At 44.9% G+C, this 142484-nt stretch overlaps 5 protein-coding genes and 1 long non-coding RNA gene across 8 annotated transcripts; 3 read left to right on the top strand and 3 right to left on the bottom strand.

Annotated features, from left to right (window-relative positions):
• The first annotated feature begins 8505 nt into the window (after positions 1–8505).
• Positions 8506–11172, top strand: Il20 (interleukin 20). Of its 2 annotated transcripts, XM_052201185.1 has the most exons (5): positions 8506–8664; positions 8986–9051; positions 9158–9310; positions 10241–10315; positions 11095–11172. In XM_052201185.1, the coding sequence occupies exons 1-5, from the start codon at positions 8506–8508 to the stop codon at positions 11170–11172; spliced, it is 531 nt and encodes a 176-aa protein (XP_052057145.1). The 2 variants fall into 2 exon arrangements, with proteins under 2 accessions (XP_052057145.1, XP_052057146.1); XM_052201186.1 differs by lacking the exon at positions 8986–9051.
• A 21515-nt stretch (positions 11173–32687) lies between these two features.
• Il24 (interleukin 24) lies at positions 32688–36019 on the top strand. The gene is made up of 5 exons (XM_052200411.1): positions 32688–32852; positions 33583–33645; positions 34435–34593; positions 35019–35093; positions 35936–36019. The coding sequence occupies exons 1-5, from the start codon at positions 32688–32690 to the stop codon at positions 36017–36019; spliced, it is 546 nt and encodes a 181-aa protein (XP_052056371.1).
• A 1877-nt stretch (positions 36020–37896) lies between these two features.
• On the bottom strand, positions 37897–50782 carry Fcmr (Fc mu receptor). Of its 2 annotated transcripts, none has more exons than XM_052200409.1 (8): positions 50578–50782; positions 44763–45095; positions 44000–44134; positions 42986–43205; positions 41176–41327; positions 40747–40905; positions 40575–40633; positions 37897–38213 (listed from the first exon to the last, which is right to left on the bottom strand). In XM_052200409.1, exons 1-8 carry the CDS (start codon positions 50612–50614, stop codon positions 38037–38039), a joined length of 1272 nt encoding a protein of 423 aa, XP_052056369.1. In that variant the 5' UTR covers positions 50615–50782; the 3' UTR covers positions 37897–38036. The 2 variants fall into 2 exon arrangements, with proteins under 2 accessions (XP_052056369.1, XP_052056370.1); XM_052200410.1 differs by having other exon boundaries at positions 44000–44131.
• Positions 50783–52922: 2140 nt separating this feature from the next.
• LOC127697640 (uncharacterized) lies at positions 52923–59072 on the top strand. The gene is made up of 3 exons (XR_007980492.1): positions 52923–53031; positions 57878–58056; positions 58999–59072. It is a non-coding gene; the product is annotated as an uncharacterized LOC127697640 (long non-coding RNA).
• Positions 58205–82230, bottom strand: Pigr (polymeric immunoglobulin receptor). The gene is made up of 11 exons (XM_052200917.1): positions 81891–82230; positions 75078–75175; positions 68001–68345; positions 65074–65727; positions 63491–63823; positions 62613–62945; positions 61464–61656; positions 60953–61089; positions 60460–60591; positions 60284–60342; positions 58205–59253 (listed from the first exon to the last, which is right to left on the bottom strand). The coding sequence occupies exons 2-11, from the start codon at positions 75148–75150 to the stop codon at positions 59158–59160; spliced, it is 2355 nt and encodes a 784-aa protein (XP_052056877.1). The 5' UTR covers positions 75151–75175; positions 81891–82230; the 3' UTR covers positions 58205–59157.
• Positions 82231–90878: 8648 nt separating this feature from the next.
• Positions 90879–111475, bottom strand: Fcamr (Fc alpha and mu receptor). The gene is made up of 9 exons (XM_052200393.1): positions 111319–111475; positions 111110–111243; positions 108753–108810; positions 107356–107496; positions 97409–97747; positions 95784–96540; positions 95050–95165; positions 94272–94436; positions 90879–94183 (listed from the first exon to the last, which is right to left on the bottom strand). The coding sequence occupies exons 2-8, from the start codon at positions 111146–111148 to the stop codon at positions 94282–94284; spliced, it is 1605 nt and encodes a 534-aa protein (XP_052056353.1). The 5' UTR covers positions 111149–111243; positions 111319–111475; the 3' UTR covers positions 90879–94183; positions 94272–94281.
• Positions 111476–142484: the final 31009 nt, after the last annotated feature.

Genomic DNA, 142484 nt, shown 5'->3' with positions numbered 1-142484 from the left:
TGCTTTTTGCATTTTCTTTGACTGTTGTGTCAATGTTTTCTGTGGTATCTTCTGCACCTGAGATTCTTTCTTCTATCTCTTGTATTCTGTTGGTGATGCTTGCATCTATGGTTCCTGATCTATTTCCTAGGTTTTCTATCTCCAGCATTGTCTCCCTTTGTGATTTCTTTATTGTTTCTATTTCCATTTTTAGATCCTGGATGTTTTTGTTCAATTCCTCCACCTGTTTAGTTCTGTTTTCCTGTAATTCTTTAAGGGATTTTTGTGTTTCCTGTTTAAGAGATTCTACTTGCTTACCTGTGTTCTCTTGTATTTCTTTAAGGGAGTTATTTATGTCCTTCTTACAGTCTTATATCATCATCATGAGACATGGCTTTAAGACATGACTTGCTTTTCTGGTGTGTTGGAGTATCCAGAGCTCACTTGGTGGGAGAACTGGGTTCTGATCATGCCAAGTAGCCTTGGTTTCTGTTGCTTATGTTCTTGCCCTTGCCTCTCACCATCTGATTATCTCTAGTGTTAGCTGATCTTGCTGTCTCTGACTGTGGCTTGTCCCTCCTGCAAGTCTGTGTGTCAGTACTCCTGGGTGGCCAGTTCTCTCCGGGAAGAATTTGGGTATGGGGACCTGTAGTATAGGGTCAGCTCTGAAAACCAGAAGGATTCTGTCCCCAGCTGTCATCTCGTCTTTGCAGGATCAGAGTTCCTGAGGGCACTGTCCCTTTTCTGGTTGTATTTTCTTCTGTTGTTTGGAGATAGTGCATCAAGAATACCACACTGACCTTAACAAGCTGAGTAGCTGAGGAGGCCCTTGAACTCCTGAACCTCCCACCTGCACTTCCGAACTGCTGAGATTTCGGGGGGTGTGTTGCTGACTCTGAATAGCTACTCTGGTAATAGCTGCAGTCAGTATGTGCCTGTTCACTGGAGGAATTTGTGCATCATGAAACAAAGGTAATGTTGACTTTGGGCCTTGGGACTCAAAGACATCCTCAGAGTCTTCATTTGGAACCTTCAATATTTGCTCCATTTACTGGATTTGGAATCTATAAAGATAATTCAAATTTCTCCTCTTTTTTCACTTCCTTAATCTTAAAAAAAAAGACTTTTCTGTTTATTTAGGTAAGTGTGGTACTGGCTAACCTCAAACTTGGAGTCTCCTGTCATAGCCTCTGGGTTGCAATGGGTTGCTAGATTTACAAGACATACATTGTCATGCTGATGTGTGTCACCATGCTTGGTTTTCAGTCTTGTGTCAGATGTTTGCCTTAAAAGTTTTTCACTGAATTCTTTGAAGTCTGAAAGTCAGTCATTTCCACCCCAAGCCATGGGTTAGCAGACATCTGGAGCACAGTGGTGATCAAGGCTCTGATCACCTGGGAGTCTTATGGTCCCTAGTTTGCTGGTTGAAGGGCAATGTCTTCTTCTTACTACTTTTTATGTATATGGGTGCTTTGCCTACATACATATCTATGCATCATATATGTGCAGTACCTGTGGAGGCCAGAAGGGGGTGTCGGATTCCCCCCAAGCTGGAGTTATAGAGAGACTGGGGTGCTCTATAATTGGGTCTTTTTTTTTTTTTAACCTTCTTCAATACCTGCTCTGATCTCACCGAACACCCACAGAGTAGTGTCCCCAGTACAGGCGCTGAAGCACTTTCTGCTCTGAGGAAGTTAATCCAGCTTTCTTTGCTGGGAGGAGTACAAACCCTTCTGGTTACCATGGTCTCTTCATCCCCAAAGCCCACAGGAACATTAGTTCTTCTAGGTCTTGCTCAGATCAGACTTTCTCCAGGAAACCTTCTCAGATCCCCTCCTTGTTCCTCAGAAGCAATATCATCTCTCACCTCACCCAAGTACCAAGGATGAGCATGGGCTCTGAGGTTTCCAAGGAAATACCTGATGACAATCTCTCCCATCAACAACGTAGAGTTTCTTCTCAGACTGTGTGCCACACTTGGGGAGGTATGGTCACCATATGTACCATGGTGTCTATGGGTCTACTATTAAACAAGGGTTATTAACTCTTCGTGTGTCATGATGTTTCTTCTACATTAGTGGCACTTAGGAATTCTATTCAGAATAATATTTCTAAACACATACAAGAGACAAGAAACCAATATTGTTAAAATTTAGCTATGGGAATGTAAAGATAAGGTTCTGTTTCTTTGTTAATACATGATTTAGCAGCATTGATCAGTACAGCATGTAGTTTTTGCTACCCCACTTTATGTTCTGGGCAGACCATGCTACCAGCACCCCCCCCCACCAAGATTCCCTTGGATCCACGGATAAACAACGACAATAACATCACCATCATTGTCATCATCATCATCATCATCAACACACACACACACACACACACACACACACACCACTAGTTAATCTTAAAATGCCTTTGCTAATTCAATGACTGGGCAACTCCTAAACCTCTCCTGCCACTCTAGGTATAATTGGATAGAGTGGCTACTGGCCACTCTAGCAAAATCTCACTTAGCTGGTTAGCTTTATCACTTGCCACTACTGCCTCCTTCTTCCCCAGTTCTCCCAATTCTCTCTGCATCTGCCCACACAACTCTCAAGTGTCCGACCCTGCCTTCAGTCATTGGTTGCTGGTATCTTTATTGATCGATCAAGAACCATTTTGGGGCTGGGAAGTGTGGTTCGTGCCTTCCTGCCTTCGTGGTTGAGAGGCAGATGTAGGCAGATTTCTGAGTTCAAGGCCAGCCTGTGAGTTCCAGGACAGCTAGGACTACATAGAGAAACCCTGTCTCGAAAAACCAAAGGTGTGTGTGTGTGGGGGGGAGAACCATTTGGAAAACAGGATCTTAGCATCAGAACCACCTTCTACAGATAAGTACAGGTGCCATTTTAAGATGTCTGAAAGCATTGTAAGGAGATCCACCCCTCCCAGGACAAAGTCATCTGTTCCCCAATGCAGCCAACAATGGTGGCTGTTATTAGTTGTCTATTCTTACAACGGAAGAAAATGGTTATGTTTGATTGGAAATTGGTACAAAAATGTAGTTTCTTCTGATCCCCGGCTTCTTCCGGGTTTAGAACTCCTGTGTCAGGTGAGCTCAAGACCATTTCTTTACCACTTATGTGTCACTTAGAGTGAGCTAGCCCAGTGACTGTACTTGGGAGGATTTTCCATGCTTGTTTATGAGATTAGAAGGAAACCAATCATATAAATCCCTAATCTTGTAGGTGAGAAAACTCAATTCCAATTTTCATTTGGATTCTTGTACCTGACCCCAGTCTAAACGAGGATGTTCAGAAAGATTCAGAGTGGGCAGGTAGAGTTGTGAGAGGGATTAGCCGACTTAGTGAGGTCAGCAGGAGTTTTTGTGCCTGCAGAAAGGGAGGTGGTGAATTGACCTGGTGGAATGTGGCATGACATAAGGATGCAGGAAGGGGAAATGACGTCATTCATTCAGGCAGTGGGAGGACAGGGAAGTGAAAACTCACTTCTGTTGAGTCAGCTGTTTCATTCTTCTCCATCCAACCTGTCTTCCAGAGAGTTCAAAGTGCAGCAAAATTCCCAGCATGTAGGCGAGGGAGTGGCAGAGGCTTCTACCTGCCTGGGCACCCTGTGAGTTGGGATTCTTTCTCTAGACCCTGAGGCCCATGTGTTCCCCTGAAAAATGATGCAACTGGGCAGGAAGCCCTGATGTCAGCAACTGTGAGACCATGGACCAGGAAAACCCTGAGCAGCTAACTCAGGACCCACTGTGGCAAGAGGAGTCATTGGGTTTCCTTCTTGGTGTCTACAAATTTTTTCCTTTCCCCCTAAAATGGTTTGCTTTGGAACCCAGGTTTGTTTCATAAGAGGGGATTCTCCCTCTTATTATCCTCTGATTAGATGCTCACTGCTAGTTTTGAAACTCCATTTTCCCAAGCTGGCTTGACGTACATACACATGAAGTGTGAGTCAGAATAGAAGACAGCGATAATTATGGTTATGAAAAAACAAAGGAGCCCCTTATCCTGGAGACTGGTTGAAGCCTCTCCAAGCTTTAAATAAGAAGTCTAAACAGAATTAACACTATTTGCTTAAGACAATGCTGTTTCCCTCTCCAAGCTATAATCCTTCAATTTTCTAGGTAATAGAAACCCCATTTATAATAAAAAGATGTATCCTAAAACTCTGGGAATCCTAGTGCTTCCTGGTTTTCCTTTACTGGATTATAACCCATCCAAGTCATCTCTGGAGCCACCTTATACTGTCACCAAAAAGAGGGCGAAACTGAGGAAACTGAACTTAGGCGAGCATGGAGGCACTCCCAGGGAATTCCACTCTAATTCGTTAATTCTGATCTCTGGGCCTCTGTCTTCTCTCAGAGGGCACAGGCAACCAGAGGAGGTGCATTCCTTGTTCATAGCTACACCCAGTCATCCCCTCAGGCAGCGCTTGTTCAGGAAGATGCTGGGACAAGCCAGGGTGCAGAGAAGCGCTTTGGGAGTTGAGGAAACGGAGACATCACTGGAGAGACTCCAAGGCCTTCCAGTCCTCGCCCCCAGCAGCTCACTTCCTTCATGTGACATACATATCAGTAGCTGTGAGCTTCTCAGCTGGAGACAGACTCCAAGGAGACCAGAAGAAGCAGCGCCTCCTGAACTCAGGTAAGAGACTTCCTCAGATGATCCTGGGGATAAACCCAGCCCACACAATCATTTACCCAGATATATTGAGGGTCAGTCATGTGTCCCCAAAACCACTTCATCTAGGAAGATGAAGTCTCTTAGAGAAACAGAAAGTGTTACCATTATTTTTGTATCCAGTAGGCAATGGTAGCACAGTGTTTAGGACAGTGGATGTTCAACAAATTCTAGTCTGGTTGTTGAGTTTATGATCATGTTGATGCAAAAAAATTACAGCTCTCATTTTAAAAGGAGTAAGAGAGGGAATTTATTCTGGAGCCATTTTGAGTAATCATGGTTACTTACATGGAAGCAAATTCATAAAGTTTTATAGTTTTACAGAACAAAGAAAATAGGTTTAAAAAAATAGAGGGGAAAGGGGGCCAGTGACATTATTGTTAGACTACTTCCTGCTGATTAGGGTCATCAAGTTCCTTGGTGCAAGTTTGTTCTTCACTATCTTTGTTCTTCACTATTTTATTTCTCATTGTTTGTTCTTTGAGCATGACTACTCAATAAACTACAAATAATAGCAACCAACCAACAACCACTAACAACTGCCCAACCTCTGGGGCCCTAGCATTTATATAACCTCTCAGAAATCCCCAGAATTCCAAACACCACACAATTGCAGAAACTATCTGCTGCTGGCAAATTCATGTCCCCTACTAAAACATGAGGCAAATCAGAGTCAGCTGCTGTGGACAATCTGAAGCAGCCCCATATCCCACACCCGGGATTAAAATAAAAACACATTCCCATAATATTTCTGTTTTTCCAAGAAAGCAAAATTCACCCAGGAGCAGAAGGGTCTAGAAAGTTTCAGTGGTACTCAAACATTTAGTCTGTTCTTGGTTAAGAAAACAGAATTAAAGGAACACAGAAGTCATATTTAGCAGGATTGATCAGTTGAGTGACACACAGGAAAACTCACATGCAATGCTTGAAGATGGGTCTCAGGATAAAACCCCAGAATTTTGAGTAGGGGTTACAGATGTAGCTTTATTTGGTTATCTTAACACCATGAGGGATTTCTGTAAGGATCTGAGATTTTTGGTTTTGAGGATGAAAGAAAATTTAGGAGTGATTTTCATACTGAAGACACATTAATGTAATTACAAGCATTAAAGGAAAGAATGCTGCTCAGGGAAACCTATCAGATACAGGAAAACAAATCAATACAGGAAAGAAAGAAGCTATGTCAAAGGTAGAGGCGAGAAGGGAGATATTTTAGAACTCACCTTGATGGAGCCATGCAGGTGCCTGTCTTCTAGTGTGCTGATTCCTCTGGTTAAAAGTGTTCCATTCTCAGAGCCCCACATCAAGACACCATCATTTTTCAGTGCAAAAATGACATCTCTCATCTTTAAAGGAGTAAGAGATAGCTTACCCGGGACTGTGGTCTGGGGACCCAGATTTAGATTACCCAAAATCCCATGTTGCAATATGGAAGTCATTTCATAAAGTTTTTATAGTTTTACTGGAAAAAATGAGAAAGTTATAAATCAAGCCAAGCTTAAAATACATTGATGGGTATACCAGAGAGCAGGATGGGGGAGGCTTTCTATAGGCTCAGGATGCTGTCTGATGATCTTCTTAGCTTTTGGATTGGAGCAAACTAGTGGTCTGCTAAGCTAATAGATTCCAAAAGGTTTCTAAGTATTAGTCACACATTGTTAGTTCAGACGCAGAGGGGAGCAGGGACTTGATCTTCACTAGCCCAGGATATAATAAATAGCAACATTTGATAGCCAAGCCTGCAACATTTCAGTCTTGCCATAGGACTAAAACTCTCTACAGACACAGTTTCTTTCCAGGACTTCCTTTTCACAATAGACTTATCATATATCACTGTATGTTAGGAAGCGTCAATCTCAACCTAAAATGAGTCACTCGTTCTCTGTGTGCTATGTACATATACACCATACTTTATTTAAATATGAGTTTTGGGGTATAATAATTACCATTTTGGGGGTAAGAAAATAAAACCCAAAGAGAAGGGTTGACTTATAGGTATAAGTTGTCCAACTCATTCTGGTTTATTTTTGACTTCCCACGGAGAAAATATCTTTAGCTGAGTCAAACCCCTCAGTCCTAGGCAAACTCAGTCAACTGACTGAGGCGGGAACTGGTAGAGCAGAGATTTTGTATGTTTTTTTATCTTCCCCCCAAACCCACTAAAAGCTGTCAAACATATTGAAACATTAGATAAGCTTATTATAGTGCTAAATGATTGTGTGTGTGTGTGTGTGTGTGAAGGCATGAAGTCAACCTGAGGTGGGGGATACCCTTCCTCAGAAGCCATCCATCTTGTTTTTGATACCGGATCTCTCACTGGGAAGCGGAATGGAGTGATTGTGTAAGGCAGGGGCAGCAAGCTCAGGGATCGCCTGCCTGTGCCTTCCCAGCCCTGGGACTACAGGTGTGCTCCAGCTTTTCACACAGGTTGGAGGTGTGTGCTACACTCAAGTCCTCATGCCTATTTGGCAAGCACTCTTCTGACTAAGCTGTCTTCCCAGGAGCATTGGAAATTTAAATATTTCACTTAGACTTCCAACATTTTATCTGACTTTTTTTTTTAAGGGAAGAACACCCGCTAATAATATTTTTTATTATATAGTTTTGAGAAAACATATTAAAAATATAAAAATATGTGTACAGGGTACATGGTTCTTTCTCTGTTTCAAAGGCTCTTGCGTGACACCTCCAAATTCTGTTACTATTTAAGATTTTGATATTGTTTGATTTGTTCTTGTTTTATGTTGCATTAAAATATTCTGTCCCCATCCCAGGGCCACTGTTAGTGCCAGCTGGTAAGGCCTGGAATAGCAGACACTTGCAATGAGTTGACAGAGAATGGCGTCTCAAAAGACATTCCACAGTGTAGAGTCGTTTTGTAGTGGAGGCGAGAGCTTCCCTTTCCTTGTCCTAGGCTACTCTAATTTTTTCTTGAAACTAAAGAAGGAATAGTTATTCCTTCTTAACTGAACACCCTCACTGCAAAGAACACACTAGCTGTTCCAAATGCCTTTCTGCCTTTTTGGTGGGGTTCATTCTCTCAGCCCCAGGCCTAGGATACAAAAGCTGGTTATTATTGGACTCACCGTAGTCGTGTCTTACTGAGGATCCCCTACAGAGGGCACTGTGGAGCCCCAGGAGCCTCTGGAAGGAGCAGTGTGAAGTGGCGGTGCACCATCAGTTCTTGCCTTTCACCAGCAGAAGGACTGTTTTGAAATCATTGATTTTGTTTTTTGGCATCGGGGCTGTAATGAATCTATTATGCTCCATTAACCACTCTGATCTCAAACCAATGCCAAATAGAGTTAGGCTTTTTTGCCCTGTGGGTGTCTATAAAATCTAGATAATTTTCCCACAGGTGTTTTTGGTGGCATGGTCTCAGCTCCTGTGATACTGTTTTCCCCTGTAGGTCTAAGAGGACCACAGAAGGAGTTGCAGCGGCTTTCTGGAAGGCAGGGGGCAGGGGGTGTCTACGTCAATTCCCTCCAACAAGTTTTGACATTTCTTCTGATATGCCATCCTCTGTTGGTTCACTGCAGGTATCTGCTGCTTCAGGCCTTCTCTGCTGGCAATGACCGCAGAGCTGGGAAGGTGACCCAATAAAGGAGCCATGACCCATGGAACTACCCAGTACCTAGATCCTGAAGGCACTGGGAGGCTTCTGACTGAAGCAGCTTTTCTTCGGAAGTTGTGCAAGCACTGCTTGCAGCCAGAGAAGGCTGTTCAGGTCCCACCCAGTGGGCAGCTGGTGCTGGTGTATTCCTGGTGGCTAGACCGGAGACGTCAATAGCCCCGACTGATCTCGTTGAATTTCCACTTCTGGTCTCCAGGATCTAGGTGTAAGATGAAAGGCTTTGGTCTCGCCTTTGGACTGTTCTCCGCTGTGGGTTTTCTCCTCTGGACGCCTTTAACTGGGCTCAAGACCCTCCATTTGGGAAGCTGTGTGATCGCTGCAAACCTACAGGCGATACAAAAGGAATTTTCAGAGATTCGGGATAGTGTGGTATGTAAAGGAGGGATCCATCTTTTCTGTCTGTTTGTCTGCTTCCCCCTTTGTCTGTTTGTCTCTGTGTGTGTCTGTCTGCCCATCTGTGTGTCCATCTGTCTGTCTGTCTTCTCAGGGTTTCCCTGGTAGTGTGCTAATGAAAACTGAGTGGATGGAGTCCAATCCTGGACAGTATATTTCCAGGAGATGCCTATACTTGGTAGTTCCAAGATGCCTCTCATTAGAACCTTATGGGAAAGAGAGCAAAAGCTTTAACATCTAAGACCTTGGCAGCAGCCAATGACCTGTCTCATCTTGTCCTTTCTCCTGTCTATTTAGCAAGCTGAAGATGAAAATATTGACATCAGAATTCTAAGGACGACCGAGTCTTTGAGAGACACAAAGGTCTGGATTTGGTCTGGGGGAAGCTCAGGGAGGGTGAATCCAGAGCTTCTTCATCGGACAGGTCTTGTCTCCTGCTTGTCCCATTTACACACTGCCTTCTTCACAGCCTTTGGATAGGTGCTGCTTCCTCCGCCATCTAGTGAGATTCTATCTGGACAGGGTATTCAAAGTCTACCAGACTGCTGACCGCCATACCTTGCGAAAGATCAGCAGCCTCGCCAACTCCTTTCTTATCATCAAGAGGGACCTCTCAGTCTGTGTGAGTAAAGGCATTGATTACACAGTTTGAAGGACTTAGAAACCTGGTTCATTTTCCTATCCTATCGAATGGGTAGAGAGCTTGAGTTGAAAATTACTAAACAAAACAAGAAGCCAAACAAACCAACCAGCCAATGCCCCCACAAAGTGTTGAACCATGTAACTCTTTAGAAATATTGAATATATGCTCCATTCAAAAAAGCATCCTAAAAAGTTTGAAGAAATATAAAATGCTGGCTGTTTGGCATGATTAATAGCTTGTATCGGTGAAACTAGATTTTTTTTCTATAGGTAATGCATTCTACATCCTTATTAGGGCATCTTGTGCTCAAGGGGTAGGCCGATGGGCTATTGGGATTGATCTTGGGCTGTGAACAGGGCTATAAAATTGCATTCTTCTCATTAGGGCATGGATTTGCTCTGGAGTCTTCTAGACAGGAGTTAGAGCAGGAAGCCAGTGGGCCACAGGAACTGGAGACTCCTTCAGCACTATCTCTTTCTAAAAAAGTCTTCGTGAGCTCCACATTTAAAATGGAAAAGCTGGCTCATTAGCCTGATGGTTAGTTAAATAATTCCAAATGATGAGGCAGGAAAAGACAGAAATAACTATTCATAGGGTTATAGAAACAGAATTCTCTGCTTATTCCAATAGCCAGAGCAGAAAGACCAAAATTTAAAATAAAATTAGAAATGGAGAGAGATGGCTTAAGAGTTAAGAGCACTGGCTGCTGCCCTTACAGAAGACCCAGGTTTAGTTCTCAGCACCCACAAGGTGTCTCACAACTCTTTGTTAATTCCTGTCCCAGGGACCCAGCCCCCTCTCCTGGCCTCCTGTGTCACTGCGTGAATGTGGTGCACAGGAGTACGTACAAAACACCCTATACACTAGAAGGTAAAAATAAAACTTTCCATTCTTTGGGTCTTTTCCCAGCGTTCTCGCATGGCCTGTCATTGTGGGGAAGAAGCAATGGAGAAATACAACCAAATTCTGAGTCACTTCACAGAGGTAGATACTCTGTATGGATTGTGGGAGGTGTGTTTTTGGAACTGAGATTATAGATATGTGGGAGGGATATCCATGTTGATAAAAAACAGATTAATAGTTCACCATGGCCCTAGGGCCATCCCAGGTCCTAGAAGGATGCGTTCTCTACATGATTCCCTACCAGTGAAGAAAGAATGTCTATGACTCCTCTAACCAATGGAGAGACACATGATCTTCCAAGGGGGCATAAATGAGAAACAGTTGTTTTCCAATGCCCACATACATACATATGTTCAAAAGCACTCACTCGCAGCACCACACAAACCCATCTATGTTGTTTCTCACAATGATTCTCCTGCACATCTCCTAAGAAAGTGCTCACTGACCTTCTCCCTCTCCTCCTCCCTGATTCAGCTTAGACCGTCGCTTCCAGGAAGGTAGTAGAAGCTTCTCCCAGAGTTGACTACCTCTTGCCATGTTGTGGAAACTCCCATCATTTGGTCATCATACTTCCTTATAGTTACTGTTCCTGCCTGTCTCCATTCCTCAGCCAAGAATTCCTTATAAGCAAGGGAAGGATTGTGCTATTCACTTCTGAACTGGTCCAGTTCTTGACATAGTCAATATTTATTAGAACAAGGTATGCACAGTAGGGAACATACATAGCCAACACAGACAGACAGACAAGCGCGCGCATACACACACACACATCCCAGCTGACCTACCAACAGGAGGGAGGATTATTCCTGGACTAATGTCTCTTTTGCATCTCTGACAAGATGCCTCTGCTCTTCCTTCAGTTGGAGCTTCAAGCAGCGGTGGTAAAGGCTTTGGGGGAACTAGGCATTCTTCTGAGATGGATGGAGGAGATGCTATAGATGAAAGTGGAGATGCTGTTGAGAAGACTCCTGTCCAAGAGTCCCAGACCTCAGCACCATGAAGACATGGCCCCAGGTGCTGCTGGAAACATTTCTACCCAAGAGTCTCAGTCCTCAGTACCATGAAGACATGGCCTCAAGCCACCACCCCTTTGTGATTTAACTTAGTGTTAACTACAGTGTATATTATTTACATATTATTCGTTTCATTATGTGAATGCCTTCATGTGTCTCCATATTCCCTTACACTGTAATTTTGTAAAATTTTCTGTATTGCCTTTTCTAATGCTAGCTATATTTATTCATTAATATGTGTATTTATTTTCTATTGAAATTCTATTTATTTTTTACTTGAACACAAGACTTAGAAGATTATATTTATAACCTGTCTAGAGCAAGTGATGTATTTTCATATAATAAACAAGCCTGTTAAATTCCAGAAGAGTGGCTACAGGAGTTGCTGTTAAACTGAGGACATACTTACTGCTGAAGCCCAATAAGACAGTGAGCCAATGGCTCCTTGATGTGAATTTTGGAAGAAAACATCAGATATAAACTTATTTTTGGAAGGTGTCAGATAAGAAATTATAGATGGCTTATGATTATTGAATACTCCGACCCAACTTTCCAGACTCATCCATATGTGTATGAATCCAGCTGTGGGCTTTTTGACCCATATGTATTTCTACAAAGAAAGTTTTCTTGGTGTAATATCAGCCTGAACTTTGAAAATAGTCCCAGAGAGAAACACTGTTGAGGTTAAGCTTGAATCTCAGGATCAGGCAGGATCCTCTGGCTTCCTGGGAAGAAAGATGAGTGAGAATCTGGGCTTCTTTTTCTAGAATCCATTCCCACCCAGCCCCATGTCTTAATTCACTGCCATCTCCTGTCCTGTGAGTGCTCCCTGAGTGACAGACTTGAGGGGCTTCGGCCTTTCTGCTCTCAACCCACAGGCTCTGAGCCAGTGCCTTCTCACACCCGTGTTTCCTTACTGGGCACCCTGAATATGACGCTAGTTTCAGTGGGTACATATGATAGGCTTTAGAACATGGGGGTGCAGTATCGCTCCAGAGTCTTCCCAGGGGAGGGGATGAGCTGTCTCCTGAGGCCCATGTATTTGGATTTTCTCCAGTCATGTAGTCTACTTTGCTGCTGGATCAAGACTTTGTCTTTGTGTCTTTTGTTTAATCAAAATGTTTTCTTCCCAGGCACTTCAGATGGAGCAGTCCTGGATTCCCAGGAGCCTGTTTCTGACCTGGCCTGGTCCCGTTTTCTTTCCCCCTCACTGAGAACACTGTCTCCTGGCTTTGTAATGTTCAATTTCCCAAGGCAGTTTGGCTCTACCATTTGGATTCTACCATTGCCTCTTTTTTTTTTCTTGCTTTGATAGACTTTTAAGACTTAAACATTTTCCCTCAGTTTATGCGTAATTAACAGCTACCCAGGAGAGAAACTTGCAAAAATAGAGATAAACACAAAGAAGAAAATTAAAATTATTCTTATTCTTACAACCATAGGAAACAATTTTTAAATATCCCTTCTCTCTCCCTCCCATTTCTTTCCCCATCTTCTTCTCTTCTTGATTGAGTTTGAATCATGACCAAATTCTCATTACCTCTGAGGGAGCCATCCTCTTTCCCAGGTTCTTTGAATGGTTGTGTGGGTCTTACCTGGTACAAATGAGAGCTATCTATCAGCGATAGATAGCCCAAACTAGGGCTTGAGGGAGGTCTCCAGGAAGGGGGGTTACTGGAGGACATGAGAGATAGAGATTCCACAGTGGCTCTCTACCTCTGGAATATGGAAACCAGGAATCCCCCCCCCCTGCCCCCTAGTCCTGGTTCTGCTTTCTGCTGTTCAGTTGAGAGCAAGTATAGTCAGAAGATATTAAATTGGAAATTCTAAAGGTAAATGACCTGCAACTTTCATGTGACTTTTAATTATAGTGTGTTGTTATTGTTGCTAGTCCTTTATGGTGTCCAGTTTATACATTAAGCTTTATTATATGTATGTATTATATGTATGCATGTATAGAAGAAAATATCTTCTGTACCTAGAGCTCTATACATGCATATTCAAGCAGTTGTGGATAAAAAAAAAATCTTTGAAAAAAAGATCACATCTGTATTGAACCACATAGACTTTTTTTCATCTTCGTTGCCTTAATTATAGTTTCCCAGTTATGCTCATGGCTTTTATGTTATATTAAATATATGGCTATATAAATAAATGTGTAGATTGTGTGTAAATACTATGCTATTTTATAAAAGGGAGTTGAACATACATGGAGTTGAATATCCTTGGGGAGAGAAAACAATCTGGAAAACAGTGTCCCTCAAAAAACCTGAGGAACTGTGTAAAGGGTCATAATGATTATAGGTTTTCCAAGGGGATGCTTAGAATGTATCCCCCCCAATAGTGGGGGGTGTCTTCTGTAACTAAAATGATTGTTGGGGCTAAGTACCTATCACAGACGAGGCACCGTATTAGGAGCTTAACATACATTATGTTACTTATATCTGAGAGTAAGCCTGTGAGGAAGTCACTCTCATCATGATGTACAGGTGAAGAAGTGACCAGACATGCCCACAGGTAGCAGCAGAACCAAAGCTTGATAAGGCAACCTGATTCCTACAACAAAAGGTCACATGGCCACTAGTGACAAGGTAAGAATGTGGCTACAGGAGGTGGTGGAGAAACAACTCACCTTGGTGGATGGATGGAACGCCCAGGCCTTAGATAGCACTTGACCAAATGGTGGCTTTCAGCACTCAGAAAGTGCAGAGCCTCTCTCCACAAAGCTAGGGAACTAAGCACTGGTTTCCTGGTGAAACCTATCTCTACAACATCTGTGTTGAATGTCAGTCTCTCATATTTCTAAGCCTCCTCAACAAACGGGGCTGACATGGGTACTTTTGTAGCAGATTATAGGAGAAATATGCTCAACTGAGAATGACCTATCAACTCTGGTTACCATGAGCTGTTGTTATAGAGGAGATAAACCCATCTCTTCTCTGCTTCAACTGCTGATAAGAAATTGATATGCAAATAGAGGCCAGATAGTACCTAAAAACAAAACTCTGACCCACAGTCTGTAGCAGTCACCCCAGGAAACCAGGATGGTATCTACAATCTGCAATCTACTGTTCACTTTAAGTCAGATTTACAGCCAATTAGATAGGCCATCTTCTTCATCATCAAGCTCACAGAACAATAACCCTCGGAAGCAATTGGCTCCAAATGACCAATTTATTAGTAACTGACAAAGAAACCCCAATATATAATTCCTAATTAATCACACAAGATGCCCTGCTTAGAGTTAGATCTCCTACAGCTTCCTCAGGCCAAATGCTTCAAGCAAGAACACATCTGGTGGCATCCATTTTTTTTCCACAATAAATTTCCCCATACCTCTGCCCACTCTGGAGTGTCTGCTAAGACAGAGATGATGAGGTAAGCTCTGAGAACATAACCTCTCCCTGTCTTTACTTGGTAGGTTTATCTTTGTTTGAACTATTTCTACACTGCTTTCTTAAAGTGGAAATGGTAGTATGGGTGATTCTGGGGTTGTTTCCAGACACTGGATTCTACTGTGTCTCTGGGCATCAGAAGTGTCTGCTGCCATCACTGCCTTCCATGGTTGAAAGGAATCTGTCTGGTTCAGCATCTGAAGTGAGTGTATGTTGTCAGGCAGGCCAAACTGATGGCGCATGCTCCAGATGTTTGGAAGCATGGGCTAGTTTTCCCCTGGTAAGAGGTGGGTTCTCTTTCAGAAGGCATGGCATCTCAAACCTAGGAGTGAGGGCAAGGGATTTGTGATTCCAACAATAGGAAGGACTTGGTCTGTCCTCTGGTTTCCACTGTAACTTTGGGACAGCCCAATCCTCTATTTTCAAAGAGTCAGGTCTTTCCAGAATAATTTGTTTTAACTTGTGTGTATCCTCCATGTGAACAGCCAAGACTTTCGCTTGCTTGCTGGACCTCTTGCAGGAACCTCGAGGATCAGACGGGTGTTATCTCAGGTGTTGAATCTTCCCCATTCCTCCAATTTTAGCATACTTCAGTACTATACTGTCAACAACCACTGAATCCAAAAGTAAGAGATGGACAGCTATTTGTATAGAATATTAAGATATAAAAAATTCAATGGGTATTTTTGTTTGTTTGTTTGTTGAGTAGCTTCACCTTTGTTGTAAAATCTGTTTTGCTTCCAGCCAAGGTCTTGCCCCTGGCAGGCCACAGCAAAAGGCAAATGCACGTGAAGACAACCACTCCCTGTTTCATCGGAAGGCCAGGAGAGCAGAGGTGACACCTCAACTCTCCTGATAGGCATGAGTCAACACTTAACGGGAAGAGGAAGAGGCAGAGCCCAGAGGCCTGAGGCCATGAGTCACGAGAGCCCAGACACCACTCAGAGTGTTTTCTTTGTCTTACTCAAGGTTAGAACCGATCACAGAGAACTTGCAGATCAGTTCAGATAGCAATTGGGTTTCAGAGAGGGAAAGTGAGTTGTCAACGGTTGCACAGTAAGTCATGGCAGAGTTGGCACTACAGTTATGGTCTTTGTGCTTCCAGTAAACTTAACCTCAGTTCTACTCAAGAATAAATTAAAGTCATCTAGATTAGAAACAAAGAGTCTCTGCATTTGTAGAGGACCTTCTTATCTAGGTTGAACTAGCCACTGGAAGCTATCAAGAGTGGCTAGCATAAGAGTCTCAGTAAGATGGCAGAATATAAAATCCACACACAAGTACCAACTATATCTTCACATTTCAGCAGCACACTAATGGAACTTGAACTTCAAAAAAATTACTATGGGGCTAGAGATGGCTTAGGAGTTAAGAGCTCTGATTGCTCTTCCAGAGGTCCTGCGTTCAATTCCCAGCAACTACATGGTGACTCATAACCATCTGTAATGGGATCTGATGGCTTCTTCTGGTGTGTCTGAAGACAGCAACAGTGTACTCATATGCAAGAAATAAATATTCTTTTAAAAAGTTACTATAATACTAAAACTTGAAATAATTGAAAGAAAGCAGGCCTAAAGCAATGGCTCAGTGGTTAAAAGGACATTCTGTTCTTGCAGAGGGCCAGATTTGATTCCTAGAATTTGAGTTGGGTTGGTGGCTCATAACTGCCTATAACTCTAGGACCAGGGCATCTGATCTCTTCTGACCTCTTTGGGTACTGTACTCATGTATACAAATTTACACACACACACACACACACACACACACACACACACACACACACACACACGCATCTGACCTCTTCTGACCTCTTTGGGCACTGTAGTCATGTATACAAATTTACACACACACACACACACACACACACACACACTAAAATAATAAGATTGAGAGATGGCTCAGTGACTTAGAGCACTTATTGTTGTAGAGGACCTGAGATCCATTCCTAGCACCCACATGGTGGCTCACACTTATAATCCCAGCTTCAAGGGATCTGATGCCTTCTTCTGGTCTTCAAAGGTTCCTGCCCACATGTAGGACACATAAACTCACACAAGCAAACACATATGCACACAAAACAAAATCAGATCTTTAAAAAAATCTTTTGAAGGATCTGTTTTTTGTCATCTGTGGTATATGTGCATGTGTGTGTGTTTACATGTGTGGGGCTCACATATGAGGGGGTGCATGCATGTGGAGACCCCAGGCTGATGTTGGGAATCTTCGGCTCTTTCACTTTGGTCTTTGAGGCAGGGTCTCTCGGTCAACGCTGGGAGTTGCTGGTACGGTGGCTTGTCTCATTAGCCAGCTTTCTCTGGGGATCCCCTGTGTTAACTTCCCACGCTGGTTATAGGTGGGAGGCCTCAGCCACCAGGCATTGCGTGGGTTCTGGGGATCTGAACCTCAGTGCTCAAATTTCCCCAGCAAATGCTTCCACTGCCAAACCCTCTTTGGAGCACTAAAAGTTGTACTGAAGTTTGTAAACAATTGTGGAACAAAAATGGAAGTGTCAAGTGATGGAGAACTACACCGTACTCATGAACAAAAGACTCAGTGTCACTAAGGTGTCAACATTACCCAAGTTGACCTACACAGTTCAATGCAATTGCAGTAAGAATTCTAGAAGCCTCTTGGCATAGAAAAGAATAAAGTAAAAACGTACTGTGAAACAAAACAGAACAGATCTAAGTCATATGAAATACTGGAATGTGAAAAAGGATAAAATGCTGACGACTGAGGCAGTGTGAAGCTGATGTGAGGCTGGACAGACAGAGCACTGGGACAGACTGGATGCCTGGTGTGTATAGATAATTCACTTTCTACAAGACATGGAGGCATAGAATAACCATCCTAAGAAATGGTGCTGCAATAGCGCTGGTGTAGGCCTTAATTCCAGTGTCTGAGGCCAGAGGTTAGCCAATTTAACCTAGCCTGAGCTGCAGCATGAGGTCTTATTTAGGAAGAAAAGAAGGAAGGAAGAAGAGAGAAAAAAAATAAAAAAAATTGATTGTCTATTCTACGAGTAGAGAAGAACAGAAATGATCTCCCTACACTGCTGAGGGGGATGGGAAGGGGGACAATTGGCTATGCATGGAGGAAAAACCCTTAGATTTATGCTTCGTTCTATCAAACGCCAATCACAATGGACAATAGCTAAGTGTGCCACCTGCGGCTGTAAACCTTTTCAGAAGAAGGGTTTTGAAAACCTTCGTGGACTTGCAGTTACTCAGATGTGCTTGGATATGACACCAAAGCACAAGCCATGGGTGGGCACGTCTGTAATCTGCACTTTGTAAAAAGCTTTTTAAAAAGGATTACTCACGAAGAGCCATCTTAAAATGAGAAGGGAAATTCACTGTCTGGAGGAGGCTCCATTTGAAAGCTCTCTACCTGAAAGAACTTATGTCCTAGAAATACAGAGTCCTCAAAATTCAGTGATAAGAAAACAGTGCAATAAAAATTAGGCAAAAGATTTGAACAAAACCCAAAACAGATAAATAGATGCCAGAAGGGAGCACACAGGAGGTTTGTTTCCACTTACGCAAATGCAAATTTAAACCACACAGTACTCCTATTAAAACAGAATTCAAGATTGTCCAACTGGGTATGGTGGCAAAGGTCTGCAGTGCCCGCTTTTGAAGGGCGAGGTAAGAGGGTAGCCAGTTCAGCCTGCTGTGAGCTACACAGCATGGAACCCAGTTTCAAAAGAAGGAAGGAAGGAAGGGAGGGAGGGAGGGAGAGAGTGAGGGAAGGAGGGGGAGGGAGGGAGAGAGGAGGGGAGGGAGGGAGAAGAAAGAAAAAAGAAAGAGAGGAAGGGAGGGAGGAAAAGAGGGGAAGAAAGAAAGAAAAAAGGAAGGAAGGAAGGAAGGAAGAAAGGAAGAAAGAAAGAAAGAAAGAAAGAAAGAAAGAAAGAAAGAAAGAAAGAAAGAAAGAAAGAAAGAAAGAAAGAAAGAAAGAAAGAAAGAAAGAAAGAAAGAAAGAAAAAAACATTGTCTATCCCAAGCGCTGAGGTGCATGTGGATGGACTCTATACTGCGATAAGGGCTATGTTGTAATGCCCTAAATTAACCAGCAAGTCCCACCAGGCCAGAAACCTGGTAACTTCCTGGAATGCTGGGAGTAGTAGTTCTTAAAAGTAAGAAGCAAAGCCTCATGGGAAAGTGTGGTGGCCTATTGGCTTATCCTTATAAAACCCTGCAATGCGTGGCTTGAGAAATGTCTCAGCTCATTCTAGCTGAGAAATTCCAGGGCATGGGACTGGCCAAAGTCCATTTCTTGGTCAGGATTTACTATGTATTAAAGTGAGTTTTAAATTTGGCCCCTACTATGGAGTTGGTTTTAATGGCGAATCTCGGGATTAACACTGCGAAGGAGACAAGTGCTTCATGAAGCAGTTTGGTGGTGTTCTGTACAGTTGATAACCGCCATGCTGTTCGTTCTGAATGTATCTTTAAGTGTAGTAAGTATGTAGCAAGCCCAAGTAAACATACAATGAACAAATGGCCCGTAAAGGGAAGCGATAAACATCAAAACATCAGATCATGGTTTTCAACATTCAGCAGAGACCGTGGATAGTAAACAAAAGGTAAAGCGGAGTCTCCAAACACCCCGCAGGAGCAGGAGAAGCTCCATGTTCCCCAATAAGAGAGTCCTGCGTAGGGGTTCCCCTCTGGCCTCTCTGAGCTTCCAGCTTCCAGCTCCCCCTGTGGGCGTTTTATATAGGGAATAAACCTTAGTAACCTCTGCTGGAAGTGCTTCACCTTTAGTCTCTTCTCAAGAACTCTACCTTTTCGCCCCCGGGCTGCGTTGCCGCTCTCTTCTCCTAACAGGACTAAGGGGCCAGCTTGCCCAGGTCAAGGATTTTTTTGGAGCTCACTAGAAATAAATGTGCTAAAGTCTGGGACAAAAGAGCCCTCCTTGCTCCTGTGGTCTGCTTTTAAGAAACTCAAACAGCATGTGACAATTACCAGTTTGATGTATATTACTGGCAGTTCCTAAAAAAAAAGGCAAGCAAACCTCTTCCCCATGAATCCACTCACTTTCAAGGTATTTATCCAAGAGAAAACGAAGTGCATGTCTGTGCAGAGACTTGCACTTGATTGCTTATTTTAGCTTCATTTTTTTTTTAAAAATCAGTAATTATCATAAACACTCTGCATGCTCACCCTCAAATAAATACAGCAAGAATAGACAGCAAACCCTCAGCTATGGATTAAACTTCCCCAGGGAATCTTTGAGACTTACCAAATATGAAGGCTGTGTCTCAAATAGGAATAATCAACATACTAGATAAAACAGTGTGCCAGGAAGGAGAGGGAGGGAGAGAAGATATGGAGAGAGTGTGGTTGTCAGGTATATCATCTCAAGGAACTGGGATAAATACGTACAAGGAAATAAAAGACAGGATTGTTTCACGTAATAGTCTAAACATGGACCTATAAAAATGAACAGATTTGAAATTCTAGAACCAAAGCAATTCAGAACTTTAATATCCAATGGATAAAACTGAACAGAAGATCAGGTATAAAGAGAAAGGAAATTAACAGACAAGGACATAGGTCAAAGAAAATATCTAGAAAGGAATAGAAAACAGAAAAAGATAATATAAAATAAAAGACTCCATCTTTGAAGATTAAGGTTATCCTGGGCAACTCTGAGCTCCCATCAACCACATCTGTGCGTGAAGCACATATCCCAGGTGAGTCGGTCCAGTACCGTGGGGCAGAGGTCCCTGAAACAACAATTCCAAGCTGTATTAAGCTGTATTAAGGCATCTATTAGAGCTTCAACGTAAAATGTTCCCATAGACTCGTATGAAATGTTGCATCCAGCTGTGGGCACTGTCTGGAGAGCTTGTGGAAGGTTCAGGAGATGGTGCCTACCTAGAGGAGATAGGCCACGGGGACAGTCACTAGGCCCCACTGTGCCAGCCCTCTCTGACTTACCATAGCTAGTAACTTGCAGAGCCAGGAATTCAGACAGAGTGTGACTTCAAGGTCTGTGTGTTTTCCATGCACTGTACTGTCTCTGTATGCCTAGAATTGGGACTAGAGGCCTAGGATCAGTTCCAGGTAATTCCTGTTTTAGCTGTATGAGTTTAGGATGGTTACTAAACCTTTCTTTGGCTTCTGAATCTGAGATAATCTATCTGATCCATTTCACAGGGCTTTGGTGACTATCATATTATATTATTTTGCAAAGCATTGTGTAACTGCTGGCTTATTGAAATAGAGCACAAACTCCTGCCCACCCTCCCACAAAGAAACGTTGCTAACTGAGACTGTCATTGACTTCCACGGAGTTATAAGGCAGCCGAAGACTTGAACTCTGCCATGCCTAGGGCTCAGACACATGTAGACGCTGCTCACAGAAGCATAGAGGGGCCAGACTAAAGGGGGCTTGAGGACAATCTTACTTTACAAAGATTAATTACCGTGAAGGAGAAAGGAGTTTGGTGTGGTGATCTGCAACCGGGAATAGGAAGTATTGCACTGACACTGACAGTCTTAGTCACCGTTCTATCGTCATGAAGAGAGACATCGCCACCAAGGCAATTCTCAGGAAAGAAAGCATTTAAACCGGGGCCTTGCTCATAGCTTCAGAGGCCGAGGCCATTATCAACTTGGTAGGGAGCATGGCAGCAGGCAGGGTGCTAGAGCAGTAGCTGAGAGCTACATCCTGGTCTGGAGGCAGAGAGAGAGGGAGGGGGAGGGAGAGAGGGAGAGAGAGAGAGAGAGAGACAGACAGACAGACAGACAGACAGAGATAGAGACACGCACACAGGGTCAGAGAGACAGACAGATGCAGAGAGAGATAGAGAGACAGACGAAGACAAACACTGGGCCAGGTGTGGGCTTTTGAGCATCTCAAAGCCTACCCTCAATAATACACTTTTTTCTTTCTTTCTTTTTTTTATTCGATATATTCTTTATTTACATTTCAAATGATTTCCCCTTTCCTGGATCCCCCACCTCCCCAAGACACACTTCTTTCAACAAGGCCACATTTCCTAATCTATCAAGCAGTACCACTCTCTAGAGACTAAGTATTCAACTACAGGAGCCTATGGAGACCATTCTTATTCCAACCTCCACACCAGCCCCGATCCTCTCTGTACCACACGTGGGTGTTGACACAAGTGGGGAGGGGAGAGAGCTGTCCCACTGACCTCTGAAACACTGAGCCTAGATTAGGTGTGCATTCTTCCGCTTTGTGACGTTTTGGGGGGAGAAACGAGATGCCACCGAGAAAACGGAGAGTGCAATGTTCTTTCACCATCTCACCCTCTCAGGGCTGGCGAATGGAACTTGCTAGGTGCACTGGCCCCGAAGCACAGGCAGGTTCCAGGGACCACACTGTAGGGAATTCTTCAGGCAGTTACCATGATTTTGTATGAGACTGTTGTATTAAAGGTAAGACCACTGAAACCGGAAATATTTCACTTTTTTTGTTTGTTTTTTTTCAAGACAGGGTTTCTCTGTATAGCCCTGGTTGTCCTGGAACTCACTCTGTAGACCAGGCTGGCCTCAAACTAAGAAATCCACCTGCCTCTGCCTCCCAGAGTGCTGGGATTACAGGTGTGTGCCACCACTGCCTGGCAATATTTCGCTTCTAATTTGGTTTGTTTTTACAAACTGTCGTGGTGAACAGCCAGCCTACTCATTTTAAGTCTTCCAGTGAACCAATAGGAGGAAGGTATACACACTGGGTAAACAGCACTTGATTGGTTGACTTTGGGATAAAGAAGGTTGAATCCTAGCTTCACCACCACCATCTTCCTTCCTTCCTTCCTTCCTTCCTTCCTTCCTTCCTTCCTTCCTTCCTTCCTTCCTTCCTTCCTTCCTTCCTTCCTTTAAGACTTATTAATTTTATTTATCTGAATGCATTGTATCTGTCTTCAGACATACCACAAGAGGGCATCTGATCCCATTACAGATGATTGTAAACCACCATGTGGTTGCTGGGAATTGAACTCAGGATCTTCGGAAGAGCAGTCAGTACTCTTAACCGCTGAGTCAACTCTCCAGCCGCCATCTTTCTTAAGGGCAACAATACGTGCCGTGATTAGGGCAGCAGGTACTGGGGCCTCTAACCCGTTAGAGACCTGCTGAATATGGCATTCAAAACCTCAAACTTAAGATGCTTAAAGTCACAGAGACTCCCAAATTCCCCCAGTGGTACCCCCAAGGTCTCCAACACAACAACAAAAGGACTCCACCCAGATTGGGATATGATGACCACTGACAAGACTGCTCCATTGCCTTGCCTGCTGCTGAGGTGCAGCCTGAACTGTGGACAGACATGACACCAGACATGCAGAGCTACTTAGGACAAAGGTCAGTCTCCCAAGTTCCTCCTCCACAGGAAGGCCTCTCAGATTTGTTGGAGCTGGCAGCTGAAGATGGATCCTACCCTGGGACTGTGTCCCCAACAAAGCCAGTGACATCGCAGGAACTTAGCAGGGTGACCGTCTGAGTAATGGGTGTTCTCTCAGTGCCTGCATCTGGGAGAGCTCCAAAAACAATTGCCCACAGGTGCTCTGGCCCAGCCTTACAGACTGCTTCAACTGTGCCAGCACCCTCTTACCCCCAGATGCCCCACAACCTGAACAGCAGTGAAACAACCGGCTCTTCCTGGAAGTGGCCAACATTCCAGCCTTTTGCCCACACCCTCAAAAAGAAACTGCACCCCAAATGTCAGCCGGAAGTAGTCATAGACGATTACATAATTCATTATTTGTTTATTATCAACAAAAGGCTGGGATGTTGGTTTCAGACCAGGGACAAGGGACTGAGATGCATATTTTACATACCAAAGCAGACCTGGCCTCCAGGTTCTCCCAGCATCCCTCACTCCTTACCGGGCATACCCTGCCCCTAACCTTGAGCTTTCCAGCCAAGCAGCTGGGCCACCCCTCCCCCAGAGCCTCTTCCCTACATAATCCAGACATTTTGGTCTCTTGCTCTTCTTTTCTCTCTCTCAGAGTATGCGCCCCCTTCTCTCTCTCTCCCTTCCCTCCCCCTCTCCCCACTTTCCTCAATCCTTGGGACCAGTGAACTCACCCTGAGAGTAGCGTCCCAATAAACCTGCCTCTAATATAATCTAATCTGGTTTGGAATGGATCATTTCACTCGTACGGAGAAATAATCTATCAGTTTTGCTTTTGTCTGTGGGAGGCTGAAAGAGGGTGTTGGGTCCCCTGAACTTACATCTTAACCACTGAGCCAGCTCTCTGGCCCCTCAATTCTGAATTCAAGTGCAGGTTACACAAGTTTCATCATCATCATCATCATCATCATCATCATCATTTTTATTTTTTATTGTAGAAAAACACTCGCTGGTGCAGATGAAGCAATTATATCCAGTTATGTGCTGTGTAGCCATTTCTAGGGCCTGGGGCAAGCTGGTGGTTACTTTTCCAGTCAGGAAATAGGCGTCTTCAGGGGACTTTCTCTCAGAGTTGAAGGCTGCCTAGAGAAAGCCTTGACCATGGTTGCTTCTCCTCATCTCTCTGAATTTTTTTTCTGGCTCTGGGCAAAGGTTGAAGCTAAGGAGCCAAAAGAAAACAGAAAAGTTATTGGCTATGAATCTAAGAGAAGGCTATACGTTGAGCCTCCTATGTGAGGCTTTCAGGGACAATCTTTAGCTGTTCTTTTTTCTAGGGCAAGAACAGGCCTGCTGGGCCTTAGCCTAGTTTCTTTGTTGTAAAATGTGTGTGTGTGTGTGTGTGTGTGTGTATGTGTGTGTGTGTGTGTATTCGAGAGAGAGTGTGTGTGTGCGCGAGTGTGTGTGCGCGAGTGTGTGTGTTGACTGAGCTAAGCCTTTATTGCCATCCAAAGCATTTTTAAATAGGTCCCTTATTTCACTCTCACCACGAGCAAAGGGTCTCTTCTGTGGATCCACTCCACGTCTTTCTTCTGTCACGTGGTGTGGAGCTGCTGTACCCACAATGTGACCCTGAATGAACTGTATAGGCCATTGCTAGACTCCAACGTACTCAGCATCATGCTGTGTGACCTCGTGCTGCTGAGTGTCACATTGGGTGCTTGCTTAGTTTCAGAGGCTTGGTCCATTATCATCATGGAAGCTGGAGCAGTAGCTGCGAGCTACCTTCTGGTCCGCAGGCAGAGAGAGAGAGACAGAGAGAGAGAGAGAGAGAGAGAGAGAGAGAAAGAGAGACAGAGACAGAGAGAGAGAGAGAGAGAGAGAGAGAGAGAGAGAGAGAGAGAGACAGAGACAGAGAGAGAGAGAGAGAGAGAGAGAGAGAGACAGAAACATACGGAGATGGAGAGAGACAGAAAGAGAGACAGATAGATAGCTAAGAGACAGATAGAAACATATTAGAGAGACAGAGACAAAGAGAGACAGACAGACAGAAACTCTGCGCAGGTGACCCCCTATGACACACTTCCTTCAAGAAGGCCACACCCCTTAACCCTCCTAATCCTATCAAACAGTTCCACTCCCTAGTGGCTAAGCACTTACCTGTATGAGCCCATGGAGACCATTCTCAGACAAACCTCCACACCAGTCCCAATCCCCGTGCTAGCCCACGTGCGGAGAAACCAGTGCTTACCATTAGAGGAGCAGCTGAGAATCTCTGACTCACCACAGCCTCTCTGAAGAGCATACAGAAACAGAGGCCCACCCCCAACAGAGCCCAGGTCTGTAGTTTGAACCGTCGGATGCACTGCTCACAGCAATCTAAGTTCAGAGTCGAAATCCGTTTAGATTCTCGAAGGATGTTTTCAGGCCTTCTCCCTTCTGACATCCTTTCTGCCCTCATTATCTTAGAGCAACTTATGCCGCAGTGACTATCACTAATCTTGTCCAGTAGCTCATTACAACAAAATTATGTCTTGCTTTTCTTATCCGTGTGGCAGTCAGTGGCCTGGGAGGTGACTTGTCTTGAATACTTGGGACTGGGGATGAGGAAGTGCTACTAGCCTGTAGGATCCCAGCTCCGGGAGAGCAGGCCAGGAGAGGTCAGGAGCTCTCCTTCCATTGGTGCAGTGGGAATGGCCTACATTTCTGGTATCTTCTTGGTCTCACAATTGCACTGCCATACTGAACTTCAGTGCACTGATGATGTATAGCTTTTCCTGCCCACCTAAAAAGAAGAAATACATAAACATGTGGGGTCAAGTACAACGCCTCTCACACATTCGCAGGGATAGGAAACCTTACATGGATCCTTTAGTTAAGGTCTGAAACACAGTTGCACAAAGTTACCCAGGCTAACCATCCCGACTGCCTCAGCACCTGCAGGGTCACCCCTTTATTTTCTGGCTCACTCTGCTCTACTGTAAGGATGGCGTAGGCATGAAAAGATCCTTTTTACCGAGCCAGATGTTGCAACCCCTGGAGCAGCACAGAAGGACAGCTTCCACCGACTGAGAAAACGGAGCAGCTTGGAGGAAAGGGAGTTTATTTTGTTTCGCAGTTCAAAGGTTACAACGGTCTATCTGAGCACGAAAGCCAGGAAGGCAGGAGTTTGAGGCAAGCTGGTCATATCACAGAAGCAAACAGCAAGCAGAGAGCAACGGATGCTCGCACATGATATGTCTCCTTTCCCATGCAGTCCAGGAACGAGGCCCAGGAACTGGCACCGACCTCTTTCAGCAGGGACCTTTCCGCCTAAATTAACCCAAACAAGATACTTGCTCACCGGTGTGATCAGAGCTTAACTCAGCCGTCACAGGTGTACCTGGAGGCTTGCCTCCCAGGCGATTAGAGGTCCTGTCAGGTGGACAGACAGCAATATAAACCATCCCAAGCTAGGTCCCTCTGGTCAGGGTTCACCCCCTCTTCAGCTGCCATTTACAAGTCCAGGTTACCACTCCACTCTGCTTCTGAGCAAATACCTAAAAACTGAAGGTTCTCATTATGACCTGTCCTTTTTTCGTTTTTTTGGTTTTGGTTTTTTGTTTGTTTGTTTTTTCTGGTATTACTCTTAGAAAGTAGGAAAACAGTTTATTTGCTAGATCACCAGTTCATAATTCTGTAACTGCCAAATGGAAGAGAGACACAGGGAGGAAGCATGTAGGAGGTTGCTCAGAGTTCCCGTGAGCTGTCTGAGCACACTGGCTTCAGGGGCCCCTGGGCCATCACCACCAGGAAATTCCAGGACCCCAGCCCCTGGAGGCTTTCATGGAAGCTTCATTGCATAGGCAGGAGGTGTCTCCACCTGGGGTCTTGCATGGATTTGTTTTCTCTGCCAGTTCCAGAACTAAAGTATGCAGTTGCAGGGGAAATCTCAGAGGGGAGCAAGCAGAACCAGCAGTTGAAGAAAGAAAGGTGTTTATTGGGGATGTGGAAACAGAGGCATGCAGCTGGCACCCACAGAAAGACCCTCCGTAAAGTAAACAAGGACTGGGGAAGTAAGGAAACCCAGTCTCTTCCCCAGGCCTGGGTTTTAAAGTCTCTGAAGGTTCTTTCTCTCCTAACTTACAGTTGGCCAATTTGACAAGGACAGGCTGGCTGACTGTCCCACAACTGCTGAGTAAATATGTCCTCATCCGGCCTTGAACTTGCTGAGTCAGTCCATCAGCTGGGGGACTATTGGGGGAAGAAAAGGCCCACAGGCCCTTTGTTTCAAGCTGCCAGGCTTTTGTCTCAGGTCAGGATAGTAAGGAAGAAGCCAGCCATCTTGGAAATTTGCCACCTTCCTTACCTAGTCATGGTCTCTTTCCCTATCTGTCTGCCTACCAGGGAGTATGTCTAATTCCACATCCTTCCGAAGGATTGAGTCACGAGCTCTCAGTGAGGAACAAAACTGTCAACCTCTCTACCTCCCTAGAGGTGCATGCACAGGCAGGCCCCGTCCCAAGGCCTATCTTAGTGTCATAAAAAAGACAGTCATGATTTCAGAGATTCCAGGAGATTGGAGAGTGTGTGCCAGAGGAGAGGAGTGATGTCACATCAGTCGGATGACATTCCCTCATCCAACAGTGCTGACTGAACTCCTGTTACTACCGGAAGGGACTTCTGAGATGGATAAAACTCAGGACTTGAAGGATGATGTTGATGATACAAAATGAGTAGTTGCTATCCATAGGAGCTGGGAACCCATGCTTCCCGGAAATCTAAAAAGTAACTTGTAGGCGGGGAGAACGGGCGGGACACAAGGGGGAAAGGGGGCATTTTTTTCACACATCCTAGTGATTATGAGAATGAGATATATTTATTTCCATTGACCCCTTCCCTTTCCCTCCCTCCTCCTTCCCTCCTTTCTCCTCTCCCTCCTTCCCGCCCTCCCTCTCTCCCCCTCTCCTTCTCTCCCTCCTTCCCTTCCACTTTCCCTCCCTCCTTCCTTCCCTCAATTCCTATTCCTATTCTTTAGAAAAAGCAACCTTGGGGGTGACCCCTGTGGTCACCTGTCACCATGTAGGGCTGTGCGGCCATCGCTGCTCTCTGTGACATAAGCAGTGTGTTCCTTAGCATTCATTTACATCCCCTATACCCACTCTATCCTAATCTCCAGCCCTGGGCACCGGAGTCTGTTCTCTGCCCCTGTAGATTTACCTTTTCTGAGCACTTCACACAACTGTTACCATAGTGATTCTAGCAGTAGGGAACTTGATGTAGACACATTCAGAGTTTAAGGCCAGTCTGGGGAATCTTAGTGAAATTTTATTTAGGAGAGGAGAGGGGAGGAGAGAGGAGGGTATGGGAGGGTATGGGAGGAAATGAGGGTAGGCTAGGCTAGGGTAGGGTAAGGAAGGGGAGGAGAGGGGAGGGGAGGGGAGGAGAGAGGAAGAAAGGAGCAATGAGAGCAGAGGAGAGGTTGAACAAAAGTCCAGGTGACTCCCCCTCTTGCCCCGGGTATCCCACATCTATTACCGTGTGCTTTTTCCTGTCAGTGGGGAGATTAACATCTGTCTTAAAACAAAGATTAAGCTCAATTCACTGGAAGAAAAATGATGATGTGACTTTCTCCTTTCTTTTGGCTTCCAAGAAATCCTAATTAACATGCTTATTACTTCTCTCCTACAGGGCAATTTTTTTTTTCACCAACTGGGAAGGGGGCGATTCACGTTTGTCTAGCTTTTGATTGCTCTTTGGAACAGAGAGAAGAGAGAGACTCAGATCCTCAGTGGCTGAGACTTTTCTCCCTCATTGTTGGTTTAGAGGAACTTGGAGGAATAGGAATAGACTTCTATATAGTCTTATAGAATAGTGTTCTTACTTTCTACGGCCAGCCTTGACAGAGCTCCGCGGGATAGCACTGATGGCGTTTTGGGTGAAATTATTCTCTCTGGAGAGGGCAGAGCCTTCTCTTAGAATCTTAGCCACACTCCCAGCTGCCCATTCCACTACATGTCAGCAGTGCCCACCAGTTAGGCACAGCCAAAAACGTTCACAGACATTGCCCACAGAATGCTGATGACAAAATTGTCATCGAGAATTTCTGCTTTAGTTCTTTTTCCCTCAACTCGGCCCCAAATGGTTTCCACATGGAAGACACTGGGACAGGTCCTTCAGACGCGTTCTGTATTCACCTCTCAACATATAACGAGAGCCACCTTAGGTATCTCTTAAAATGAATGAAAGTTCTGATTCAGCAGCTTCAGGAAAGTCTTGGCATCGTGTGGTTGAATCAACAGTGTTGGAGCTGGCTCATGGAGCGCACTCTGGGGCAAGACTGTGCGCTGCTCTGTCCCCAGATCCTCATGGGGACTTGGCTAACGAAGATGAGCTGGGTGATATTATCCCGCCTCTTGTGTTACGTAGGTCCCCATGTCTTTTGTCTGAACCCTGGTCTAAGGATGCTTAGATTGTGCAGGAGGGTAATTTCTAGCACCGTGCCGCAAACTTTCTCAGAAGTGCCACAGAGTGGATGCTTTAGGCCCTCTGGTCTCAATGGCTGCTAGTTAACCTCGACTGTAGCATGAAGGCAGCTGGGCCATGTGTGACTGTGTCCTACCAAGGCATATTTGAAATCCGCATTTCATAAATCTTTTCTTCAACTGTCGCAAAGTATTTTTCTTCTGATTTGTCTTGCCATTTCTTCTTTTTTTTTAAATGCAAAACTTTTTTTTTTTTTTTAAACATAGGCTGTTTGTAAGCAGTAGCAACAGGTCACTACTTATTGGGTCTGGCCTCAGCTTGCAGATTGCTAAGCTTTGACTTCAGAATCCACTGTGTTCCTCCAGGACATGGGCGAATTCTTACAGCAAGTGCTAGATGAGGCTACCCCTCCCCCCCACTGTCCCCCCTCAGTACTGCTCTCAGGATCAATGGTCACTCCCTCGAGGGGCTGGTAGATCCCGGGTTTCCGTGACTGGGCTGGCTGTGCATTCTCCTGCTCCTTGTGTGTTTTAAAGGCAAGCATTCTGCATGCCCAGGTTCTGGGCGTGTCTTTGGAGATGCGTGGCCTCAGCCCAGGCCTGAGCACCTTGCTAGGCAGAGACACAGTCAGGTCTCTTGCCTTTATAGGTGCTTCTTCTATTTTGCAGTCCAGGCCTAGACTAGTTTAGCAGGTGACCTGGATCCCCCATATTTATAAGCCTGTTCATGAACACATTATTTCTTTCTAGTGCTTAAGGAGAGATATACTTCGGGTGATTGTAACCTCAGAGACTGTGAATGGCTGCAAGTCAGAAACTCCCTAAAATTCCTGGCTCTGAGGATCAAAGGGTAGCATTTATGGGCTAGCCTTGGCCTCTGGGCTAATGCCTCAGTACAAATAGTGCATAATTATTGAATGATTTTGACGTATGCGGTATAACAGACTGGTATATTTTATATAGTGATGGTATGTTTACATGTGTAGAGAATATACAAAGCACTTCTGTATTGCTTTTTATACTTTTTCTTTTCTAGGAAAAGTAGATCAGATTTTTGTTGTTGTTGTTGTTTTTGGACAGGAGCTATAATTCAGATTGGTCACTCACGACCTTTAACACTGATCCCCCTGCCTCTACCTCCCAAGTGCTGGGATGACAGACTTGTACCACTAGGCATGGTGTTTTGATACTTTAAAAGCAATTCTGTAGATGTAGGAACTGCAGTTCAGAGAAGCCAGGTCTCGGCTCACCCGAGGGACTGATTTCTGTGCTCCCATCTTGTCTAAGAGCAAAGGGTGACTAGGTGATGAAGTAATTCTCCAGGGAAGCATGACCAATTTCCCTTCCTCCACATTCCTCTCCTCTGCCCCTCCCTGCCAGACCCCTTATATATAGTTCTCTCACCAGCACGCTCTTACTCTTGAAGTCATTTCCACAGCTGAGACAGGAGCTTCCTCCCCACCAGAAGACCCTCTCCCTGTCAATGCTGACAGAGCTTGCCCAACTTTTCACACGGCAAGAAGAGCCAGCCACCTTCACTCAGCAGTCTCCAGAATCACTTCAGGACCCGAGGTGAGTGGCGGCGCTTCCCATGGCCTTTGCTCTGAAGTGGTAGGCTGTTGCCTTGACTGGGTGTGGGGGACTTAAGGGTGGATTGGCATATGTCAACCCTTTGAGCAATTATATAAGGAAAAAAAATAGCTGAGTGAGAAGTTGCTTACTTTCTTAACACCAAGGCCAGGGGATAATAAGGTCCAGGGATGAATGTCAAGAGAAGTTGGGAAGCCAACAGCTTTTGAAAGAAGAGAATGGGAGGATTTTTGACAATGGACCCTGGTTATCTATCCCCAGAGTTAGTAATCATTCCAAAGCCAGTTTCTCTGCCCTCTCTGCCCTTCTGGGGTCGGCAGACAGTTTCTTCAGGTGTGAGGAGATTGTGTGCATAAGAAGGCTCTTATGCAGGTGTAGAGAAAACTGGGAGAGAGGGGAGGGGAGGCAGAAGAGGGGTGGGGAGGTGGGAGAGGGGTGGAGAGGCGTTCAGAGGAAGGAGACAAAAAGCACAAAACAAGACCGCCATGGAAAATGATTCTCTGTGGCAGTCTCAAGGCAGGCAGGGTGCTGACTCAGTCTGCTTGAGGGCCCATCACGCAGTCCTCCCCGTTGGCACTTCAGAGAAGGCTGATTGAAAGTGACTCACTCACCTGGGCCTCATACCATCCTCTCTGGCTTCACTTACTGGAAAGATTAATTCTTAGAGTTAGGAGCGAGTCTGCCAACTGAGGTGGCAGAGAGATGAATGCGTGACCCAGACTTGCCTTCTGCGCCTCTCCCCATGGGCCTCGGTTAACCCTGCTACCCTGTGTGGAGGCATAAGGGCTGCTTGCCTCCTGGAAGGTTAAATAGACCTGCTTTAAGTTGGCGCAGTGACTCAAAGGCAGGTCCTAGAAATCAGAGGTGGAAGTGAGCTCTTCTTCCTTCTCCTGAGTCTGGAGCCTCTAGTTGTTCTCCTGGCTGAAGTTTTTTTTTCCTCCCTTTTCTTCTCACTTCTGTGGGTGGTCAGGAGAAGTGTGAGAGGGGAGGATGGAGGTGCAGGTGTGTGACTAGTACCTGCAGCAGCTATTGGCTAGGGGGTGGGAGGACCTGAGCTCCACTCCACAGCACCCTATGAGGTTTGCAATATTCTTGCCTGGGCTCTCCACTTGTCCAAGTACCTTTTCTGTTGTTCAAACAGAACATCAGATGCCGAATAGCTTATAAGGAAAAGACGTTTGTGTCACAGTTCTGAAGGAAGGCAAGCATCAGGCATGATGTCTGTTTGGTCCTATGATTGGCAGTCCCAAAGCAGAGTGCACGGTGTCATGTGGCCGGAAGGCACAGACAGAGCTGGGCTGAGCTGGCTTTCACAGAATACCCACTCCGAAGCTATCCTGTCAGTCAGTGATTCACACAGTCGTGGGTTCGCTCAAGAGGGCAGAGATCTGGTAACCTAATCCCCTCTCAAAGGTCCTAATGCTACATACCTCACTGGAGGAAATGAATCTAAATATGAATTTTGATGGAGACATTCAAACCACAGCATTTCTACTGCTTCGGATATCTCATTTGTGTGCTCCTAAGGGTGGCCTGTACCTTGGAGCATTTGTGTGTGTGTGTGTGTGTGTGTGTGTGTGTGTGTGTGACGTTCTGAGTCAGAGGTTGACTTCAGGGTAAAGTCTTCCTTTCTTCAGCAGGAGCACGGGCCCTTTCTTCAACCCAGATGAGCTTGGGACTACAGATTCTCCCTTACCTGAGCCTGATCCTTCTTGTTTGGAACCAAGTACCAGGGCTTCAGGGTCAGGAGTTCCGATTTGGGTCTTGCCAAGTGACCGGGGTGGTTCTCCCAGAACTGTGGGAGGCCTTCAGGACTGTGAAGAACACTGTGGTGAGAGCAGGCTTCCGTGAACCCTTCCGCGCTGGTTCCCCTATTGGGGGAGGGAACCTTTTCAGGACAGTGGATCCCTTTCCAGATTGTTCAGTCAATTTCAAACATAAGAACCCTGATGAGTTCCGGAAGATCAATAAACCCCATGTCACACACGGGGAAACTGAGGCTCACCGTCCGTGGGCAGCCTCCAGTCAAGGCAGCAGAGCCCGAGGGGAGTAAAGGAGCCTGCCCCCCCAGCCCCCAGTTCATCCCGGGTGAGCTCTGGCTCTAAGGTCCAGGACCAGGGCGAGAGGCAGTGTTTTCAAGAGTCCTCTAAGAGCAAGAGGCAGCTCCCAGAAACAGCTACCCTGGAACTGCTTCCCACTTGGACTACGGAGATGAGCCCTACTCCTCATAGCTCTTAAAGCTGAAAAGTTTATTTCCTGTGTCACATATGACCAAAGGAAGCACAGGTCTCTTCTCAAGACTGTGGGCAGGGTCTGAGAACCCTGGGGCATCTCTGTTCCCATTTGGGCTGAGCAAGCATAGATGTTTCCTGTAGACCGGACATGTACCCTTTCCCCAGGATCTAGCTCATTATGTCCCTGCCTGGGTCCTCCTCCGGTTCCTCCAGCCTCCGTAGTCTCAGTCGATAGGATGGGGTTTGACAGCAGGGACAGCACATCGGCTAGGCTGGCTCCTATAAAGATCCCTAACCTGGAGACATCTTTTTTTTCTCTTCCCAAAGCAAACTCAGGACAACATCACAAGCATCCGGCTGCTGAAGCCGCAGGTTCTGCAGAATGTCTCGGTAATCAGATTGGAAGGGGATGGATCTCCCAGAGGGGCTGATGGGAGTCCTTTCCTTCTGCTTTGCTGTGATCCTACATAGGGCAGGGATGGACATGAGGCAAGGCGGTCTCTGTCTGGGGTTATTTCTCTGTAGGTGTGGGGGGTGGAAAGTGAAGTCCATAAAGATTATTTCCCACTCAGTCTGACACGTGCCAGCCATCTTTCTTTTGCTTCTGGAAACACAGTGGGCATCTACCGAAGTGACTTTCGCCTCTATCCTTTTCTCTCACGTGCTACTCTGTTCTTCGCATCTGTCTAGACAGTCTGTGAGCGTGAACAGACAGATGATCCCTTCCAGGTGCCAAGTTTCAGGAGCAGAAAGAGCCAGGCAGTTCTTGTGCTCAAGGGCACCAGGTTTCTTACTCTTCTCCTTCCAGAAAATTTCTTTCTAACTCTCAACCATGAAGTCAGAGTTCAATGCATTTCAGCACCCACCATATTAATGAGGCCGTATGGTAGAGAAGACGTTCACCTGGGTGGGGAGCCAGGAGCCCTGGGAGCCAGGAGCCCTGGGAGCCAGGCTAGTTGGCTTGACTTACCATGGGTGGGGAACTTCCTTCTGGGGTCTGGGTTCCTGCCGTGAATCACAAGCTGTTCCTCACAACTCCTGGCATCACTTCAGATCTGTCCAGTACCACCACCATTTCCAAGGACACCCTGTCGTGGTCATTTTGCCCCGGGTGGTACACGGGTTTTTCCCTTTAGGGCCAGGGTGGACAAAGGCCACAGTGCTTTGTTTCCTCCCCAGGATGCTGAGAGCTGTTACCTTGCCCACAGCCTGCTGAAGTTCTACTTGAACACTGTTTTCAAAAACTACCACAGCAAAATAGCCAAATTCAAGGTCTTGAAGTCATTCTCCACTCTGGCCAACAACTTTATAGTCATCGTGTCAAAACTGCAGCCCAGTGTGAGTAGATCATGGGTGGAGGCTGGGGAGTGTGTCGTGGAGAATCCGCCCCCTCCCCCATTTATCTAGTCCTGGCTTTTTTTCCCAACAATGAGTCCTGGGTGTCACGGGAAAAGGCTTTATAGGTTCAGGTCTGTGTCTACTCTGATCAGATAGGGAACCCTTGCAAGATACTCAACTTCTCTGGGCTTCAGTTTTGTCATCGATAAAATGGGGGTGACATTTCTACCTGTAAAGGCTGTCGTTAGGAAAGATAACAGTCCTGACATATGCTGGTATTCTGGCTCTGGCTTGCTTGAGGGTGCAGGTCTCCGATCAGTCCTTGCAGGATCTGAGAACCCTCCACTGTCTCAACAGGAAGAGCTCGAGAGGCTAACCCCCCACTCTGATCTAACTTTAGCAATATTTTTTTTTCTGATAAGCAGAAGGACGATGCCATGCTCCCCATTAGTGAGAGTGCACAACGGCGGTTTTTGCTCTTCCGCAGAGCATTCAAACAGGTAAGGCCAAGGGCTGGGAGTCTGCCTACCCGACAGACGCAGACTAGCTTGAGCTGTCACAGAGGAGCACCCTAGAGACCTAACACAGAACCGAAAGTTGGTGCGCCTCCCTTGGGCTTGTCCCTACCTGGCCTGGAGGAAAATCATGAGCATCTGCTTTGCATATGTCAATGCAGCCTTTTTTTTACTGCTAGTTTTTGAGTGGGTATGCCATTCTAGTCCCTTGCAAGACGACTGAGGAATTTCCCTAAGAGAAAAGTTTTATATGTCCCTGATGTCAGAATTGAGAAAAAAGCCAGACAACTCTGCATCAAACAGATCTGCATCAAACAGATCTGCAACATTCTACAATGTTCAAGTGGCCTCGTTTACTAAAAAGATATAGAAAATTATATTACATCTTTCTAAATTAGCATACCAAAGAAAACGAAAGCTTCAACCCTAGTATCCTCACCCTCAAAAAAAAAAAATTCCTTGATTTCGAACATTTGACGGAGGAATAGATGTATCTGTCTACAAATAGGTGGTGGAGTATAAACTTGGGCTCATGCCAGCTCGGTGAGTCCCCCACACCTTTCCTAGGTCCCATTCCATGTTCTCATGTTCTAGGAGTCATGCTCTTCTCTGGCCCTTTACCTAATACTCAGTAGCCTCTTTGTTCTCATCCTGGAAACAAATTCACATAGTTGAAGTAGAAGTGATGGGTGGATCCCTCTATCGGAGGCCATTCCACGGGGGAATTCAGTGAATTCGGAGTCAGGTCTATATCAGGCAAGCCAGACTGGAAGGAAACTGTTCTCATCATTAACATACTTGACCCCCAAACTCTCCATTTGCTGCAGTTGGATATAGAAGTGGCTCTGGTGAAAGCCTTTGGGGAAGTGGACATTCTCCTGGCCTGGATGCAGAAGTTCTACCAGCTCTGACTGCCAATCCGGAAACCTTCCTCCTTTGTTCTCCGTGCCATTCCAAGGCATTGTTCACATCCGTGCTGCCCTCAGGCACTTCAGACCCTCGGTCACGGACCCGTCCTTGGCTCACGTTTCTCCTCAGACCTCACTCTTCAGTCCAAGCGACAGCCGTGGGCGGCACCTTTGGATACTCTGACTGACCCACGAAGTGGATTTGCGTATTTATTACAGCCCTATTTAATTATTGCCACTGTTTCAGTGGAAACCATATTTATTTGTGAGACCGGAAGTCCCATGAAAGCATCAGAATGTAGTGCCCCATGCTTCCGCCTCACTTCCTGTGATCTGGCTCGGCGTGGGGGCAGCAGATGGTTGCTCAGTAAATATTTAAAAATGGATTGATTTTTAATTTTTTTTGTCTGTCTTGAGTTATTTGAGATAATGGTGGGACATGAATCTCAACTTTGCTGCACGGAAATCACGAGGGGCCAGAGTGCTGGGCTGGAGGTGAAAGGCACCGGTTTGAGATTTTACTTATCTTGATGTGCGTGGGCATTCTGCCTGCTTGTGTGTCTGTGCGCTGCATGCTCGACATGCAGTACCCTTGGAGGACAGATGAGGGTGTCAGATACCCGGGGGCCGGAGTTAGAGGCAACCGTGAGCTGCCATGTGGGTGCTGAGGATGGAACTCAGGTCTTCTGGAAGAGCAGCCAGTGCTCTTCACCTCTGAGGTGCTGCTCCAGCAAAGGACATCGGTTTGAAGAATAAATGACGAAAGCTACCATCTGGGCTAAGACAAAGATTTACACTCAACATTCCACCTTACCCTCATTTCCCACCCATCACACTACCCTGTTTCTCCAGGCACCCCTCTTAAGATACATTCTGTCCTTTAATATGATGTGTCCGGCTGATGGAGACATTTTTACCTGGATGTACCGGTTCAGTCTGTGATGGTATTCCTTGCTAAGAAAGCAACTCAGTCTAGGAAGCCACTGCATTCTATTTCTAGAAAAGTGTGCAGGGAACTTCTGTCGTGTATCTGGGAAAGACCTTCTTCTCAAAGGTGACAGCTCACAGTCTCTTGCCTCAAGCTTGGGTGGAACCTTGCAGAAGGTGGTGTCAATCAAGAGGTGTCTGACTACACATTGCTCTAAACTTCAGATAAGAAATGTGTGTGTGTGTGTGTGTGTGTGTGTGAAGAGAGAGAGAGAGAGAGAGAGAGAGAGAGAGAGAGAGAGAGAGAGAGAGAGAGAGAGAGAGGTGTTTCTTCTTCCAGGCCAGAGGGGCTAGTGCAGATCCTCTGACCTTGTAGGATCTTCAGGGTGCTTTTCTCTTCTCCATGTCTTGCTATGTGCTGTCTGAAATTGACAAGGGATGGGTAATAGTTTGGGATAGCTAAAATAGCTCAAAGTTAAGGTACTAAGATATAGAAGAAGAAAAGTAGACTACTTTTTAAAAGCGGAGAGATACTGGAGTCAGATTATTCCTACCAAGTGATGGGGTGTATGTGTGTGGATTACAGTGAAGAGGATTCATGTGTGCCTGCATGTGTGTATATCACCAACACTGACAAAAGCTTAGTTCTCTAAATTTAGAATAAGTCATCATATCAAATAAGCTATCCTTGCCATGAGACTCAGGAAAGACAGAGCTTATTATGTCCTTTGGATCAGGGCCTGGAAGTGTCCGCTGTACGTACCGTCTAGCCTGATATCACATGAGCTAGGGTTAGTTAAGGCAGCAAAGACCACGTGACCAAAGAAAGTGATGAAGCGCCCTGCAGGTCTCATAGGCTCTTCGAATGTACAGAAAGGACTGTTGGCATCATGACAAATGAATACCCGCGTGTCCAATCCAGAACTCTCGCAAATGAATGCAGGGGGCTTCAATGGGGTGAAAAACTAGCCTGTAATTGATCATTCTCAAGGCATTCAGACAGTCAGGTGAGAGCTGAGTTAGGGTTTAGGATGTACAAGGTGACAGGGATCCTATAAGGAGAAAGTGCTAGACATTAGCAAATAGGCCGGCCTCATTGGCATGAGTATCTGAGCCCTGGGGGGTAGCATGGGAGATGGGATGGGCCAGGAACGTTGATGTAATCGTCTGAATCAGGGTCTTCCACGTCGACAGCAGGCGGATGTCCCAAGGTCACGTATTCACAGCTCATCTTCAGAGATGGGGCGTGGGTCCAAGGAACTTCAAGCACCTGGGAACAACCAAAAGAGTGTCACTAGCTCTGGCTGGGAGATTTTCCCATCCGTTGAAGTGGATTTCCTCTGCAGGAAATGAAGGAGCAGGGGCATAATCGCTGAGCTCCCAACCGCAAAGGTGTAGGATTGGCTGAGCTCCATCGTGTGGGCCTGCCCTGGGGCTTTTCAGGGTGCAGCCTCACTCTAAAGAACTGGAGTTGTACTGTGGGCAGGACACACTTTTCATGGGGTTTAGACTGAAATCGTAGGGCTGAGCAGGAGGCCCACCTGCAGAGGTTCTCCCCTTGGGGATAAAGGGATATGACTTGTGCAGGAAATATGCATCTTCTCAGACAACCAGTCAGAGGCGGGGTGAATCATTTCTTATAGCTCTGCAAGGACTTGGAGAGGGCATGACATGATACAAGAACGCATTCCAGCAAAGGGCTGGGTAGCGGAGGAAGACTGCAGACGACGTGGGCATGATGATGCTCCTGTCTCCCTTTGTGGCAGTTCTCAGAAGACCAGGCTATGTCAAGACTAACGTGGCACAAGTACTGCGATCCCCACACAAGAATGCCACCACAGAGACGTCAATCAGTCATCTACACGAAAGTTCTAAGAACTAGAAGGGTGGTCCTCTGAATGCAGGAAGCATCTGTTGTAAGGGACGTCTACATTTTGTATTTTACCAACGAGAGTAACAGCAGAAGTTGGCTTCAAAAAAAATCTCCCACTGAATATCAACATATTTGGTTTAAAAAATTAAAAAAATCACTATGAAGACTGAAATAAGCCATTGAACATACGTACCCTGTATATTTGCTCTGTCAGGATATATATACATATACGTATACGTATACATATATACATCATATACATATATTTAACATTATTGAGAGAATGAGACAGGGTTAGCTTGCAGCAGGAGGTGTCCCAGAGAGGGTCTATGTGAGCTTAGGGCTGGTCCACAATAAAAGGCTAGCTTTTGGGTAGAGCAGACAGGCTCTCTGGACCTTTCACTCCCAAGCCCAAGCCTTGAAGACTGGTTGTGTGTATGTAACTGGGGTGCGTGGTGGGATGGGGCGGGGGGCACACTCAAATGGCTGGAGGTGACTACAGGGCTAGGTAACATTCTTCCCTTTTCAGCCAGACACATGATCGCTTAATCAATATATTGCCAGCCAGGCATGACATCCATACATAGCCTTCCTTGAAGTAGACACGACTGCATGGCAGCTAACGGGAGGCAAGTGTTAGTGAGATATGAAAATTCAGGGTCACGATCCTAAAGAAGCCATCGTCTCTGTGGGGAGAAATAGGAACTTGGTTCTGGTGACTGAGTGCTAATCATGGACCAGAAAAGCTACCTGGAGTTGCTGGAACAAAATGTTCCTGGATGACCTAATGGATTAATCCTCTTCTCCTGTCTCTCTGGTTTGAACCCTGAGGGTTTGGGGGTCTGTTGTATTTAATTAATTTACACTATTAACACACACATACTTGGTGGCCTTAGGCCACCAAGTTAGTAATTTTTTCTGACTACAAAACCCAATGTTTTAGATCTTCAGAATGCTTAAAGTACATTCTACTTTGGGGGAACAAAATGACCCTGTGTTGAATGTCCGCAGCCTAGTGGTCACGTGGTCACGTTGCTATTACTTCTTCTTCTCTCTCTCTTTTTTAAGAGATGTCTGCAGACACCCAAACACCCCAAGACTCCCAGGGACTGAACCATCATCCAAGGGGTACACATAGTTCCAGCCAAAAATGTGGCAGAGGAAGGCCTTGTTGGGCATCAGTGGGAGGAGTGGTCTTTGGTCAGGTAAAGGCTCAATAGAGGCCCCAACAAAAGGAAACTGATGGAGGGGTTGTTGGGGGGGAAGTGGGACTGTGTCGGGTAGAGGGGCATATACATGGAGGCAGAGGGTGGGAGGAGGGGTAGGGAATCGTTGGGGAGGGGGGCTTTTGGGAGGGGGGAAATTGGGAAAGGTTTTACCATTGGCAATGTAAATGAAGAAGATACTCAATAAAAAAAGATAGATAGATAGATAGAGAGAGAGAGAGAGAGAGAGAGAGAGAGAAAGAGAGAGAGAGATGTCTGGAATGTTCTCCTAGTAGAAGTAAAACTGAGTAGCTTCCACCCCCTCTAGGCTTCTAGAAACGTGGTTTCTTTTTTACACCGTAGGCGCTGCAGGGTACATTCCCTGCTAGACTAAAGACATCCAGCAACCACTTATCCGAAAAGAAATGCTTGGCCAGGTAATTCAGATAACCACAGATCTTGCGGGCTCAGCCTTCGAGGGCTTCAATCTAGAAATTGGGTACAACCTGTTAGGGAGCCTGGCTGAGCGTGAGCTGGGGTGGGCGGAGCTTACCTGCGGCTGGGCGGGGAACGCTGAGGCTGGGGCATTGAGGAGCGGAACCTCTGCGGGACCTATGGGACAGAAAAAAAAGCGTTGAGGGCCCGGCCTTCCCACGCCTGGTCACCACCTGTCCCCGGCTCCCGGCTGGCCCCAGTCTCCACGCCTCGCTGGTGTGTGAGCTCACCCACGCTGTCGGGTCCCCGTGCGCGCCGCGGGCAGGCACTATAGACGTTGTTCTGCGAGCGCGGCTTCTGCGAGGCATCCCGGCGCTGTGCGGGGAACGGGCGGGAAGCGCCCCGGCCTCGCATCCTCATCGCCAGTCGGCCCGCGCGTCTGGAGGTGGCTTCAGGGGGTCACCGGGGAAAGAGAAGGGCATGGCATCAGCTACCTGCCTCTTCTTCCCCAGACTGGGGGCTACACACCTCTATGATGTCTGACAATTGTGGCCTGGGCGTAGAGGTCCAGGCTGCAGAGCTCAGCAGCCAGGATAAAGTATTTTTAGACTCCATCTCCCATCCGGGTTGGTTACCTGGGAGTCCAAGCTGGATCTGATTGCTCTGACTTCTTGTACCTCTGGTCTCCCAACCAAAGCCCAGAGCCTCAAGTGCCTCACCTCTCCTCCTTTGAATGGCTGTTTTTACCATCAGTCCTAAAAGAACCAGCAAGAGAAAGCCCAAGAAGGTCGGAATCAGGATGTGAAATTCTGGGATAGGGATGTGAAGTCCTCGGTCTTCTCTCCCATACTGTGGGCCGTGGTTGAGTGTCCTTGGGGCGTGGGGTGGGGGCAGAGAGGGGAGAGAGAAAGAGACAGAGAACTTAAACAAGGAAAGGAAATTTAAAGACTCACCCTTGTGGCCACCTTTCTTTGGAGATGACTTAGAGTTGACCCATTGTTAACAGCATTTCCTCCATCGTCTCCAAAGAGATTTGTTTATGGGGTCAGGAGTCTTTGGTTCAAATTCAAGTTCCTCATTTTACTGGTTTTGTGGTCTTGAGCGAGTTTTAATTTCCCTGAGCCTTAATTTTTTATAAATGGGGATCATAAAATCTGCACAAAACTGTTCCGACCAAAACCAAAGGTTTTTGGAAAGAATTGAAGGCAGTTGGTCTATAGCAGGGTCTGATACAGCTCCTAGTCCCACAGTTAGAAACCTTGGCAGAGACAGACTCAGCATATACCGACTTGCATTAACCATACATGGACATTCTGTGCCTTTGCCTGGTGCCAGGTACACAGTTGATGTTAAAGAAATGTTTATTACATATATTTCTGAGATGGGAACTAAGAGTCCTGTTTTCATTGAAACCACATAGATTTTATTGCCCCAGTTCCCTCACTTACTGGATTCAAATGCTTCTGAGAGCCTTTTTTCCCTAAGGACTTTATATTTGCTCAGGCAAATTACTTGTGGGTTTTCATACACATTTGCTTTAATGCTGCCCCCTAGTGGTTCATTGAGGGCAATGCTAAGCAGTGGAAACATTTGTCACAAAGTGTTAGCAGCATCAAGAAGGAAAAGGAAAAAAAACAGTAATTTTTAACGCTTATTAATTAGTAAATACTTTTAATTACTTACTTAATTAAAAACTTTCATCATTTAGTTATACATTATAACAGACCTGAATGAATATGTATGATTGAAAGACCAGTCTTTCTATAAGATCAGAACTAGGGAGTTGCAAAGAATACAATGTGTAGGAAAATTCTGCTCATTAAGGTCAAAGTCCATCATGACTGGATAGCCTCTGGGCACGGAACAATATGAGGGATTTCCTTCATTTGTTATATTTCAAGGAGAAACCCCTCTGACTTTATCTGGGGGATTCTAAGCCCACACATATGTTTCTACATGAAGAATGTCACGAAGCCTCAATTAAATTACAGAATCAGTTTTCTTTCTCTGGATAAAACTTGTTCAGTCAGAACCTTAGATTCCTAAAATGCTTCCCCATGCTAATGACATTCCAGGTACCCTAAGCCCCCAGCCAATGACCTTTGCCCATCCTGAATGTTCCTACTCTCAGTCCCCCTAAAACTTTATAAGCCTTGAATCACCCTAAGTAAAGATGATCTGCCTCTTGATAGCTGGTCCCAGTGTGGTTAGTCACCGTATGTACTCAATGGGCTTCTGAACCCCCTGCCCTTTTGATGCCTCTGTTCCCACTGCCCTTGTGGACCGAACTGGCTGGTGTCCATGAGGGCAGGGAGACCCACCACGACGGAGCGTATTCTTTGTTGATAAGACTAGCATTTATATATTAAAAAAAGACTAGCATTTATATATATAAAAGACTAGCATTTATATAGCTCACTCAAAAAGCAGAGCATTTCTTGGTGGGTTTCTGGAGACAGAGCTGAGAAGGGTGCCGGATGACTTCAGGGCTCTTAGTACACAGGCACTAACCATAGAGGCCCTTCTTACCTTTGCCCATGAAGTCTGGTGTGGTGGCTGTAGCTGGCCTCTAGGGGCCTGATTGCTTGCTGAGTAGAAGTCTTTGAGGCTGTGGTATCTGGCAGGAGCTCTGGGGACTTGGTATCTGATTCAGAAAATACTTCGTAAAGTCTGGGTTGGTGAGTTACTGAAGCAAGGCTGGAGGGATGGTGATCGGGAGGGGCCTCAGTCTTTGGAGGGGGTGTGGTAACTTCAAGAGAGAGAAGAGAAAGGATACCTTAGTGGTAGACACGCTGTGTTCTCCAGTCTCTAGGAGGAGTGGGCCTCCTTTTCCACCGTCAATCATTCCTCCCCTTTTGCCCATATGCACCACCTCTGTCTTAGCAGTCCTTGTTGTCAGAAATGCCTTTATATAATGTGTCATCTACACGGAAAACTTTCATGCATGTATGCTATAAATATTTTCTCCAGGAAGCTTTTCCTGACCTCACAGGCTGTCTTCTGAACACGGGGAGTACCTTGCTTCTCTGTGCTCATATAGTCTCCCCAGTTTCATCTAGTCAGTCCCACTCATGGACCTATGATCTGCCCAGTTATACTGTTTCTTTTGACCCTGGCAGGGTCTCCTAGTGCAACAATGTTTAATTAACGTACCAGAACTCATCCGGTATATGTTAAGATGCATGGAAATGTTAGTATGATAGTCATCTTTTAATTGCCAAATAGAGTTGTTGAAACCACTAATTACTAGCAGGTAGAAGATATCCCTGCAGGAAGCAGGAAGTGTAATGACCTCCAGCTGGCTAATGCCTGCCCAGTCTTGGTTTCTAGTCATTCAAAAAGGACCTGGGGTTTGTGAATCACTTTGTTACTTGTATGCCACCTGGTGGTGGCATGTGACTCCTCCAACTAGGGCCTGGCCTGTCAGATGAAGGTCCTTTCCAAGGACAAAGCCTGGCATAGTCTCTTCCGCTGTGCTAACCACTTTATGAATTGAACCAAACAAGTCTCCGTCTTCTCCAGCTCTTGATTTGATGGACTCACCTTCGGCTATGACTCCAGAAGAGCTGTCATGTTCACTCATAGGCAGCCAGGGAATATGCGGCTGCAGGAATCCGCGCAGCCATCTTGGCGGCTCAGGTGTCTGTTCCTCTTCCCAGAATGGTTCTGGGTATTCTACTGGAGGCAAGAGGGATGTGCTGGTGATCATCGGGGAAGAGATGGGACTGGAGGCTCAAGTAAGAGCTGACTGAGCTAAGGCCACGAGGAGATGAGAATGGTCCACGGAGATAATAAAAAAGGGCGTGGCGCCTCCACTGTGTGCCGGCCTTTCCCACCAGCATATCCAGCAGTCCCTTTAAAGCCACTGGGCTGTTGGGATTATAAATTGCTGAAGCAGTGATGCATATGTTAGCATGTCATTGAAACGTCAGGGTTAAGAGGAAACGTAGGACCCTGTAGTATATCATACCACTGTATAGTAACACATTTGGCTTGATCATTGTTTCTCAGTCTTAGCCACCCAGACCTCTCGTAAGATAACTACACAGGACGTGGAAGGCTCCTCTGCTGTCTTCCTCAGCCTCAGAACCTCTCCTCTAATGTCTACCTCTCCATTCATACCCTGGGTAAAATGGGCAACATACAACATCCGTCTTAGTCCTTTCATCTCCTGTGGCTAGAAGGTTATGGTGTTGGTCAACTGTAAAGTTAAGTTGTGTTGCTCTGTGTTAACACTGGGCTGGCTAAGACGGCATCAGTATGGGGCAGTTAGTTAGATGCTGGTCTCAGTTTTCTAGACACTTACCGTTATGGACATTCAGGATGACTTTCTGGGTCTTGCCGCGGTCGGTTTTTGGGCCCACACCACAGGCATAGATTCCATTATCATTTTCTGTCAGCCATGTCATCTCCACTAGGAATAGCTTCCTATCCAAGCATGGCTTCAGGGTGACTCGCTCTTTATATTCCTCATTGACAAAGGTGTTGGATACCACAGTGGTGCATATCCCAGGGTCCGTCCTCTGCCGGCACAGATACATCCTTGCTGGTGTTTTTGGGAGTGGGCACTCAATAATAGTGGATCCACCCCACTCGACATCCAGCTGTACTTCCGGGAGGACCTTCAGGGTCCCAGACACTGCAAGGAGAAGAAATGAATGCAGAAGAGGCCCCATTCTCAGATGTGTCTCTACTTCAGGTGTATCTTCCCCCTCACACATCTCTCCAAACCTAGCACTGGCCCCAGACCGCCCCCACATTAACCCCAGATCTAGCCATGCCCTGTCACCAGCCCTCCAGAGGTTTCTGACTATTGACTTATGCTCAGATCCTCTAAGGTTTTATTCTCACTCAGGCTTGCTCTGTGCCCACCTCATGCCCTTAGCCTCAGCCTCATAATTAAACCTGAGACTGTAAGGACTCAGACACAGCTCAATGCCTACTCCAAAGAGAAATGGGATGCCAGGAATGACCCCCCCCCCCAGTGTCACATAAACCCTAGAGTGATTTAAGTCTGGGTGAGAAAGGTGACCCATTTTTACACCACACTTTCCTTCCAGATTCTTCTTTTATTTCTTAAATCTGTTCATCTACACAACCCTCCTTTCAACTCTACTAAATCATTCGACAAGTATACATTTGATACCATTTGCGGGTGCTCCTCTCTCATACAATAAGTCATGTGGTAAATTATACAGCAGATAGCTGCTACAGTACAATGTAATAGACTTCTTGAGAGAGATAGCTCAGGGCTCCCTGAAGGTAGCGAGCAGGGGCACCTGAGTCAGGCTAGTGAGGGGATGGTGTCCTGGGAGGACGGCTTTTGAGAGAAGTGGTGTCCAGCACTGTACCAGGAAAGAATGGGCATGGAGGGAAACTGAGGTGATACTAGTCACTAGTGTGGAGAACTCACGGAAGGGAGATCAGGGTATGCATGAGTGTAAGGATACGTGTATGGGGACACACATATATGTGCGTGTGTGTGTGTGTGTGTGTGTGTGTATGTCTGGGAGAGAAATAGATCAGGGACGAGTGGAAGTTGTGGGTCACAAGTTTCTGACCTCATAAAAGCAAGAAAAGGAAGGTAGTGTAACCCAACCTACTACTGCAGAGGATGAAGCCACAGATAGTGGTCTAAGTGGTTCCATGTTCTGAGAAGAGGGTTGTCTTAGGTGCCTTTCTATTGCTGTGACAAAACACCAGGACCGAGGCATTTAATTTGGGGCTCACAGTTTCAGAGGGTTAGAGTTCATGACCACTGTGATGAGAGGCATGGCAGCAGGCAGGCAAGTGTGGAGTTGAAGCAGTAGCTAAGAGCTTATATCTTGATCCATGAGTAAAAGGGAGGGAGGGAGGGAGGGAGAAGGAGAAGGGGGAAGAGAGAGAGAAAGAGAGAGACAGACAGGCAGACAGACAGAGAGACAGAGACAGAGAGAAAGAACTGCAGTGATGTGGAGTTTTGAAACCTCAAAACCTACTCCCAGTGACACTCCTTCAATGAGGCCACATCCCCTAATCCTTCCCAAGCAGTTTCACCAAGTGGGAGGCAAGCATTCAAACATGAATAAACGGAGGCTGTTCTCATTCAAACCATCACAAGGGTGACAGTATAAAGTGTATGTTTATAGTGTAAATCATGTGTGTGTTTAGATGGAGCCTGGAGGGCTAAGGTGGAGATGAAAAGGACCTTTCAGGTAACAAGAACAGATTCTATCAAATGGGGATATGAGAGAGAATGTGGCAGGGAAATCTGCTGGCTTGCACACAATAGCAATTTTAAAAGAATCTTCATGCTCTCTCTCTCTCTCTCTCTCTCTCTCTCTCTCTCTCTCTCTCTCTCTCTCTCACTTTCTCTCTCTCTCCTCCTCCTCCTCCTCCTCTTCTTCCTTCTCCTCCTCCTGGAGTGTGTGCTATGTCACAATATGTGTATATATTTTTATTAATAGTCTAGGTAAATTGGAAGCCCACATCCTATGATACTGCCTTGGGTCATGAGGAACCTTCCCACAGGCCTTCATTCAATATCGTTTATAGTTGTACTGAGCACTAGGGATAGGCCTACCCTAATATTTGTAGGCCTGAGGGCAGTATTAGTAAACAAAGGTCAGAATATCATAACATAATTATTCAAAGATATTATCAAGGGGTAGGAATATGTCTCAGTTGCTACAGTGCGCACACAGAAACCTAAGCTTGAGCACAGGCCTATGCAACCAGGCCTGGTGACCTGGTGACCTTAATTCTAGCTTTTGAGATCATCTGCAAGAGGGTCAGGAAGTCAAGGCCATCTTCATGTAAATAACTCATTAGAGGCCAGCCCAGGATATAGGAGACCCTGTCTGAAGAACACAAGACTAACAACAAACTGTTAATTAGAATATTTAGACTATTCTTTATTAGAATTAACTATTAGTTAGAATACTGTATGTTCATGTCACGATAGGTCCATATATCCCTTCTCTGTTGCTTATGGCACATATGATCCCTCACCAGGCAGTCTCCATTTGGTACCTACAGCTTTCCTTGATGATGTGATTTTTTCCCCACATTTTTGGAACCTCCAACATCCTGGAGTCTCCCCTGCTTCACTTTCAGACCTACACAGCTACCCTCTCAGGTGCTTTGTACAGAATATCCCACCCTGGCACACATTGCCTCCGAGGCTGTTTAGAACCTCAGTGTTGGCCTTCCTGACCCTTCACTCTTATGTTTTGTACATCTGCAAAGGCAGCTGCGTGCAGACAGTGCCAAGTTCTATTACAAGCTCGAGATGTAACACGGCCCCACTAGATCACAGCTAGAACAGGATCTGTGTTTTCTTTGAGAAGAACCCTGAGAAAACACTTCCTGTGGTAGCAATCTTCTAGCATTGTGCCTGAAGATTCTCTTTCCTTAAGCTCTCTCTTTTCAAGTTTGTCAGATCAGTTTGCATCTCTACACTCTCTAGTTTAGGAGGTAGAATATTGCACTCAAGACACCTCTCCTGTTGTGCCATTGCAAAGTCTGAGGCTTCTCCTTGTGCTGGCCAGTTTATGACAATTTGACACAAACTAAAGTCATCTAAGAGGAGGAAGTCTCGATTTAAAAAAAAAATGCCTCCATATGGTTGGGTGAGAGGCAAGCCTGTAGCGCACTTCCTTAATTAATGATTGATGGCATAGAGTCCTGTCCATTGTGGGTGTTGTCACCCTTGGGCTGGCAGTCCTGGGTTCTATAAGAAAGCAAGCTGAGCAAGCCATGAGGAGCAAGGCAGTGAGCAGCACCCGTACACGGCCTCTGCATCAGCTCCTGCCTCCGGGGTCTTTGAATGATGAACAGTGATATGGAAGTGCAAGCAAAACAAACCTTTCCCCCCCCAACTTGCTTTTTGGTCATGGCCTTTCATTGCAGCAAAATAACCCTACCTAAGGCATTCCTTAATTGCACTAATCTCTTAAAGAAGCGTAGCTGCTCTGTCTGGACCCATTTGGTCTGCCCTGTTTGTAGTTCTAGCTGAGTTCAAGCTCCTTTCTTTGCCTAGCAGCACATTTCCCACACACTTGTGTTCTCTCTCACTGTCAATCGGGGTAAACACCACAAGCGGTAACCATGCCATCGCACAAATGCTATGCCGCATTTGCATTTCCTCTGTCAAACAACTTCAGGATCATTCAGCTTGTGGAGACACCATCAGAGCACAGCCGGGTTCTTTATAACATGAACAAATGACCCCTGCCCTAATTTCTGATAGAGGCTTGTTCTCTTGTGAGCAGTATTTTGTTGTTGTTTGTTGTTGTTCTGGCCCTTTGTGCTCTCACCAGCACGGCCCAATTAACCTCTGCTTATAACATTCTTGACCTTCTCTAGATCATTCACGTTTCAAAATTCCTTCTGAAAACTAGTTCTGGAGGCCTAACACTATGAGGTCAGATTTCTCCCAACAGTAATCTCACTTCTTGTTATCAATTTACTCTATCCGTTACTTTGCTCTTGTCATTGCAATGAAATATCTGACATAAAAAGAAAAAAACTGCCGGGCAGTGGTGGCGCACGCCTTTAATCCCAGCACTTGGGAGGCAGAGGCAGGTGGATTTCTGAGTTCGAGGCCAGCCTGGTCTACAAAGTGAGTTCCAGGACAGCCAGGGCTACACAGAGAAACCCTGTCTCGAAAACACCAAAAAAAAAAAAAAAAAAAAAAACAAACAAACAAAAAAAAAAAAAAACAAAAAAAAAACGGAGAAAAAAGTCAGTGAGGGAAGGTGTATTTGCATTCACAGTTTGAGGGTATAGTTGAGGGTATAGTGGTTCTCAACTTATGGGTAACGACCCCTTTAGAGTACAGGGGTCACCTAAGGCTATCAGAGAACACAGATGTTTATATTATGATTTATATCATGAGCAAAATGACAGTTATGAAGTAGCAGTGAAAATAATTTTATGACTGTGGGTCACTATAACATGAGGAACTGTATTAGAGGGTCACCACATTAGGAAGGTTGAGAACTGGTTTAGACCATTATGGCCTGGAAGCCATGGTAGCAGAAGCCTGAAGCTTCTTCATTATACCTCAGGGTGGCCTGGTGGGGCAATCGAAAACAGAGGCAGGTGAATTCAGTTCCCCAGCTTTTCTCTTTCTTGTCTTTTTATTCTGTTCATGACCTCAGCCCACGGGAGAGTACAATCTACAGTCGAGGTGGGTCTTCTCCCCTTGAAAAATTCTTTCTGGAAACGACCTCGCAATCACATCCAGCTTGACTAATTCATCAACATTTCCTAATCCATTCAAATGCTCAACAAAGCTTAATTATCACAAAGCAGGTATTATTGATAAACTAAATAAGGTAAGCACACTGAGCCAAAATATATGACTGTGGCTGGAGTTTAGAAGGTGCTCGGGAATGACTGTGAGAGGTAGGTAGGTTTGCGATGGACTGTGAAGACCCAGTTAATGGTAAACTGGGAGGGATGGTGTTCCCACTCCGAGAGAGGATGTTAATAGTGGGAATCTGTAGCATTTGCTCGAAAAGTTCTGTTTCTCTGGAAGAAGGTTCTCAGGAGCATGGTAAACTCAGATTGTAAGGGTGGAGAGTGTATTTTAGTTACTAGATAGTGGAAGCCATTGAATGACATTATAATCTTAGAGATGCTTAGGACAAATGGAATGGCTGGCTTGTATGGCCACCAGGGAAGGATATCAGGCAAGGCATTAGGCACATTGTATTCCAGATCTTGGTGATCATTCAAGTGGGGTGCCCGGTAGGTGGCTGCAAGCTGAGATAAGGAGTTGAGGGAATAGGTTAGGGAGTCTTCACTTGAAGTTGCCAATCTGAGAGCGAACAAGAAAGATCTAAAGGAGAAGATAGATACGAGAAGAACAAACCTTGGAGACACACAGTTTAAGATGTCGATAAGTAAGTCTTTAAGATAGGTGACACCTCCAACCATTAAAAAATCTAACAGCTGGGAGTCTGGAAGCCGCCGCCTGAGTTGGGAAGGGCCAGCACCTACCTCACAGCTCTCCATCCTTCTGCTCTGTGCCCTGTCTCTCCAGAAGCATCAGAGCCAGAGATGACTGTCAACCCATTACCTCTGGCTAATTCAGAGCTGGTAGTTAGTCTGGAGCGTTTCCTCAGAGCACTCACCTGGCAGGAAGTAAAGTATCCACAGCCAACAGTTCATGGTTCCTTGGAGACTGGATCCTACCCAAGAGGCCCTGGCGTGAGGCTGACACACACCGATCACCTGGGAGCCTTCTCCAACTGGGTGCTCCAAGGCTATGCTGGCCCTCCTTGAGCTGCAGGGGCTTAAAATGGGGAAATGATAATCTGCTTTGTTTGCTGGCTAGTCTTTGTCTAAAAAAGAAAGCACCAGCGAAGCATAGCGGAAATCAAGCGTTGAGAAAACACAGACTGCATAAGAATGAGTGTGCAAGGTTCAAGCTCACCACCTGAGCAGCTGCCAGACCTTAGCCCCTCTTTTCAAAGGGACCTCCCAGGATTCATACGATCGATTGGCTTCTGAGCTAGAGTCGCTTGTTATTTCTCCATCCTCAGGACAACACAACCTCATCACCAATTCTCTCCCAAAGCTTGGCTTTGAGAGTCACCCGTTAACTCCTCCGATGAGTACTTGTGAACACCTACTATTTGTAGTGATATTAGCTGTCGATTTTGTGCAGTCTACTGCTTTTCTCTGAACTTCATTTATAGGAAACAAATGGAGGTGAGACACCGCGGTCTCTGGCACCCCAGCACGCACACTGCCATTCCTGAGGTCTTAGGCACAGCTTGCCCAGGGCCTCAGGTAATCGTCAGGCCTCATTCTCTTACAGTGCTATCCAAAAGGGGCTTCCCTCTGGCAGGGGCGCAAGCCACTGTCTAATAAGGAGAAGGCAGTGCAAGCCACTGTCTAATAAGGAGAAGGCAGTTCACACAGCAACTTTGCCCTTGGGGTTGGCACTCTGGTCGAGCCATTTTTCGAGACACCCAGTGGTAAGGGTGAGACTCATTGATGGAGAGGAGAGACGCCGAGAAACAGGAAGACAATTTCAGATTTAAGACAAAATGCTTTTGTCCAGGTTTGACCCTTGTTAGCCTTGGGTAAGCTTCCCTGAGCCCATGTTCTCAATGATAACATGGGTATGGTCCCTGCCTTGTCTGTCGCACAGCAGAAGCCCTTCAATATGAGCTATTTAGCTCTATGGCCTTTCAGATGTGCAAAGTAGAGGATTCCCAGGCTTTCCATGTTGTGGGGTGGGGTTTCATTTGTCAACAGCACCCTTAGTCTAGGCTTCTCAGTCACTTTTGTCCATGTTATTTTAGGCTCCCTGGTGGCTGGCTGCTTGCACACCACTCCTTCCTCATGCCTACACACCAGATTGGTCACATGCTCTCCAAAAACCACAACACAAGACTGTCCTAAGCCCTGGAGGTCAAGTGTGAGCTCAGAGCAGGTGCAGAGGAAGAGGAAAGAGGAAATGTGTGGGCGTGGGCTGCCTTCCCTGTTCTGGCCAGCCCTGCCCTTCTCTCTCCAGGTCTAGCTCAGGGCAACTGGCTTATGAAGCCCTCCAGACAACAAATAGGCCAAGAGGCCAGAGGGCAGTGTCTGGCTTCTGGTTAGAATGGCTGACTGAGGGCGGTTTCATCTGGGATCAATGTCTTACAGTTCTCTATGAAGAGAGCTCTTTCTAGTGGGCCACACCTGTCGGACAGCTAGCTGGGCTCTCCGTTAGCTGGTTAGATGGCGAGGATTGCCTTGAAGTCCTGGGGTAGGCTAGATGAAGGAATGGAGAGGGAGAATGTGAGTGAATATGCTAAGTATCCTGGTGGGTGGGAGAGTGTGGATGTCAGAGTCTTGTGAATGTGTGAGATCAGTGTCCCGTGCGAGTGGGCTGCATTGTCATATGTAAAAGGGTGCTGTAAGGTGTGGAGGCATGTGACATGTATTCTGTGATACACGATGTGCTTTGTGACGTGTGAGTACATGATGTGGCCGTGACTATGTATTATGGATATGTTATGGATACGTATTATGTATATGTATGTCTATGATGTTCAGGAACTGGCTGTGTGGTTGAGCCTGCCAGTCAGGGATGAAAACATGGACGACAGGAGAGAGTTTAACATGTGTAGTCTTTTAAAAAGATCCCTTTAAAAAAAAAAAGCATATGGTAAAAGTGAGAACTAGTATGAAAGGGGTGAGGGGTGGGCTACCTGCAAACCCTTTGATCTACCATGGTGACCTGCCTGCATGACAGGTACATTGTTGCAACAGTGCCACAGGTCATGTGCGAGTAACCAGCCAGTATCTGATTGGAGTTAAAGCCCACTTCATGAGATGGAACCTGTACCCGACACTGCTCTGGTAGACAAGGGTTTGAGACTAGATAGGTCATGGTCCTAGGGGAAAACCAAATATTATTATTCTGCTAAAGGAACACTGAAATAAAAAGACTCCTAAGGACATTCTCTTATGTGTATAGATCTTGCTCAGCCATTATCAGAGACACTTCTTGCAGTTAATGTGAAGTAATACAGAGACCCACGGCTTAACAAGGTACAGAGAACGAAAGGCCTTAGAACACTCAGTCCTAAATGGTAAGTCTCCATCAAATTTTCCCCCAGGGCTCAGGGAACAATACAAAAGAGGAGGTGGAGAGATTGTAGGAGTCAGAGGGGAAGAATCACTCTGTGGAAACCATGTCTTCAGACACAGCAGGGCTGAGGCACACATGAACTCACAGAGGCTGTGGCAGCGTTCACAGGGCTTGCACAGGTTCAAGCCACGTGGGGCCTCAGTGCCAAGAGGCAGAAAGGAACACAAACTCCCATCCCTAACTAAGAAGCCATCTCCAGCTCTCTAGCACTTGCAAAAGAAAATTGTTTTTTTTTCCCCAACAGAGTCTCTGGGTGTACAAGCCAGCAGTAAATGACCAACAGAAAATGAATCCGGTGGTATTTTTAGGTTGATTTTGTGGTCAATCATTTGTTTTTTATTTATTTATTTTTTTTGTTTTTTTTTTTTTTTTTTTTGAGACAGGGTTTCTCTGTATAGCTCTGGCTGTCCTGGAACTCACTTTGTAGACCAGGCTGGCCTCGAACTCAGAAATCCACCTGCCTCTGCCTCCCAAGTGCTGGGATTAAAGGCATGCGCCACCACCGCCCAACCTATCATTTGTTTTTATATTTTGTTTTGTTTTATTTTGTTTTGTCTCAAGTTACTTGAGTTTGGTCTCTCGAACGCGTCCTGGGTTTGGTCATGCTGACCAGCTTTTCTTTGCATATCTGAACAGATTATCAACTTTAATTTGTCTGTCCCTTGGTAATCTTTCTTCTTCCCTTTGCTGCATGGCTTTGTTTAGTGATACCGACCACTGTGTTTTTGTTTATCTGATTGACACTTTGATTGACACTTTGATTGACACTTCAGCTCCTCCTCAGTCTTGAGCTGAAGCATCTCCATGTTTCTGTTATCCACACTGCTCACCTTTTCCTCCATTTCCCTAACTCTCTGCTTTGGGTCCTGTGTTTATTTCTTCACTTCATTCTTCTGCTTCTTTGTAACTTTTACATAGTGTCGATTCTTTTAAAAGTAGGACTCTGAAACATGTCCTGCATTTCATCCACCATAACTGTTGGCTTCTGGTTTGGGGGAACTGTCCTCTTATAATTGCTGTGTGTGTGTGTGTGTGTGTGTATGTGTGTGTTTTGCACTTCCATGAGGATGGTTGTGGTCCCTGGCTCTCCTCCCCACATTTTCAACACTCTTTGACTGTTTTTCAAGCACCTCTGGCGAGCAGGTTTTGCATTGATGCTTCCTGACTGTCTAGAAGGGATGCTGGCTACAGTGACAGATGCAAAGGCTGGCATCTGTCTTGGTGTGAACTTGCAGTAGCGGGCACTCGGTCCTTCCCTTGTGCTCTTAGTTGGCTTTAGGAACAATGGCACTAGGAAACTGACTCTGGAGAACATAGTTAATAGGTTTTGAGAGGTAAGAGAATTAATAAAAAGGAGGAAGAAATAAATAATTAAGAAATAAAAGGACTGGGGAAGGGAAGATACAAAATTTGAAAAAAAGAGGATATGTGTGGGTGTGCGTGACAAATATTGGAGAAATTGTCCTAGAATAGGTGCAGACCAGATGGACAGCCATAAAAGCCTATTCAGATGAGTCCGAAACTAAAACAAACCAACCAAACAACTGAAGTATTGAAGCAAATATTTAAAATTTCAAATTCCAGTGCACTACTAGCATAGAAGAGTGGTGCGTGTTTTTCGCTGGTTGTGATGGACACAGTTCCCACCCTCAGCCATCTTACACTGCAGTCTTTGTGGGTGGGTGGTGGCTTCAAACATCGTATGCCTTCCCTCCTGAAAGGGGGCTGTATGGTATTCTCCCTTCTCCAGGTCCCTACCTGCCAGCTGCAGCTTCATTTCTGGTGTGCATGGGGGGCTTTCTGCGATGGGGTGTGGTCATGGTTGATTCTGGGCACCCTCTCTCCCGTACTCTCTGGCCATTTTTATGCCCCTTCTCAGACAGCTCTTGTCTAAGAATTCAGCACGATGCTCATTTTCCCACCTTCTCGTTTGCCTAGGCGGTGGGCAGAGACGCCATCTTCCTTATGCTCCTCAGGCTAGCTGCCGTCTGGGTATTTGCAAGGAGGCTCAGCTTAAGTACTGCCAAGCAGTACTTTCACCCCAGTCCCCAAAGCCCTGCGTTGCTCTGGCCATCTTTCTGTCCACAGCGAGTCTAGCTCCCGATTGCAGCTCTATAGTCCGGCCAGTCTCTCTTTACCTGTCTTTCTTATGATAGCTGGCTTCAGCAGGAAGCAGTGTTTCCCTGGCAGTTACTACGGACCCCAGCCTGGGATGGGATAAGCACTGTAAAGTGGCCGTGGTGGAGCAGCTGCTCCTGGCTGTTTCACCACGATGATTTTTCTAGAGGTCACCATGGCTTATTTTTCTCTCTGTTACCTGTTTTCATTTTCCCACAGTCCTTTGCGTCTTTCTGATGTTCTTCTGGCCTTTCTCTCATAGGAATTTGTTGCGCGTAATTTTAAAAAATAGCTTCTGCCTTTCCTGGGAGCTCTGCCCGCGCTCCGGCCCCTCCTGGCTTAGCTCTGAGATCTGCTGCCCCCAGCCCCACTCTCAGCTTGCCTGGGAGCTGTGGCACTGCACCGGCTCACTCTCGGCTTCTCTTCTGTTCCTCCCAGCTTAGTTTCACCAAGCCTCCAGCTGCTGGCTTTGCCTGGGAACTGTGACCTTGGAGCTGCTGCCTGAGCTCTGACCCCTCACCACTTCCTATTGTTTCTCCTGGCTTAGCTCAACCAAGCCGCCATCAATTGACCCGCTTCTCTTTTCTACCTGCCTGTGCTCCTGGAGGGTTTGTTTCCAGCCCCACCTGAGACCCGTAAATCCACGGATAAAAAACAAACAAACAAACAAACAAAAAAAAAACCCACACACTCAGCTCTATTACTTTAGAACTTGCCGACTAGCATAATTGCTGAGCACAGAATCTCGCGCCCTAAATGTATCAGCTGGCCTGGATCAGCCAGCCTCCTACTGACCTCCTTGGCAATCCGCTGGTAGGCAGAGGCCGCTGGTTCTAGCTTCCCCAGACCTTCCATGATTGTTTTGTGTTTCTCGTTCTAGAGCATGGCAGAAAAGGCCTTCTCTTTCCCTCTGTTTCCTTTTCCTCCTGGGACCCGGAAGTCCTATCTGTTCCTTCCGCCCAGCAATTGACTCCGGCCTCCTTTATTGACCAAATCAAGGACTAACTAGGGAATTAGTATCAGTACCTCCCCCTACAGGAATTCTAGTCATTTTAACTCTTCTCCTTCACTGGGGCACAGATAGGCAGCTCCTCCTCATCTGTCACCATACCCAGAAATCCTTTTTATTGACTTTTGAGACAGGGTCTTGCTAGGTAGTGTAGGTTGGCCTGGAATTCACAGTATTCTGGCATCACCACCCTCCCTAGTGCTGGTACTACTGGCATGTGCCATCAAACCTGAGGGCCTGGGAAGATACTCTCTTGAGCCCTTGGCTCACTTGTCTGGGTGACCTGTTCTTTTCTGATGTGGCCTACTTAATGGCCGACTTCAATGGTGCCATGGTGTAACCATTACTTGGCACTTCTGACTCCGGTCTTACGCCTTTTATCTACTGTGCGCTTTCCCCATTGAGGAGTCTTATTTATGAGATCATGCTTCATCATTTCTTTTTATGGTACAGGCTCCCCAGCACAGTTAAATACTTCAGGGAAGCTTGGCTGGTGGGCACACTACAGCTTTCTTTGCCTTGGGGTCCAGCTTCGTCGTGGTTTCCATCCTAAGTGGTTTATCTCTAACCTCATATTAATGTCTAGTGCTCTTGGAAGAATTCTTCAGTCTCGAGGCTTAGAAAAGTCTTAAATGGTTAGATATTACTTCAGTTTACAAAGTAAAGTCAACTGCCACACTAAATGTCTCAGAATGGCCTTGTTAATGTATAGCCTTGCCATTATGTAACAGCCTTTCAAAGATAATCTCCCTTGTTGGCAGATGTTTGAGTAAACTCCCTGAAGGGTGCAGATGTTTGAGTAACTCCCTGAAGGGTGGGTGGTCGTCGCTGATCTGCTTATCATCATCAGTCTCACCATTGGTTGCTCATCTCTTGTGCAGAAATAAATGTCATCCCAACCACGTTCAGATCCACCCGTGACCCAGCTCCCTTCATGTAAGGAACTTCCTCGGGAGCACTTGCTATTGCTTGCTGAGAATACAAGTTAGGAATAATACCACATTACTTGTGGCTTTAGTGACATTAATCGGCCTCTCAGTGCAGGGATTGGGGTAGGCCAGGTGATGAGCCCAGGATCTGGTTATTGACATGACCTCAGACACTGAATCTTAACTTCTGTTATACACAGAGCCCTTTAGTGACACTGCAAGCAGGGTGGGGATGGGGATGGGGGTGGGGATGGGGGTGGGGATAGGGTGAGGTGGGGGTGTGGATATTGCTGTAATAACAAGTGTCACCACTTACAATTAATTATACCTCTTATGGGAAGACTTTCTATCATTACCATAGAAGCTAGATCTGTATCCTCACTACAAACAAAAGGGACCGAACAGTCATCATTTTCTCTGCCTCTTTTTTTCCTGGGAGGGAGTCTAAGATACTGATCTAGGCTAGGGCCAGGGAATTAAGGCAAAGGACTGCAGTTGGTGGCCCAAGAGGATTGAGCTCAAGGAAGAGCAAATTGGTTAATATCTGTCCCCAAGGCATAATGTTCAAGACCTCTTCAACTCAGCCTTCATGGCGGCCCAGCTTACTGGACACATATCCTGGGGCGCCTAAAGTAGGAGCAAGGGTTTGGGGGACAAATGCAGGCTGAGCCTCCTTGGTTGCAATCATAGGCTTTAATTATTAATGGACATTTCTGATTTGTTGGTTTCAGCCTATAGGTGCTGGTTGCAGCGCAGAGCTCAGAGAGGAACAGTCTTCATTCGACTATTGGAAAAACAGCGGCTCCCAGGCTCCATCTTCTTCCTGTCTGCTCAAAACTCTCCAAATATGGGAGGTTGAGAGTATCTGTCTCCTTATCTGAGGTCCACATGAGTGACAGGAAGGGGAAAGGTGAGACCAGGAAACATCCATTTCTTCTTCTTCTTCTTCTTCTTCTTCTTCTTCTTCTTCTTCTTCTTCTTCTTCTTCTTCTTCTTCTTCTTCTTCTTCTTCTTCTTCTTCTTCTTCTTCTTCTTCTTCTCCTTTTCCTTCTCCTCTTCCTCTTTTTTCTTCTCCTCCTCTTTCCCCCCCTCCTCCTTACATTCCTTTCTCCTTTTTCTTTGAAACCAAGTCTCAATGTATTCCAGGCTGGCCTTAAACTCCCTAGGTAGCCAAGGATTACCTTGAACTTCTGATCCTGTTTTTACTTCTTAATATTGGGATTGCAGGAGCACACCACCAAGTCCATTTAAGTCGTTTTCTCTTACTTTTTCTCATGCTAAAGTTCTCCCTCTAATAAGAGCAGAGCTCTTGAAGACAGATCCCGGACCAAGAGCCAGGAGTTGCTACTCTGGTTTGACACTAGTTTATCTCACTGAGTACCCTTGAGGAAAAAACAACCTCTTCTTATCTGAGAATCATGGTGCCCTTATGGCTTGTATAGGACTTAGACTGAGGGAATTTCTTGTGTTTCCTATGAGGTACAGAGGCAGGAGGTGTGCCTGGCAATGATATCTTTCTTAGCTTAGAGAAAAGACTGGGAGGCGATGGCGTCTCTTCCAGTGATGTTTATAGAAAGGCTTGGCCTGGCTCTCAGCATTTAGTAGGCACTGAAGTCTATTGAGTTTTCAGATGTGTTGTATGAATCAAGAAGAGAGGAAAGGAGAGATGGGGGAGAGGAGAGCTACACCGACATCCTATCATACGGGTAGAAAGAGGCTTCAAATGGCTTTCCCTGCTGAAATGAGCCCCTACTCTGAACCCTCTCCTCTCAGAGATGTCTCTCAGGCTCAGCTCCTCATTCCCACTTTACTCTCTTAACAGAGAAAACTCCGCACACTCTCTCCTAAACAGGCACAACTGGGCCAGGCTTCAATGGCCGAGGAAGGAACCAGCACACGTCTGAGGACAGGAGGGAAGAGCCGAGGTGATGGGTGAGTGTGGGCTGCTGCCAGGGGATCAGCGTGATTCTCGAGTTGATTGTCACAGGCAGGGGTGGGTGGTCAGCACCCCCTAGACTTCCTGGGGACCGTTGTGGACCTGTGCAGCTATGGTGCTGGACTGAAACAGGAACGCCGAGTAGGCCATGTCAGCTTCCTCCTTGGATGACTGGGGAGCAACAGAAGTGGCATTAGTAGATGGCTGGGGAGAAGAAGGACATGCACCCAATCGTCTGAGTCTACCGTCTCTGCTGGAGCAAAACACATCTGAGCCCTCGCTCTTAGCCAGCCCCCGGGGCTCAGCAGGAAGAGATACATTTTGAGAAATGGAAAGTTGCAGCCTCTAAAAATATCTCCCTCTGTCTCACTACCTCCTTATGCAAAGTGGGATGGAACACTCTCTGTCGGTGGGGCCTGTCCCCAGAAGCTATGCTCTCGTAGTCCACAGGCAAGGTGGGCTAGGTTGTTGTCAGCCAAGGTGTACCGCGTTTTCTTCCTCCCCTACGCTACAGATGTATCATTTTAGCATTGTCCTGATGGCAGGGACTCATCTCGAGAACTAACTTCCACACGCTTGTTCTGCTAAATGCATGATCTTTGATGGTATCAGGAGCCGATATGATAGAGTAAATAGTGTCCGAGCCCCAAGATCGGAAGCAAAAGGACATCATAAGAAACCTTAGGAAGGCAACATAGGAGGGCGGTTCGCAATCCAATGGTAGGAGTTGCCTCTTCGGGGATTTCATGATAGTGACTGGGGTGGGCAAGGGCTTTCAGTGATGACCAAGAAGCCCACCACCAATGAATGCCTTTCAGCCTCAGGGGAAGGGATAATTCTGAGGAAACTCTCAACTCACATGGTCAAAGATATGTGACCATGGAAAGGCACTAGGACTCCATCACTCAGGAACACCACCCACGCAGTCCTCACTGCTCACATGTGACTCTCCACACGTGACTACATCTTTTGCACATCCACAGCTTGCAGCTGAGTTCTGCTCCTTCTTATAAGCTTCAGCTACATCAGTCAGTGCCTAAAGAGCCTGTCTCCTATTCAGAAAGTCCTCTTGGATTCTGTATTTATAGCATCTTTCCTGTTTGGGGGTGGGGGTCAGCCTTCATGTGGGGGGTGACTTTGTCCTGATGTCTAACTGCAGTCTGAATTTCCCATCATGCAGTGGGACATCCTTCTCCCTTACCCTTTTTGCTTTCTTGGATTCTTCTGGCTCAGCGGTGCACTCTGTGGTAGTCACGATTTCTGCATAGAGAGAGAGTCCTTAGCCCTTACCCATCTCTCTTTCTTCCCTGAATGGGGGGGTGGTGGTGTAGATCCACTTCCATTCTCCCAAAGCCTGGTCATTCTAGAGATACATACCATCTTTTCCTTCGACGACTGTTTCCTGTGTGTCTGGAGAGACCCCCATGTTGTCGTTGCCTCCAAAATCCCTGGAGTTCTTGAAGTCTGACATGCTAATGTCTGTCCTGTAGCTGCTGATTGACATGCGGTCTGTTGGGCAGAAGAGCCGGTGTGGGGGTAGGGCCGTGAGTAAGGAGAGCATGGTGTGTTGCTTTCTCTGAGAGGACCTGCCACATGCCTCAGCCCGTGGGCTACCAAGGAATGCTACCATTTGATGCTTACCTCCAAGTTACAATGAAAATAATCAGGCTCCCTTTCTTGGTAGTCAAGACTCTGGGATCTTTGCAAATCTGTGACTCAGTTCACAGAACTCCATTCTAGCTTAAATCAGCCCCGTGAAGGGGTCACGAGTGCCCCATCTTGAGTCATTGGGAAATGGAGGGGCCATACCAGAGTCACATAGCTGATTAGTTGAGCTGGAGGCAGGGCGGGGAGCATTCTGGGTACTCACCTACATTCTTCCGATGTCGGACTCTGGCCACCCACACAGCCACAGCACCCACTGCCAGCACCAGACCCAGGGGCACCAGGGTGGAGAACAGCACTTTGGAGCTCCCGCTTTGTCCACTAGTACTTTGTCCATTAGCACTGCAAGAGGGATTGGGTCAGCCCATTACTGAGAGCGAGATCATCAGAATGTGCCGGGAGGCTACCCCAGCAAGCCCCGCCCCCATCTATATATTTGATGTAGTTCTTAAGTCTGTCTTGCTAAGAGCCACATCTCCACCCCCTACCCCCGCCCCCCCCCCCCCACACACACACTCTGAGCCAGCAAGTCAAGGACCCAGCTTTCTCTATATTCCAGGCTTGAGATATTGAACTGGACTGTTCCAGCAATGAGAGAAGGGCTGTGCGCCTTCCCTGCTGACAAGCAACCTCGAAGGCTGTGAGAGCTGACCATCTCTCTCACACACTCTGCTGCTTGGCCTCTGGGGTGTTCTCTACCTGGGGAATCTGCTCACCTGCCAGCATCTCCAGATGCTCTGTTCTCTTGAACTTGGTCTCCCACATTTGGTATCTCTATTTGATCTGCAAAATGCCTGGGGTTCTGAACACCTTTGTTCTCGTTCTCGCTGACAGAGGATTCCACTACGCCTTCTTCCGGAGCCACTTTTGCACGTGCGTTTGCATCTGTTGGGTTGACGTGGGGTGACCCTGCAGCAGAGCAGAACAAAGCCGGTTATGGTTTTTCCTCTGTTTTCTTATGCCTGTGGGTTACCGGGAAATCACAGGGTGAGACCTTAAAGCTACAGAGGTGGGCTCTGGACTTGCTCTAGACTCAGAGGTGAGAACCTTCCCTTCTTAGATCTCCAGGCACAATTTCTACTCTTACTGCTCCCACAACATAGTTACCTCTACCTAGTCTCTACCCTATGGTCATCAGGTTCATTTCTGGCATCAAGGATCTGTGTAACAGATGCAGTGGTGACAACAGGTTGACAGGGAGATTTGCACAGCACCAAAATCCTGTCCCAGGAGCAGAATGAGACAGGGCTGCTTCTAGGTAGCAGCTTAGCAATGGCTTCTATTCAGTCAGTCTCACTGAACATGGACTTCCTGAGATTTCCAGGGGCTAAAAGGCCCTCACCATATAAGGAATCTCATGTGACATTTCAAACAGAGGCGGGGAACGCAAACTTACCAGACAAGTTTGTATTACTTGTTTTCTTTCCTCTTTATTCTTTCAGTGTCAGGAATTGAATCAGGGGCATTGTGTATGCAAAGCACATGCGGGAATCCAAGCTATACTCCAGCGTTAAGTCCTGTACCTTAGCGTTCTTGATTAAGATGCAGCTACCTGGCCATCCTCTGTGAGCAGTCTCGTGCAGATGCAGCAGGAGGAAGTGTACTGATATGAGTCTGACTCTGATATTGCTATGTAGGATTGCTGGATGGAGAGGGAGCTTCAGTCTGGTTTGAGAGGCACCCATGAGACTTGTCTGAATACCGAGATTAAATGGAAAGGACACTACTCTTTGCTCTCCTACTCCTTCCCTCTTATAGGAAAGTCTGAGGATTACCCCTGATGGAAAAGGTTCTAGGCAGGGGCCTTTCATAAGCCCTGCCTTGGGATGCTGTGGGTGCTGGCACCGACTGCCCTTGGCACTCACCTCTGGTCCTCTCTTCAACCGCTACATAGATGGCTGTAGTTTCTCCATAGGCTTGGCCTTCTTTCACCCCACACCAGTACCAGCCTTCATCTTCCTTACTGACTGGGTTCAGGGTCATGGAGACGATCTGGCTGCTCTGGTCGCAGCTCACAGAAGACTGGCGGGCAGCTTCGTCGAGGCTGGGCAAGATGTGGCAGCCGTTGTTGCTCCACTTGCACCAGTATTTCTCCTGGGAGTAGAATTTGCACGGATAGTGGCAGGAGATGGTGAGGGTCTCTCCTAGCACCGCGGTTGCGTTCTGTGGCGTCACCTCAAGGTCTGGCTTCTTTGTAGCTGGGGGGCGGGAAGTCGTGGACACAGAAATTGAGACTTGGAGATGCTTCAGGGGAAGGAGAGTGCTGGCTTTAGGGTGTGGTGTGTGTTTGCCCTGAAGCTAGCATTGTCATACCCTGTTCTGAATACAAAAGAAGCAGAAGGCCATGCTAATAGGATGACTATCGATATCACCGGTTCAGTCCAGAGTCTGAAGTAGAATGTACAGCCCTGCTCACTGGCTTCTGCTTGTCTCCTGTACCTTACTTATTTATTGTATTTTCTAGGCTTAGTACAAAGAGCCACGTCCAGTATTCCACTTCAGGAGATATCTATCGACTGCAAAGGAGGCTAATCCTTCTGATACCAGGAAGTGTGGCACGTGAGGATTGAAAGAACTTGGGGTACTGGTCACACGTATGGAAATGTGACTCTGGCCAGGAAGGTCTTTCCTACACCTGCATGGATGGAGATAGCTTACCAGAAAAGATGCCTAGGGGATGCGGCTGCTGCTATTGGGAAGGTCCTCAGCCTCCTCCCTCCACCTGGCATAGGTCAGCTCTCACCTTCAGAAACCTGGAGTTCTATTGTGGTCCTCCAGCGAGAGTCACCATCGGTAAGACACCAGTAGAAGCCGGCATCCTGTGTGGTGAGCTGGTTGAGGATGACAGTGTAGGTGCCACTGCCTGGCTCATCAAACAGTGCCAGTCGGCCTTCGTACTCTTCTTGCACGATGGCCTGGGTCCCCACAAGCACCGGGCAGCGTCCATTTCCTTCCCCTTCCCAGCGACACCAGTACTTGAGGCTGCTGCTTTCCTTGGGGTTATAGGGACAGACGATGGCCACAGAGCCTCCTGTGACTCCCTTCACAATGGAGCGACTGTTGGGAATGGTGGACTCTGGAAGTACAGGCAGGGCAAGTGTGAAAGGACCAAATTACCCGACTAGCTTTGTGTGCCCCAAGCAACTTTTCTCCCTATGACATCCACTATGGAGAAAAAAAGTTTAGATGAATCGCCAACCCCTCCTGAGAAAATGAAAAAAAATATTTTATCTCTATAAGCAGAGTCTGGAGACCAGACTCCATTGACTCCAGAGTGGGTTTCTCATCCCTCTCTTCCCACCTCATTCTCAGCAGGGAATGGAAGGCATTTAAGAGATAATATTGGCCCCTTTCTGTTAATGTCTTTTTTTTTTAATCTTTTAATCTCCCTCTAAATATGCATTTAATATCTTTCTTATTCTTAAAAAAAAACCCAAAAACAAAACAAAAAACTACTCCAAGTATTGTACCTAAATTAAGAAAATATATTTGAAATGGATCTACTTTAAAATATGAACTAGAACTGTGGTATGATTTTAGAAATCAAAGACCCCAAGTACAGTGGCTAATGCAGACACCCAGAGGGAACCCATGGTGACCGAAGATGTCAGGGATGCAGTGAAGACCCAGAGTTGAGAATAGACAAAACGGCGTCAGGAACATAGTCCCCTCAAAGAAAACTCATAAGAACAGGTACTTTGAACTTCAAATACTGCCTTCCTGCTTCTTACAAGGAGGATTCTGTGTGCTGTGCTCTAGGGTGAGAGGGAGCAGGAGTTGAATCCCGTCTTGCTGATGGTTTGTGGAGGTCTAGCCTCTGAACCAGATTGTGCTGTGTAACAAATAACCCTAAGAGCTGTGGGAGTGGAATCTTTAGATGCTGGTGTATTGCCTTCCTAGAAGCTTTTAAGGTCATGATGTGCCAATGTTCTTCCGTCTGAGTGTGAGAGAAATGGGGTACAACTTGCTCTGGAGTTGGTTGGGGTGGGAAGGGGGACATCGACCTATCACTGGTACTGAGTCCCATCTACTAGTCAGGCCCCCCCCAAAGGGGCTCTACTTTCCTTATTCTTATTATCCAAGGGTAGCCGTCAGTCAATAGGTCCTTGGTAACACAGAAGAATAATTGGGAATTAGCCTAAGGCAGACAGACGCTACATTTTCTAGCTCTCTTGAACTGCCTACCAAATTACACTTTTCATGACTATCCAGCAAGTAGGTACTGCTGATGGACACGAGCATCAAGGAGTACATCAGAGGGGGAAGCTAGCATCTCAACTGCCATCCCATGCCACCCCACCTCGCTTCTCTTGTGGAGGTTCTCACCTTCATTGACAAAGAGTTGCCAAGCCTGGATGGGCCAGCCTTCTTGAGGCAAGCCGGAACTGGTGGCTCCACATTGGTAGTGTCCTGCATCCTCCTTCCTGAGGCCTGTGATCAACACACTGAAGCGGCCATTGTCATCCCTGGGGGTCAGCAGGACCCTGCCCTCAAAGGCTGGATCCCTCTTCTCCAGGGTGTTGATGATCACATCACAGGTTTCCTTATTCTTCCGGCACAGATATTTGGCTTCCTTTGCCACCTCACGGCCCAGGTCACATTCAAAAGTCACAGAGGACCTCAGGTCTTTATAAAGCAGCTCTGGCTCTGGCTCTAGCACCTGGAGGTCAACATTCTCTTTATCAGCACTAGAACCTTCTCCAGCTTGGCAAACGTACAGCCCAGCATCACTGTGCATTAGGTGACTGATGTTGACATAGAATTCTGTTAGACTGGTGCCTTTTGTAAAAAGGTCTGCTCTGCCCTTATAGCTGGGGTTCACATTCTCAGTAGAGTCAATGACAAGTTCGCAGGTCTGGCCTGTCTTTTTACACAGGGATTTCTTGTTAGGAGCATTCTCCCTTTTGAAATTGCATTTGATGGTCACATTTCTGCCTATGTCTGTTGTGTAGACGTGGGTGTCATTTGGGAACTCAGGAACTGTGGAATGAAGGACAGGAGTAAATAATAATTTTTCTTTTGTAACATCACACCATTACTTACACCCAGTGAGGGTTCTGGGTCGTCTAGTGACTTAGAATGCCCTCCTCCCTAGAAGAACAGTCAGAAATTTTCTATAGGAACTTATACAATGGTACACCAAAGAAAATACCTACAAAGCAAAGGTCTTACTTTGATTTTCTCCTGCCCTTATTTTTCCACTCCATTTTTGCCAAAAGCAAGTCATAGAACCCAGAATTCTTCTTCCCAAAGGTAGACCATAGAAACCATGACTGACCCCTTTATCCTAAAGCTTCCCACACACCATAGAAATAGTACCTTATCATTCTTTTCTGTAAGAGCTGCCCAGAAAGAACCTCCTGACCTACCATTCTGTATGTGAAGGTTGTCACTGCTGAGTCTGCCGCACACTCCAACAAAAAATACTAGAGCCGAGAAGCCAGCAAGAGTCGGAGCAGATGGGCCTTTCTGGGTCCCCGTTTACATCACACCCATGAGTTCACAGGTATTTTGTCCTATCTCATCTCTCTCTGACCACTCCAGCTTTACGAAACCCAAAATCAAATCATATCTTTGCGAGGTCATGGTGAAGGTTGCTATGAATGTAGAATGGCAGTAAATGGGGCTCTGGAGAGATAGATCAACAGTTTAGAGCACTGGGTACTCTTCCAGAGAGGACCAGGATTCAATTCCCAGCACTCACTTGGCGGCTCACAACTTTCTTTTTTCCTTCCTTCCTTCCTTCCTTCCTTCCTTCCTTCCTTCCTTCCTTCCTTCTTTCTTTCTTTCTTTCTCTTTCTTTTTTTAAATTTGAGACAGGGTTTCTCTGTGTAGCCCTTGGCTGTCCTGGAACTCACTCTGTAGACCAGGCTGGCCTCGAACTCAGGGCTCACACCTTTCTGCAACTCCAGTGCCATAGGATCTGAAAGCTCTTCTGGCTTCTGAGGACACCAGGAACTCATATAGTACACAGAAATATATGCAAAATATTCATACACATAAAATAAATTAATTAATTTTTAAAAACCAGCTTGGTTAAATGAAGCCACGTGTTCTCTTACGATCACAAATAGCCCTGTGTATTTACCCTCTTGAGGTTTTTCTTTTAACTTCTGTACAATCAGAACTTCTGTCAGTGGTGAACTCTTATCAGAAAGCCCTTGTCTTCCTCTCTTTCAGTTACAGTGGGGTTGTTTAGAAACTAACCACTTCAGGCCTAGACTTTAATAAAAAAAATCAAATTTATGCTGATAGTTCTAATGAATGAATGGATCTCACTAAAACTCATTTATGGAGAAGCCCTCTGTGGCCCAAAACTCTATTGGTATATTTTCTTCCTTTTTAGGTGTTATAGATGTTCTACAAACCCATGACAGGACTGCTCCAAGGTTGATGAAATGGAAGGTTTTAATTGTAGACATGAATGAGAGACTCTTCCATAGGCATCTGGAAGAATCCAGAGCAGGGAGAGAAAGTAGTAGACTGAATATGGCTAGAAGACTAGGAGAGAGGTGGGAACAGAGCAGAGCAGAGTGTGTGCATGCGTGCGTGCGTGCGTGCATGCGAGTGTGCAGAGTGGAGCAAAGAAAGTATGTACCAAAAACAGGGAGTATAGCTAAAATAGCATGGCATGCAGAGAAAAGAGTAGCTTTGGGAGAAAGGAGTAGCTGTGAGAGAGGGCGGCCCATGAGCTGGAGAAGTTTAGGGGAGGGGAGGGCCAGGATGTCAGCATGGGTTTTGAAATGTATAATAGGTCCTTGTACCACTAAAGGAGCCTGGGGGCCATAATATGATTTGGTGTGCTAATAGACACCATTTGTCCCTTCTGTCAGTGGTAAAGGAAACGGCCCCATTGGGGAACTGCCTTCAAAAGTTCCTGAGGAATTCCCACTTTTGTCTGTCATCTAGAAATTGAGGAAAAGGAGTTTCCATTGGACCTCTGTTGGACCTAACAGATATCATGTCTCAATGCTCTCAAATATAACACAAAATGTCTTCCTGGCACCAATTTAAGCCTAAGATGCTTGTTAGAGACCCGGAAGACATGGAAAGTGTCACCTATTTCCCCAAGATCTGCCTCATATACCTTGATGGTCTATTATGGAATGCCTTTGCCTCAGGAGGAAGCAGGCTTTAGACTTCATGTCAAGAAACCCTTCTGTCGGAGGCATCTCCCTTCAGAAAACTCTCTCACCGTACCTGAATTAATTTCATATGTTTTGCCCAGAAGCCCCGGATGCTTGAGTTCTTACCCTGGCTGACCTCCAGGCTGATGTCAAAGGACAGGCCTCGGTTATTGGCACCCAGACCACACTTGTAGCTCCCAGTGTCGTCCTGGGTGAGTTGTTCAATGTTAATCACAAACGTGCTGTTCTCTGGGAAGTTGACGAGCCTGGCCCTGTCTGCGTACTCCTTGGAGAGGTAGCCATTGGAAGAGATGAGGGTTGTGCATGAGCCACTGGCTCCTTGTCGGCACCAGTATTTCCTGGTGTGCCGGTTGACAGAGGTGTCGGGGTAGTAGCACGTGATGGAAACCGAGTTACCTTCTATACTACTCACATCCTGGGGACCAAATATGGGGCTTTTTGTGGAGACCCCTGTGGAGGCAAAAGACAAGAGTTCTAAAATCTGATAGGGGTTGAGAGGGCTGATAGGATCCATATAGCTCATGCTGAGGAATGAAATTTTCTAATTTATTCCCTAATTACTTACACGATATCACAACCATACAACACAGTATTAAATTGCTTAAAGATAATGGGAAAAGATCTTCACCAATCCTACATCAGATAGAGGGCTAATATCCAATATATATAAAGAACTCAAGAAGTTAGACTCCAGAAAACCGAACAACCCTATTAAAAAATGGGGTACAGAGTTGAACAAAGAATTCTCACCTGAAGAACTTCGGATGGCGGAGAAGCATCTTAAAAAATGCTCAACTTCATTAGTCATTAGGGAAATGCAAATCAAAACAACCCTAAGATTTCATCTTACACCAGTCAGAATGGCTAAGATTAAAAATTCAGGAGACAGCAGGTGTTGGAGAGGGTGCGGAGAAAGAGGAACACTCCTCCACTGCTGGTGGGGTTGCAAATGGGTACAACCACTCTGGAAAGCAGTCTGGCGGTTCCTCCGAAAACTGGGCACCTCACTTCCAGAAGATCCTGCTATACCACTCCTGGGCATATACCCAGAGGATTCCCCACCATGTAATAAGGATACATGCTCTACTATGTTCATAGCAGCCCTATTTATAATTGCCAGATGCTGGAAAGAACCCAGGTATCCCTCAACAGAAGAGTGGATGCAAAAAATGTGGTATATCTACACAATGGAGTACTATTCAGCCATTAGAAACAATGAATTCATGAAGTTCTTAGGCAAATGGATGGAGCTAGAGAACATCATACTAAGTGAGGTAACCCAGACTCAAAAGGTGAATCATGGTATGCACTCACTAATAAGTGGTTATTAACCTAGAAAACTGGAATACCCAAAACATAATCCACACATCAAATGAGATACAAGAAGAAAGCAGGAGTGGTCCCTGGTTCTGGAAAGACTTAGCGAAACAGTATTTGGCAAAACCAGAACGGGGAACTGGGAAGGGGTGGGAGGGAGGACAGGGGAAGAGAAGGGGGCTTACGGGACTTTAGGGGAGGGGGGCTAGAAAAGGGGAAATCATTTGAAATGTAAATAAATTATATCGAATAAAAAAAAGATAATTGGGTTCAATTTTAATTGTAACGTGATAAGCAAGTAAATTCCATTTTGCACAGGGCGTCCACTTTAGTAGCTGTTGGCCTCTGACCTAAGTTCGAAAGGCTCTAACCTCCTCCCCTAAATTGTACAACTGTTCTGAAATGATTAACAGCTTGCTCTGGCTTCTGTAAACACGCTTATCACTGTGGGCAGGAAAAACGGCAGTTTCTCATTTGGCTATAAATTCTGCAGAAGTGGAGTAATTAATGTGTTCACCTTTAAAACCCTTTCCTCCATCTGCTCAGGTGAGGCTACCCTGCTGGCAGAAATAATAAATTTGGCTACTTATCATCTGTAGTTGAGTCTGTGGTCTTTCCTTAGGGGCCCCAAACTCCACAAGATTTTCAGATGCCCCCAGAGAGGTCCTGGGAGACCCTAGACTCAGGGCCAGGGATCTAGGATAGACTCAAGCAGGGGCAAGTCTGAAGCAGATTTAGAAACTTGGGGGGGGGCACCTGAGACCATGGCTGCCACAAATTAAGGAGTCATGTGCAGGCCCTAGACAGGGAAGTACCACAGTTCTGATGAGGGCAAGAACTTTTGTGGACTTGGAGGCTCTGGAGTTCCCTAGACTGTGACCACTGAAAATTTGCAAGTTGAAACAAAGTGGAAGCAAGGCTTGTTGGCTGATGTGTGCTCAAGACAATACTGATGAGCGAGTTGTTCTGGGAAGTCTTGACATCTGGGGAGACCCAGAGGAGACTGAATGTGATTGTACATCCACTCTCCAGGGATAGAGAAGATGTCCTCCTGTAGCCCTGGCTGTTTTATGTTTGTTTTGTGTTGTTTTGGCATGTAAGTGAAGGTGTTCAATGTATGTCTGACTCCCCTGACCACGTGAATTTTTTCTTTTTCTATTGTTTGTATTTGGTGGATTTGTGTTTTCTGGTGTTCTTAAGGGTTTTGTTATAGAAAGGGGAAGCAGACAAGTCTCCGATGAGCTGCGTGCTGCGGCACTTCCAGGAGCTCCGAGAGACAGACTACGGAGTTAAGATGTCATCTAGAAAGCTATGCGAACTCTCTGTGAACTAGAATGGCTTACTTTTATGTGGGAGGGGCAGATGTAGGGTCCTTTAACCCCCAAATTTCCAAGAGAGTCTGGCATGTGGTTATAGGGAACCCTAGCTAGCCAAACCGGTGTTCTTATGTTGATTGCTGGTTCACCCTCTTCGTGAAGGCCCCTCCATGGCTGAAAGGCTTTGCCCTTGAACAAAGTTCTTCTGTTTCAGTTTCCAGTCAATAAGCCAAGGGCTGAGTAAAAACCTAAGTAAAATACCTGAACTCTCTGTACTGGCCCCTGTATCTCAGGGCTTCAGGGAAATCAGGATTCTCCTGCTGGGCTCCTGGAACACCTCCAGGAGGCTTACCAGAGGTTTACCTCCATAGATCTGTATGTCCCCAGGAAACCAGCAGGGTATTAATGCTGCTTTTCTCACTTGTTGGCCCCCAGATATTCACAGGAAGTTACAGAAATTAGAACATCTTGAGGCATCGCTTCTCGGCCTTTCGGCTAAGGTCAAGTGTAGAACATCTTGAGGGAATGAATAGGTCATCGTTAGAAATCTCTCAGAAGCTTTTTTTTTTCTACTTTTTTTCAGAAGTAGAGCTCCAGGAGAGAAGGCAGAAGATGTGTCAGAATCGTGGTGGCTATGTTCAGAGAAGTGCCTGATAAAATCAAAATGGTGGCCTGTCCTAGATGACCAAAGCAGCCTTGATCCAAATTGGAGAGGGCCCAATACACCTATTAAAAAAATGATGGACAGTGGAAAAAATGCCCTAACTGCAGGCAGGAAAGAGGGGGCAAACGCTCAATATGGCAGGATCATATTGACAGGGCTGAGGCTCTATACCAATGAACCCCCAGGAGCCCGTGGTCACAGGAAAAGTAGGGGCAGAGTCCTGGATCCATGGGTACAGCTTGCTCAGTGCTAGTGGGTCACAGGGACTGGAACCGATGCTTGGACCATCACCTAAGAAGTGGACCTTGGAGGAGGTACTGTTCTGAGCAGTCTGGTTGGTAGAGACCTGATGAGAAAACTTGGTGCCAGCATCATGTTCAGTGAGAAATAAGTCATTATGTTCAGTCCATACCCAGTGATCTTGGTGAGTTGCTCTTTATCAGAAGAATATAAAATGATAGAAAAGAGCAATGAGGAACTGGGAGCAGGCGACCCCTTCCTGACATCGCTAATGTTCCCTGGAGTGCGGGCAGAAACCAACTCCCCTGGACTGGCCTCACTCTGGTCACCAGCTGTGTTCAGCTCTCACCCTCAGCCTCGCCCGTAAGGGTAAAGCAGTAGCCTATCTCAAGAGACGCTAAAGCAGGCCTTAGAAAGCTCACCAACTGCCTTAGAGATGCAAGAATTTTGGTTCCCTGCCATTCCCCTTGGAACATGCCTCTGCTCCTTGTCATGAAGGCAGGCGCCAGAGACTGCCATCCTTTCAGATCTTAAGGGAAGTAAATGAAAGAGTGGAAATTAGCCTCAGACAGGACCGAATTCTTAGGCTTTCCTCAGCCTATTAGATCAAGGAAAGACTGCATACGCCATCTTAGACTTGAAGGATGCGGTTTTCTCTCTGCCTCTGGCACCTGTGAGCCAACCAATATTTGCCTTTGAATGGACAGACTCTGAGTCGGGGTTCAGTGGCCAATTAATCTGGACTTGACTACCCACAAGGGTTTAAGAACTCCCCTACTTTGAAGAAGTTCTCAGTGCAGATCTGCTGAGTACCTCCAAGAGTACTTGAATGTCGCCCTCTTGAGGTATGTGGGTAATTTCCTTATCACTACACATACCCTGAGAGAGGAGGAGTGGGGAAAAAGCCCCAGAGGAACTACTTGAAAGGCTTCAAAAGCTAGGCGACTATGTGTCTGCTAAGAAGGCCTGAGTGTGCTCTAATGAGGTAACTTATCTGGGGAACTCACTGAGGGCAGCAACAAGAGGATCCTGTCCTCAAGCTGTTCTGGATATCCCTGAGCCACGGGCTGAAAGGCAGGTGTGAGAATTCTTGGGTACATTTGGATACTGCAGATTGTGGGCGCCCAGCTTTGTGGAAATAGCAAAACCATTATACAAGGATCTGGGTGGAAATGACACCCCCGAGTTAGGAGGGCAAAGAAGAGGAGGCATTCCAAAAGATCAAGGAATCCTTGATGTGAGCCCCAGTGCTTGGGCCACCTGACATGGATAAACCCTTCCAGTTGTTCGTGGATGAATAACATGGAGTGGCCCCAGAAAAGGCCTGTGTCCTATTCGTCTAAATGTCTAGATCCCATTGTAGCAGAATGGCCAACTTGCATCCAGGCTGTTGCTGCCACAGCACTATTGTTAAAAGCCATTGTTAAAGGAAACCGTTGATAAACTAACCATGGAAGGGGAAGGAGTTGGTTGTCACCACTTCCCACTTCACTGAGATGGTCCTTGGAGGAGCCTCTGAGCACGTCTCACTGGTGCTTCATCAGGCTCTTCCCTTAGCTACACCCAGGATCAGATTCTCACCTTCTGCAGGGTTAAACCCAGCTTCCCTCCTGCTTGACCCTGAAGAAGAGCCAGTCCATTCCTGTGCCCAGGTCATCGATCACATGCAATAGCAACCATTGGACCTCTGAGACAAGCCCCTTGGGAAGGCAGATGCAACCTTATTCACCTATGGAAGCAGTTATGTACAGGATGGGTTCCGGTATGCAGGAGGGGGTTTGGTGACACAGAGGTGATCTGGGGACAACCTCTGCCTCAAGGGATATTAGTCCAAAAGGCAGAACTGAGAGCCTTATGGGACAGATGTTGACATGCCTGGGTTAAGGCTCTCCTTTAGAGAACATGGTGGGCCTACACATTTGGCCTCATTGGAGGTATAACCCAACCGCTGGATATCTAGCATTTTGACCATGGGAAGGACATCTCTGTATTCTAACCTATATCCTTCCCCAAGATGCATATACTGTAGAGGAGAGCAGAAAACAATAGCCTGTATATAAGGGACACTCCCACTGTGAGGGCCAGTGCCTAGTTAGAAGAAGCTATAGTTATACCCCTCCTCACAACTGCAGGGATCACAGACCTGGCTGCCTTTGGAATGACAGCTTTAATTATCCAAGTCCATCACTTCAAAATTCTAAATAATCAAGCAGACCAGGACATACAACACCTCAAAGATTCTATAGGACAACTAGAAAAACAAGTAGATTCCCTAGCAGGAATGGTTTTATAGAACAGTTGAGGATGAGACTTGCTATTCTCTAAGGAGGGAGCCTTTGCCCTGCCTTAGGTGACTCAGGAGTTATCCTAGAAAGATTAAGCATGGTCCAGAAACACTTAGATACAAGAGCAAGGGAGTGTGCCAGGCCTCTGATTGGTCGCAATCTGGTTTCTCTTGGTCCAAGTGGCTTACTTCGACTGCCTTTGCTGAACCTATTGTTTTGCTATCCCTTGGTGTTATGATCAGCCTTTGAATTAATTTTAAAATGGTTGCCAACATACATTAAAAAAAGAAAAATAAAAGATAATCAATCTGTTAAAACGTTAGTCCTACAGGTTCAGTATCGACCTGAGCGTTAGCGGAAATGGGGAATATGGCGGCTAACGAAACTCCATTTTGTGACAGGCACCCATTTTAGGAGCCATTGACTTCTGACCTAAATTCCTAAAAGATCCAACCCCTCGTCGCCTCCCCTAAACTGTGTAACTTTTGTGAAATGATTAACAGCTTGATCTGGTTTCTGTAAACTTGTTTATCGCTGTAGGCAGAGGGACCGGTTTCTTGTGTAGCCATGGTAGTGGGGAGTGAAGCAGATTTTATGTAACTGGGGGAGAGGAGCAATTCTTGACATAGCTGTACATTTCACACAAGTGAGTAATCGAAGTGTTTGCCTTTAAAAACCTTTCCCCCATCCCAGTGGTGTGGCATATTTCTGATTTGGCTTAGAGACGTTGCCCTGCTAGAAAAAAAAATAAAAATTTAGCTAATTATAATCTGAATTGAGTGTATAGTGTTTTCCTATGGTGTCAAATTCCACAATAGTAACTCATAAACAATAATCTTTTTAAAGACAAAAAATAATTATTGTCACTTGTCACTTATTAGTGACAAACTAGTGGTATCTTGATCTTATTTTTGTGGAATATTTTGTATTTGCTTTATAATTTCCCTATGTAGAGGATTTCCTTTTTTACACTGAGAACATTAAGGACCTGGAAAATTAGTTAATTTAGTTAATTTTCCCCAAATGACTCAATTCAGAAAAGACATTTGGTTTGAGATCAAGGTTTTTTTTTTTTTTAATTTTTATTTTTTTATCTCTAGAGAAGACCCTTTACCAGACTCCTGGTCTTAAAATTAGGAATCTTCATCTCTGTTTCTGATTACCAGTGCTTATTGACTGATTTTTAGACATGCCTTTTCTGCATTGCCCCTGTGTGACTGTGTCTTAAAGGGACACACATCTTGTAAGAGATGTTGCTGGGGGTAACTCAGACGTGAATGTCTCCATGAAGTTGGGATCCTAGAAACAAGAAGTCTGGGAGACAGAGTTTGAGCTGGGAAGTTGGGCCCCTCAAACCTACCTGAAAACACGGTTACCAAGAGTGTGAACAGGGAGAGCCTCATTGCTTGTGGCTTCCAAGGGGGCGGTGCCATTCAGGTTAACTTCTTGTATGAGACGCTGAAAGACAAAAACCAAAGTAGATGAAGTTCCTCTGTAACACCTATTTGCTATCCATATCCAGAAACTGTTGTAAATCCTGTTGAGTTAAGGAATGATGCATGGATTGTTCTTCCTCAGTGCTAAGGACTCCCAGTTCTCCCCTCCTCTTCTCTCTTTCTCTCGATGGTCTACAATAAAAACCTTCCTTTTAACCAATACACATTCTTAATGTCTCTTCAATAGTAGCAAGTACCTTTGTCTTCTTACCTAAGCTGCACATTCCTTTGGGCTAGGGATACGGAAGACGGTGTTCTTTATTGTCATGCGGGACTCAGTATTAGGTATTTCTGTGTGGTTCCCCTCCCTAGACCCATGGAGGTGGAGGAGGCTGACATGATTTTTGAGTGGGTGATGCGGAAACTGAGGCAGGAAGAAGCAGCTGAACAATTCTGGTGTTTGTAAAAGGATAAAAGGCTTGTGAATGTCACACAAGGGCTAACAGTGGGGATGGGCAAAGTGGAGCTGGGGACATCCGAGCCCTGACTTGTATGGCTTGTCTATTCTCCCAGCCTCTCCTCTGCTTCAGGATTCTGATAGTACGCTTATACTGGGTGCTAGAATGCCTAGTGTTTGTCAGACACCATGCTTGATATTATTTTTATAAATTAACAACATGATTAGTCCATGGAGTGGTTAAGAGGAAGGTTTTTGTTGTAGGAGAGGAAGAGGGAGAGAAAAAGAGAGAGAGGGAGAGGGAGAGAAAGAGAGAGAGGGAGAAGGAGAGGGAGAGAGAGAGAGAGAGAGAGAGGTATGGAGAGACAGAGACAGACAGAGACAGAGACAGACAGAGACAGAGACAGATGGAGACAGAAACAGAGAGAGACAGAGACAGGGAGACAGAGGAAGAGACACAGAGAGACAGATAGAGAGAGATAAAGAGAAATAAAAACATAGCAAGAATAGCAGGGTTATAAGGAGAAAGAGCAACTGGGAGAAGGAAGCCCATATAACAGGTCCTTTTGATACTGGAGGATCCTGGAAGCCAGCAGAACTTTGATGTATTAGCAGGCACCATGGGTAGCCATATGTTCCTTCTGCCAGAGGTAAGGGAAATTATTCCTTTTGATAGATGTGAAACCAGCTTTACAAGTTCCTGAGGAACTTTTGTCTAACCACCAGAAATCCTCCTATAATTCAGGTTGAGCTCATTTCTGGATATTTGGACTACCTTTTGGAGTTTGGGGAGTCAGAGTTTCCTCTAGCCCAGAATTTATTTGTTTGAGTTTTACAAGTAACCCTTGAAATAAGACAAACAGAGCTATAATCACAAGAAAATTAAGAGCTTGAGATTACGAGTTATGCCCAAGGTTTCTAATGATTCTATTATGGGGTCAGAGACAAAATGTAGATGTTATCATCTTTCCTGCCTGGTGAGTTCTGTCAGAAAAAGATGGAGAATGCAAGCAGCCCATGTGGACTTTATACCCAGGGCTAGAAAAGTCTGAGGCTTGGGCCCATGCAAGGTTGTATTACCTCAAGGACCCAAATTATACCCTAGACTCTAGGGCTTAGAGGAAGAGAGGAGAGGGGACTCCCCACTTTCCAACAGACTTTGAGGACCTTGCCTGACTTTAAACTTTGGAATGAGTTGATGGGGCTTTTAAAAGATTTAAAAAACAGTGATAATAGACAATAACGAAAGCTTATAAAGATAAGGAAGTTGTAAGCAGGAGGCACCTCGGTATTATCTCTTCCTTGCTTGTCCCTGACTACTGGTTCCCAGAGACTTCCTTTACTAGTTGAGCCAAGGGCAATAGAGTTGTTTATCTTAGTTATTTCTTTCCTCAAGGGAATTTCCCTGCAAGAAACCCTTTTATTTCCTTGTAGAGATAAAGGTTTTCTGTTCCTCTAGTTCTTTGGAAGAGTGGGGGCAGAGTTGGGGACAGACATGGGTGTCAGATGGCAACTAAAGGCTTTTTTACTGGGGTTAATGGCCCATGCTTTCTTACCAAGTCAATAATAAACTCCTAAAGCCTTAGCCAAACTGAGCTTAATTTGGATGTGATCAGGTGCTTGGAGTCATCTGAGTGGCCAGAAGCTTCCAGGCAGTAGCAGCTGTGAGGCCAATCTGTTCCATAACAGTTGGGATGGGTGGTGTAACAGTTGGGACCTGTGGCACCAAGTCCGAAGGACCTGCCCTTGTGTTGGTCTTGGGTGCAGTCACAGATGGGAAGGCCAAATATTTTCAGTTTTTAAGAGCCCAAACTAGTGGTGCCTATCCCTTCTTCTCAGTCTTGTCCTTGACTAGAAAAGCAAGCTCTAATAGTCCTGAGGCAGGGCCTGCTTACTTCTTATGCCCAGCTCGGGGGTGGGGGTGGGGGATGGGGGGTGGGGGATGGGGAGTGGGGGTGTAAATTGATTTTCCTTTTTTTTTTTTTTTTTTTTTTTTGTAGAGAACCAGGTTCCAGGCTTTCCCTGGTGGGGACCTGACTTTCCAGCCTGGGCTTATAATCATTTTGTGATACATTTAGATGGCTAGGTTGGTCAGCTTGGACGTAGGGAGATAGATGTATACCTTTAACTTTGTGTGTAGCTTGAAGTCAGGTGTGAGAGCATTGTGTGTATATATATTTGGAAGGAAAAATCCTTGGGGAGGGTCACTTTGGCAAGAAAGACAAGAGTCTACTCCGGGGGTCCATTGTGGGCAGGAGACATTTTTTAAAAATGTGAACTCTTTTTTTTTTCTTCTAAAATTAGAGCTAAAATTAGGAGCAGGTTCTCTGGTAGCAGCTAAAAAGTCCCCAATGTTCAAGTCATTTTCACCTCAGTCAGACTCTTCCAAAAGCCCAGACCATCCAGAGCTCAGGGAGGTCCCAAGAACAGGGTGATTAGAGATGAATTTAAGAAAGGAAAGAAAGAGAAAAGCACTTACTTGCCCCACCTCCACCCCAGACGCTTTGATAAAATATTCTCATATATGATTTAATGCATTGCCACAGATCCCGGGGGATAAATCCTATTATCCTATCGGTGCAAATGGGAGATCTAAAGGCCAGGGATTCTTGACCCCAAGACCTACATCAGAACTGGAGCTGGACCTTGAGTCTATTATTACTTCTTGCGTGAGCCCAGAGATCAGTTCTATGGGGTTAGAAGCAGGGCAGAGAAATAGCTTAAGAAAGGTAAGGTTGTCCTGACTCTTCATCTCCGCTTGGGAGCCACGTTTTCCTGTCAATAAACGACTTCTCTCTCCCTTGAAGTGTTTCACAGCAGCAAAAGGGCCCAGTTTCTGTGCTGAGGAAGGGTTCTGATATGTACAAACAGTTTGGTTCCTCTAGAGCAGTGGCTCCCGACCTGTGAGTTGTGACCTCTTTGGAAGTCAAAAAACCCTTTTCACAGGAGTCACATATCAGATATCTGGCATATCAGATACTGACATTTACGATTCATAACAGAAGTCAAATTAAAGTTTTAAAATATCCATGAATATCTAATCTCTGCTGTTCCTCTTCAGAGGATGGGACACCTAGGCCTTACTAGCTTGGCTAGTAAACTATTCTTGTATCTCTGAAACAAACTCCAGTCTTCGTGTCCCAGGAGAAGAAAAGATGCAGTTCCCAAAGCTCCAGGGGCTTCAAGGGAACAGCAAGGGATGTAAGAAACATCCCTTCATGGCCTCTGCATCAGCTCCTGCTTCCTGACCTGCATGAGTTCCAGTCCTGACTTCCTTTGGTGATCAACAGCAATGTTTCCACAGTGTAAGCTGAATAAACCCTTTCCTCCCCAACTTGCTTCTTGGTCATGATGTTTGTGCAGGATTAGAAACCCTGACTAAGACACTAACCATCATAGAGGGTTGTTCTACAGATCAAATAACAAAGTCCTTAGAGTGATGGGATTGAAAGTGTTAATTCATCCTCACCTCCCTTCTGAAATCAATGAGGTCTTCTCTTTCTTTTGGTCAAAGAGTGAAGAGGGACTAGCAGACTCTGAGCTGGGCATCCTATCACAACTCAGAGAGAGCTATTTATATTTAGATCAATCACTGGGACTCTGGAGGTGAGCATTGCATTCTGAGAGTTAGATGAGAACATGAGAATTCTTTCCAAGAAGTTTACTGATGCTAATTTTTAATCTGCACAGCTACCCCAGAAAACAGGATCTAAAGCATAGACAGGCAAGACATTTGCCTAAGGTAAGAGCCCAAGTGAGAACAACAGAGGAACATACTCAGTGGAGATCTTTGGCACAGGCTGTGTACTTGAACCACATGCACACACATGTATACACCACACAAAGGTACATGTATATACCACACACATATATAAACCGCACACATGTATTTAGCACATACATGTATATGCCACATATACACATGTACACACCACATACATGTGTATAACACACACATGTACACACATGTATGTACCACACACACGCACATACATATATACATCACACACACACCCCACACACATACATGCTAAAATAATAAAAATAAATATTACAAAAGAGTATAGGAGCTTAGTGACTCTGATGCACTGGAGGGGCCCAGGTGCTAGAGGAACCAGTGGAAGAGGCAGGAGCAGGCAGGCCAGCTTTAGACAAGAGAGTAAACTTGTTCTCTCCTCTCCACCTTTCACGGGAAAGGCAATTCTCTTGAAGAGTCTCCGGACCTGGAGTTGGTGCCAGGAGGTCTTTTTTCCAGAAAACTCTAGGTGTTATTTATTTAACACTGGGCATGGATGGGGAGTGTCACCTTTGTTTCCTGAGTTTGGGGCATCGATGCCAAAGCTCTGTCACTCCTGCTATGCTATGTCAGTGCCAGCGGTTCTGGGACCCTAGCTTTAGTGTGCCCAGAGTCATGTTTTCTGCTGAACCCAGTGTGTAGATTGTATAGGTTGAGCATCCCTTGTCTAAAATGCTTAGATAAGAAGTGGTCTCCATTTTAATCTTTGGATTATTTTTAGCTATGTGATAAGATATCTTGGGAATAGTAGCCAAGTCTAAACATATCTGAAGGAAATTTTATATATTTTTAATGTGACTATGTTTTAGATTGATGCCAGTATCTGGTGTCTAGTGTGGAATTTTCTGCTTGTGTGGTATTGGCATTACAGATTTTAGAATTACAGATTCAAGAATACTCAGCCTGTAATTGATTAATTAACTAATTAATTAATTTAGAGACAGAGTCTTTCTGTGTAGCTGACTTCTAACTCACAATCCTCCCAACCTCCCCCCTTAGCCCCACAAGGATTAGGATTATAAATGTGTTCCAGTTGCATGTATTTTTTAACTTAAGGGCTTTGTTTTGATAGGTGATATCAAAGTGTCTTTGATAGGTGATATCAGAAAGGATGTATCAAGGTATTGTTTAGACCTCCTGGGTGACTTAACATCATTCACATTAACTCGTGAAGATTTAGTTGCCTCAGCTGTAAGATGAACTTACGATATCTGCCTTTCCCAGCTCCTTGGTGTTTGAGGGGAGGACCGAGATGAAGCCATGAATTCCCAGGGGAAGTGGATTTACTGAATTAAAGTTGAAGTGATTGGGTGTCTTGTGAATGAACCTCACAGACCCAGAGGTGTGCTAAGAAGCAGGCGTTAGTCACAGAGCTAGGTGTTCTCCTGACTCCTGGTTCAGTTCTTTGTGCTATAGCATCACATCCAGGACAGACAGAAGCGTGAATAGAAAGTTCCACACATGGCTCAGAGCCAAGCCTCTGCTTTCAGCCTCTACCAGATGGATGTCTTCTCCCCAAATCCCCAAAGCTGGCACACCCCTCTTTATATTCAAGAAAGCTCTAAATCCCTTAGCAGCAAGGGAGAGGGTTAATAAAAAGTGTCTTACAAAGTGTGTTGTGTGTGTGTGTGTGTGTGTGTGTGTGTGTGTAGTTGCCCCCAAGTATAGGACAGTTACACACATAGGGATGGTGCGGAGGATGAAGCTAGGCTGGCACTGTCCTTGGGTACTGGCTTAGGAATATTGTCAGGGTGGACGAGGACGCAAGGGCTGAGACTGGTGGTGGCTTGGTTGTGTTAGGAGGTTCATCAGGCACAGGGCTGCTGTCTGTAGTTAGAAGGTAGCTCTGCACTCATTCTATTACTCTGCAAGGACATTGTTCTCCGTTTAAAGGAGGGCAGGGAGACACCATAATGCATACTTGATTTTAGTGGCACGAATGCGTGGAGGTAAGTCTGGATGGTCATTAGAAATGGTTTGAGAGCCTCGGAGAAGCCCCAAAAGCAAGAATTGAATGTGGTCTCCTTTGAAAGGTAGCCAAGGCTAGGTGCTTTGTTGTATGATCTGCATTCAGCCAGATCTGCCCGCTGCTCAGTTAATTCTTGAGGAGTTGAACTAAATTAAGATGCCCCCAAATCATTACTATATTGCTACACTTTCTCATTTGAACACACTCTGTCCAGCAGTGGCAACTGTTATTTTTAAAACCCCATTTTAAAGCCTGGGGCTCGGAAAGATCAGGCTCTGTGTAAGTTAGTAACTGTAGGAGGGTGAGGGAATTTGGGTCTAAGGGTAAAGGGAATGTTGGCATGCCTTCCCTTGGACCACTGGGATATGCCCCTGCACTCCCTGTGACATACAGTCACACAGCCTGCCCTGTCCTCCTCACCCTCTCTGTGAGACTGATACCTGGGAGAGAGGTGGATCATCGGAGCTAAGATCCCAAGGAGCATCCTATCCCTGGATCCCAGGCAGCACACTTACTTTTAGCTACTTCCTTCTCTCCAGGTGATCCAGTTTCGGGTACAGCCTGCCAGCCAGTGTGTGCCCCTGCCCTTCTAGAAGCTTCCAGGAAGGCACTGGTGACTGCTGTTAAAACTGAAACTGAGCTCTGGGCTTGACCCGCACCTGGCTCTTAAAGGGCCGTTGTCCCATAGTCAAGGTAGCCAGCCAGAACACGTGACTCCCACAGATCCTTGCTTTCCTGGCTGGCTCCACTTGTTCTCCCGTGTACTCCGGGAGACACCGTCACACGTAGATCCTCCATTGTTGCAGCTTCAGGATATGGGACAGAATGTCCCCTTAGCATTTGGTCTTATTTTGCTCTGTTCCCAGGACTCTCTAGTACTTGAAGCCTAAAATGCTATTGTTTGAGCACCATCTGCAAAGTTCCCCTTTTCTGCCTAGAGCTTTCAGTACCTTGGGAACTGTGCTTCTTCCCTTTTCCGCCCTAACTCTACCTGAAGCTGAGCTGAGTGTGGAGAGAGAGAGAGAGCCCTGACCTGGCTACCTTCAGAAGAGGACTCCGAAGAGCTGAGTCAAGATGGCGGCTCCTTTCCTCACTACAGCGAGTCAAGGTCATGACCTTTTTGGGTCTCCTAGATATTCTCCAGATAATCACAGCCTTCCTGGGTCACACAAATGAAGCCCATTGTTCCACACACATTCCCTTACACCCTCACAACCTCCCCCGCCCCCTTGAAGTTCTATGGACTGTACCTGGGCAGGGCTCACCAGTTCTTCTTTCAAGAATCTTAAATTAATTTCCTAGAAGGGGAAGAGGAAAGGGAGAAACAAGGGCCGGAGAAATAGGAGGGTCAGGCAGAGCTCACTCGTGTGCACTAACCACAAGACGAGCACAGATTTTGAAGCCAAGGAAAGAAACTATTTTTTAATATGGAGCTCAAGTGAAGATCATAAAACCACAATCTGATGGATGCAAGAAAAAAAATCATGGTCACTTACAGGAAAGCTCAGTTCAAATCCATTTCAGGTAGTATTTCTTTTCCCCTTGGTCTTCCATTCTTTCCTCTGTGTGGCAACTTTACTGCTAGGCCTGTGATTTTGGTTTTGGTTTGCCATGCTGCTGTGCTGGTCTTATTCCTCAAAAAGAACCAAGATAGAACTCCCAGCTAGTCAAAGGGCCCTTTTAGCCTTACTCATTCCAAGGGCTTTGCAATACCCACACTCTGGACTTTCTTGTCACTATAGCTCAGATCCTTAGTAGGGCTTCGGGGCTTCTAAGTCCTTCTTTGTTCTTGCAATTGCATAGTGGACTGGCTGATCTGTAGCTTCCTGTGGTCTCTGGGGGAAAGCCATGCTCCCATAATACCCATGTTTCTTTTGAATCACAGAGCTCTCATGTCGTTGGAGGGGCAATGGGGGATGACAAGATGGTGGACCACTGGTAATTTAGAGAGGATAGGCGGTATTGCAGCCTGTTGGCTCTGGAACCTCTAAACTATCTTGATATCATTGTTAATCTCCTCTCTTCTGGAGCTCAGGCTCAGAGCCATGGCGGCAGCCAGAAGAAGGTCATGGAGACACATTACTAATGGGCTTACTTCCTCACCAGCAACTTTCTGCTCCCCATTCCAAGGTGGACAATTATAGGGAGATGTGGAGGGAGGGGAGATGTGTGGGGACAGAGATGACACAAGCCAATTTCTGCCATCTAAGAGTTCCTTACACAGTTTTCCGTTCTGTGTCTCCTGCTATTTATACTCAATAGTCAAGATACTTGTAGGATATGTTTGCTTCCCTCCAAAGCAGGGAATCGATTGTGTCTAGTTGTCTGAGGTAGAGCAGGTACTAAGGCATGCCCCTGAATATTTGCATAGACACTTGCTGAAGAAAGGCTTTGCAGGAGGGAAGAAGTACATCAACTAAACCATCATTTCTTTGCTGCCTGCAGGTGGAGGCTGGACTTCTTGCCTACTCCATAACTCCAGGACGGTGGGTGGCTCTCCAGATCATCTTCCAATGGCACGTGTTCCCAGTGGTGTCCAGAAGTGTCTCAGCAAACCATGTTAACACACATATCCACAAGAGAACATCCACATTCTCCACGTACCCCCACTTTGTGATCCAGCTTTGGGAAAGAGGAAATACAAAAGTAGAATCCAATGAATAATCAGGAAGTAAGATTCCTGTGGCCAGTTTTGAGTCCAGCCGCAAGCCGGTGGTGTGAGCACCGAGGTTGGCTTCCTTCCTCACGTGGCAGCACTCTCTAGGACCCAAGGAGCAACTCCTGCATCCAGCTCTGAGGGAGGAGGGACTGGCCCACAGGAATGTGGGAATGTGTCTGTGTTCACCTTAGTAATGATGACAACATTACTTTCTAAAACCGACTTCATTTGCTTAAGCCAACCTTCTAGAAATAAGAAAATATGATGTGTTTTCATCAGAACCACAGGGCCTAGGTTACCATGCCTGTATATCAGCTTTGGCTCTAGCCCTAAACTTGCTGAGCGACCTTTGCAGGATCACTTCCTCTTTAGCTTGTTGGTTTTTCATATGTTAAATGAGAGAGCATTTGGCCAATTGGGTCACAAGGCCTTTCCCATTCTAGTCTCTGTGTCAACTGAGCACTGTCCAAGTTTGAGGTGTCGGTTGTAACAAGCAACCACAATCTTAGAACCGATAAGCAACAGAAATATATTCCTCTTCAGTTCTGAAGAATAGAAATCTAGAATCCAGGTGGCAGCAGGACCACCCTCCTTCCAAAGTCTCTAGAGCAGTGAGTATTTGATCTTGCTTCTTCTAATGTCTAGCTTCTGCTAGTGTTCCTTGACGTCATTTGATGAGCAGTCGAACCTTCTAAACTCTGCCTCTGCAGTCACTTTGTCCTCAGCATGTGTCCAGTATCTGCTGCTCTTATGATGACATTTGCTGTAGCATTAAAGGGCCAATTGTATCATCTGAGATGATGTCTTTGTCTGATTATCCTGAATTTAATCCTAAATGAGGCCACCTTTACAGGCTTCTGGAATCAGAATGTAGATAAGGCTTGGAGAATAGGTCTGTTACAGGCACCTACTCTGACCATGACCCATTAAGAGATCCAGGGAGCTGGAAATCTGCAGAAGTGTGTATTGTTGTTTCCTTGGGGTGTATAGCCATCACTCACATACAACACTGTCCTGCACAAAACAGGAGGTAAGCAGCATGCAGAGGCAGTACAGCCTGTGAGAGGGTATAGGCTCTGCACATAGATTGTCCTGGATTCACATCCAGGTCTTACCATCTGCCAGCCACAATGCCTTGGACAAGTGGGATAATGTCATTGGGCCTGATCATCCTCAATCCATAATGGTGTTATAAAAATCAATAAGTGTAAGGGATTGAACTTGGCAGATGCTCATCATCCAGTGTCAAACAGGGAGCAGAGCAGGAACTTGGAACTAGGAGTAATTCTGCACTGAACAATGAAGATCCCAGGGCACAAATATGGAATGATGTCCAAGTGTAGTTTGAAAGGAAGCGTCACCAACAGACCTATAACCAAGACCTTCCTGTACAGGATACCTGCCACCCAACCCCACCCCTGCTGCTTACCAAAGCCTTCACTTTAAGGATGACTATTTTGAGTTACATTTCCATGGGCAGCAAGGGTTTCCCATTTACCCATTTGTTCGATCCAGTGGCTTGTAGAAGGTCAAGCCTACAGACCCAGCCGCAGGGATTCATTAGCTCCATTTGCTAAGACTATAGATTGGTCCAATCCCTGATAGAGAAGGATCTCCCTAGACTCTATGTCCCTTCCTCACTTTGCACGGCCCATCTGTGGCCAGCCTGGAGTTTTGACCTGGTTCATTTTTCTCAGCTGGTTAAAGAATTACAAGGCAAGGAAAATGTCTCAGACACAGCAGTCAACTAGTGCAGAAAGATGTTTATTAGGGGTAAGGAGACACACACAGCTCAAGACACACTGAGAGAAAGACTCTACAAAGCTAGGACCTGATAGCCTAAAGTTCAGCTTCTTTCTGAGGGCTCAAGGACTTAAGGGTCTTTGGGGGAAGGTGTTTTCCTTCCCGAACACAGGGTTGGTCAGTTTGAACAAAGACAGGGAGGCTGATAGGCCCACAATTTGGGGTGGTGGTAGTGGTAGTGGTAAATATGTCCTAATCTAGTCTTGAACTCACTGGACCCATGCAGAGGCAGGAGGCTCACCAGGCCTTTAGGAACCAGGAGTGTGAGGAAGAAGCTGGACGTTTGTCATCTTTATTATCTCCTGGTGACACCTCTTTCCTTGTGTCTGCCTAACAGGAATCCGTCGAATCTCTAGTCCTTCACATCTGTCAGGGGATGGTCCCTGTGACTGTTACTTTTCAAGGTGAATGAAATAAAACTGAACAGATGAAGTGCTGTTTACCATCAGCTCAGCTCCCATCCGTAGGTCTTTAGTAAGTCAATATTTAACCCTTGTCCTCGAGTCAATGTTTAATCCCGGGACAGCTCGTTGTATAATCCAGCATTCCCTATCAAGGGGACAGTATAGTCAGTCTGATTTTAATCACAGTGAATCTGCCAAGGCCGAATTGCATCTTCTCTGCCTTTGAAAAGGCTATCAGCCCTTTAGAATTATTTGCTCCCACAGTAGCCCATCAGCAGATAACAGCATGGTTTCCTGACCTCATGATCTCTGACAGTGCTCTTTTTCCTTGCTCCAGTTCTGCCTGGTGCTGGTGGGGAGGTGCATGGGATGGGGCTATTGCCTCTGTTTGTCCAGCTAGCAACCTGAGCGCTGCTAGCTAGCAACAGAGGACATGTGCTCCTTGTTTTGAATCACAGTAAGAGAGATGGAACTGAAAAAATTCCATTTGGCTTACACTGGGCAAGTCTGCTAAAACTTGCTGAGCCTAGACTGTAACACCCCACACCCAGCAAGCAAGTCTTCCTTTTAAGGGGCAAGCAAAGAGAAGGGAGATTGAGTATACGCAACCCCATTTGTCTGAATATTGGGGGCTGTATAAAGTGAGGACGAGTGGTCCGAGGTATGGTTGAGAAGGTGTTTGTTGTAGTTTTGAGGGAGAGCACAGCCAGAGGCATCTGAAGGAGTCCAGAGCAGAGGAGAGAAAGTAGTGGAGTAAACACAGCCAGTAGACTGAATAAGGCCATAAGGAGGGGAGGGGGGATTGAGAAAGGAGAAGAGAGGGCAGAGAGGAGACAGGACCAAAAGAGGGGGGACCAAGAGCCAAGAGAGGGCTAAGAGAACCAGAATGCAAGGCTCAAAAGGCAGGCTTATGTAGGAATGAGAGCCTGGGGGAGAAGCCTGTGACCTGGAGTTTAGTGTAGAGGCAGGGTGAGAAGAACCAAGATGGCGGCCTGGACTCCGTAACAGGCATAAGTCACCCTGAGGGAGCCTGGGTGCCAGCATGAGCTTTGATGTGGTAACAGGCACCACTGGTAGCCACATTTCCCCATCCTCACCCCCACCCTCCATGGTTTCTTTTGGACCTGACAGGTAATTTCTTTTCTTTTTCTGTCTTTTTTTTCAAGATTTATTTATTTATTGTATGTAAGTACACTGTAGCTGTCTTCAGACACATCAGAAGAGGGCATCAGATCTCATTACAGATGGTTGTGAGCCACCATGTGGTTGCTGGGATTTGAACTCAGGACCTTTGGAAGAGCAGTCAGTGCTCTTAACCACTGAGCCATCTCTCCAGCCCCCAGACAGGTCATTTCTTTAGTGGCTCTGTGAGGATTTGCCTAAAGAGCTCATGGCCTGGAGTCTGCCATCTGGCAGTATTGTGCCAAGGAGGGCAAAGAGGCTGGCAAGCAGAGCGGTAGGGTGCAGGGGGAAACCTTGTTTCCTTGTTTCAAAAGGGAAGAAGACCTTTAGCTGATTACCGACTCCAATATTTACTTTCAAGAGTCACTTATGGGTCAAACCCGTCTTAGGGTTCTCCTCCTAATGAAATGAGCATCCCAAGCTACCTCTTCCATGACCACTTTCCTGCTGTGACACACACAGTCCTTCAGTGTTTGCCTAGCGTTAGCTGCTGACAGTCAATCAGAGGGTGCACCAGCAAAACTTTGGGGCCCCTGGGATGAGTGTGGAACCTTTATCATTTTGGCTGAGGGAGAAGGGAAGGCAGAGTTTGTGGCAGCACCTCATCCCAGCCTACTGTTCCTCCCCCCATCCACCCAGACGGACTGTTGAGAGGAGGTAGGCTGTTGTGGGTACGTAGAGCAAAGCTAAATGCAAAATGTAGAAATGGAAAGTTGGCTGTGACCCAATAAGATCTCAGTTCCCCTCTGGGGACCTCCCCCCAGTCTCTAAGAAGCTTTGAGTCTATTCCAGGTGTCAGGGAAGGACGGAACAAGTCTCTTCTGAGATTAGCAAACAACTCTCCTCCCCTCCTCCCCCTCCCCCAGGCTACACTGTGGAGAAGGAGGAAGAAATTTTGAGTAGGCATCCAAAATCAACAGGTGAGTGCCAGGTGACAGGGCCTTGCCCCTCTCACAAGCCACCAGGGTCTCCCTGAAGATTTGCTGTTTCCTTGTTCCTGGTTTGGGACAGGCCTGTAGCCCTAGGTGTGCCAAGTAGGCTGGCGTTGGACAAACAGCTTCTGCAACACCCTGTAGCCTGGGTCCGTCTGAGTCTTATGTTCCCAAGTCTTTGGTTCTGGGGTTGAATACTGTTAGTAATTGTTAGCTGTCTGTGCCACACTGTGTTGGTTGGGAACTGGTTACATCTTCGAAACCGTTTACCTTTCTTGTGTCAGGCTCTAAAGAAGGAAATTTTCTAACCTTTGTCTGCTATTTTGTGTTTTGTTTTCAATTAATTAATTAATTAATTTTATTTGAGGTAGAGTCTCACTCTGTAGAGCAGAATCAATCTGCAAACTGATTTTGAACTTACAACAACCCTTTGACCTGGGATTACAGATAAGGGTCACCACATCAGCTGCCTTTGCCTGAATCTTAGCCAAAGTAAACTGCCTCATCTTCTCAAAAGTGACTGGGAAACTTGTTCAATCCCTTCACACCTAGGACCCTAAACTCTCCCTCTTCTCTAAAAACCTCTGAGTCCAGCGGCAGGAATTTGCAAGCAGAAATAAGTGATTCCGATTTAGACTGCATGTCTGCTTCAGAACTCTAACTCCCACAAGCCTCTGGGGTTGGGGGTGGAGTTCTCTTGTAGCAGGTACCGCTCTGTGGGGTTTCAGCCGACTGCCCAGAGTGGGCCATTAAGTTTGCCTGTTTTCCTGTTAACATCGAGGGGGGCAGAGGACCAGTGTCTGAAGTCAAACTATGGCGCTTACAGAATGGAGTGTGGTGGGCTTGGTGACCACATACAGGGTCAGGTACAGAGCCCATTTTCAGTGCAGAGTCTCCAAAATATGTTTGTGAAGCTGTGAGCGCTGGGCTATCTCCCCAAGGCGGATGGTCAGAAACTCCTTATCTCTGTGGCCCATGTGTTCCAGTGTGTGTTTCAGTGGAAGCAGCTATTAAATGGATTCAGTATTTCTCAGACCATCTGTGAGACGTGAAGAAACCACCTCAGTATTAATAGTGGTGGAGTCTGAGGATCTTGAAATGATACTGTCAAGGAGTTCTGAGTAGCTTCATTTTCTCTACCAGTTAAAGAATTAAAAGGCAGGAAAATCTGAAGCACGACATGTAGCAGCAGAGGAACCGCAAGTACAGCAGGCAGAAGAGACAGTTGAACAAAAGGTCCTTATTGGGTGACACAGAGAAAGTCCCTCCGGAGGCTCTGAAAGTTGAAAAATCCCTTTTTTTTTTTTTTTTTTTTTTTTTTTTTTTTTTTTGGCTTGGGGTCCTTAAAGCCGCTGATGTGTTTCCTCCTCTCAAGCTAGGATGGTGGATTGGCCCAGAAGTAATGTGTGACAAGTTCTAAGCAGGCCTTGCCCTGGGGGCCTGTTGGTGAGACACAGGAGCCTACAGAGACTTTGTTTTAAGTGGCCAGGCTTTTGTCTCAAGTCAGGAGGGTGAAGAAGAAGCTGGACACCTTGGAAATTCCACCATCTTCCTCATTTAGCCGTGGCCCTCTCCCGCATCTGCCAGCCAGAGGGTTCCTCTAACCCCGGTCTCTCAGTAGGCTACAGTGAGAAGCATTTATACTGAGTGGCCTGGGGTTAGACACGGACACTCTTATGGGGCCTTGAGATTTGTGCTCCATTTGTCCAAATGCCAGCAGACACCTCAGGGCTAGTGTCCGAACTCTCAGCTCTCAGTCCGGCTGCATAAACTGCCTCTGCCCCGCATCCCACTAAGCTCAGACTAGAATAAACCAGTTAGTGATTAAGGAGAACAAATGTCTGGAAAGGATTGTATAACTTCCCACACAGGAATCTCAAGGAGAGAAACATGCAACCTCATGAAACTCTATGCAGGAAAACACCTGACCAGAAGACAAGGTTATTGTAGGTCCAGAGGAAACTCCACTTCCCCAAACTCCAAAAGGCAGTAGCCAGAAATGACCTTCTTGGCACCGCTCCGCTGCAGCGTAGGGTTACTGAAGGATACTGTCAGCATTGCTCAAGAACCCATGAAAGAGTTTCTGTCCACCAGAAGGGTACGTAATGTACCTATCTCCCCTTCCACTGGAGGATAAAACATCTGACACACAACGATGCATACCAAAGCCCAGGTTCCTTTAGTCCCTGGTCACATATGCTTGCGATGCATTTCAAAGTGAATGCTGGCTTTCTGGCCCTTCTACTGGGCTAGCCCCCAGACTGTTGCAGTCCATAAGCACCCTTCTCCCCCATAGCTCTGTGCCCTGTATACAAGGGCAAGGTTTTCCCTACCCCAAGCCCAAGTGAGCTAGCCTCGGTATTTTCTCCCGCTTTTCTCTGTTCTTCCTGCTTCCCTAAGCCTGGCCATGTCCTTTCTGTATTTTCTCTCTGCTCTGAACTTTTCCAGATGCTTCTGCGCTCTCTCTCTCTCTCTCTCTCTCTCTCTCTCTCACACACACACACACACACACACCATGATATGGTCATTTCAGTGGTTTCTTTATTGTGTCCTCAATTACAACTATCAACAAATACAAACAAGACGGTAGACAAAGTAGTCGTGGTTGAGGATCGAGACTGCAGGGAGGCCACAGTCTTTCTTTCCCTTGGCAGTATGAGATTTTCCCTTTCTCAGTTTCCTCATCCCTAAGATGGGAAGGGCCACCATTATCTTTAGAAATATGGCATCTAATGCAGATAGAATGAGCTGTGCAGAGACATGTGGAGGAGAAGTTAGCTACATTAGTGAGTAGAAAGAGGAGCGTTGGAGAGCTGTGCCCAACTGTTTCATCTTGTGAAAATCAGTGACATCCCTGAACCCTGGGAGGGAAGTGGCCCACGGCAGTGCCTCTGACTTTCTAGCTTGGTAAGTGGGGGTTCCCTGCCCCTTGCTGCAGTGGCAGGAGCACGGTGCTGGTGGAGTTGGTCTGCTCTGTGTAGTTTGTCTCTGGCCCTTTAAGCTTAGCCTGTCCCATTCACGTGTAGTTCCTTTGGGCCATAAAGGAGAACTGTCAACAGAACTTGCCCTACTTCCTTCTCCTGGCATTTACTCGGATCTCGTTTATCCCTGCCTCCCTCCAAACACCAGGGCCAGAGACTGCGATTCCTCCTGGTCGGTCTGCGGTTCCTTTAAAGCACCTCCACTCCTGAAAACCACCCTGGCTCCACTGTCTCACTGCCGGGGCCCATTCCCTCCTACTCCCCTCTTCTACTAAGGTGGGCAGCAAGACAGGGCACCACAGCTGCTCAGTTCAGGACAAAAACATATTAGAAGAGTTCAGAGGAGGGAGGAGCAGGAAGCACCTGAGGAGACAGGTCTGATCTTCCCGGACGTGTGTGTGTGTGTGTGTGTGTGTGTGTGTGTGTGTGTGTGTGGTCTGTGGAGTCTTATAGCTTAATACAGGCATTGCAAATTATGGTTGAAGGCCTAATGCAGCTTCCTGTTTCTATGAAAGTTTTTCTGGAATGTAGACTAGCCAGTGGTCCATATACCCTCTCTAGCTACAGAGGTGGGTCTGAGGTGGCTGCTTTGACTGAATTGTCAAATCTAAGATTTGCTGTTGTGACCCTTGGAGGAAAAGTTGACCGTGCCTTGGTTTAATGTATTGGCTTCCCTAATGGATGATCTAAGGAGATCCAGACTGATGAGATTGCTTTGCCAAGCACAATTGTCCAGGGTCCATCATGACCCTCCTCTCAGTTACTCAGCATTTCCCCTTGGATAGCTAATGCTCTGAAAAGCCCTGCGTGTGAGAATCCGTTGATTAATCTAGCACTCCCCAAAGGTCTTAGAGCTACAACTTAATTTCCTCTCACTACCTCGTAACATCCCTAGACGCGATGTTCAATGGATATTCCCAGTGAAGACTGATTGGTTAGGCACACCAACCAGCCTGAACTTTTGACCCATCCCAGGCATCTGTAAATGAAGTGGTCTTGGCTGAATTATGTACCCGGCAAGAACTGCTGGCTCACTGATGGAGTGAGGCAATAGTGGCTGTTCCATCTCTCTCATTGGTTTCTCAGGCAAGCTGAGATTGTGGGCGGGGCATAGTCTAGAGCAATGTTTGTGGTGTGACATACTTTTGACAAACTTTGCTTTGTTTATACTGCGGTGGTGATGTGGAAAGACACGAAGTCAAGCTCTCTGTCTCTCTCTGTCTCTCTATCCCTGTCTTTCTGTCTCTGTCTCTCTCTGTCTCTGACTCTCTGTCTCTGTCTCTCTGTCTCTCTCTCTCTCTCTCTTTCACATTTCACTAGCTTTGTTACCTGAGTGACTTCCAACAAGTGACTGCTTCCACCAGGCCTCAGATTCCCTCTAACACAGTGGCTCTCAGCCTCCCTAATGCTGTGACCCTTTAATACAGTTCCTCATGTTGAGGTGACCCCCAACCATAAAATTATTTTTGTTGCCCCTTCATAACTGTAATTTTGCTACTGTTATAAATCATAATATAAATATCTGATATGCAGGATATCTGATGCATGACCCTTGGGAAAGGGTCATTTGACACGCCACCCAAAGGGGTCATGACCCATGGGTTGAGAACCACTGTTCTAGATTAAGCTTCCACGGGTTTGTGTTTCTTCCTGGCTAGATACATTCAGTCTGCCTATTAATTTATGGCAGGTTTTCCATCAGGGCAGAGGATATTTCCATTGGCTTTCTTGGTACAGTATCTGGGGTCATAGGCACGAATAGGTATTTCTGAAGGACTTTAATGCCACTGACAGCTTAGAAGGCAAGGCAGAGCCTTCTGGGAATGTCAGTGTGACAGTTCTTAAGTTGGTGCTGGGACTTTCTTTCTCCCTCACAGCTTACGTTGCTCGATGCTCACAGTGCCCAAACACAGACTGCAGAGCACGTGCTCGCATAACTGGCCAAAAACAAAAATATATATGCGATTCCTGAAAAGATGGTGTGGTCAACAGTGGGCAAAATCTCCCCAATAGATATGGTTATAAGACAGAATCCACATAAAATTCCTCTCATTTGTCCTTCTGTCTTTCCCAAACCATCCTCAGTCTTGTCCACAGCCTTTGATACCAAAGATTCATAAACAGTGGAACAAGAGGAGATTGATAATGAAAAGTACCCCCTTCTCCCATCATTTAGGGAAATCCCAGAAAATCTTGACATGGCCAAAGGACCTACAGCGTAATGAGGACAGAGTCAAATAGGGAGATATGATACAAAGAGTGATGCTCTTTCCTCCGGTCTCATGCGGAAACCACCTACTGACACAAGCATCTCGTGAACTCCCAAACAAAATGAATGGAGACCCTCGGGTGTTCAGAGTTCTTGCCAGGAGGATCCTCAGTGCCCACTAAGCCCATGCCATCCCCGTCTAAATAGTCATGGGCATTTAATTTACAGAAGTCTCACTGGAGGTGTAATGAAATAGATAAAATATGATTCATGTCCTTAAGGAGCTATGGTTGTGTTTGCTCAGGCAAGCCTGGGGTAGGAGAACACGGTTGAATGTGAGCGGCAGGCCTAGTACTAACAGGCAGAGAGAAGGAAAGGTACCCAGAGGCAGCAGTGACCCACACTGCCGATAAGGGAGAGTCCTTGTATCCCACCCCCAGCACACCCCTCTCTGAAAGAAAAGCTTGTAAGGGGCAGCAGGCTAGGCAGTTGAAGAGCAGCCAGACCACAAGCCCCTTCTCAAAGCCTCCTTCGAGTCCTTGTGTTGTCATCTTTAGCTTCGGAGGATGCCTGACCTTCTGAGGCCCAAGCTGGTAGGCTCCTGCGTCTCCAGGTGGAGGCTGAACTCAGTTAGCTTCCTGTGGGCGGAGAAGAACAGGAAGGGGATTAAGAAGCCATAGAGCTGTTTGGGTTTGGTCTCCGCTCCGTGGTGACAGAGCTGTTCACCTTTCTATCCTCAGGGTCCTGGGTCCTTCTCCAGGACGGTCAGGCTGGCTCTGGGAGGAAGAAGGTCACTCTGCTGCAAGTTCTTTCCCTCATCAGGGATCTTCTCTGGTAGGAAAGGTGTCATCTGAATTAGAGTGATTCTTGGCACCCTTTCTGTCTTCTGAGCTGCGTAGAGACACACAGGAGGCCATGAGTATTCTGGGGTGGACATACTGACTTGCCTTCCTGAGAACCAGAGGCAAATTTCTGAGAATTTCCCAGAAGTCTAGTGGCTGAGCCCTTAGAACGATAATGATTGGTCCAGATGATTTGATCCATGGCCCTGAGAACCCCAGCCTCTCCTACTGGCTCCTAGAAATCCTCATTCTCTCTTCACCAAGACTGAATCCCATGGGGCACTCACACGAAGAGTCTGCATCCCTGGGACGTTACTACGAGAACAGGGCAGGCCGAGCAGAAGGATGCAGACGCAGCCCTTGGCCCCAGGGCCCTGGGTGCTCTCCCCTGCCCTGCTGCCAGTGCCCAGGGTTGCCAGTGTGGCTCCATACCTATGACTAATAATTCCTGTCATCCTCCAAAGATTCCCTGACGCCAAGGAGTACCACTGAGGCAGAAGTGTAAGGCCATAACCAAGCATAGTTAGATGGTTCAGAGTAGAATACACCTTTTCAATGTCCAAAAAATGCGGCCATTCCATCAAACCTGACCCAGAGGTGAGGCTATCAGGTAGAAAGAACCATTTCTTCCCCTAGACTTGGGTCACTTGAACTCAACTCACAGGTCCTCTCTCTAAGTCTCCTCTTCAGTAGGACCAGAGCAGCAATTAGAAGCAGCGCCAGCACAGAGGAGACTGGAGTCAGGATCCGAGCGTTGCCTTCTCCTGCTGTCAAAGCACTGCAGGGGAGGAATTGAGGGAGGAAGAGATGAGCACAGGACCACGGAGGTCAGAACTAGACGGAGTATCAAGACTCATAGCTCGCCTCTCTCATTTCACAGGTGGCCAAGCCGGGCTGCAGGCTAACTGGCCACCCTTGTCCCTGTAACTGGTTCCTAGAAGAGCTGTTCTCTCCAGCAAATAAGCCCCAGTCTTTTGCTTTGCTCCACCCTCCTGTGCATGGGCCGCAATATTGCCGTATCGAGAGAGGAGGAGGGAGAGCCAGGATGCTGGCCCAGGTAATTGGCTCTGTGACACCTTTTCCTTGTGCCTTCAGCAACTTATGGCCTTTTCTGGAGTTCTGCTCCCGACATTAAGCAGAAAGTCCCAAGGGTTCCAGCCTAAAAAGTTACCTCATCGTATCGTTTAGACATTTTGCTTGCAAACCACTGGAAAGCATCCAGGTAGCATTGTCACATCCTGGGCTGAGCTGTGAAGGATGGTAGCTCATGCTTCTGTGCACCATCTCACCCTTTCCGGATTGGTTAGATACAAGGGGGAAGAAGTCAGCAGAAGGAAGAGCTGGGCAGGGAGCAGGGCAGGCCTGGGGCCCCAAGCCAGCAGGATACAAGGCTTACCTCTTTATGGATGGTCCCTTGCCAGAAACCCACAGAGGGCCTGCTACTGAAGGCTGGCTTGGTGTTGAGGGCCTACTTTCTTCAGTAGTGTTTTCTAGGCTCCCATCAATGCTCCTTCTTTCCTCAGATGCCTCTTCCATACACGTGGCATTCAAGGTTTGTGCACTTGGAGCTGGCGATGACTCCTCCAGGGAATACAGCATTTGTTGCTTAGACACTGCTGTTTCATCTTGGAGAGCTTCCCGGGTCATGTGCTCTGAGATGGGGAGCAACGGCCTTGTGGTTCCTGTGGTCTTCCTGGGTACATCTGGAGATGTGCTGATGTCTGTTTCACGTCGTGGCCCATCAGTCTCTGGGGTTGGGCTTTGCTTCCTACCCTCACTCGTGGTAGTGCTAGTTGTTACTGAGTTCCTGGTGCTCCACATCCAAGCACCCTGTGTTGTACCGGACATGCCCCTTGATTCTGGAGATGGACCCTCCGGAGTGGGGACTGCTGCCTTGATAGGGTCCTCCTCTTTGCTGCTTGTCCCTGGAACAGTTGTCCTGGCTGTTCTTAAGGTTTGTTCTTCATCGGCCGAAGATGTAGTTTTGTTTGTACCTGTGGTTGGAATTGTCTTGTTCCATTCTGAGCCTCGGCCTTCTAGGATCTGGGTGAGTCCTGAGGTCCATCTGTTGATGACTGAGGATGCTGTTCCAGAGGATGCTGTGACCGGCTCACTAGAAGCTGGAGCTGCTGCATAGGTAGTGTTGGAAGGACCTGTGTGGACACACAGAGAGAAATGCCAAGCAGGAAGGCTATCTGGGTTACCTGCTGGATTCAGCAAAGGGTATCTGATCAAAGCGTGCATTCAGTAGGATTCATGGCACAAAGAGATGTCATCTTCTGCAGAATTGTCAGATAAAATTAGAAGGTGAGCATCTCAACCTGCTTCGGTTCTTCTGCAAATATTCACATTTTTTTTTATTCCTGTTTTCTTCCCTCAGGTCTGCATATTCTCCATTCATCCACTATGCATGCTACCATTTAGCAAAGGGGTAAAGAGGGCTCCGATTGCAACAGCCTGCAGCATTCAAAGGGATGTATACGCTCACCACAAAGATGGATTCTTTGGACTAGGTGTTCTGCAGAGCAGCCTTTCCAGAGCACACCCTGCCCTGACACCTCCACCCATGAGTCTGGATCCAGCCTCGAGAAGAGAGCCTTGAAGGGGTCAGATGTCTGTGGAGGGACTTAGCAGGGGACTACTATAGCAAAGTCTAGACCCAGACGCTCTGTCTTCCCTTTGCAGTGCTGTCTTGTCTGCATGACCGGACACCAAGTTGTCCGGAATCAGAGAAATACTGTTTAGGTCACAGCATTTTTGGAACTTGCTTCAAACATTCATTCTGCAACACTCAGGGAAGAAAGGACCAGGCAAGAGACCCCGTGTGTATTCTGTTGGGCACTCTCCCCTGCTATCTGCCTTCTTGAAGATGATTTCTATCTAAACTAAAAGACTCCTGGAGTCTTTCTCCTACTCCCTTCCCCTTTTATTGCCTTAGGCTTACAAAAGCTTTCTTTTGTATTCATTTCTTTTGAACATTGGCTTTACAAAAATTGGCCCATTAGCCATCTGTCAGCTCACCTGCAGAGACGGTCAGATTCATGCTGAAGAACAGCATGTCGTTTCGGTCTCCTATGCCGCAGCGGTAAAGTCCCATGTCATCCAGGGACACTTGGAGTAGCCTCACCATGAACAAACCACTCTGTGGAAGGTCAGTGAGAGCCACACGCCCACGGTAGTCAGGGTGAGTGTATCGGGTGGTGGACACGATGGTATAGCAAATCCACAATGGAGGCCCCAGGCGGCACCAGTATTTTCTTTGATGCCTGTTGACTGAGGAGGGGGCATAATGGCAAAGGATGGTGACAGCTCCTCCAGTGTTCCCTGTCACCAGCCGCGGGCCTCTCAATGCATTTGTACCTGCAGGCAGAGAAAATTGTCAAAGGAAAGGGAGCAGCGAGTACAGTCACTGTTGGAGAGTTAGTTGCCAACTCCGCTTGTCAGAAAACGTAGCTGTGAATGCGGCCTGTAGAACTGAAGAGCGTGGCCACTGAGGAAGTAGGCCTTGCCCAAAGGTATGGGCAGGAGCTGAACTCAAGGTCTCAACACAAAGACTCTTACCCAGTATTTAGCTAACACATATATATGTGTTAGGTGTTCCCCTGCAAGTCTGTCTAGAACCTGCATTAAGTCCACTAAACTCCATCTACATGTTTGTAAGAGGAGGAGACCGCTCCTGAGAGAGGGCGCTGGTCTTTGTGACAGGTAAAAGAGAAGTGCTACTTAGTGTGTGCTTCTCTCCCTGAATCTTCCAGACCAATAGCTGACATTTCCCCAGGCTAGCCCTTCTCTATAGACCTCACTGAGCATTCATGAACACAGTTGGCGTGAGAGCTCAGGAGAGAAGCATCGCAACTACGCCTGCTTTGGCAATGTTTAGCTGAACCACAGCACATATGAGCCAGCTCGAGGAAGACGTTAATTTGATAAGGTGTAAGTGGAAACAGAGTTTATTATTTCACTGACTTTTCGCACTATCTCTGTGGACCTCCCTGCTGCTTAATGACATATTTAATGCTTAACCAGACATAATCTTGTGTATAGTAGATAGATTTCATTGTCTTTCTTGGCATACAATGTCTAGTCTAGCCTAACATTATACATTCAGCCTGATATGATAGCAGACTTGTGTCTCATCTAGCTGAAGAATTTTCCTTTGTTCCCGCTAGTCTCAGAGACTGTTGTTGAGAAGATGGACAGGTTGGGTCCTTCACTTTACTTTCTTCTGCAGCTCAGGAGACTTGGGGATCTTCCAGGTCTGGCTCAGAGATGGGGATGGTGGTGCCTGAGACAGTGTTTCTGTGAGTGGCTAATGTCCATAGTAGCCTGCCTCTATCTATCTATCTATCTATCTATCTATCTATCTACTATTGATTTATCTACTTATCTAGTATCTATCTATCTATCTACCTACCTACCTACCATATCTATCTGTCTATCTATCTATCTATTAACCATTGATTATCTACTTATCCAGTATCTATCTATCTATCTATCTATCTACTCTATCTATCTATCTACTATTGATTTATCTACTTATCTAGTATCTATCTATCTACCTACCTACCTACCTACTATATCTATCTGTCTATCTATCTATCTATCTATTAACTATTGATTATCTACTTATCCAGTATCTATCTATCTATCTATCTATCTATCTATCTATCTATCTATCTATCTATCTATCTATCTACCTACCTACTATATCTATCTATCTATCTATCTATCTATCTATCTATCTATCTATCTATCTATCTATCTATCTATCCATCCATCCATCTATCTATCTACCTACCTACTATATCTATCTATCTATCTATCTATCTATCTATCTATCTATCTATCTATCTATTAACTATTGATTTATCTACTTATCCAGTATCTATCTATCTATCTATCTATCTATCTATCTATCTATCTATCTATCTATCTACCTACCTACTATATCTATCTATCTATCTATCTATCTATCTATCTATCTATCTATCTATCTATCTATCCATCCATCCATCTATCTATCTATCTATCTATCTGTCTATCTGTCTATCTATCTATCTATCTATCTATCTATCTATCTATCTACCTATCTATTAACTATTGATTTATCTACTTATCCAGTATCTATCTATCTATCTATCTATCTATCTATCTACCTACCTACCTACCTACTATATCTATCTATCTATCTATCTATCTATCTATCTATCTATCTATCTATCTATCTATCTACCTACTATATCTATCTATCTATCTATCTATCTATCTATCTATCTACTATTGATTTATCTACTTATCTAGTATCTATCTATCTACCTACCTACCTACCTACTATATCTATCTGTCTATCTATCTATTAACTATTGATTATCTACTTATCCAGTATCTATCTATCTATCTATCTATCTATCTATCTATCTATCTATCTATCTATTCTATCTATCTATCTATCTATCTATCTATCTATCTATCTACCTACCTACCTACTATATCTATCTATCTATCTATCTATCTATCTATCTATCTATCTATCTATCTATCTATCTACTATATCTATCTATCTATCTATCTATCTATCTATCTATCTATCTACCTACCTACTATATCTATCTATCTATCTATCTATCTATCTATCTATCTATCTATCTATTTATCTATTAACTATTGATTTATCTACTTATCCAGTATCTATCTATCTATCTATCTATCTATCTATCTATCTATCTATCTATCTATCTATCTATCTATTTATCCATCCATCTATCTATCTACCTACCTACTATATCTATCTATCTATCTATCTATCTGTCTGTCTGTCTGTCTGTCTATCTATCTATCTATCTATCTATCTATCTATCTATCTATTAACTATTGATTTATCTACTTATCCAGTATCTATCTATCTATCTATCTATCTACCTACTATATCTATCTATCTATCTATCTATCTATCTATCTATCTATCTACCTACTATATCTATCTATCTATCTATCTATCTACCTACTATATCTATCTATCTTTCTACCTACTATATCTATCCATCTATCTATCTATCTATCTATCCATCTATCATCTATCTACCTGCCTACTCTATCTATCTATCTATCTATCTATCTATCTATCTATCTATCTATCTATCTATCCATCTATCTATTCTATATCTGTCTATCTTTTGGTAGCTTCTGGCTGTAGTTCCCTCCTCTGAGAATGGCTTCTCATTTTGCTGCTCTTTTATGGCCACCGAAATAAGCCTAGAACTTCTGGCTCTTTGCACTTCTTTTTATGGCCACAGTCCCCTGTGAATATCTCTTTGGGTAAGGGCTCAAAATTAGGTCAAAGGAAGCATACTTTGTCCTTCTGTCAGAAGAAACCTGGCATACATGATAAATTTGTTTGGTTACTCTCTAGATGTTCCTTCCCTCACACAACTTAGAGTGAAGGTTCCAAAACATTGTTTTACACTGAGCTCTTCAGTCTTCCTAGGGCTCTTTGCCCTCCCTTAGGAGGTCGGGATGGTTGCCTGTTGGGTTATTGCAGAAACTGGCTTCATAATTTCTTCCTACACACTTACAAAGGCCACCGAACATTTCAGTTTGGGATGTTAGTAGCTGGTAGTCTGTTACACATCCTTAGGGCTTCTGAACCCAGGAGAGCTCTGATCTATACCCTTTTAAGAGAAACAGTTACAGAACTTGTGGACCCTGGGACAAAAGGAAAATGCAAGGCTCTTTGTCCAAATTATTCTGTTTCAAGATGGGGTTGAGTATGACAACACATGCCGTGAATTCATCAAGAGGCTGAGGCAGGAAGGACTTCCAGTTTAATGCCAGTCTAAGCTACGTAGTGAGACCTGCCTTCAAAACAAATGATATCCAGCTCACAAGGATGCAGATGTGTTTGGGAATCAAAACATGGTTTAACCAAGCTACCTGGGTAGAGGCAATGGAAACCACCAAAGAACTGGTGTCCTCACATCTGCTCGACTCTGCAGCAACCGCTGAATGGACAGGGCACTGGATGTTTAACTGTCAGTGACCCGTAGGCCAAAGAAGTTGCCCAAGGTTCTTGTGAACCACAAAGTAACAACTAACAACCTCCCCTCCCCAACACCCTGGCACACAGGCTGGGGGCTCCCTTCTTCCTGCAGCATAGAGACAGAAAGAACTCCAAGGAGGGAACTCAGACCTCGGTACGGCTATGTCAGAACCACCCAGACAGCACAACCTCAAGTCTCTTCTCCGGGTCTGAACTGAAGGCACATCAGTGCAGCTGCATGCACGGAACATCCTGGGGGTGGGGGCGGGGCAAGGTGAATTCAAAATGCATCCCGACAAATAATAAATACCAGGTCGACATTTTAAAATCTGATGTAATTTGATCGCTCCCTTTTCTTGTCGGTTACTGTTAATTTGGAAATCATTTTAAGGAACTTATATTTCTTTTATAAGACTTACTTTTAAATTATGTATGTGTGTGTATTATAATACAACAACAGTGTTGCTTACTTTGTATATTGCTTAGTTAGATTTTAAAGCTTTTCAGTATGTTTCTCTGCTTAGTTTTCTAGCTACCAGTCTCTGCTCTTGTTCCCATATGGTTAACTTGTTCTCTTTCCCTCCCGCCTCTCTTTCTTCTTTGTCTCTTTCTTATCTCTCTTCTTTATATTTCTTAGTTACGACCTTTTATAGCTTTAACAAACTCAAGAATCTGTGGACCCTAAGAGCATCCCAACTTTCTCCTTCCTGACCGCCTTTCCACCTTTTATTCAAAGTTGACCTATTAATAAATAAAACTGACCCCTTCTTCATCCACACCAATCTCCTCTAAATCCTAATCTTAGTAACTAAGTTGAATATATACCTTGTTCATTTATCTTCCAACAGTTATTAGCGTTAGAGGGCTGCTGCTGTTACTGAGCAGGTATAGCATGTGTGCAGTGGACATGCGCAGTATCTGTTCCCACAGTCAATATTCTACTCTAGGAGATACAGAGACTGGAGCTGGCATCCTGAGTTCCTGAATTGAGAAACTTGTACTGAATTATGCACCTCAGCTCTACCACAACCTAGTCCCATATGAACATGGCAAAAACTTCAACCAAAAGAATCCTATTGATTAAAAAAATCCAAGTAATGAAATAACCACAGACATATAAATCCCAGCATAAGAATCATGGAAAATCAAGGCTGTGTTAAATCTTGTAAAAATTACTAATTGCAGTAATTGTCTCAAATCAGAGTGAGTTAGATTAAATGCCAGATAAAGACTTCAAGGAATGATTATGTTAAAAAAAACTGAAGGAAAAAAATGAATTCAGAATTAATCTCATAAGAGCACAAAAGAGAATTGTTTTAAGGAAGTTAATACGAGATACAGAAGAGAATTCTATAAAGAAACAGAAACACCAAGGAAAAAACACACTGAAATACTGGAAGTGAAAATTACAGTAAGGACTTGGAAGCTCCGTGAAAATCCTCATCTATAGAATGGCCAGAATGTCTGAGCTAGAAGACAAGGTGGAGAAATTGGCACAATCCAACAAGGACAGAGATGACCAGTGTGTGGCAATACGGGGTACTGTAAAGATATTTGGGGCATCACAGAAGATCAATTTAAGAATCATGTGCATAGAAGAAGGAAGAGGAGAACAAGAACAAGAATAAGAATTTTTCATTTTCAGTAAAATCAAAGCAAAATTTTTCAAATAATTAGAGAGATGCCAATCCTGATACAGGAGACATTTAGAACACCACATAGAAGAGACCAGAAAAAGAACTCCCCTTGTCATATTATAATTAATCTACTAAATATACAGAACAAACATCGAAAAATGCTTGAGAAGCACCCAGTTGCATATACAGGCAGGCCCATAAATAACAGATTCCTCCACAGGAACTTTAAAAGCCAGGAAAGCTTGTAATGATAGGTTCCAAATCTTGAAAGGTAATAGCTGTGATGCCCAACAAAGTTACCTGTCCTTGAAAAAGAAAGAAAAACTTTCCACAATAAAAATATGCTGACCGCTAATTCAGCTTAATAGAAGACAACGTGTAGAAATTCCTCAGATGAGGAGAAAGCCAAATGAGGCCACAGGAAAGAACAAACCACTCTTGAATAATAATAGTTAAGTAAGAGAGGAATAAGAAAACACCAAACCAAAAAAAAAAAATCGACAAACATTGATAGGAATTAGTGCACAGTTCACAGTTTCCCATAAAAAATGGATTAATACTACCTTAGTATATCAAGAGCATGGAAAAAATTGTTCCAAGCAAATTGATATTGGGAAGAAGTAAATGTTGTTTTTCTAATATCATCAAGAGAGAGATACAAAAGGCCATTTTTTGATGATTGACAGAGCAGTTCTCAAGAGAATATTCCAGTTCTGAACACATATAGAACATAGGTACACCAAGTTTCATAAAGCAAATATTCTATCTGTAAAGGCATGGATTAACGCTAACATCAGAGTGGGTGACATCACACCCCCACTCAGTAGATAGTCATCCTCACGAAAAACAGACAAACAAAACAAAACACAGAGGAACATCTGCGTAAAATGACATAGCTGAGATGGGTCAGTGGGCCTGGCAAATCTCTATAGAATATTTCATCCAAATATAACAGAATACATATTCTTCTCAGTCATATGTTAGGACACAAACCAAATCTTAACAATATAGGAAAATTGAAATAATTCCTGGTATTCTGTATGAATACCATGGAATAGACTAAAATCCAGTGGCTAACTGACCATGAAATACACACAGACTCTTGTAAATTAGACAGCACACCACCAAAGGATGATCACAGAAGAAATAAGGAAATAAGAAAACAATAGAATTAAAATGAAAACACAACAGAGCAGAACATGTAGGATATACCGAGGGCAGTCCTAAGAGGAAAATGTATATACACTAAAAATCATGGACATCTCAAATAAATGGCTTAATGATATACCTTAAGTTCTTGGAAAAACAAGAACAAGCTTAATCCGAAGCCATTAGTTGGAATGAAACAATCAAAGTCATAATGGAAAGTAATGGGATGGAAATAAAGAGGAATGTAAAAACAGAGTTCATCCTTTGAAAAGATAAAAAGGTTAACAAACTCTCAGTCAAACTAACAAAGAGGAAGAGGAGACCAAATTAATAAAACTATAGATGAAAGGGAAGTGTTTCAAAATATACTAATGAAATGCAGGAAGTTATTATTACACATCTTAAAGGCATATATTCTACTAGCTTGGAATCCAGAAGAAGTGAATGAATAGCTAGATGTATATGACCTATCAAAAATTAAACCAAAGGAAGGGCTGGAGACATAAGTGGTTCTTACAGAAGACTCAGGCTCAATTTCCAGAATCTACACGACAGCTTGCAATTTTCTGTAACTCCCGTTTCAGGCCATCTGACAGACTTTCACAGACATACATGCAGACAAATGACCAAAGTGCATAAAATAAAAATTAATAAGTCATAAAAGATTAAACCAGGAGATAAACAATCTAATCTATCTATGATAAGCAGTGAGATTAAACAATCTTTCTGGCCCTGATGAAGTCACAGGTGGATTCTCCTAGATCTTCAGGGAACTAACACTAGTGCTTCCAAAGCCTCCCATGATAGGAATGAGAGGAACATCATTAAACTCGCTCCACAAAGCCAGCATTATCCTAATATCAAAACCAGGAGGAGACATAAGGACAGAGAAAATTACACAGCAATCTTTTTAATGAATACAGATGGGTGAATTCACAGCCACCATGATTACCTTCTCAAGACCAACAAAAGATCAGGTCTGCCAATATTCTAATTTGGAGATGAACGGGGCTTAAGAGGTCCAGCTGTCCATGAGGATCTATGGGTAATTAATGCCTACTAGGGAGAAGGTCCTATGAGGTGTGCTTCTCTGAGGATCTCTGGGTAGTTAATAGTTTTTAGTATAGCCACTAGTAAGTTGACTATACTTTTGTAAACAACCTTTCGCTCATGCTTCTTTAAGCAAACCTAATTAAAGTAATTGGGACACACACATACACACACACACACACACACACACACATGAGAATCGAAGGCAACTACTTAGAAAAAGGAAAAGGATCAGCTAAAATGGAAGGGGGCAAGAGTGAGAGAGGAATGGGGTGAATACAATCTAAATACATCACATACATCTATGAAATATGATAAAGCCCATTGTTATATGTGAATTCATTATATTAATACATTATATTAATACAAATGAAGCTTAAAAATTGGATGAAGAAAACATAGACAAACCAACAACAGCAACAAAAGACTTTTAAGATAGCAACAGCAAAGAATAAAGACAGCCACCTTCTGAGTGCAGATGAATTTGTAAGTGGCTTGGGTCTTATCTGGGACCTAAGGTCTAATTACAGGAGAGTAGCAACCATAAATGCGCTGGTTGTATCAATACCAATGAAGGCTTTATTAAACAACATACCACAAACCACATGATAAAGGTTACTGGTATTACAGTTTATCATTAACAGGCAAGAATATTAATCATCATTGAGATTATTAAAATTTTATTATTAAATTGTTCACACACTAGATTCTAAGATTTCTTGTGTCCTAGTGTCGACACATTTGAAAGGGCCACTGTACCACCGTTAATCAGGAGGGTGTGACAGTCTGGCTTTGCTGATAATCTTTGACTGACTCTTGCAATACACATACTTTTTTTTTTATTAATACTGAAATTAGGAACCAACACTGTAGGACTGTGAAAGGCAGCCTGGTTCTTGATTGAGCTAAGACTAGAAACCCTGGTGACCCTAAAGGCCATAGCCCTCCATAGATTTGTGACCATCAGTCACGTAAGGGCAATGCTCCAAGCCCCTCCACAGATAGAGGACTTGACCTGTGGTCAAGTAGACTCAAAACAGATCTCTAGGTGCCTAAAGACCTGGAGGCTTAGCCAATAAACTCTCCTTCCCAGACACTCTTCCCTGCAAAAGGCATTTAATAACCTCAGGCCTGCCCTGAGAAAGTGGGGTACAGTTTTACTCATCCATGTTCCACCATGACAATAGATGCCTTAAAACTATGGACTGCCTCTTTTCATCCGGATCTGCCATGAGGCGCAATGGAGAAGGCTTTCGTCTAAAGAGCCGCCATCCAATCTCCCGCAGAAGGCCTCTCTGAGCTCCCAGCCACAGCCAAGACCAAGCCAGGCCAAGCCAAGCCAGCCGCCTGCCCTGCGGCAAGCCAAGGGACTCTCCCTGCGGGCTCCAGCCAGAGCTCCCCTCTTTCCCTCTCTGTCCTGGGCTAGATCCAATCCCCACTCCGTTCTCAACTCTTGTGCGCCTCCCAGCAGCACCTGGGTACCCAAGCGCCTGAGAACCAGAGGGTCCCCAGCCTTCTTGCAGGCTCAGGGACCCCAAAACCAGCTCTAGCTGTCCCCGGGGACTTCAGACTGCAGGTCCCCACCCCTGAGCCCTGTCCTGAGGCTTCCCCAGAGGCCAACACTGCCTGACAGCACGGGTAACCGTGGTCAAACTTCCTGTGTCCTGTTTCCTCCAGCGACCGTGCCCTGTGGCAGAGAGGATGGGGAACCCTACTAGCCCTACAAAATACTTCAAGTACTCATGTCACTGGTGAGCTACTAACTGCAGCTCTTGACTTCCATGATGATTTAAGGATTTAAATTATATACTAGTCAACCATGAGAATTAAAGAATGGGCTAATATTTAGGATTAACTCACCCCGGGGAACCCTTTGCTAAGCTTCTGCTTTTGCTGGATGGAGGGGGAGTGGGGCGGGGTCTCACTCATCTCTATCATTGTCCAACCGTAGTGTAGTGTGTTGCTCTGACTTCCACTGGGAACTGGAGTAGGGTGGGAGTGAGACCTGCAGTTGGGACAGGCCTTACACTGGGATAGGACTTTGTTTGACAAAGGAGATCTGTGGTCAGACAGAGGGAGAAGAGGCGCTGCTGTACCTGAAAGAGAGTTCTTCCAGCAGCAAAGGGGTATAGGAGCTGTGTGCGCTTCCACAGGGTAGGGATGGGTCCTGAACTGGGGAGAGCCAGCGGGCAGCCATCTGGAATGGGACCTTCTCTGTGGACGAGTCATGGATGAACCTGGGTGAAGGGAGAAGCCGAGCTATCAGGTGCCAGCAAATGCCTACAAATGCAGTCTTAGGAAAGAAATGTGAAGTCAGCCCCAATCCCTGTCCCCAAACCCCATGGACTAAGAGAGCAATCCTCACTGGCTCCTGCTGACTCCACCAGACTCCTGCTGGGTATTAAGTGGCAATATGGGGGCCGGAGCCAGAGACTACACATATGAAAGTTCACATAGCCTGTGGGCAAGCAGGGACGCAGGGACAGGTCTCTGAGTGGGGATTAAAGCACAGACTGACCTTAGAACAGTCAAGTTTAGAATACTCAGAGACATAAAGCAGTCTGTTTTCTGTATGTGAACAGAGGGGTCCTTTGCCTTCCTGAGGGCCAGTAAGGTTAGAGAGCTCTCCACCACACATCACAGAGCAGTGGCTGCTGCCACACTCTGACTTGTTGATGAGCCAGACACGATTAATCTACTTTACGTATCATCATTATATACTTTTATTAATATAAAAGTATTATACTTTTGCTCGGTAATGAATTCAATAACGATTTGTAGAACAACTCTCTGGACTAGAGTCTAACTGATACACACTCCACACACACTGTAATCTTCAGTGGCTCCCCATTACCATCATAATAAAACGTAGGCTTCTTTGTGTAGGGGAAAAGATCATTTACCCTCTTGCTGGTCTATACCAGGCCTGACTCAGCACGCCAGGCTGCAAGTACCGTCAGGGCTGGATTCTATGGCTAATGTAATTGTCCTCAGCTCCTGGTGCATACTAAGCCCTTCATAACTACACATTAGATAAATGGCCAGTTATAATTTTGATCATATAATTCCTTTGTTTACTGACTTCTTTATGTGTAGGATAGGATCTCTGCTTTTATGTTGTTAGTGCTGGGCCTGGCACTTAAGTGTTTGTAAAAGGAGTGGGCATGAAGCCTGTATCATTTGTGTTTGGCTTTCCTTGGAACCTTGCAACACATTGTAAACAGCTAATTTTCAGTCAGCCACTTAAATGGCAGAGAGCAGGGGCGGGGGGCGGGGGCTTAGGTGGTGTGTATGTTTGACTATTCCAGATACCATGGAGCTAGGCCCATGCAGTCTCCCCTAAGCTCTCGTGTCCTTCATTTCCCCGGAGTACAGATCCACAGCACAGCGGCATTGGATCCCAGGAGAGAAGGCAGTAGATCTGCCTGGTTGGTTCTGAGTTACACTGTCAGGTCCCCCACAGTCTCTGAAGCCTGGCTGTGTGTGGACTCACCGTGGAGCAGGCAGAGAATGAGAAGAAGTATTTTCCACCTTGTTCTTAGGCTGGGGACCTGCAGCCAAAGACAAGAGGGCAGAGGGAGGCTTGTGAGCGGCTAGAGAGAGTGGCGGGGAGTCCAGGGCTGGGCACTCTTGCTTTGCAATCTCAGTTTGCTCCTGCAGCCCGGTAGCTCTACCTGAAAGGCAGGGCCAGGGAACTACCTGTCCTGGCACTGGCCTGGAGCTGCCAGGAAGATTACGTTTCCCTTACTCATGAGATTTCTGTGTTCAAAAGAGACAAATCCCTCTGTGAGATTCCAGCCCTAGCACCCTCTCCCCAGGGGAGCTCTAAACTGGTGGGAAGCAAAGACCGGAAAGAGTGTAAGAATCAAAGTTTGAACTGCGATGCCTGGAAGGGGTCTGCCCTTCTGTGGGGAAATGCAGCAGTTTCTCAGTCCCAGACAGTCACTGTGTGGGGGGTACAGCATTCCTGGGACGCACAACGTCACCCTCTGACTCTGCTCCTTTCCCCCCTGCAGAGGGGAGTTCTTTCTTTCAGAGGGTTGGTTTCTGTTTCACTGTCCATGTGCAAGTGAGTTAAAATTAAACCATCACCCCCGTTGGCAGTAGGGTGCCATTCTATTTCTTCAACATCATCTCTCTAGAAAGTCCTCTCTGACATCCATCTCCATTTGATCCTTGGTTCTGCATTCTCCCGCTGGCATTGGGAATGCACTGAAAGCAAAACCCTGTGTCACATCCTATGCTTACACTCTGAAACCAGATCCAGAGGAGAGTGTGAGCCCTGTGGGCAGCTACTGGGAACCTTGGCCCAGTGCTCTGTCATGGGAACCCCAAAGGTGTCACTTCTCAGTGTTTAAGAAGACTGAGATCATATCTTATACATATCTTCTATGTTCTCTAAGGGTTTCCATGGGTGTTGGGCTGCAGGTCTCAGGATCTACAGGTGTCACTGTCTTTTCTTTTAACATGAATGCATGCTTTACCACTCTTAAGACTGATCAGTGCTCTGACTTTAAGTCAGTGGTTTAGCAAGAAACCTTCTTCATTCCCAACTATACCACAGAAAGCCACTGGCCAGTAGTGCAAGATTGAATCAAAGGAGGATAAGAGGGGATTGGAGAGAGCAGAGAGCAAGAAGGATAAATGCAAGAATGAAAGGAAAACAGGAGATAAATGGAGAAGGGAAAAGAGAGGAGAAAAGGAAAAGACTCTTGGCAAGGCTCCTAGCCTCTTGTCACTGGGTTTGTGTCTGCTCAGCCACATCTATAGAGCCTTTGGCTGCCCTACTGTCTAGGGGCCAAGACAAACTGTGACTTAGTTTGACAAGGCCCAGGTTTCTTACATCTTCCAGCTCCTTCCCTACCACAATTTACCATGTCCCCTCCCTTGGGGACTGTCAAGGACAGTCCTTGCCCTTCCCTGCCTTACCCAGGCCTCTCCAGGCTTCCACAGGGTGTGTCCGCACTTACTCCCCAGTTTGATTAATATTCACCAAATCCAGGTTCCCCTTGGGGCTGGCATTCTGACACCTAGGCTACTGTTTCTAGAGTGCCAAGTCCTAATCCAGCTCACATACAGGCCAACACCACTAGGCCACCTGGTACTTTCCGAAGGCCAGTGGTGCTTCAGGAGCAAAGCTCTCTCCATGGGGCAATGAGGAAGCACAGTGTGTGTGAAAATAAAATGTCTCTGGCTACTTATCAGTCTTGGTTTGGGTATCCAACCCAAGGCTATCCTTCAAAGGAATGTCTCGAGTCACCCTCCCTGCCAATGACCTTCAGGAATCTTTTCTGCAGGAGTCTGGGAGTCCCAGATCTTTGTTACCCCCAACCACATTTAGAGTTTAGTAGCTCATGTCCCTGATTCCTTCTGGGAAGCACAGCCACCTCATTTTCCATCACAGTCTGGTGTGTGACTTCCCTGCCCACCCTTAGTGCCTCTGAATCTCTCTTCTCTTCTACCTTCATCCCTGTTCCTGGGATGGTCTGGCATGTGCAGAGGGAAGGGCATAGCATCCAGCATCGCCAGGGTTGGTGTTGCTGGAGGCTGCTAAATTGACCCTGATGCTTATTCTCCACTTCAAAATAAGAGCCTCTCCCGAGTGACTATGTGTTCTGCATCTAATGTGTGCTGGTTTACCCAGGTTTCAGACTCAGAATACTTGGCTGTAGGGTGTGAAGAGAGTACAGAAAAGAAATGCTGGGGCTTGAACTCCTGAGTCTTCTCTAGGCTTTGGGAGGAGCCTACCTGCTCCGAGAAGAACCCTAGAGCACAAGTTACAGTTGCTGCTGCAACTTACTACCCAGTGCTTGGAGCAAGACCCAGACCTCCAGGAGAAAGCCACATTACCTTTCCTTCTTTGGGCTTGGCTGGGGCATCTTGGTCCATGTTAGTCCTGAGCAAGATCAACTTGGACTTTTTCTTTTATCTGAGGAGATACTGGTGTTTGGGGGTCTCCTGGTGGCTTCCTCTCAATCTGGAGACTGAGAAGGCAGGGTGAGGAGTTGACGGCTGTGGGAATGGAAGTCTGCGGCTGAAGGGGAAGCCTTGCTACTCACCTTTCTGCCAGTTATATCAGGGTCCCTTCTCTCGAGTTTTACCTACGAGAGAAAGTCAGTTTTGGTCTCTTGCCCTTGCTGTCACTTGTTTCTTTGGAACCTTTTCCAGAACTTCAGGGAAGGGAACACATTGACCCCCCCCACCCACCTTCTCTCCTCTTATATCTTGTGCAAGGTCCCAGACATTTAGGGTGCCCCATCTCAGTGGCTTTCTTAGGAGCCTCCAAAACCAGTGATGTAACCACCTGAGCAGGAGAGAAGGGGATTTCAGGGTTCAGGAGAGGAAATCCCCTTCCCCCCCAAAGCTGGCCATCAGCAGCTGCCCCATAGCTGACCTGAACGCTTCAGCTTCTGAGGAAAAGGCATATGAGTGGTTTGGTTCAGAAACTTTATTTTAAATTCATAGTCTGGTGTTTACCAATTTGTGTCCTGCACAAAGAACAATAGAACTGATGAGACTGTTCTTCTTTGCAGAAAGAGACCTGGACAAGCCTTGCGGAAGCAGATAATTCACTTAAAAAGCACCACAGTATTTCCCCTGGGAAAACAGTCTACGGAGGCTCTTTTCTTTGCAAAAGATACAATGTTTGTTGCTACAACTCTTGGCCTTGAATTGATACAATCTAAACACACAGAACAAAGGGGCTCAGAAGAGGAAAGGTTCTGTAGGCAGTGGTTAAGGACCCTTTCCAGGACCCCTCACAGAAAATAAAACCCTTGTGACAAACCAAAAGGCCTTTTTCTTCCTTAGAGTGCATTCAGTTGGTGCTTTGTTACATAACACCAAGGGCAGTTGAAGATGTTATCCAATGCTTTCCCAGATATGGAGACATTGAAGTATAAATGGGATGCTTGGAGTGTGATAACCTGCTACTCCCAAACTTAGAAGCACAATTCAAATGATCCTTTTGATATGGATTATGCCCTTAGTTATGCTCACTTTGCAGTGAATCACAACAAAGTTGCTTTATTCTCTAAAACACCCAACATTCTCTCATTCTCTCTCTCTCTCTCTTTCTCTCTCTCTCTCTCTCTCTCTCTCTCTCTCTGTCTCTGTGTGTGTGTGTGTGTGTGTGCATTGCTGACTATGACAGTCATGTCTACTGCTATGTCAGGATTTGGCCAGCATAGGTTCCCACTTGGTTCCCATTCCTGAGCACTGATCTTCACTGGTAGGCAATAACCTCTTGCATAAGCTAGAATACACCTGCCACACGAGAGGCATCTTCTTAGAAGTGGTACCCTTGAGTAGTGTGTAATACAAGGAGCTGCATATGGCTCTACCCCCAGAGGCTCATCCCAGAACTAGTTATTCTCATGCAGGTGGTAGAGGAAAGCTAAAGCCTGGCCTCTCCATCTCTTCTCCTTAGGAAACATCACACTGTTGAATCACATAAACTTTGAAGCCAACCTTTAAGGGTTTTTTGTTTTGTTTTGTTTTTGTTGTTGTTGGTTGGTTGGTTTTTTTTGTTTTTGTTTTTGTAGCAAAGTAATATGGGCCAGATCATTTGTTCTCTTTAAACCTGATTTTCATAATATGTTAATTTAGAAATAACAGATCTTGCCTCATAAAGTTATCATGTAAAATAAATGCAAAAAGATATAATAAATTCTCAGGAAATGCTAGCCACTGGTAATATCTTTTGCTTAGTTTATAGCAAGAGGAAGCTATACTAACCAAATGCTGAAAATCCCTTGCAAGTTTTCATCTGTTCATGAATCCCCCACTGGCTTCCTTCCCTCTCCTCCTCATTTTGATACTTGAAAGACTAAAATTAAAGTAGTTTAAGAATGTCATGAAATTAAATTTATATTTTAAAGTCAACAGCTCACATTCATTTTATAAATGATGCATCTTATAATGCCTTCAGAATTGAATCCACTTTGCAACAGTCAGAAAACTTAAAGGCTACTAAAGACATAAATATATCATTATCCTGGGTTACTTTTCAAAGCACAGACCTATAGCCAAGATGTTCTGGCTCTGAAATTTTATGGGAGAGGAAACTTTGTACTGACTCCTATTCGGATAAGGGTGTAACTGAACGTCCTTGCCCAGAACAAAGTCTGTGGTAGCTTGTTCACAATGGCATCTACCGATTGTGACCCCCTAAGTTCAGAATGAAATGAAATAGTCTTGCAAACCTATATTAACTAGTCCCTTACTACTTGTTCCTCCACCCCAAGCTCCCAGTCCCAAGTTTAGCAGACAGCTGTATTTGATGAACATGTTCACAAAACTAAGAATCAGCAAACAGAAGAGCTCAGCTCTGAAGTGACAGTGGAGAGCTGTGAAATGGATGGCGGCGCCTTGGGCTGCTTGCCCAGAGCTTTTCTTTTCCTGGCTAGTCAAGACTTACATATATTCCTGCTGCCTTATTGCAGTTTTGCACCCTTTACACCTGATGCTTTGAAGCCCTTTCCCCCGCCTTTGTCCTGTGCTGTAAAGATACTCTTTCCCATCTCGTCAGCATATCAAGGGTTGGAAAACCAACCCCATTCCTCCAAGTCCTGATCAGTTCCTGAGAAGCTCACAAAAGAGCTGAACTATGAGCCTTGTCACCACTCCAAGTAACAACAGAGAAAGCTGTTGGAGCGCTCAAGTGCTCATTTTATAATGGCATTTGGCAAATATCTACAATTACAACCATCATTTAGCTGATAGTAGAGATTGTGATCCTGCAATGTTCAACCCTGAAACCCCACGGCATTCAAAAGGCCGTTAGGGGAAGCCTGAGCTACTTTGACTTCCTGCATTGTCTGCCCACAGAGGTGAATCAAAGGATGACAGGATGGCCTTTTAGGAGTGCATGCAAGCTACCTAAAACTTCCTCTGTGGTCCACACCAGAATGTTTGGCATGGACCACTATAACAGTCCATAACTCTTACCAGCTTTCCAGATGGACTTAAATCTAGGAAGTGAGAGGGATATTCGTACTCATTGGGATTCTTTGGTTAAAATCATAGAGCTTACCCTGTGACAATACATCATTGCCCTTGCGAGATGGGAGGGGCTCTAAGTATTTGATCTGCTACTAAAGAAGTTGATGGCTCTGTAGAGAAATGTGAAGCTATACTAGCAATTTGATGTTGCTGGCAGACATTTGATAGCAAAGTAAAAACTAGAGGACTAGGCTTACAACCAGGTGGCCAGGCAAATGCCTAATATGCATGAAGGTCTTGGTTCCATTTTTGGCACCCACGCACAGACAGACAAGCAACAGCAGCAAAACAGTAGCTACCTCAGCTGAGCTTAGTTAAATGCTGTGATTTGTGTTAGGAGCACACGCAGACACCACCAGAGGGTGGTGCCCCCTGTGTCAGAGTCTAGTTGCTCATGTTTTAAGATGACTGACAATACGTGGCCAAGTGGAGTGTCCACTTAGAGGCTCGGTGTGTTGGGTTCTCTCTTGTGGGCATCATCATGCACACATTTATCCCACTCCCATGTGCACCCATGTGCCTCTATCCCATCTTCCACTCTTTGTCCACGCTGGCTTCTGTACATAGCTTAATATGAAGCAGTAGCCAGAGGACGACATCAGATCTCCTGCAGTTGGAGTTACAGTCGTGAGCCACCTGGTGGAGGAGTCCAGAACTGAAGTTAGCCCTCTCCAAATCAGTGAGCACTCTCAGTTGCTAAGAGTCGGCTTTCTAATTCCCAGCTGGCTATCTTTTATTTCATGTAACCACCCTATCTAGAGTTTGAGCCATTGGAAGGACTTTCTTTGCCATTTTCCTCTGAGTCACACTTCTTGCAGTACATCTACTGTTCCTTTCCAACTTGACCCCATATGTCAAACTAGTTCATCTCTGCACAAAGCTGGGGCTTCTCTCTTCTTCCTTCTTTTGTGTGCTCCGTGGGTTATGAAAATAGATGGGGCTGGGGGACACTGGGGATGTAAAGTTTAAGTGAGGCATGGTAAGTGGAAGATGGAAAAAAAGGATGGGGAGGGAGGAGAGGGGGAATTATTCAAGATGAAGGATAGATGAAGAAGTCATATGGAGACCTACTTTTTGTAAGCTAGTTAAACTAGAACTGCTCTGTGTAGATAAACAACACTGCTCCAAGAAGACTCAGGTTATAACATGAAAATACCAGTGCCAAGCGTGGGTGTCTTCCCTATGCACTTTTGGTCAGAAAGACACCGGGAGTACCCCTCCCCCCCAATTATAGGTAATTTGCTATTCCCTTTGGTTTTATATATATATATGTATATGTATATGTATATGTATATGTATATGTATATGTATATGTATATGTATATGTATATGTATATGTATATGTATATGTATATGATGTATATGTATAGTAGAAGTATATGGTAAGGCTGTTGCTGAAGACAACTTATACTTTGATCATACTTTATGAAGAAAACAAACAGTAGCCAAACTAGAAGTTTCCTCCCTGACAGCTAGCTTTGATGACATTAGAAGGTGCTATGGAGGTTGTTAGAGGAGAAAAATCATAAATAGTTTTACCTAGTAGTGGCCCCTGTATGCTACAATATCAGCTAGGCAAGATGTGCCACTGTGTGGTAGTGGCATGAGTGTTATGGGAGTTACCAACTACTCTCAGCTTGAATTTGAGGCCCGTTCCATAGGAACTCATGTCCGGTGCTGTAAATCTAGCCAAAAGTTCGTTGTTTGGTGGACCACAGGCCCCAGGGAACGAAGCTACTACTGCTGTTTTGTTAAATAGAAACATTACCAATCTACTTTCTGAATATTTTTATTTATGCCTATAGGTGATTGGTGTTGCTCTCAACCTTGGCCAGAGAAGCGTCTTTGCAGCATGCAGTGGTTAATATCTAGACTTGCAATTTGTTAAAGCGCTGAGAATGAGTGATTACCAAGGGCCCATCCTTAAGCAGGATACCTCAATCCTTCCCTCCAAGGCCCACGGAACATTGTGGAGGAGAGGGGGAGATGGGGAGGAAGGGACAATGGGGAGGAGGGGGCGATGGGGAGGAGGGTTGTGAAATATTATCTTCCGAATATGATAGAGAAAGGAACTGACTAGAAAGTAAAAAGGATTCAGCAGGAGTGGAGAGGGGATGAGAGGGTGTGTGTGTGTGTGTGTGTGTAATGACCAAAACACATTATGCATGTATGAAATTGTCAAACATTAATAAAAATAGAAATGAAAGAAAAGAAGAGAAAAGGGGATATAGATAAAGAAGGAAGAAGGAAAGGCAGAAAGAAAACGCATACTAGCATAGCCCTCATGGTGTGGTAAGGGACCTTTGCCCGGCTACGGTAGCTGTGGTTGGGGGATGGAGGCTGCCTGCTCTGCTTCTTTGTCTTCCCAGGCCTTTGTGTTCAGTTCCAAGATGAGCCACTGATTACTTACGATGAGTTGCTGTTAGGCTTGCTTGTGCTTTAGCAGGTGTAATGGCTTTCAGCTCATGGTTGGGACACTCAGATACATGCTCATTTGGTGTTCTGTGTTCAGGCATCAATGTCTCTATCAAGGCCCAGTATTATACCAGGATCTAACTTCAAAACAACATGATCCTCCACTACAGAGGAACTCACCTTGCAAAAGAACCACAAAGGGATATGAGACTGAGTCACAATTCTTCCACTGGGACTGGGCCATGAGCACCATACATTCTTGACTACCAGCTGTGCGCTTTGATTGGTTGCTAAGTGGCAAGGCTGCTCAGAGCTTGGACCTGTTTCATATTGATTTCTTTCTCTGGGTCTCATTCAGTGGTAGAAACATTCGTGCCACTTGCTGTGTGATGACAGCTTCCTGACCAACAATGGGTAGCAGACGTGTCATTTCCTTCATTGTGGTGGAGGGTATAAGATAGAATTTTTTTATTTTACTTTGGATAGAGCATTCCTGGCAGACTCACTGGATCCCTGAAAATCCCTTCACCAACAGGTTTGTTATGGGTAGCTCACCAGAGATGGCCACTCAGACACAGTTTATAGCCAAATGAAACTCTATTACAACTGACTAGAGTACATGCAGGTATTTGGGGACCTAAGTATGGTGTTTCCAGAACACAGGGATTTAAAGGCAGAAATCACATGCTAGCATCTCATTGAGCTGCTGCAGGGGGCACTTCACAAAAATAAGGAGATTGAAGCAAACAGTTCTAACAGAAGCTAAGAAGTTATCATTAGGGATGGTGGGGTTTTTCACACACAAAAAGTTTAACAGAAGCTAAGTTAGCTGAGACATACTAACCTTTGGTTTCTATAATAGAGTTGAATGATTTTTCATGAGATTCTCCATCAAGGAGATCAAATTCTAGTTAAACTGAAATGGCCTCTGTAGGAATACACGATGGAGGAACTTTTGCATTGTTACGCCCTAACACAGGTTCTTGACCCTTCATTTGCCTCTGAGTCACATGTGTCTTACTAAGGCTACCGATATGACAGCCACTTCCTGCTCATGTCCCTTGGTGGCCATCCAATCATAGATCAATGGGAGTTCTTTAAAACATCTGGAGGACCATCTAGATTCTTTTGGGCTTTATTTTGACAAAAGACAAGGAGGTTATGTCTGATAAAATTTAAAATATTTATAGTTACTTGCAGTAAATAATAATAATGCCATGATAGGGTTTCTACTTACCTTTGACTATCTTTGTTCCCAGATGAAGGACACGCGCAGTCTATATTTTTAAATATGCCTTAGGCAGCACAATAGCTGGGCACCTGCCTATCCTCCATGCTGTTAGAATCTACCTTCCTATCCATAACCCAGGTTATTACTTATTTTGTTTCATCTGGACTACTCTTAGCTCCAGTTGGCCAGCCCCATGGCTACATTTTACGGCTCAGTTAACCCATGGTTGCACATTTTTCTATTCTATGGTGACTTCTCTCCTTCTCTCTCTTCCCCTTTCATCTCCTCCTTGTGGTTTCCTCTCTCCAATTTGGTGAAAACCTCAACCCTGCCTATGTTTCTTCTCCCCAGCTATTGGTTGTCATCATCTTTATTCACCAATCAGAATTAACTTAGGGGCAGGGTCCCAAGGGCTGTATGAAGGCTCCAGGTTTTGGGGCCCCGCACTTAGCATTACAATAGATAGTAAAAGACAAAACCTCAACATTACTCATCCAGATGAATGCCAACAGCCTCTAGTCCTCTTCTTCTGAAAAAGCAAAGATCATGGCATCCACATACCTAAGGGCATGTTGGTGCTACTGAAGATAAGTGGGTGCCAGGAGGGAGTTGGAACTAGTATTGTTTGAGTTTGTGTTGTTGTTTAGAGTCCATGTAGTTTCCGTAGGGGTTAGTTGCTGAATTCAAGGGTGACATTGTGAGAGCTCTAACTCCTGTGTCTTTTAAAAATAGAATGGTGGTAATAATATCCAGATTTATTCCCATGAGATAGTGGTCGGTATTTACTAAAGATGGGGCACTTTCAAGAATTTCATCTGGTCCTACTACAAGTGTTAAACCATAATCCTAGGACTCACTGGTCCAGCTAGTAACTGTATTGATTCCAAACACACATACATTCATTCCATGGCACTTTTATAAGTGTATACAATGCATTGTGATTGTTTCCACCTCTAATTTCATTCTCTCTTTCCACACTGATTTCCCTAACACCAGTCCCTTCCATTTTCATAGCCTCCTCTTCTGTTTTGTCGTGATTTGTCTCTTTGTTAATAACCAACAGAATCTGGTTAGTGCCACTTGCAGTGGCTATACTCTTGAAACACACACACACACACACACACACACACACACATGCACGCGCGTACACACTCACCAAGCAGCCATCAACTGCCAATAGCGTCTCTGCTAGGACTGAGACTTCATGGGCCATCCCTACCCTTTCCATGCTGTAATCTTGACTAACTTGTTTTTGTGCAGGTCTTGTATAGGTAACCACAGCTGCTATGAATTCATGGGCACAATAGTGAATTTACAGCACTCCTTCCATCCTCTGGTTGTTACATTCTTTCTAATCCCCTCTTTGATGATGTTTTCTGTGCCTGTGGGGGTTGATATAGATGCTTCATGTAGGGATGAGCTCTTAATAGCCACTTATTCTTAGCACTTTGACTAACTTTGAGTCTCTGAGTCAACTATTGTTCACTTTAAAAAGAAACTTCTTTGAGTAAAACTGAAAGCAGCACTACCCAAGGCCTAGAAACTTGTAGGCAAAGTTTATGTTTAGTGACATAACAGTAATAGGTTCCCCCTAGAGGGCCTATGACCTACTCAACCATGGACTTTTTCTTTGTTTCTTTGTTCCTTTGTTTCTTTTTGGGGGTTGGGGGCTTTCTTTTGGTATGGGTGTTTTGCCTGCATGTCTGTCTGTGCACCATGTGTTTGCTTGCTGCTAGTGGAGATTAAAAGTGGGAGTCGGATACTCTAGGACTGTTATAGAAATCACATAATTATGGAGGGTTGTGAGCTGCTCAGAGGTGCTGGAAATCAAATCTGAGTTCTCTTCAAGCTCTTAGCTGCCGGGATGCCACTCCAGACCCATACAACCATGGGATCTTCATTGGTTTATAGTAACAGAATGAACTATTTCCTGTGGAATCAGCCTTAAATCCAAACACAAAGTGTTGGTTATTCCCATAGTCGATGCATCATGGGGACACCTTGCTTGCAAGTGAACGTTGTAGCATTCAGGGTCTCCTGCTAGGTAAGTCCACTGATGATTTTTCTCCTCCAGTATCCCACATAGCATCTTATGATATCATCAAAACTACCTTCCAGGTTAATTTCAGCCTGTTTTCTCTTTGTACTATGATCAAAGTGTGGTGCATTTAGTAATACATTCTTAACATTCAGTTATAGTGGGCAACCAAGATACTAACTCATTTCTTTAGGCTTTTATGGTTGGTGTATTTCCTGGACTTTTTCATGGAAAAGAAGGTAGGTCTTTTAAACTAACATTCCTGGAGGTGGGGCAGTGGGGGAACCACACCATGCTAAGCATATAGACAATTTAAATATGTTCAAGGACCTTAAAGAAAATATGAACCAGTGTTTTAACAAAGGCTGTGAAGACACAAGTGGGTCAATGAAACAATGAAAGCAGGTCCAGACATGAAAGTAGAATTTAAGAAAGAAAAATGAAAACTGAGATAAACAACTCAAGATGTCAAAGAAAAACCTCAGAGGTAAGCCTCACCAGCATATTAAAAGGAATAGAAGAAAGTATTTTAGGTCATGAAGATGAGAAAAAAGAAATTGGCAACCCAGTCAAAGCAAATGTTAAATATAAAAATATTCAGACATAAAACATCCAGGAAATCGTGGACACTATGAAAAGGCCAAACCTGTGAATAATAGGTGTTAGGCTTCACAGACTGTCCAGATATCTGAAATTGAGCTCAAATTGGACTGCATGAGGATTTCTGGATGTTATATAAAAGCCAGCATTCTTCAGGAACTTCGGAAACTGATTTCCCATCTGCCAAAAGAGTCATTTCCTTACCTCTAATGGAAGGGACCTATGGCTGCCCATTGCCATGTCCTTGTGGTTACATACCAAATCCCATCCTGGCCACCAGGCTCCCTCAGTCTCTATTCACAAGTACCTGTAATACATTTAAAAGGCAATGGTATCCTCCCAGGCTTCCGTTTTCCCAGATACTAGTTTGTTCTCTTTATAATGGGAATGACATTTTCCCTTACAACCTCTATTCTCATTCTGTCTGTCTGTCTATTGCTTTACTCTTGCACTTTCACCTTCACTATTCTATCTTCTCTTCTAGATAGCCCTTTTCATGTCCACTCTCCTGGCCACATCTACTCTGCTTTCCTTTTTTTTTTTCTCCAGAACTTTGTTTTCTCTCTGAACTCTTCCAGATGCCTCAGGGTATTTACTTTCTCTTATGCACAATAAAAACCTTCACCTTAACCTTATAATGAAATGGTCAAGTTATCAGCTTCCTTACTGCAGCTTCTCATATACAATAGGTATAGGGGAAGGAAAAGAAACCCGGGTCAAAGACACAGAAGATATGTTTAAAAAAAATCACTGAAGAAAATCCCCAGAATCTAACAAGCCACCTATTAAGGTACAAGATCAAATAGACAGGTACAGAAAAGAATCTCCCTATAACACATGATAATCAAAACACTAAATGTATAGAAAGAAGAAAGAATAGTAAAATCTGTAAGGAAAAAAAAGGCCAAATTACATATAAAAGTAGACCCATTAGAATAACATTTGACTTTTTAATGATGACTCTGAAAGCCAGAAGGGCCTAAATTGATATTCTACAAGCTATAAGAGACCACAGAGACCAGCCCAGACTAAACTAATCAGTCTAAACTGCATTTCTCAATCACAATTGACATACAAAGGAAAATATTTCACAATAACAGCAAATTTATGCATTTTCTAGCCATATAGAAGGCCCTAGAGGGACAACTTCAGTCTGAAGAGGTTAACTAAACCTAAGAGGACACAAGGAATAAATAATTTAAGAAAAGCTAATCAAAAGAAGAAGAAAAAAACTCACATCACCACAACAAAATAACATGAATCAATAACAATTCTCACCAGTAATTCTCAATATTAATGGTCTCAATCACACCCAAAAGGATACAGACTAATAGATTGGATTAGAAAATATGATCTCTTATCTACTGAGCCATCTCTTGTGCAGTGGTGGAGCAGGTCTTTAATGTCTGTACTTGAGAAGGATAAGCAGGAAGATCTCTGTGAGCTTGAGGCCAGCCTGGTCTATAGAGCAAGTTCTAGGACAGTCAGGGTTAAACAAAGAGAAAGCCTATCTCTGACCACCTCCCTCAACCCCAGAACAAAACCATGATCTTTCTTTTTACTGTATCCAAGAAACACACATCACCATCAAGGACAGATATCACTTTAAGGTAAAAGGATGGGAAAAGGTATTCTAATTAAATAGACCTAGGAAGCAAGCAAGAATAGACATTTTAATATATGCCAAAATAGACTTTAAACAAAAACTAATCAGAAGAGATAGGAAGAACATTACAAACTCATAAAAGGAAAATGCACCAAAGGGGTATTATAATTATAAACATTTATGTACTAAATACAAGGATACCCAAGATCATTAAAAACACTAATGTGACAGAGCAATACAATGCAGATCTTCCTCCATCTTTTATTCTTGTTGAGGCCATTTCAGGTTTAACTAGAATCTGATCTCCTTGATGGAGAAGGAGATTATCCCATGGAAACTTGTCCAATTCTATTCTAGGAAGCTGAGGTCAAGATGCCCTAGCTAATTCATCTTAGCCTTTGTTAAACTGCCTGCTTGTTCAGCATTTCACTCAAGTTAACTGCTTATCTTAGCTTCTGTTGAACTGCTTGCTTGCTCAAAACCTCTCCCTTGCAGCTGTAGAATAAGATAACTGAAAGAGATTTTTGCCCTCAAAACCTTTTACTTTAAATGTTTGGCATTATACTTGGGTCTCAAATATTTGGGTGTATATTTGAGTGTAGTCTCAGTCAGACAGAATAAAGACTTTCACCTGGTTATAAACTGTATCTGAGTGGTCATCTCTAGTAGACTTCCTTAAGACTACTACAACTAAAATTTACATATTGCCCCTACATCATGATAGTGGGTGACTTTGTTACCCAACTCTCTTAAATAAACATATCACCCAGATAAAAACCAAACAGAGAAATGTTTGGTTAAATAATGTCATAAATCAATTGGACCTAACAGATGTTTACAGAACATTCCACCCCAACACTAAAGAACATACTCTCTTCTCAGCCACTCATTGAACTTTTTCTAAAATGGACCAGATATTAGGACACAAAGAAAGTCTCAACAAATATGATAAAATTGAAATGACACCAGTATCCTATCTGATCTCCATGAAAGCTGATACCAACAATAGAAATAGCAGAAAGAATACAAACTCATAGAAGATGAACAATATACTATTGAATATGAATTGGGTCAAGAAAGAAAGGAGGAAATTAAAACATTTAGAATTGGATAAATCTGAAGGCACAGCATACCCAAACATCTGGGACACAATGAAATCATGCTCATAGCACTAAGTGCCTATGTCAGAAAACTGTAAGGCTCTCATATTAATAACTTAATGATACTTTGGAAGCTTTAGGAAAATAAGAAGAAATAATACCCCAAAAAAGTAGACAAGGAGAAATAATTAAACCCAGAGCTGAAATCAATGAAATAGAATCTAGCAAACAAGCAAACAACAAAAACAATACAAAGAATCCATAAGATGAAGAGTTGATTTTTTGAAAAAAAAAGTCAGTAAAACTGACAAAACTTAGCTAAATTAATAAAAAGGCACACAGAAAAGATCAAATTAATAAAATTAGGGATAAAAGGGGGTTCATTTCAATAGACACTGATTAAAACCAGAGAAGCATAAGGATATACTTTAAAAATCTATACACCACTAAACTGGAAAACCTATGAGAAATGTATGAACTTAATTATATATAAGACCTATGAAGGATAAATGAACATGAAATAATCAATAAAACATATTGATTTTTTTGTCAATAAAACATATTGATTTATAACCCTAACCCTAACCCTAACCCTAACTCTAACCCAGTGAAATAGAATCAGTAATTAAAGACCTCTCAACCAAAACAGTCCATGACCAGAGGATTCTACCAGAACTTCAAAGAATTAATGCCAACAACCCTAAAAGTATTCTGCAAAATAACTGAAGGAACCCGTACTAATTCCTTTTAAAACCTTTTTTTGTTATTCGATATATTTTTTATTTACATTTCAAATGGTTTCCCCCTTTCTAGCCGCCCACTCCCTGAAAGTCCCATAAGCCCCCTTCTCTCCCCCTGTCCTCCCACCCACCCCTTCCCACTTCCCCATTCTGGTTTTGCCGAATACTGCTTCACTGAGTCTTTCCAGAACCAGGGGCCACTCCTCCTTTCTTCTTGTACCTCATTTGATGTGTAGATTATGTTTTGGGTATTCCAGTTTTCTAGGTTAATATCCACTTATTATTGAGTGCATACCATGATTCACCTTTTGAGTCTGGGTTACCTCACTTAGTATAATGTTCTCTAGTTCCATCCATTTGCCTAAGAATTTCATGAATTCATTGTTTCTAATGGCTGAATAGTACTCCATTGTGTAGATATACCACATTTTTTGCATCCACTCTTCTGTTGAGGGATACCTGGGTTCTTTCTAGCTTCTGGCAATTATAAATAGGGCTGCTATGAACATAGTAGAGCATGTATCCTTATTACATGCTGGGGAATCCTCTGGGTATATGCCCAGGAGTGGTATAGCAGGATCTTCTGGAAGTGAGGTGCCCAGTTTTCTGAGGAACCGCCAGACTGATTTCCAGAGTGGTTTTACCAATTTGCAACCCCACCAGCAGTGGAGGAGTGTTCCTCTTTCTCCACATCCTCTCCAACACCTGCTGTCTCCTGAATTTTTAATCTTAGCCATTCTGGCTGGTGTAAGGTGAAATCTCAGGGTTGTTTTGATTTGCATTTCCCTAACGACTAATGAGGTTGAGCATTTTTTAAGATGCTTCTCCGCCATCTGAAGTTCTTCGGGTGAGAATTCTTTAACTCTGTACCCCATTTTTAATAGGGTTGTTTGGTTTTCTGGAGTCTAACTTCTTGAGTTCTTTATATATATTGGATATTAGCCCTCTATCTGATGTAGGATTGGTGAAGATCTTTTCCCAATTTGTTGGTTGCCGATTTGTCCTTTTGATGGTGTCCGTTGCCTTACAGAAACTTTGTAATTTTATGAGGTCCCATTTGTCAATTCTTGATCTTAGAGCAAACGCTATTGGTGTTCTGTTCAGAAACTTTCTCCCTGTACCGATGTCCTCAAGGGTCTTCCCCAGTTTCTTTTCTATAAGCTTCAGAGTGTCTGGCTTTATGTGGAGGTCCTTGATCCATTTGGATTTGAGCTTAGTACAAGGAGACAAGGATGGATCAATTCGCATTCTTCTGCATGCTGACCTCCAGTTGAACCAGCACCATTTGTTGAAAAGGCTATCTTTTTTCCATTGGATGTTTTCAGCCCCTTTGTCGAGGATCAAGTGGCCATAGGTGTGTGGGTTCATTTCTGGATCTTCAATCCTGTTCCATTGATCTGCCTGCCTGTCACTGTACCAATGCCATGCAGTTTTTAACAGTATTGCTCTGTAGTATTGCTTGAGGTCAGGGATACTGATTCCCCCCAGAATTTCTTTTGTTGTTGAGAATAGTTTTACCTATCCTGGGTTTTTTGTTATTCCAGATGAATTTGATAATTGCTCTTTCTAACTCTGTGAAGAATTGAGTTGGGATTTTGATGGGTATTGCTTTTGGCAAAATGGCCATTTTAACTATATTAAGTCTGCTGATCCTTGAGCATGGGAGGTTTTCCCATTTTTTGAGGTCTTCTTCCATTTCCTTCTTCAGAGTCTTGAAGTTCTTGTCATACAGATCTTTCACATGTTTGGTAAGAGTCACCCCAAGATACTTTATACTGTTTGTGGCTATTGTGAAGGGGGTCATTTCCCTAATTTCTTTCTCAGCCTGCTTATCCTTTGAGTATAGGAAGGCCACTGATTTGCTTGAGTTGATTTTATAACCTGCCACTTTGCTGAAGTTGTTTATCAGCTGTAGGAGTTCTCTAGTGGAGTTTTTTGGGTCACTTAGGTAGACTATCATGTCATCTGCAAATAGTGATAATTTGACTTCTTCCTTTCCAATTTGTATCCCTTTGACCTCCTTATGTTGTCGAATTGCCCGAGCTAGTACCTCAAGTACAATATTGAAAACATAAGGAGAAAGGGGGCAGCCCTGTCTAGTCCCTGATTTTAGTGGGATTGCTTCAAGTTTCTCTCCATTTAGTTTGATGCTGGCTACCGGTTTGCTGTATATTGCTTTTACTATGTTTAGGTATGGGCCTTGAATTCCTGTTCTTTCCAAGACTTTAAGCATGAAAGGATGCTGAATTTTGTCAAATGCTTTTTCAGTATCCGGTGAAATGACCATGTGTTTTTTTCTTTGAGTTTGTTTATGTAGTGGATTGTATTGATGGATTTCCATATATTGAACCAACCCTGCATCCCTGGGATAAAGCCTACTTGATCATGGTGGATGATCGTGTTGATGTGTTCTTGGATTCGGTTGGCAAGAATTTTATTGAGTAATTTCGATGTTCATAAGGGAAATTGGTCTGAAGTTCTCTTTCTTTGTTGGATCTTTGTATGGTTTTGGTATCAGCGTAATTGTGGCTTCATAGAAGGAATTGGGTAGTGTTCCTTCTGTTTCTATTTTGTGGAATAGTTTGAAGAGTATTGGTGTTAAGTCTTCTTTGAAGGTCTAATAGAATTCTGCACTGAAACCATCTGGTCCTGTGCTTTTTTTGGTTGGAAAACTTTCTATGACTCCTTCTATTTCTTTAGGGGTTATGAGACTGTTTATATGATCTATTTGGTCATGATTTAATTTTGGTATTTGGTATCTGTCAAGGAAATTGTCCATTTCCTCCAGATTCTCCAGTTGTGTTGAGTATAGGCTCTTGTAGTAGGATCTGATGATTTTTTGGATTTCCTCAGTTTCTGTTGTTATATCCCCCTTTTCATTTCTAAGTTTGTTAATTTGGATATTTTTTCTGTGCCCTATGGTCAGTCTGGCTAAGGGTTTATCTATCTTGTTGATTTTCTCAAAGAACCAGCTCCTGGATTCGTTGATTCTTTGTACGGTTCTCTTAGTTTCCAATTGATTGATTTCAGCCCTGAGTTTGATGATTTCCTGTCTTCTACTCCTCCTGAGGGAATTGGCTTCTTTTTGTTCCAGGACTTTCAGGTGTGTCATTAAGCTGCTAGTGTATGTTCTCTCCATTTTCTTTTTGGAGGCACTCAGGACTATGAGTTTTCCTCTTAGCACTTCTTTCATTGTGTCCCAAAGATTTGGGTATGTTGTGCCTTCATTTTCATTAAATTCTAAAAAGTCTCTGATTTCTTTCTTTATTTCTTCTTTGGCCACAGTATCATTGAGTAGAGTATTATTCAGCCTCCATGTGTATGTGGGCTTTCTGTTGTTTTTGTTGCTATTGAAAACCACTCTTACACCATCGTGATCTGATAGAAGGCATGGGATTAGTTCGATCGTCTTATATTTGTTGAGGTCTGCCTTGTGACCAATTACATGGTCTATTTTGGAGAAGGTACCATGAGGTGCTGAGAAAAAGGTATATTCTTTTGCTTTAGGGTGAAATGTTCTATAAATATCAGTCAAATCCAATTGGTCCAAAACTTCAATAGTTTTACTGTGTCCCTGTTTAGTTTCTGTTTTCCCGATCGGTCCATTGAGGAGAGTGGAGTGTTGAAGTCACCCACAATTATTGTGTTAGGTGCGATGTGTGCTTTGAGCTTTAGTAAAGTTTCTTTTATGAATGAGGGTGCCCTTGCACTTGGCACATAGATGTTCAGAATTGAAAGTTCTTCTTGGTGGATTTTTCCTTTGACCAGCAAGAAGTGCCCTTCTGTGTCTCTTTTGATGACTTTAGGTTGAAAGTCAATTTTATCTGATATTAGAATGGCTTCTCCTGCTCGTTTCCTGTGACCATTGGCTTGTAAGATTGTCTTCCAGCCTTTTACTCTAAGGTAGTTTTTATCTTTGACACTGAGGTGTGTCTCCTGTATGCAGCAAATTGTAGGGTCCTGTTTCCTTATCCAGTCTGTTAGTCTATGTCTTTTTATTGGGGAATTGAGACCATTGATGTTAAGAGATATTAAGGAATAGTAATTATTACTTCCTGTCATTTTTGATGTTCTTTTTATATTTGAGTGGTTATCTTCTTTTGGGTTTGATGAAGGAAGGTAACTATCTTGCTTTGTCCAGGGTGTAGTTTCCCTCCTTGTATTGGAGTTTTCCTCCTATTATTCTTTGCAGAGCTGGGTTTGTGGAAAGATATTGTGTAAATTTGGTTTTATCATGGAATATCTTGGTTTCTCCATCTATGGGGATTGAGAGTTTTGCTGGGTATAGTAGTCTTGGCTGACATTTGTGTTCTCTTAGAGTCTGCATGAGATCTGCCCAGGATCTTCTAGCTTTCATGGTCTCTGGTGAGAAGTCTGGTGTGATTCTGATAGGTCTTCCTTTATATGTTACTTGGCCTTTTTCTCTTACTGCCTTTAATATTCTTTCTTTGTTTAGTACATTTAGGGTTTTGATTATTATGTGACAGGAGGTATTTCTGCTCAGGTCCAGTCTGTTTGGAGTTCTGTAGGCTTCTTGTATATTCATAGGCTTCTTCTCTTTAAGTTGGGAAAGTTTTCTTCCATAATTTTGTTGAAGATATTTGCTGGCCCTTTCAGTTGTAAATCTTCTGTCTCATCTATACCTATAATCCTTAGGTTTGGTCTTCTCATTGTATCCTGGATTTCCTGGATGTTCTGGGATACAAGCTTTTTGCATTTTGCATTTTGCATTTTCTTTGACAGTTGAGTCAATGGTTTCTATGGTATCTTCAGCATCTGAGATTCTTTCTTCCATCTCTTGTATTCTGTTGTTTATATTTGCATCTTTGGCCCCTGATTTCTTCTCAAAGTTTTCTATCTCCAAAGGTGTCTCCCTTTGTGATTTCTTAGTTGTTTCTACTTCTGTTTTTAGATCCAGGATGGTTTTGCTCAGTTCCATCATTTGTTTGTTTGTGTTTTCCTGTAATTCTTTAAGAGATTTTTGTGTTTCCTCTTTCATGACTTCTGCCTCTTGACTCAAGGTCTCCTGCATTTCTTTAAGTTTTTTTTTTTTTTTTTTTTTTTTTGCCTTTCTTCTTTATTGGCTGCTATCTTTTGGGCCTTATTCTCCTGCATTTCTTTAAGAGATTTTTGTGTTTCCATTATATGGGTTTCTAGTTTATTCATGTTCCCCTGTATTTCTTTAAGAGATTCATTTATGTCCCTTTTGTGTTCTTCTAGCAGCATCATGACCAGTGATTTTAAATCCAAATCTTGTTTCTCTAGTGTGTTGGCATAACCAGGACTTGCTGATGTTGGAGAGTTTGGTTCAGATGCTGCCATATTGCCTAGGTTTCTGTTAGTAGTGTTCCTGCATTTGCCCTTTGCCATCTTGTTCTCTGGAGCTAGTTGGTATTGTCTCTGGCTGGTGTTTCAGCCTCCTGAGAGGCTCTAGGGCTATTTCTGCAATACTGGATGGCAGGGTTTCCCCTGTTGCAGATTGCTGATGTGTTGTCCTCCTCTTGGGTGCCCTTGCAGCCCTAGTGTTCTTTGCCCCAGATTGTGTCTGTGAACCAGATGGTTCCCGTTTGCTCCTTCAGGGAGTGCTGAGGGTGTATGCTGCAGGGACCTTTTCTGTGTGCTGATCACTCTGCTGGGCAGCGGAACTCCCAACCGGGTTGGTGCACACAAGGCTGCAGGCCAACGCCCGTCAGGGTTAGACCCCCCCTCCCCTCCCCGCGATGTTGGTCTTGGGTTATATTTGCCTACCTCAGTCTGTCTGATCTCTCTGGCGTCTGAGAACCAAGATGGAGGCGAGTCTCTCATAACTGACTGGCGGGAGGCAGAGTTCTGATGTGGCTTCTGTGTGGTGAAAGGCACCGTAAATCCTCCGCTGCTTGCAGCCTGGCTGGCCAGCGATGGTCAGTGGTCGTGGGCGCAGGGTCTGCCTGGACCCTGTCAGCTTGGTTCTACTGCTGATGGCCCTTCCTCTGGACCAGCCGCTGCTGCTGCTGCTGCTGCCGCCGCCGCTTGTGCTTTTAAAACCTTTTTATTCTTTGTTTCACATCATGCACCTCAAACCTAGTCATCTCCCGATCCCCTCGAATCTGTTCTCTGTCCTTCAACCCCCCAACACACACACACACACACACACACACACACACACACACACACACACACTAAACAAAACAAAGCATAGAAAACCTCTCATCATGTAATATGTCACAGTGTGTGCCACAGTATACCCCGTATACCCCTCTGACCACACATTTTCACTGGCAAATGTTTATTGCAGTGAGTCGTTGGTTTGGTTCAAGGTCTCTGGTTTCTTTGACACCATCAATACTGCTACCTTCTGGGCACTCCTTCTATTATCCTGTTGTTGCTCTGCGTCATGGAGGTCCTGCAGCTTTGGATCAGCAGGACCAGCCTTTCATGTGCCCCAACAGTTCACAGATGGTGTAGATTTTGGGGTGGGCCAACACAAAACCCTGGATCTGGGCCTGGGTGGTAGCTGAGCAGCAGGCCGACTTCCCTTATCTGAACCACTAGAGGGAGCTCTCCAGCATCGCTTCTGCTAGGCAACCAAGGCTACCATTGACGGAAGCAGGGTAAGTGTTCCCACTTTCGTGCCCTCAGGGCGGGCTCACCAGTGTCTTTGCCACCGTGGCAGCTGTATTGTGTTACACATGTGCACAGAGACCGTTCTTCTAAGTGCTACAGCCAGTGAGGGGCAGGGCTAGTTCTTCTGCTCTCATAACCTGAGGCTAGGTCTCTCTACTACCACTGGTGGGAAGGAGCAAGCAGAGAGGGAGGGCATCAGGCCTCCCATACGCGACAGCATGGCAGATGAGTGGTGGCGCCATCTTTCCTGCACTCATGCTCTGTGGGTCTGACTCACCCGAGCCCCCTCCCACCAGGGTCAGCTCGACTGTGTTACTCAGGCGAGGTGCATGGCCCGCTCTCCCAAGTGCTGCAACCAGCCAGGCGAGGACAAGCTTACCCTCTTTCATGACCCCGGGGCAAGTTTTCCAACTATAGAGGTGGCGAGTGGTGAGGGGAGGGGCACCACAACCATGCACATGCTACCCCGCGCAGCAATGAGTGACAGGGTCAGTTCCCCTGCTGCCCTTTGCCGCCAGAGTCAGCTCCACGTGCTGCCTAGTTGAGGGGCAGGGTCTGTTTTCCCAAATCCTGCCATGGGTGAGGGATGTTTAATTAATAAAAAAGGAAGAGAAATACTATAGGAAATCTGGAATATCGTTATACCCACAAATGTTAGAATTAAGCCAAGTTTAGCTTGTAGTGATCCAATTCAAAACAGTTCTTGTTGTTCTTTGCACAAAGTGGAACAGATTATTTATTTATTTTTATTTGGGGAAGAAAAATGCTACCTTCCATAAGGGCAGTTTTCCTATGGTGTACGTTTTTGTGTCTGAAAAATTCATTTTCAGAATTTTTTCATACTGCTGATATTCTGTGATTAAATGACTCTCAAACCAGTCTGGTGTCCTATAGAAAGATAGTTGCCAGAAATGTTTAGTTGTGTGGAATATAAAAGAGAGAGAAAGAAAAACTAACGTTTTTCAATAAAACATTAAAAAATGCACCAGAAAAGGCACGACAGTCATTTTTATTTTTCTATCTGCAGCCTGAAGTATTTCAGATTTCGAGTTAAGGTTTCTGAATCTTTTGAGTTGATTTTTGTGTAGCTGAGATGGGGCTCACTCAGCTTTTCTTTACGATCATTTTGCCTAGGAGCTGATAAAGAACCTGAAACAAAATTGATACTTCAATCTGCTGCTTGATAGGCAGAGAGAGAAGACAAACCTTAAACTCTCAGTGGCTCACATAGCCTAGGTTATCTCTTAAAGAAGAGAGGGAGAGGGAGGGGGAGGGAAGTCTGGATGGAATTGGGGGGGCGGTGGTATTGGCAGGGGCCGTCCTCCAACCCTTCTACCAGGGACCAAGCTCCTGCATCTCTTGACACTGTCCTCTTAATACTTTCCCTTACCAGGAGATCCCTCAAGCGTTCACCAGCTGCAGCAGGGTTTTCACTGTGGGCAGTTGCTGCCTCCTTGTGTCAGAAAACCTCCATGGCTAGAGAGACTGGTGGCACAGACCAGAGCAAGCTTGCAATCACTGTATAGAGATATACAGCAGATATAATCCAGGACCATTCCAGCGAGCCCTTTAGCGACAATGCAACAGGAGGCTTGGCTGAGGAAAATCGGTCATTTTCCTATTTTCTTACATGTGGGGTCACCCCCACATCCTCTCAGGAGCCTCTCCTGTTCCAGGTCTCCAGCTTGTCCCAGAGGTGCCTTCTTCCCACCCAGGAAGAGGTTTCTCTTCTCTTTCTCAGCTCTCCCACCTCCTAAACCTGCTCTCCTCACACCCAATCCCTACCCCTGTTACCCTCCCCATTCAGTTCCCTCTCTCCATCCACTCCTGATGTCTATTTTATTTCCCCCTCCAGGTCTTTGGATTGTAGCATGGTTATCCTGTACTTCATGACAAATATCCACTTATAAGTAAGAACATACCATGCGTCTCTTTCTGGGTCTGGGTTACCTCACTGATAATATTTTCTAGTTCCATCTATTTGCCAGAAAATTTCGTGATATACTTTTTTTAATAGCTGAGTAGTATTCCATTGTGTAAATGTATTACATTTTCTGTATCTATTCTTTGGTTGAGGGACATCTGGGTTAATTTCCAGTTTCTGGCTATTACGAATGAAACTGCTATGAACATAGTTGAGCAATTGTCCTTGTGGTATGGTGGAGCATCTTTGGGGTATATGCCCAGGGATGGTAAAGCTGGGTGTTAAGGTAGAACTATTCTCAATATTCTGAGGGAACAGCCAATCAATGACTGGTCCAACTTGAGACGTACCCTATGGGGAGAGAGCCAACTCCTGACACTATTGATGATACTCTGTTATGCTTGCAGACAGAAGCCTTGCACAACTGTCATCTGAGAGACTTCACCCAGCAGCTGATAGAAACATATACAGAGATCCACAGCCCAACATTAGGTGGAGCTCAGGGAGTCTTGTAGAAAAGTCCAGGGAAGGATTGAAGGAGCCAGAGAGGTTAAGGACCTACAGAGAAAACTAACCTGGGCCCATGGGAGCTCGCAGGGATTGAACCCCCAACCAAAGAGACTGAATGGACTGGATCTAGAACACATACACATATATGTAGCAGATATGCAGCTTGGTCACCCAACAATTGGAGCAGGCCTGTCTTTGACTTGAATTCTGTTGCCTGCCTTTGGATCTCTTTCCCCTAGCTGGGCTGCCTTGTCTGGCCTCAGTAGGAGAGGATGCACTTAGTCCTGATGAGACTTGATGTGCCAGGGCAGGATGGTACCCAGGAGGAGGGGTGGGCTCCCCTTTCCTGAAGGGAGGGGAAGATGGGAGAAGGGGAGTTGAAGAGAAGGACTGGAGAGAGGGAGGGGACTGCAATTGGGCAGTGAAGTCAACAAATAAATTAATTTGACAAAGTAAAGAAGACTTCATTGCTAGGGACAAAGCAAGACACAAAATACAGTTAGTTTTGTTTTGGCTTTAAAGATGCACGTTAAGTCAACGAAGGATCAGAGAGCCCAGGAGAGATACCTGAAATGTCATTCAAGAGATGGATGGCATCAGCTCAGTGGAAGACGAATCAGAAGGAACTGGGGGACAAAAACCTCCTGCCCTGAGTTTGGGTGCTTGGGAAGGCAAAGGAAGTGTGGGTCTATGGCTGTGTTTAAATATTAAAAGTTCCCAGTGCAGACCATTTACTTGCCAAGTTACATTTAACAATTAGTGTTAAATGTTTCCAGTGTAGAAAGAGGCGAGGAGTAATAATTAAGAGTGGTATTTTAAAAATTTACTTAGTTTCTAGTTTTTTAAATTTATTTATTTTATGAGTACACTGTAGCTGTCAGACACACCAGAAGAGGGCATCAGATCCCATTGCAGATGGTTGTGAGCCACCATGTGGTTGCTGGAAATCGAACTCAGGACCTCTGGAAGAGCAGTCAGTGCTATTAACCTCTGAGCCATCTCTCCAGCCCCTTAGTTTCTATTTTTTGGAATTTTAAATTAAAAATCGAAGCCTAGAAAAATCCCTTCCACTGTGTGTGTGTGTGTGTGTGTGTGTGTGTGTGTGTGTGTGTGTGTGTGTGTTGTGGTGATTTTAAAACTCATATATGGAAAATGAAGGCAATATATATATATTAGAAATGACACTGAATGCTAAAATTTGTTCACAGTACAGACAAAATATGGCAGGGCATTCCGATATGTCAGCTGATAGAAAGAGAACCTTTTCTTTTGTTCAGTCTCCTACATACAGCTTAAACTCGCATGAGCCTGGAGGACCTGTCTTCTGATGGCATCTGGGTGCATGAGAGTGCTCAGGTGCCATTCCATGGTCCTTCCCAGGCTCTGTTGCCATTGGTCTCTGATGAATTAACTCTTCCTTAGATCCTATCTAGCCTGCTGAACTGAGCATCAAATGAAGACTCACTCACGCCCAACTTCCTAAGCAATGTCTGCCCCTTTTCTAGTGTCTCCCAGTTCCTGATATACCTGGGACCTCAGCTGGCTGTAACAGAGTCTCTCTAATGTTCCATATGAGGAGTCCATGGGTGACAGTTATCCTCATGTTGTCTAGGGTGTAGAGCTCATCTTGAGAAGGGGTGAATAGTCATATTCATGGATTTTCTGCTCTCCTCGTGCTTACCTTGATCTCCCCTGCTCTCCTGTCTTGCAGAATCAGTGGCTAAGCGGTGAGAGACACACTGCTTGTCTAAAAGTCTTTCCCAATTCAGCAGCTGAGGTTCGGGTATCTCCTTGATCTTACATTAGGCCTCCTCCTCATGTTGACTCATAGACTTTCCATCTTCTCCATGGAACGTCTGAGGGTGGCTTCTTTACTTTATTATTATAGCCTTCTTCACTTCCTGATTCTTCCCCCAGAGTTCAGGGTTCTGGATCCTAGGAGGGACTCTGGAGCACAGCTATAACCTGAATTCTCCTTTCCTTTTGTCATGCTAGCTATAAGAGATGGCAAGACAGCACCTCCATTTCATCCTCTCCTCTATCTAGTTTACCTCCTAGGCTAGAGGCTAATGTGGAAGATGCTAGCCACATTTCTGTCTCCCATTGTAATGCTTCCCTTGCAGTTCAACCTCAGTTGTACATCTTAGATAACATCAGACATCATATGTACCAATGGCTGTGCAGTCACTGCCAAGACTCTTTCTTGTCCTTCATGTTAACTCTCAGGGACTATAACTTGCTTTAAGCCTTCAGCCATTTTCAGGGCACCTCCGTACTCATGTAGCAGACCCCATTCAGCTAGCAGACATACCACACCATACCACTAAGATGAACACAGCCAACCTGCTCCTCCATGAACACCCCACTTTCCAAAGGTTCAGCTTTAGCTACAGTTCTCATAATCCATAGCAAGACTCACACAATCACTGCAACAGAGAAAGGCACAGTATTGCCCACCAGATAGAGAAAGATGGCCCCACTGGATTCTCCCCTCGGATGTTACGCTCGGTGGCATGCCTTGATACCCACAGAGCCAGGACCATGCAATTCACTCCTCCCAAACTCATCTTTGGTTCTCTCAGTTCCTTGTTTGGGTGTCAATTACATTGTGTGACACTCTTCGTGGGGAGGCATGAACACATGCATGTCCATTCACCCGAAATAGGGAACCAATGACAGATCAAATAAGGATATCACTGATGTCAAACTTGGTGAGTTAGTGATTATTACTAGGACTCCTTATAGGAGCAGAAATAACTCAGTGATGGCACCAAAAGTTCATCTCAGCATGTGTGATGGCGCATGAAACCTGGACACCTGGGGCACACTGCACAGTCTTAGGGCAACTGGACAGGTTGGAGAGCATCTTTTCTAAGTTGCTCAGTCTCTCTGAGCCTCTTCCATTTAACCAGTCTGATCTGCCTCTTCCAGGAAGGTTGGCTGGTCTGAGATGCCGCTCAGCAGATGGGTGGCAGGACATTTAATTATTATTAAATTTAACAATTAATGTTACATGGTTTTAGTGCGGAGTAATTTAGAGTGCTATTCAAAAATTAGCTGAGCTTCCATTTTTGGAATTTTAAATTAAAAATAGAAGCCTAGTCTCTCAGCAGTTCTTGCTCAGAGAGGGAGAGTCCTGGTGAATCTGGTCAGTTTCAGGGATTTCCTGAGACTATTGAGTTGTTTCCTGAGCTTAAGGAGCTTCTCTGCAGAATTGAATGCTTCACCTTGCTTTAGAACATCCAGTGTCTTAAAGAGCTTCCCTTGAAGATGAATGACTTTATCTAGAAGAACATTCTTGCATAGCACTAGCACTAACTTATTGTCTTTGCTCCAGTTTCTTTTGACATGGTCTCATAAATTGTTGAACCATGTGAAACCTCTTCCTAAAGAGTTAGTTTCTCCTCTTGTGACACTACATTTCCCTTCCTCTAGTACGGGATTCTGTGGACATTTTAGCTTTAGGGGGTCCATTTTTAAAAATTGTTTATTTAATGTACCAGTACTCTGCTGCATATATATCTATAAGCCAGAAGAGGGCATCAGATCCCTTTATAGATGGCAGTGAGCTACCACGTGGTTGTTGAACTCAGGATCTCTGGAGGAGTGGCCAGTGCTCTTAACTGCTGAGCCATCTCACCAGCTTCTTAGGGTACATTTGAAAAAATACTCTAATAGTCAAATAGTGGGGCACAATACTCCTCTTTAGAATATCTTCTCTTCTGTTAGGTTGCTTACATGAATGTACCTATGTGTGTAGATGAACTCATAGAACAGGAAAAATATTAAGCTAACTAATGTTAGCTGATAGGAGACATGAAGAATAGATATGGGGACCTTTATAGCATGTTACAAAAGCACGTTTGTACTTCATGTTGTACAAGGAGTTCTGCATGTGCACACTCAAGTAACTCAACATACAACTGCTGAAGGTTGGTTTGTCCTAAGTAAACCTTTCACCTAGGTGTAACCCAAACGACAACTTAAGAGGAATGTGAGAGCCAATGACCATGATATGCACAGACCCCTCCCCTCCACAGGCAGATAATGAAAGAAGACTGTAGGCCATAGGGCAGGGCCGGGGGTGGGGGGGAAGTCTCCTGAAGGACAGTCATGTTGACTATTAATAGGACAGTGGCCACATGGTCAGTCCTATCCAGCTTCCCACGCCACCTTTTCTGGGTTTGGTGTGGAATTTCCTCCTGATTTGTCTTATAAGACAACTTTCCTGCTTTTTGCTTTATAATGATAAAGCCTTCCTGCAGTACCCCTCTTAAGAAACCCCATTTGTCATCAAACAACAAAACCATCAACCAAAGAGTGCACTTGGAGTTACCCATGGCCCCAGACACATCAGCAGCAGAGGATGATCTTATTGGACACCAAATGGGGGAGAGGCCCTTGGTCCTGGAAAGACTTGATACTGTAGTGTAGAGGAATACCAGGATAGGGAAGCTGGGGTGGGTTGATTGGGGAAGGGGAGATGGCTTACAGGGTTTTTGGGGGAGGAGGGAACCAGGAAAGGAGACAACATTTGAAGTGTAAATAAAGAATATACCAAAAAAAAAAAAAAAAAAAAACAAAGAAAGACAGAAACCCTATTTGTATCACAACCGACTCCCAAACCCAGCTCAGCAGAAGACAGGAGTAAGTTGCTGTTACAAAATAGGTTTCATGGTAAGTGAGAGGGGGTCCACCATGTTCTAGCACCTGAGTAATGGAAGCAAGCATGTTAGGGGATCTAAACCAGTGAGACACTGTCTAAAAATTATTATAAAAATAATAGCTTCAAAGTTGTGTACTTCGAGTATACCAAAGGCCAGAGGAAAGTGTACCTATCTCTCTGTCATTTAAGGACAGAGAACTCAAGGCTTGTTTGTCCCCCATATTTCCCCACAAAATTGGAACAACCTGTGTTGTTGTTGCTCTCCCGTTCCCACCGAACACAGATGGGTGTGCTCCCTCCTTCAGGACGTGCCCCTCCTTCAGCGCTCCAGGACCGGCTATTTCTCTATACCTTCTCCAGTCTCCTAGGGGGAGAGACAACACTTGCCAGCGATGTCAGAAGAAATACTGACGTCCTGATGAAGACGGTGGAAGAATAAATGAACAAATGACTGTTGAACACCCATCTATAAATGTGGTATCTGTATCAGTCACCACTCCCACTCCCCAAGGCTCAGGGACTACTGTGGATGTGGGAAAGGAAGGAATGTAAGAGCCAGGGGGTGGGGAGACACATTGTGGAATGGCGTTTGTGCACGTGACACAGTCATTGCCTTCACTGCAGCTATAGCTGCCCACACAAGATCGAAGGAACCTGGTGAGTGAACATTGCAGCAGGCAGCATGATTGGAGGGCACAGTGGTTACAAAGAGAGCGGGTGGGATCGATAATGATAAATATATGTGGTTACATGTATGAAATCATCATATAATAAGCGATATTACATTTTAAAAAGAAAATAAAGGAACAAGTTGAGAAAAGAGATTAATGTGAGGGGAGGGGACCAGAGAGAAAAGTATAATAATATAATAAATATAATAAAATGCATTATCTCTACATGGAAATGTTATCATGAATCCCATTATATATAATTAATGTGTGCTAATAAAAAACATTAAACACTCTTCTGTAAACTCAAGGTGGCAGAAGAGATGTTAGTTTACATAAGTCAGGAACACTTGGAATATTTTGGCTATAATGGTCAACTGGTTCTCTATCACTGCAAGCCTAAGGCCTGAGACTGACACATAGAACTAAACAGCCCGAGGTAACTTTTCTCCCCAGAGGAAACCATTCCAAAAAGTTCTGATGCTTTGATTTGGCATGAGATTTAATCTACTAGTCACCATGACTATAGCTCACATTTATGCATGAGGAAACATCCGTAAATGGACTCCAAAAGATGGGATTTATGTTTGTGATGGTTAGTTTGTCAACTTGACCCAACCTTGAATCACCTGGGAAGAGAGTCTTCACGAGGGACGTCTAGATCAGGTTGGCCTGTGGGCTTGTCTGTAGAGGATTGTCCTGGTTGCCTTAACTGACCTGTGAGGACCCAGACTGAACGTGAGTGGCACCATTGTTTGGGGCCCCCGGAGAGGATGAGAGTAGAGAGAGCTAGCTGGGTACTAGGCTGCCTGCATGCCTTCTCTTTCCAGTCTTAACTGGATGTGACCAGTTGCTCCAAGTTTCTGCTGCCTTGACCTCTCTCCTAGGACAGACCAGAACTGTGAGCTGAAGGAAACCCTTCCCTAAGTTGCTTTGTGTCACAGTCTTTTATCGAGAGAAGAAACTAAGAGAGTGTTAAGATACAAATCAACACAAAGATTGCCACTGCAGAACACCATTGCTCCTTCGTGCACTGCTGTTTCAGGTCGGCCTTCAAAGTCAGAGAGCACCCTGACCATGTGAGTTTCTCTGTCACTGATTTTCAAGATGGCTGAAATGGCACTCATGGTACATTTAGTACTCTGATAATTTATTCCTCCCCCCCCATGGTAAAATTTTAAAAGGGTCTATTTTATAGAGAGTTGCTTTGCTTTGCTTTGCTTTTTTGCATTGCTTTTTAAAAATTTTTTCTTTTGGAGAAGCTCTTTTTCATTGAGTTAGGGAAAGTTTACCTGATATCTTCTGTATCGCCTTGTAAGGTGAGCTGTTTGATCTGCTGGCTAAGTGTCTTGTGTAGGCCACTAGGAGGAACCCAGATAAAAAAAAAAAAAGGATTTGGCAATTCTGTCTGGTAAAGAGAAAAGGCTGTTCTTCAGGCTAGTTTTAATTAGCATATAATCTGATCAGCAGGTCCTTGGCAACTTGGAACGTTTCCAGAGATTGTGCATAGCTTCATTTAATTACAATTGGAAACAAGTCACCTTACAAAGATTAGACAAATGAGCCACTGTTCTTTATTTTCACATCACGTATTTGAATGGTTTGTTTGCATATATGTAAATGCACTGTGTGGGTGCCTGGAGCTCCTGGACTCCAGGGAAGGGTCCCAGATCCATCTGGAACTGGAGGTACAGACGCTGCAAACTTGCCATGTGGATGCTGGGAACGGAACTCAGGTCTTTCAAATGACGGTATTCATTCCTTTAATTAAAAAATTTTATTATTTTTTTTTTAAATAGCAAATGTGTTCCTAGTGCTGACAAGAGGCAGAAGAGGGAACTGGATCTCCTGGAACTGGAGTTACAGATGATTGGGAAAGATTACGTGGATTCTAGGAATGAAACCCAGGTCTTCTGGAAGAGCAACCAGTGCTCTTAGTCACTGAGCCATCTCTCCAGCCCCTCATAGCTATTTTCAGTCGGTCACTTAAGATTCTAATGTGGTGTGAATGTCACTAATTCACATGCTGTCCAAAGAATCCATGTAGCAGTCCTGACAGATCCTCAAATGCTCAGCTGCTTCTTAAATCCTCACTTTTAAACTGTTATTATTGTCACCAGCATTATCGCGGTTCAGAGGTCAAAGGTGGGGCCTGTGACAGCTCTGTCTCTATCCCTTATCGAATGTCTCATAGTGCATTTCACAGATTGAAAATAGCCGAAGAATAGCTGAAAAACCTGCTCTAATTTTGTGTGGCTTTTATACCATTACTTAAATGATCACTATTTTTATTGCAGGTTACACATGTAGTAAAGTTTACCTGTCTGCTTCTGCATTGTATGACGTCATATTTCACAAAGCACTGTGACAGGATCCAGGCATGGCGGTGCACATCACTTCTCCCTGCCCTGGGAGACTGAGGCTGGAGGATCTCAAGCTTAAAGATGATATAAGACTCTATTCTAAAACAAAACAATACAAAACAAAACAAAACAAAACAAAACAAATCAACAGCCATGTCACCTCAAAAACTTTCTGTTAAACTGAGTGCAATGTTCAAATGAGATTTAAGGTTTTGTATTAGAAATTGGAATGTTTATTCTCAAAAGTAATAGTGAACCTGGGCATATACCCAAAAGATTCCCCAGCATGTAATAAGGATACATGTTCCACTATGTTCATAGCAGTCCTATTTATAATTGCCAGAAGTTGGAAAGAACCCAGGTATCCCTCAACAGAAGAGTGGATGCAAAAAAATGTGGTATATCTACACAATGGAGTACTATTCAGCCATTAGAAACAATGAATTCATGAAATTCTTAGGCAAATGGATGGAGCTGGAGAACATCATACTAAGTGAGGTAACCCAGACTCAAAAGATTAATCATGGTATGCACTCACAAATAAGTGGATATTAACCTAGAAAACTGGAATACCCAAAACATAATCCACACATCAAATGAGGTACATGAAGAACGGAGGAGTGGCCCCTGGTTCTGGAAAGACTCAGTGAAGCAGTATAGAGCAAAATCAGAACAGGGAAGTGGGAAGGGTTGGGTGGGATAACAGGGGGAGGGAAGGGGACTGATGGGACTTTCGGGGAGTGGGGGTCCAGAAAAGGGGAAATCATTTGAAATGTAAATAAATATATCAATAAATTTAAAAAAAAGAAAAAAAGTAATAGTGAAATATTGTGGATCTTAGTCTAACGACTTGAAGACATAAAGGATGTGGTTTTCCTTTTACTTTTAGGTGGAGTCTTGCTACATATCCCAGACTAACCTGGATAGTGCTGAGGTTACAGGTGTGCACTGAGTTCACTCCTATTTCCTAAATCCCAGCATGCACTACATGATGAGCTCCCTCTCGGTCAATGTCACGTCATGATTCACGTGACGGTGGAAACACTGCTGTCTGGTTCCCTGGCTCCTTTGTAGTAAGTCCATGCAGACAGCAGTTCATGAACAACACCAACTGAATTCCACAGAATTATAAAATCAGAAATGAAGTTGCATTTATGCTCAAAGCTGAGAAGTGTGAGCTTTTGGATAATATAGGATTAAATATGGAGAGGATCAGCTGTCTAGTTTCGTCTAAACAGTCTACTGAAAGGAGCAATATATTTATAGATGTTTAAGATATTTAAGGAAGAACTCGAATGTTTGATTTGTTTATGCTTGCTTTTGATGCTTCTAATAATAGATATTTAGTATCTCTACACTCAAAACTACTCGAAGGTTGGCAAGTGGCTCTGTGTCTAACGCTTGACAACCTGAATTCCATCCACTCTCAGCATCCACACAAAGGTGGAAAGGGTTATCATGTTATCCGCTGGCCTTCACACCTCTGCTCCACATCAAGAGCATTTGTGCACACGTGCACACACACACACACACACACACACACATACACACACCAGATTGAGGGGGGAGGGGGAGAATAAAATAAATTTAAGTTTTAAACCCTGATTAGATTTGTAACATTTATTTTGGTCTTAAAATTTGGTTGAAGAAGTTTATTAAATCAATAGCTTACAACCACGTTTCATGCTGTCAATGGACTGACTTGTTAATTGATTTCTATCACCTCAGACAGTTGGGAAGCATTCTCCCATAGGCCCA

Source organism: Apodemus sylvaticus, chromosome 12 (genome assembly GCF_947179515.1).
Source record: "Apodemus sylvaticus chromosome 12, mApoSyl1.1, whole genome shotgun sequence".
Taxonomy (NCBI): domain Eukaryota; kingdom Metazoa; phylum Chordata; class Mammalia; order Rodentia; family Muridae; genus Apodemus; species Apodemus sylvaticus.
The sequence above is the reverse complement of the archived record's forward strand: the minus strand, read 5'-3'. Positions and strand labels throughout refer to the sequence as shown.

Coding starts and splice junctions, on each gene's coding strand:
- Fcmr (XM_052200409.1), bottom strand. CDS start 50,614: ATGAACTGTTGGCTGTGGATACTTTACTTCCTGCCAG. Junction 43,206..43,999: donor TTCTGGAGTCATAGCCGAAG/GTGAGTCCATCA, acceptor TCTCTCTTGAAG/TTACCACACCCCCTCCAAAG. Junction 40,906..41,175: donor AGCCATTCAAAGGAGGAGAG/GTGAGGCACTTG, acceptor GACCCCCTGAAG/CCACCTCCAGACGCGCGGGC.
- Fcamr (XM_052200393.1), bottom strand. CDS start 111,148: ATGGACCAAGATGCCCCAGCCAAGCCCAAAGAAGGAAAG. Junction 107,497..108,752: donor CATTCTCTGCCTGCTCCACG/GTGAGTCCACAC, acceptor CCCTTCACCCAG/GTTCATCCATGACTCGTCCA. Junction 94,437..95,049: donor GAGACTTAGAGAGAGGACCT/GTGAGTTGAGTT, acceptor GTCTCTACGCAG/CTCAGAAGACAGAAAGGGTG.
- Pigr (XM_052200917.1), bottom strand. CDS start 75,150: ATGGCACCGCCCCCTTGGAAGCCACAAGCAATGAGGCTCTCCCTGTTC. Junction 62,946..63,490: donor AGAACTCCAGGTTTCTGAAG/GTGAGAGCTGAC, acceptor CCCGCCCCCCAG/CTACAAAGAAGCCAGACCTT. Junction 59,254..60,283: donor AATCCAAGAAAGCAAAAAGG/GTAAGGGAGAAG, acceptor GTTGCTCCCCAG/TCATCCAAGGAGGAAGCTGA.
- Il20 (XM_052201185.1), top strand. CDS start 8,506: ATGAAAGGCTTTGGTCTCGCCTTTGGACTGTTCTCCGCTGTGGGTTTT. Junction 8,665..8,985: donor CAGAGATTCGGGATAGTGTG/GTATGTAAAGGA, acceptor CTGTCTATTTAG/CAAGCTGAAGATGAAAATAT. Junction 9,052..9,157: donor AGTCTTTGAGAGACACAAAG/GTCTGGATTTGG, acceptor CCTTCTTCACAG/CCTTTGGATAGGTGCTGCTT.
- Il24 (XM_052200411.1), top strand. CDS start 32,688: ATGAGCTTGGGACTACAGATTCTCCCTTACCTGAGCCTGATCCTTCTT. Junction 32,853..33,582: donor GGACTGTGAAGAACACTGTG/GTGAGAGCAGGC, acceptor CTCTTCCCAAAG/CAAACTCAGGACAACATCAC. Junction 33,646..34,434: donor AGGTTCTGCAGAATGTCTCG/GTAATCAGATTG, acceptor TTTCCTCCCCAG/GATGCTGAGAGCTGTTACCT.